The sequence below is a fragment of the Cavia porcellus genome, unplaced genomic scaffold (genome assembly GCF_034190915.1).
Source record: "Cavia porcellus strain 051 isolate PalLab524CR breed Dunkin Hartley unplaced genomic scaffold, mCavPor4.1 scaffold_1, whole genome shotgun sequence".
Taxonomy (NCBI): domain Eukaryota; kingdom Metazoa; phylum Chordata; class Mammalia; order Rodentia; family Caviidae; genus Cavia; species Cavia porcellus.
In genome coordinates, this window is record NW_026947484.1 from 96278617 (window position 1) to 96422795 (window position 144179).

General features: G+C 37.6%; 7 protein-coding genes and 2 pseudogenes across 11 annotated transcripts; 7 read left to right on the forward strand and 2 right to left on the reverse strand.

Annotated features, from left to right (window-relative positions):
* Nucleotides 1-1645: 1645 nt before the first annotated feature.
* Klhl9 (kelch like family member 9) lies at nucleotides 1646-57969 on the reverse strand. Of its 3 annotated transcripts, XM_063251968.1 has the most exons (3): nucleotides 55512-57969; nucleotides 53764-53803; nucleotides 52019-52608 (listed from the first exon to the last, which is right to left on the reverse strand). In XM_063251968.1, exon 1 carries the CDS (start codon nucleotides 57456-57458, stop codon nucleotides 55605-55607), a length of 1854 nt encoding a protein of 617 aa, XP_063108038.1. In that variant the 5' UTR covers nucleotides 57459-57969; the 3' UTR covers nucleotides 52019-52608; nucleotides 53764-53803; nucleotides 55512-55604. The 3 variants fall into 3 exon arrangements, with proteins under 3 accessions (XP_005007812.1, XP_063108038.1, XP_063108045.1); XM_005007755.4 differs by lacking the exons at nucleotides 52019-52608; nucleotides 53764-53803 and adding an exon at nucleotides 1646-5577; XM_063251975.1 differs by lacking the exon at nucleotides 53764-53803.
* On the reverse strand, nucleotides 33694-35864 carry LOC100729502 (interferon alpha-10-like; annotated as a pseudogene).
* On the forward strand, nucleotides 57853-91441 carry LOC106025487 (endogenous retrovirus group K member 6 Gag polyprotein-like). 3 transcript variants are annotated; one of them, XM_063251987.1, is made up of 5 exons: nucleotides 57950-58084; nucleotides 59124-60298; nucleotides 66947-67032; nucleotides 72042-72257; nucleotides 84813-91441. In XM_063251987.1, the coding sequence occupies exon 5, from the start codon at nucleotides 85919-85921 to the stop codon at nucleotides 87086-87088; it is 1170 nt and encodes a 389-aa protein (XP_063108057.1). In that variant the 5' UTR covers nucleotides 57950-58084; nucleotides 59124-60298; nucleotides 66947-67032; nucleotides 72042-72257; nucleotides 84813-85918; the 3' UTR covers nucleotides 87089-91441. The 3 variants fall into 3 exon arrangements, 2 of the variants coding, with proteins under 2 accessions (XP_063108054.1, XP_063108057.1); XM_063251984.1 differs by having other exon boundaries at nucleotides 57853-58023; nucleotides 59124-67032; XR_010048443.1 differs by lacking the exon at nucleotides 84813-91441 and adding an exon at nucleotides 72659-76836 and having other exon boundaries at nucleotides 59124-67032.
* An 11278-nt stretch (nucleotides 91442-102719) lies between these two features.
* LOC100717707 (interferon alpha-2-like) lies at nucleotides 102720-103288 on the forward strand. The gene is given in 1 exon segment (XM_013142777.3): nucleotides 102720-103288. A coding segment is annotated over 1 exon segment (558 nt). The 3' UTR covers nucleotides 103278-103288.
* A 15684-nt stretch (nucleotides 103289-118972) lies between these two features.
* LOC100718821 (interferon alpha-4-like) lies at nucleotides 118973-119542 on the forward strand (annotated as a pseudogene).
* Nucleotides 119543-123362: 3820 nt separating this feature from the next.
* Nucleotides 123363-123932, forward strand: LOC134471683 (interferon alpha-4-like). Its single transcript, XM_063231323.1, has one exon. The coding sequence runs from the start codon at nucleotides 123363-123365 to the stop codon at nucleotides 123930-123932; it is 570 nt and encodes a 189-aa protein (XP_063087393.1).
* A 3326-nt stretch (nucleotides 123933-127258) lies between these two features.
* On the forward strand, nucleotides 127259-127810 carry LOC100720391 (interferon alpha-4-like). The gene has a single exon (XM_003479167.2). The coding sequence runs from the start codon at nucleotides 127259-127261 to the stop codon at nucleotides 127808-127810; it is 552 nt and encodes a 183-aa protein (XP_003479215.2).
* Nucleotides 127811-131155: 3345 nt separating this feature from the next.
* On the forward strand, nucleotides 131156-131701 carry LOC100721849 (interferon alpha-17-like). The gene has a single exon (XM_005007966.2). It carries the CDS (start codon nucleotides 131156-131158, stop codon nucleotides 131699-131701), a length of 546 nt encoding a protein of 181 aa, XP_005008023.2.
* Nucleotides 131702-139208: 7507 nt separating this feature from the next.
* Nucleotides 139209-139784, forward strand: LOC100730587 (interferon omega-1-like). Its single transcript, XM_003478856.1, has one exon. It carries the CDS (start codon nucleotides 139209-139211, stop codon nucleotides 139782-139784), a length of 576 nt encoding a protein of 191 aa, XP_003478904.1.
* The last annotated feature ends 4395 nt before the right edge of the window (nucleotides 139785-144179 follow it).

Here is a 144179-nt window from a genome sequence, read left to right on the forward strand (position 1 = left end):
GAGAAGCCTCAATGAATGGGTCAGACAGTGGAATGAGGGAGTAAGTGGACAAATTATAGGAGTAAAGTGGAGTAGCAGACACGAGAAGCTATAACCTTTAATATAGATAGCCTTGCTACACTAAAATTAAAAAAAAAAAAACAGGCAAAGTAGATTAAGAGGCAGGCTCCATCGAGATGATCTGAATGAGAAATACACTCAACCCACAGGAGGGTTAATAAACTGAAAGTCAAAGATGAGAAAGCAAAGCTATATGTGACAGGAAACCAGAGAGAAATAGGGACAACTCATCCAGCAGCCGCAGATAGATTGGAAATCTATGACACTTTTGGGCAGTATAGAACTACACAACTGGAAGGAAGGAAATCCCTATGACTTTAGTGAGTAAGGGAGTACAGCTCAAGATCAAGCTCAGTGGTAGAAAGGTTCAGCAATACTCAGAGAGACAATGGGCTGTCCCCCTAATCTAAAAACTAAAGGGGCTAGTGAGACCCAAAACATACAAAGCATCCTGAGAAGGGGAAAGGTGAAAAATAGCCTAAAAAAATGAAGGTAGAGGTCATTGTTAATAGTGTATCAGGATTTAAAAGTCACAGTAGTCTTATCGCTCTGTTTAGTTTGAGTTTATTTTGTTCCGGTCTGTAAACCCATATCAGATTTGAGGGCACAGACATCTAACCCCAAAATAGCAGGTTATAGCATGGTAACTATCCTTAATTTCCTATTAACTTAAACTGAAAGCCTGTATTACTTACACTGTCTTACTATGACTGATCTTATTTGAATGTAGTTTGTTAGACCATGTTTTTGCCTTGGCTGATTTTATTCGAATTTGGTATGCTTGATAGTGTTAAGTCTAAAAGTAGAGGCAACTACTCTGAAGATGACAAGATGTAAAAGATATCTGTACCGGTTTTGATTATTAACCGCTCTCAAGTCCTACAATGTTTTCAAAGTTGTGCTTTTATAAAAATAGGTATGTATTACTATGCTTAACTGTATTAAGCCTGATGATGTGGACAGTCTATTAAAAATAACAAGAGAAAGCATAGTAATTATGGTAGATCACCTAATATTGTGGTCCTATGTGTCTTTTTCATTGCATGTTTTTCTAGGAATTTGTTTTGTTGTCTTGTTATGATCTGTTTTTCCCTATACTACGAGAGGTTAGATATACATGTAGAAATTCACACATGGGAAGAATTTTTTCAACTATTTATGAGAACAGATTATATAATGCAAGATGTAATGAACAGATACTCCGAAGAAGAGATACTAAGAAAACCAATGCTAATTCTGTAGCATTATGATATAAAATGTAGCAATACTATTATTCACTGTTCAGAGTGATATTAGTCTCGTCTCTTAAGTTCAATTTCAGCATACGTGAAGATAAGGACAGCTACTATGAAGAGAATGGGAGACACTATGGTGGTCATTATTGTCTTCCCCAATGTCACATCTTGAAGACCTAAAAAGCCTTCATTATCCTGTAATGATTTGATTAGTTCTATAATATGCAGTATGTATTCAATGTGTGTGAAGATGGGGACAACTATGTGGAAGAAACCTAGAGACAATAAGTGACCCGGCCTGCGGGTAAGGAAACAAGAGACACAAAGAGCAGAGACAAGATAAAGAAGTCCAATCAAGTCTCATTTATTCAAAGAATGAGTATCAAATATAGAGGGTATTGGGGAGGAGGGCTTGGGTTCTGAGACATCAGCAGGTAACTTAGCAACAGTGGCAAGAACAATGGTCATAGGTCAATTCAAATTTCCTGCACGCGGGCTCATAAGCATAATCCCTGAATAATGAGCCAGGCTAAACAAGCTGGGCAAGGTGCTGCTTAATTACCAAACTTAACTCCTAGAGGGAATTAAGGTGGTGCAGCCTGTAGATATAAGGTGGCAGCCAATTACAGGGCTTCCCATAGGTCCCCCTTTACTTTAAAATATAAGGGGCATATAAGAGGCTGCATCCTTGAGGAGACTGTGCCTGTCTTGGATCAGGGCACTTCCACAAAGGGCCAACCTAGCCTTACCCGCCATTGGAAGGCAGGGCAGCGAGAGGCCCAGTTCCTGTCTTAAGTGGAGGTTGGCATCCCATGTGAGGCCCAGTTACCCGTCTCTGGCTATCCAGTCTATCGCACCAAGGCAAGAGAAGTGGAGTGGGCAGCATGCTTTCACAAAGCATTATCATAATACAGTTTTGCAGGCTCCACATAATTTTCTCTGTCAGCCATTCTAAGCCTGTGATAATGGACCTGTAGGTTGCATTTTTATGGCATCCACCTGTTGTTTGACAAAAGCCATCAACTTATTTTCATAATCCCAAGAGACAGGATCCAGGCTGTCAGTTCCATCATCTAAAAAACAAAAGCTGCGAAAAAATTCTCTCAGGGGTCATTTTTCGTACCTGGAGTCATCTGTAACATTATCCTCTATTTGTTGTATTTGATCTATTTGTTTAACCAGTCATTCTGGCAGCCATCTCGCAGATTTCATCTCTTTAGAGTAAATGCATACTGATCCTCGTCCCCAGATAAGGACTGGGTCTGGACCATGTCATGAGTTAGTCAGAGGGTCTCTCCATGGTACAGAAGCAAATTGCTTTTGCTTCAGTATGCCAGAGATGAGTGGCTGCTGATTGTCCAGCAGCTTCCAAATTTAAAAAATTCAGGATGAATAAGGCATGAGATAGAATATTTTTAGGTGTTCCCCTTGTGGGGTACCTTTCCCCCTTTTTTATTTATTAACAGTGAGTTTTAGGGAGAGAGATGTGCCTTTCAACTATGCCTTGATCTTGAGGGTTATAAGGTATGCCTTTTATATGATGAACATTAAGATGTTGACAGAAATGGGCGAAGACAGAACTAGCATAGCCTGGACCATTATCAGTCTTTAATTGTTGTGGGCATCACCAAACTGATAAGGTAGTTAACATATGGCTAATAACATGTTTGGTAGCTTCGCCAGTCTGGGGAAAGGCATAGATGAAACCACTAAAGGTATCTATAGTTACATGAACATATTTAAGATTGCCAAACTCAGGAATGTGGGTGACATCCATTTGCCATAATGCATTGGGGACAAGTCCTCTAGGATTAACCCCAAAGTGTGAAACTGGGAGGTGCATGGCACAAGAGGGGCAATGTTTTACTATCGGTCTGGCTGGCTCTCTAGTGATCTTGTGCATAAGACAGAGGGTTTGGGCATTGAGATGGTGTAATTGAGGACTCTTTTGTGCTGAAGTAACATTGTCATCACGATCACTGGAGCTAACATTAGCTAAAGTACAAAGGAGAGCTTGCGGTCAAGTAGCCAGGTCTGCTGTAAGATTACCATTGGCCAGAGGTCCTGGTAACCCAGAGTGAGCACGTATATGTCCAATAAAAAAAGGGCAAGTTCTTTTTATAATAAGCACCTGTATTTGCCTAAACAGTTCTCCAGTGCTGGAGGCAGTTTTGATTTGGCCAGCTGTTTCTAGCCGGGGCACAGAGTGTGCAATATAAGCACTGTCAGTACATAAATTCACGGGCTGATTGGGAAATGCTGAAAGGGCTGCAGCGACAGCATGCAACTCTGTGATCTGGGCTGATGTATTGTTTGTTTGGGAGGATACAGTTTGGTTTTGAAAAACATAGGCTGTTAAAGCAGTTGAGGAGCCATCAGTAAATACCAACAAAGCATTTTTTAATGGTTCGAACTGTGTGATCACAGGGAAGATAAATGAATGCCAACTGGAAAATTCAATAAGTTTGTCTGGGAGATAATGGTTGTCAATAAGCCCTGTGTAGGAGGCAAGGGCAATGGGCCAGAATTCAGTTGTTTACATGAGCCAATCAATCTGTTTTTTGGTATAAGGCAGTACGATAATATCTGATTACTTAGCAAAATAACATTTTCCTTGTTCTCTTCCAAGAGAATGAGGGTAGATACAGCCTGATAATAGGGTTCAATGACCTTTTTAGGTGTTGCTGGCAAATGAATCCACATTAACGGTGCTGTCTGCCAGAAGACAGCAGTTGGAGAAAGAGTGGTCCTGCATATGATAAATTTCAAGGGTTTACCATAATCTATAAAAGTAATGGTCTGGTATTGAATGGCTTGCTCAACAGCATGTATTGCCTGTTTTCCTTCTGGAGAGAGTTTGCAAGGGGATGTAGGGTCAAGATTATCGTGTAAGATATCATAGGAGTTTTAATTCACTCTTACTAATTTTTAAGTAGGGCATGAGCCAGGTAATGTCCCCAAGAAGTTTTTGAAAATCATTTAAGGTCTGAAGTTTATCTAGCCTCAACTGTATATTTTGAGAAGAAATCTGAGGTCCCTTCATTTGAAAACCCAAATATGTATATGGGACAGTGAGTTAAACTTTGTCAGGGGCTATCTCAAGTCCTTTTTATCTTGTAAGGCAGCTTGTAATGCATCATAGCACCTCAAAACTTTTTCCCCATTATTTCCAGCTATCAGGATGTTATCCATATAATGAATGAGATATATTTCTGGCCAGTGGTCTCTTGTAGACTGTATTGCTGAAGCAACAAAAGACTGGCATAGGGCAGCACTGTTTGCCATGCCTTGTGGGAAAACCTGCCATTGGAATCTTTGCATGGGTGCTCTAAAATTAATAACTGGTAAACTAAAAGCAAAATGCCTTTGATCATCTGGATGTAGAGGGATAGTAAAAAAGCAATCCTTGAGATCTATGACAATTTAAAAATAGCCCAAAGGTATAGCAGCAGGTGAAGGGAGGCCTGGCCTCATCTAGCTTTAATATTGGATCAGGCCAGGGGGGTAAATTTAGAAATCATGCCTCTCAGCAGGGGTCACTGAGCAGGAGAAATCCCGGAGGAAACGCTGGGGTTAGTTTCACTTTTCATTTTAAATTTTGCTATTTTTAGCTTTTTTAATCGAGCTATTAAATCCTGATGTTCTTTTTTCAGTTTAATCTGTTGTCTTACAAGTTCAATTTGGTCTCTTAATTCCTTCCTAATATGGAAAGTTAAACATGCTGAAGCTGGCTATATGGCCATTACAGTATGGGGGAGGGGCGTGTGTGACTAAGGCCACACTAAGGGCTTTATCTGCACCAGCCACCTGGTGCGTGGCGAGGCTGCAGTATTAAGCCTGGAAGGGATTGGGTGCTAGCAGTTACTGGGTCGCTTTGCTCCCCGAGTTAAAGTTTATTAAGCCCTAATGGACAATTGCTTAATTTTTTTTCCTTTACCCTTTGCGTCTTTAAAGTCTTTCTTAAGCTTTTAACAAAAATATCATGTTGGCTCATTTCTTGTCCTAGTGGACACAATTGCTAAATTTTTTTTCCTTTACCCTTTGCATCTTTAAAGCTCTTCAAAACTTTCAACAAAAGTCTCATGCTGGCTAATTTCTTGTCCCGTAATCTCTGTTCACTTACCGAGGTTCAGCAGCATGGCAGGCTTCCACATCGGTCCTCTGTTTTCTTTTCCTTTTTCTACTTTGGGCCCACGAGCAGTGTCCCTCACTAAGTCCCCCATTCTCGGGTCCCACGTTGGGGCGCCACTTGACCCGGCCTGTGGGTAAGTCCATGGAGACCCTAGAGGGGGAGTGGGGATGAAAAGGAAACAAGAGACACAAAGAGCAGAGACAAGATGAAGAAGTCCAGTCAAGTCTCATTTATTCAAGGAATGAGTATCAAATATATAGGGTATTGGGGAGGAGGGATTTGGGTTCTGAGACATCAGCAGGTAACTTAGCAACAGTGGCAAGACTGAGGGATATAGGACAATTGAAATTTCCCACGTGTGGGCTCATAAGCATAATTCCTGAATAATGGGCCAGGCTAAACAAGCTGGGCAAAGTGCTGCTTAATTACCAAACTTAACTTCTAGAGGGAATTAAGGTGGTGCAGCCTGCAGATACAAGGTGGCAGCCAATTACAGGGTTTCCCACAAATAAGACAGTGAAGATCTCCAGTGGACTTGCTTTGAAATCTGTATTTCTTCAAATTTTTTCTTTATAAACTGTTTTGTTTTGTTTTGATGTGTTTAATCTTACCTTCTTTAAGATAAAAACAAGTATGTAGGACTGATAACTATATTACTAAGTTTTTGTTGGATCACTGTGCCAAACTATTGGCAATATCACTATTTTAATGTCATTTATATGCTTTAATTTTGTAACCTGAACAACTATTTCTAAGAGAATATGTAACTTATCACCTAGTGATTTTTTATTGTTTATTTTTCTGTAATTCTGTATTATTTCTACCCTTTTTCTCCATTTTTTTGTTTCTTTCTCTTTAAATAAAAAGAATTGTATTTTATATAGTGGAGTACTAGTCAGCCATAAACAATAATAAACTGGACACTTTTATAGGTAATGGATCCACCTTGAAAACATACTTATTAGTGAAATTAATAAGATGCACATGTAAACTTTGTATTGTTTCATTAGTGTGACAAGCTAAAAGAAAAAAATATATGTGTATATGTATATAAAAAGTGAAGGTAGTTATTACTGATTTCTCTGAGTTCACTGAAGGGAAATATTTGTACTGGTATTGTTTGGACAATTGAAGGAAGATATCTTGTGCTCTGCCTGACTGATTCAGGGATGACAATGCACAGTGTATGTACTGCTGTTATCCCCTGAGTGATATACTTTAAAATTTTGTTGTCATTTTTTTCTTTTTATTTATGAATCAAATGAATTTGAAAAAATAATAAAATAATGAGGCCTATAGAATTCAAAATAATCTCTTAGCTGTTCTTGAATCTATGTCAGTTATTGAGTAATTCCTGGCTGCATTTTGAAATGCATCATTGAATTTTTCTGTAATTATCCATGCCTCACAGTGCAAAAACTGATGCAAAGAGTTTCAGAAGTCAATCAAACTAGACATGGTTCATTCTATTCAGAGTAAAGACATTCCAGAGAATCTGGACACTGGGGCCCACCTCTGCAGGTTGGCTTGCAGGGTCAAACAGGCTTAATCACCCCAGGTACAACAATGTCCTCATCACTCTGCCATCTACATTGATCTCTGATCCTCCATGCTGAGAGGGTCCTCCGAGAGTTATACTCTAATAGAATAAAAAAAAAAATATTGGCAGTGGTAGCAGTCATGTCAGAGAATAGCACATTGCAAATGCTAAAAATCATGATATTTTAGCATTTGCAATGTGCTATTCTCTGAATACCTCTCAAAAAGAAGAATAAACTTGAGAGTTTATAGGTAAATGGTTGCAATTTTAGATCATACTCATAAGTGAAATAAATATGACTCATATGTGTAAACATTTTATTTTTTCCCTAGTATGAGAAGCTGACAGAGTAAATAAGACCCAACATGAACAATAGATTGTAAAAAAAAGGGAAAAACTATTCAAAAGGAAAGAGAAACTGGCATGGGGGAAAGAATAAAAGAATGAGAAAAGCTAAATGTATCCATATCTACCTCTATATCTGTATGTGTGTCTAAGAAAGAAAAGGTCTGTGCTAATATGTTTGGACAATTAAATGCCTACATCTTATATTGTGAGACAATAGAATGGAATGTATTAACCGTTGTTACTCTCCTATAACCTAGTTTTGAAATTTGCGTTACTTTTTTTAGTTTAAAATAAAATTTAAAAATTTATGCACTATTTTAGTTTGTCCTCTGTAATTTCATTTGGTTTGCTATTACATTTTCCTTCTCTGTGCTTACATTGTTGATCTGTTTTTGTTCGCTGTTTGCTTTGTCTCTTTATTCCTCTTCCAGTAATTGTAACAGCACTACCATGTCCTTTTCTAACGCTTTCTTTGTGTCTTCTAATTGCATTGCTTTGTCTATTAGTGTGCCTTATTTTCCTGCTGAATTGGGATTTTAAAAATGTGTTGGAGTGGGGTAGAACTGTTTAATAGTCCTATGATTAAGTTCCAGTTTGTTTTGTTTTAACTTTTATTCCCTTGGTATTTTTGGTCTGGTTTTTTACCTTTATTTTATAGGAAAAAAATAAAGCAAAGTTTCATAGCAAGCAGTAGGAAAATAACAATAATTAATATATTGTGTATTGGTATCTTTAGTTAATCAGAGTATCTTTAGTTAATCCGAATATAAGACATGGGCATAAAATATTCTCCAAAGGATATTAACACAAATCTTTCTTTTCAATGGACTAGGAGAAACTATAACTATCTTGAATTTTTGTTTTCTTTTCAATTGCCTCAGGGCTCAAGTTTCTTTGTGAGTCCATGGCACTGGACTCTAAAGTTTATCAGTGTTTGTGGGGACATCTTACCTTTCTCCTTCCCTTACCCCTGGAGATGGGTGTGTCCCTCACCCACATGGAAAACTAGAATGGTCTTTGGTTAGTGTTCCTTTCACTGCAGTCACTTGGTCTCTTGTAATACCTCCAGCAGGTAGGGCTGTGAGTAGCTACTTTCTCCCCAGGGCAGGTCTTGTTAGGAAGAATGGGACACTATACAATGGTCCCCCCCTCCTACTGGAAGCAATGGGAGACTTTACTGTGATGTTTCCTAGAGTTCTTATGCCAACTCTAAAGGCGTAAGAGTCATGCTATAACTGGTTCCTCTGAAGTTTTAAAGTCTTAATTTTAAGACTTCAACAATTTTCAGTTTCTGTTCACATCTCCCTCGCTTCTTAATGGATGTGCAGTTGTTCCTGAATGCAAGGCCCTGCTTCCAGGCAGCTGTGACTCAGGATTCTCACCTATCTATCTCTCAGGTCTTGGCTATTTTTTCAGCATCCCATTATGAAAAATATTTTCATTTGTTAACTATTTGGTAATATATATATTAAACCATCCAAAGTGTTGGATGTTGCCAAGTTTAGGGGAATTTTCTAAAACATAGCTTTAAAAAATGTTTTACTGTTGGCTCAGTAAATCTTGTGCTTTCTTTCTGAGGTTTACTCCAAGGTATTTTATCCCAACATACTTTATACTGTGTTATTGTTGTAATCATGCAAAAACTCAATTTCACAGTGAAAAAAAACGTGGTATTTTTCTGGGTAGAGATACTGTGTGTTAGCTCCTGACTACACTTGTACATTTAACACGTGGTGTAAAATCTTTCCAAAAATAAAACAAAACAAAAAACAATAACCAATGAACCAAACAAATGATCAAAAAATCCAAAACAAGAAGATAATTAGGATGTGAAGTAATTAAGATACAATAGTGTACAAAGAGCGTGGCTGAAAAACAACACCCTCTATACTAATAAAGCAAATCAGAATTTCATCAAAAGTCCTAATCAAAATGGAAAGTTTTACTCAGATGTTGAGAGTTCCTGTCAAACATGGGAACCACAAGCAAAACTTATGTTCTGGTAAAGGAAAGAGCCTGTCTTTCTGTTTCCACCTGCTGACTCACTCACTCTTACTTAGTGCCAAGCTGCTCCTGCATAGACTCTGGTTTCTGCTTAACCACAGAAATGAGCAGATGTTGTAGGAGAGAATCTACCGTCAACTGGGAAGAGGCAAAGCATAAAGCCATGACCTTTGTGCCGTCCTCAGCCTGTCCTCAGCCCTTGCCCACATCCCAGTTGTGTTGACTCAGACTTTCAGTTAGAATAGCTCTGTTCCTGTCTAGCATGGATTCTTGCTTCCGTGCTAATGTAAATTAAAGTGAAACAACAGCATGAACTTACAGGCAATAGATTTAATTGAGAAAAACAAGAAAATGGGAAGAGCTTCAGTTTGAGAGAAGAGGAACAACACAGCTCTGACAAAGATCACACTGCTCATTAATAAAATAATGAGACTAGTTTGTATGAGTTTGCTGAGGTGATCTAGAAGAGGTTGGTCATTTTCTCTGTTCTGGTTTTCAGCTCAAGAAATGTCCAAGGGTATTGGGGGCAATCACCTTCCCATGAGATGATTGTACCTGCTTTGGGATGTCACTCTCATCTCAGCTTTACAGTCTCTGCTGGAATCCAAGGAGAATGCAGATTCACAGCAATGCCTAGAGACTTCTAAGAACTCAATCCAGTGCGAAAAAACATTGAAAGGTGTAGGTTTCTCTGAATCTATTATCATTGTATTCTCAATGTTTAAGCAGAAATAAGAGAAATTGATTAAACTTTGGGTAATAAACCTTCTATTGTTACATTTCAACACACACTTAAGTTATTTGCATGCCCATATTCTTTATGAGGTTTGTGAGTTAAAGGGAGAGCTCTTCCTATATGTTGTCCAATGGTGGTCTGTGATTCTGTTTCAGTTTTCTTCCTGTTATCCACAGGATCCTGCTGCTAATAAATTGGCTTGCCATGGGCTCTACATACAACTCTCCTTGTGAAGGTGAAGGCCTGCTGTCCCCAAAGATGACTTCATGAAAATTATGAAAACCTGAGAAGTCAGAGAGATGCAACAATATACTATATACAAAAAACACATTTAGTTCAAAAAGAAATTCATAGAATGAAAGTTAAAGAATAGAAAACAATACTCCATGCAGCAGGAACCTAGAAAAATGCAGGGTCGCCATTCTGTTTGCAGACAATGTGAACTTCAAACCAAAAATGATGAAAAGAGATAAACAACTGCATACTTTTTTGTGGAAAAGTTCAAGAGAAAAATCTAGCAGTCATAAATATATATGCACCAAATATGGAAGCACCTAACTATATAATACAGATCTTAATGGACATTAAAAATATGCAATAACAGTTGTCACACGAGACCTAGTTAAGCCATGGTCACAAAGAGATAAGCCAACTAGATAAAAAGCAAAGAAATAGCAACTGATTTACAATGTGAACAAATGGACTTAGTAGATGTTTATAGAGTGTTCCACCCAACAGCATTAGAATACAAATTCTGCCCAGCTGCAAATGGCATGTTCTCTAAAATATATGATAGAGTAGCCCATAGAACACTCTTAAGTAAATGCAAAGTAACTGAAGTTATCTCATGCATAATGTCTGACTATAGTTCAATGAGCTTGCAAATTAATTGCAAGAGAAACCACAAAACCTCCATAAACACTTGGGAATTAAACAGCACACTCCTGAACAACCAATGGGTGATATGAAATTAAAAATAACTACAATCAAATGAAAATGGAGATAAAACATACTGGGATGCAGAGAAGTCCTAAGAGAAAAATATATAACACTGAGTTCTCACACTAGGAAAATGAAATGACAGAAATAAACAACCTAATACTGTACTTCAAGCTTTGAGAGAAAGAAAACTCAAGCCCAAAGTTCATAGAAGGGAGGATATTTATAATATCTTATAAGATATTATAATATTATTATATTTATAGGATCTTTATAAGATCTGTGCAGAATTTAGCACAACTGAGACTAAGAAAACAATATAAAGAATTAAAGAATCGAAGACTTGGTTCTTTGAAAGCATACCCAAAATTGATAAGCTTCTAGCCAACCTTATCAAGAAGATATAAAAATTCAAATTTGAACCAGGAGGAATAAAAAGGGTGAACACTAAGATCCTGTGGAAATTTGGAAGGTCATCAATATCTATTTCAAAAATACTCGCAGAAGGGGGAAAACATAGAAAAATGAATAATCAATTTAAATTCATGCCATGAGGAATAAAATGGTAAAATCACTACAGATTCTGTGGAAATTCAGAGGACCATCAATACCTACTCCAAAAAGCTTTACTCTCAGAGGATACAAAACAGAAATTTAAAAAAAGAAATAAAATAATAACTTCCTCGAGATGTATGAATTATCTAAGCTGAATCAAGAAAATGTAAAATTTTGAATAATGCAGTATCAATGAAACTGTAGTATTAATGAAACTGAAACATAATTAAAACTTAACCAACATAGAAATGCCCAAGTTCTAATGAGTTCACAGCTGAAGTCTCCAAGAAATTTAGAGAACATTTAATGGCCATAATCCTCAGACTCTTTAAGAAAATTGAAAGTGAAAGCAGGTCTCCCTTACTCATTCCTGGGGGCAAGTATTACTCTGATATCAAACACAGAGAAAAACACAACCACAAAGCAAACTACAAGCCAATCTCCCTAATGAACATAGGTGTGAAAATCCTCAATAAAATACTAGCAAACAGAATGCAGCAAATCATCAAGAAGAATTTACAGCAAGTGAGATTCACCTCAGGAATGCAGAGGTGGTTCTACATACACACATCAATAAATATACTGCACCATATCAACAGAGACAAACACAAAAACCACAAAATCATTTCAATAGATGCAGAAAAAGCTTTTGATAAAGTCCAACTTATTTACTTATTCTTAGTAAAACTCTAGAGAAACTTGAAATAGATAGTCTCTACTTCAATCAGATAATAGCCATCTATGACAAACCAACTGTCAACATCATACATAAATGGACAAAAGCTGAAAAATTTCACCTTAAAATCAGGAACAATATAAGATATCCACTGTCATTAATCTTATTCAATATGGTTCTGGAAATGTTAGTGAGAGCAATTGGACTAGAGTGAGGAATAGCAGGAATAATAATGGAAGAAGTTAAAATATCATTCTTTGAAGATGACATGATACTGTACATAGAAGTCAACCCAAAACACCACCTAAAGACTACTAGAGTTAATAAACAAATTCAGCAGCATAGCTGAATACAAAATCAACACTCAAAAATCCATATTATTGTTTTACACAAACAACAAACTCACTGAGAGAAATTAGGGAAACAATAATGTTCACAATAGCATCCAAAAAATGAAATACTTAGAAATCAGTCTAACAGAGAATGTGAAAGAATTATGTATTGAAAATTATAATACTCTGAAAAAGGAGCTAGAAGAGGATGTCAGAAAATGGAAAGATATCCCCTGCTTATTGATAGGCAGAACCAACATTGTGAAAATGGCCATACTACCAAACTGTTATACAGATTTAATGCAATCTTGGTCAAAATATCACTAGCATCACAAATCTAGAGAACACATTCATAAAATTCATTTGGCAATAGAAAGGTCTAGAATAGGGCTGGGGATATAGTTCAGTGTCACAGTCCCTGCTTGGTAAACACTAGATTCTGAGTTCAATTCCTGGTACCAAAGAAAGAAAAAAATCCCTGGAATAGCAAAGACAGGCCTGGGCAACTCAGGGGGCATTACACTCCTGACTTAAAATTATACTACAAACTTTCTGTAATAGAATCAGCATGACTCTGTCAAAAGACAAAACAAAATAAAACAGTCCTGAGGATCAGTGGAACAGATTAGAAGATGCAGACAAAACTAAAAAGACATTCAGCCACCCTATCTTTGACAAAAGGGCCAACATGTTCTCTGGAAGAAACAGAGCCACTTTAATAAATGGTGCTGGAAAAGTTGATGTTCTATATGCTGGAGTCTAAACTCATGTCTATCACCATGAACTAAATTAAAGTCAAAATGGATCCAATATCTAATTATTAAAACAGAAACACTAAATTTATTGGATGACAAGTGAAGGTAGAAGACTTATAGGCATAGGTGGAGTTCATGAACAAAACCCAAATGGTATGGAAAGTACTTCAAAGAATCAACAGCTGAGATCTCATCTCATTGAAAACTTTTTCCATATCAAAAGACATCACCAACAGAACCTATAGAGTGGGAAAAAATTTAGCCAACTGTCTGTCAGACAAAAATCTTCTATCTAGAACATATAAAGAATTGAAGAAAATCAGATCCCTAAATTCCAAGACCCAATCCAGAAATCAGCATCTGAGATGAAGATGCATAAAGAAATACTAATGGAAAATTAGTATATGAATAAATGTTCAATATCACTGGTCACAAGAGAAATGCAAATTAGCAGAATGCTGAGCTTCCATCTCACTTCAGAAGGAAAGGCAGTTGTGAAGAAATCAAGAACAAATTCTGGTGGGGTTATGGGGAAAAAAGGAATTCTTGTGAATCTTTGGTAGGAATGTAGACTGGTGCAACCACTGTGGAAATCAGTGTGGAGAGTTGTCAAAAGACTACTATTGGAGGTCTCACTGAATTGTGCCAGTCCCCTTCTGGGTGTTTTCCCTGAAGAACTGTAAACATCATGTCAATGAAATATATGTGCAATCATGTTTACAGCTAAATCTTGGAAACAACCCAAATACCCATTAATCATCATGGAATGGATAAAAAAGATGTGGTATTTTGATACAATGGAGTACTATTCAGCTATAAAGATAAATGTAAGGCTTTTATAGGTAAATGGATACAATTTCAGACCATACTCATAAGTGAAATAAATAAGACTTCTATATGTAAACATTGTATTTTGGATCTTATTAGTCTTTCATATTTTTACACAATCTCCATTGGGCAATAAGTATTGTAAAAGGGGGAGAAACTGCTGAAAAGGAAAGAAAAACTGGGATAGGAAAAAGAGAAAAGAAAGAAGGGAAAGGAATGAATACACACACACACACACACACACATACACACACACCAAGGGTAGATAATTATAGTATTATAAGTAAGTTCACCAAAAGGAATGGTTTGTGTTATCATTGTTTGATCATTTTTTCATGCCTATATCTTGTAATCTGAGCAACTACTTTGAAGATAATTATACACAATTTATTAACTATTGTTAATATCCTATTATTTTGTTTTGAAATTCTGAATCATCACTTTTATTCTTTTTTGTTTTAAAATTAGCAAAACTATATAGTTTTCTCTGGGCCTTTTTAAATTCATTTTTGAAGGATATCACATCATGTAAATTTTTAAAAATCAATTTGTTATGCTTTTCACTTGTTGATCTGTCATTTTTTATAAGAATATTAGACATGAACCTTGTAACTGTGTGAGAAACATACTTTTTCCCCACTTCTCTATATGAAGGCAACCAGGAGTCTTCTCATCTGTAGTCTGTCACATAGCTGGAATGCCCATCCATAAGTTGCTTTGCACACATGTTCCACTGTGTCCCATCATGATCCTGAATGTTAGACCACTGAAGTGACACTCCTGAGTTACTGAGTTAGGATATATTGTTATTTTGCATAGCATGCAGTTCTCTGCCATGTTTGTGTAATGTTCATAATCACTCCTAGGGGTTGAGATGGTAACTGTTTGTTTCAAACTATCTGGATTAAGGAATATCTAGAGAAATAGTGCAAAGATTATTTCTGCATGTCTGTGGCAGTATTTCCAGAGGACACTGACACCTGCCTGAATCAATGCATTGAGGAAGAAGATCAACAATTTCTTTTTTTTTTTAATTTAAAGAAAGACAAAACAAGATAGAAAACAGGCAGAAATAGTACATACTTTCAAAGAAAAGAAATAGTAATAAATCACTAGCTGATGTATACATTTTCCCCCTATAAATAGTTGTTCAGGGTACACAAGTGGAACATATAAATGGTATTTCAACCAGAGAGACTGCAAACAGTTCTGTTCAACTATCCAACAAAAACTAAGTATTATGGCTATCAGTCCTATACACTTAAACATGTACGGGTTTATCCAAAGAAGATCAACATTTTCGAACATATCCACTCATCTGCAGGCACGTATAAAAGAAGAAAGACAAACAAAATGCAATTTTTCCTCCCTCCTGGAACTGGAAAACATGTCTTTATTTATTTGTTTATTTATTTATTTATTATGAGGTTTATTTTTTACCACATTTGCGATTGCGGAAGCACAAGCTCCCTGCACTTTACACTGCAAGACATGTACTACTGGCCTGACTTTTTCTTTGGCTGTAAGGCTTCTAGGGATGGAATGAGCCATCCCTGGCATCCAGAGGCTCTTGCTTATAGATGGGCTCCCATGTCTTGTACAGTTTCTCAGGCAGAATAGTCATGTGAACCAATTTACTTATCAAATCCTTTCATCTATCTCCATGTCCTTTTATCTATGCTTTTATTTAGGTCTCACTGGAGCACTTGGAATACATAGAACTGCATGAGAATCTTTACCACCTCTACTAACACATGTGTATGTCTTATTCATTTTTCTCATGAGCTTCCAGTTTTTGAAGCAGTTTCTAGCTCTTTAAAGTGAAACACACCAAGGTAGTGCTCTCTATATTGTTAAAACTCACAACTAAATTGAGTTTACTTTATCAGGGATTGCATCATGGACTGGATAGTGCAAAAATAGCAATGAGAGTGATGTAACAAATGAAAAGGAAACTAAATGTAAGTTACACTGACTTTGAAGAAGTGGTAAGGATTTCTGTTCTGACCACCTTGCAGAGGAGGGTGCTTAGAGGAGTGTATCTTATCTTCACAGGTCAGAGGATTTTCCTGGTTGTTTGGAAGTTTCTTACTGTTACTCTCTTGAAAACCTTCAGCTCTGCACACAGTAAGAGAAATCTGCGATTGTAAGATAACCTTTGGCATTTAGTTTTACCCAGTAGCAATGGTTGTCTCTAGAGTGTTGGATATTCCCTCCATCCTGCATATTGTAGTAACTCAGTCAGTGCCTATTTCTGCCTCTTCCTTGTGAAGAATCAAGCTGACACTGGAATGTTTCCTGGCCAGTTTTCTTGGAGTGGCCTCAATTTTCCTGCTCACACACCTACACCATTAGAAAATAATCTCGTTAAGAAGCCCTTACCATTTTGAGAACAGTGTATAAATTAAAGCAATTAATCATTGTCATAGCTTGTTATGTAATAGTAGAATCGTTTTAAGTTGTACAGATAGGCACATTGGCCATAGACAGTCTACTTCCCTTTCCTGTGTGAAGATATCAAAAAATAGCATCACAGACCTTGGATTCTAGTAAAAACTTTAAGGCCTAGAGAATTTTTCTGTCATCTTTAACCATTCAAGACAAATTTGATCTTATTCCCAGTGCGATTTTTTTCTTACTGTGTATTTTTGTAAAATGCAAATTATGATAAACCTTTGATTTACTGGTTTCTTCCAATGGCCTGCACACCTCTATTCTCTTCTTTGTCGACTCTGTCAAAGTGTTTTGCATTTTTTGCTGATTTCTGAAGTGCTGGTAATATGCAAATGTCGGATTGTACTTCCTGCTCTGAGTCTATACCTCTGGAAATACAGTGTGTCTATTAGAAAACTTGCCATTGTGGTCTGTAATTGATGTTCTGATTCTTTTCTTATCTCTCCCAGAACTGAAATTTATGTCCTTAGTCATTAAAACAGTAAATCATCAGAAATGTGAGAAACTTCCAATTTCTCCATATTTGCAGTACTTATTATATCCATTTTTTTTACTTCAGATTTTTTTACAAATTTGCATTTCTTTGTTATTTTGATTTACATTTTCCTAGTAGCTAATGGTGTCAGATTTTCAAGTGCTTATTTCCTGTGTCCATTTGTATATCTTCTTTTAAAAAATTCCTTTCTTTTGGTTATTGAGTTTTACTAGTTCTTTAAATGTTTTAGATACTAGACCTTTATGAGATATATATTCTGTGTCTACAGGTTGAGTTTATACTTTCTTGATAGTAACCTTTGAGCCTTAAAATATTTCAATGTGATAAAGTCCAATGTATGCATTTTTATTTTGTTCCTTAGGGTTTTGATGTCTTATGTAAGAATGCAATATGAATCCAAAGTCAAAGCATTGATTTGTAAGTTTTAAGACTTACAGCTTTACCTCTTACATTTGGATATTTGTTTCTTTTGAATCTTTGTTGTGAGATGTGAGCTTTTGGTTGAACTTGATTAATTTGTGTGTGAATATTTAATTATCTCAGCAGTATTTATTGAGAAATTTTCCTTTCCCGTTTAGATTAGATGCTTGTTTGAAATCATATGACCACAGATGGAGGGGCTTATGTGTGGAGTAAGAATTCTATTACATTACTATTTTGTATTTTTGTAGTATGTTTTGAAATTAAGAAGAATAAATTGCCATCTGTTTGTTCTTACTTTTCTAGGTCGTTGCCTATCCAGAGACCCTTTCAATTTTCTTGGAATTGTGGCATGAGCGATATTTGAATTGAGATTGTATATAATACATAGATCATATTGGGAAGTATTAAACAGTGCTAAATTTTCAAATCTAGAGCAGGTCAAAGCAAATTGTCATTCACTCAGTCATTCACATACTATTAAGTAATAGTAGTCCAGCATTGCCAACTGGTAGAATACACATGTTTTATAAATATAGCATTCCAGCACCAGCAATGTGGCAGCACTGGGGAGAGAGAAGTTTCCCCATCAAGAACAACACCTCAAGTCTCCCAGTTCTCCCACATAAAAGTAGAATTCAGTACATGGATTGTTCAAAGCCTTACCTATGGTTGCTGGCAGGCTCACAAGATATGAGAGGGTGGGGCTCACTGTTAAGGGCAAACCTGTCCTTCAAGAAATGCAGAGAGCAGAGTGGGCCCTGGGGTTCTGTGAGAAGAGTCACTGGCACCCAATTCAGAAAGTGACTCAGCATAGCAAGAGCAGGTTGGGCACTCTCATGATGTATCCAAATACTAGGCAGGCCTAAGGTGGTGTGAGGACCCACTCACTGCCCTGCACTGGCAAGGTCAGGCCAGCCCTCAACCTAAGTGGGTGAGTGGCACTGGATTGTATTGAAAGACTGAAACAGACCCTTTGTGGGCAGAGAGATGCTGAGCAGTGTCCTTGTTCGTGACTTTTCAGGTATATATATTTGGAAGGAAAACTCAGAAAAACATAGAGAGATCTGTATAATTTACTGCCTCTACCTCCAGTCAATTAAGGTAATAGGATCCCCAGAGCCTGGCAGAGGAATGACTTGGAGCACACCCTGCAAGTAGGACATATGTTCAAGGGCTCTAGAACCTTCATGACTTTGGCTAGGCAATCATCTGGCCCACAAGGGAAAAGCTCCTGGCTGCTCACAATCAGCTGGAGACATCAGCATATCAGAATCTCTGGATGAATGCTCTAATGTCTCTGTGGAGATTTTCATTTTTATTTCTCTCTCTCTTTTTTTTTTTTTTTTTTTTTTTTGGTTTTTGTAATTATTGCATTCTTGCTTCTTAGCGGGATTTGAGTCATTTTAGTTTTTTCTTTTCCTTGTTCCCTTTTTTTGTATTTTTCTAGTTATTGCTTCTTTATTGGTATTTTTTGGTTGTATACTTCAAGATTTTTCCCTTTGCCCAGCTCCTTGTATGTGTTTATTCTCTCCTATTTTTAATTCTTTTGGCACCTTGTCACCTCTTCTCCTTTCTTCCTCATTATCTCACTTACCTTCCCTTCTAACTTAAGGCGTTGATGTTACTGGGAGTTGCATAACTGCAAAAGAAAATAAGAACTAATGCTAATATAGCTAAAGCAGTACCATTCAAGTGCATGTGAGGATAATCCTGAAGAAAATTAGGCTTAGAGAAAACAAACAATACTGCCTAGAAGTATATGAGCAGGTTCTGCCAATCTGACACCCTCCCTCCATTTCTACACATATTTCTATCCTGAATTCCTCAATCTGCCTACATACTTTGTGAAAGCCCATCAATGCTAGCCCTTTACCAGAGCTATAAAAATAATTTCATCTGATACCGATTAAAAAAAGACCAAAAAGAGTGTTTAAAAATAATTTCAACAAAGCCCAGTTTCCTGTTTGAACCTATTGACATGTCTTAACCCTCTTTCTTCCCAGTAATGTGCTTGTTTTCTTTTTTCCCTTCCTCTGCCCATTCCCCCACCCTCCATATCTCAGATAAGCCATAGACAGCAGTAACATATAATATGTAAGGGATATTAACAAAGGATGTAGTTCTCAAAACAAGTGTTAATATTTATGATTAATCTGTGCTTGAAGCTGTAGATGGTCTTAGAAGCAGTAGAAATTTTCTCCTTAAAGCCCAGATGACACCCAATCTAACCCAATTCAGTTGCATTGTTTGATGGGGTCAACAGCAACACTGAACAAATAAAGCCAAGAACAAATCAATGAAAAACAGACTTTAACCAAAGAGATCCTCTTACCAACTACAAACTCTTCACTCTACCATATGATGTTAAAAAGACAAACATATGACTAGTTAGAGTTAAAAATTAGAAGATAAAATTTTTAAAAATCAGTTTACAGAAAGCATAACAAAAATCTTTCCAAATATGGTTAAAACCTAACATTATAGGTAAATGGGGCTTACTCAATTTCAAATAAATACCATGAAAAAATCAGTTTCTCAGGCTGAATCAATTAATATGCCCTGTGTGCAACAAAAAGACAGACATTACAAGCTATCAGAAAAGGACAATAATAAGTTTTTAAAGTAAAACCATTAGGATAATGGAAGACTTATGAAAACAAACCTTAAATCTCAGGAGCAGGTGTAGTGAAATGCCCCCAGCCCTAAAATAACACATCTTCTGGATCATAGTATTATATCTCGCAAATTTACCTTCTGAAATTCATGGAAACATGAGGACATTCCATGACAGTGAACCCAGTGAGATACATGAACACCAAACCAGCACTCCAAACAGTACTCCAGAATACTCTAGATAGAGATAGTGATGCCAACATAGCCGAAGAGTCAGATGAAATGAATACATCAAACAGACTAAGCAGTTAAACAAAAAGGAAATACAAAGATGTGAACAACGCAGTATGGTATCACTGGAATAACTTGTAGCTTTCAATGATGACTCTTTTTTAAAATTATCTCAGATCTTCAAATGAAAAATGTCAAGGCAATTGTATGTTACATTTATGATACTCATTTAATTAAGAAATAAATTCATAAAATAAAAATCAAAGGCTTGAGAAACAACTTTCCATGCACCCTAACTCCAAAAGCATGTAAGTTTAAAAAATTTATTCTCATACAGTGATATATCAAGCTAAAACAGAACAAAGGGGAAAAGAAAGGCATTGAGTATTGGTTAGCAGGAATATTAAGAAGAAATAACCATGGTACACATATTTGTACCTACCATCATTGTACTGAACTTCAAGAAACAAACACTCCTGATCATAAGAGATCGTATAAACATCAACAATATCATTGTGGGGTTCTTCAATATGTAGTTTTACAGATATACAAATCAACTAGATGATATAAATCACAAAAATTTCAAGGGTGATCCAGAGCTTTGAATGAACCGATTTTAACACTATAGAGTATTCCATGCAACAAGAGTAGAACACACAGTCTTCTCAGGAGGTTAGTGAAACTTTCTTCAAAATAGGCCACATAGTAGGCCATAAAGCTTTATTCAGTACAAAACATTTGAAATCACTCGATGATGCCATCAGATGATAGCTCACTAAAACTAGAAATTAAGGCAAAAGAAGCTCCCATACACCTGTAATTGAAATACACAATCTGGAGAACTCAGTACATCACTGAAGAAATCAAGAAAGTAAATATTACCTGGAATGAAATGATGATGCCTGTGGACTATCAGAACCTATCAAGTAGTCCTAAGAGGAAAATTTAATAATGTAATTGCTCTAATTAAAAACAAATTAATCATACTGAAGCTAATAATGTACCATCACAAACTAGAAGACAGTAGTCCAAACTAAACTAAATACAAGGTGAATAGTCATAAAGGTGGGAGCAGAAATTAACTGAATATAATGCAAAGAATGAAACAAAGAACTAGTTCTTTAAAAGATTGAATTAAATAGATCAAAATTTAGGTAAACTGATCCAAAGAGGAAAATAAAACATCATGTCACCACACTTAGTGGAGGCAGTCAGAGTAATACTAGAGATTAAAAACCCTACCATCTAAAAAGAGCACACTCCTTGACAGATTGACCATTCAATTGTACAAGATGTCTTCAGAGAGGATATTAGCATAAGTAGTGCTCAAAATGACCAATGAAATTGAAAGGAAGGGAATACTCCCAAACTCATTTATGGAAGCTATCATTAACTCTGATGCAAAAACCAGACAAAAACCCAACTTAAGAAGAAGACTACAGGCAGTCTCATTAAGGTACACAGAAAAAAATATTCTGCTACAAGATATTGGCAAATAGAATGCAGCTAATCATCCAAAAGCTTTGATCCCTAAGGGGCAAGGATGACTCTGTATGCAAACCAATACATGAAACTGTGGATATAAACAGAAGCAAGACATCAAATGACATCATCATATCAATCAGTCAGTGTGCAAATACTTTTGAGAAAATTCAGCATTCATTCATAATAAAAAATATCCTGAAGAAAATAGTTACACAATGACTTGACTTGAAGCTGATAAAAGCTATTTATGACTTAACTCCCAGGCAACATCATATTAAAAGGGGAAAGCTAGTTGGTGATTTTTAAAGTCAGAGATAAGACCAGGATATTTACTATCACCCTATTTCTTCAAAACAATACCCAAAACAATGCCCAGGGAATTCGTGAAGGAGAAAGAAATAAAAGCATTATGTACAGGAAAGGAAGAATTCATACTCTCCTTATTTGAGGAAGACATGATTAATTACATAGAAGTCCCCCCCAAAAATTGCACCAAAAGACTCCTAGAATTAATCAAATTCAGCAATGTAACAATGTAAAATCACTGTACAATAATCAATAACATTCCAGTACACCAATCATGAACAAATTGAGAAATAAATTAGGAAAGCAATAACATTCACAATTCATCAAGAAAAATTAAATACTTAAGAATTAAGCTTCTCAAGAGTGAGAAACTTGTACAATAAAAGCTATCTGTTTATGACAAAGGAGGTCTAAGAACATCAGAAAGTTGAAAGACATCCCCTGATCCAGGATAGACAGAACCAACATTGTTGTAATTGCTATACTACTATCACTGAAATATAGATTTAGTGCAGTCCCATCAAAATACCACTAATGGAACTAGAGAAAAAAATGCTAAAATTGATATGGAACTAGAAGAGACTCAGAATGCCACAATCAATTCTGGGCAACAAGCATAACACAGGAAGCATCACAATCCCAGATTTCAAATTTTGCTACAAAGCTACAGTGATTGCATGGAAATGGCATAGCCACAGACATGTGATGTAGTGGAAAAGAATAAAGGATGCAGAAACCACCGCAGATGTATTATGCCATGTGATCTTTGACCAAGAGTCCAAGTACTTATGTTGGAAGAAAGATAGCCTTTCTTTCTGAATGGTGCTGCATATAGAATATTGATGCTGACAACATTTCTCACAATGTGTTACATTAAAATCAAAATTGATCAAAAATCTAAATGTTAAAACAGAAACTTTTACCCTACTGGAAGATAAAATAAGTAAAACTCTTAAAGACATAGATGTGGACAAAGACTTTGTGAACAGAAACGTAATTGCACAAGCAATAGCATCAAAAAAGGAGAAATGTGATTATATCATATTTACTTCTGCCCAGTTAAGGAAATGAGTAACAGAATAAAGCAACATCCTCCACAATAGGAAAAAAAAATGCCAGTTATATGTCAGGCAGAGGATTAATATCAAGAATATAAGAACTCAACAAAGTAAGTTCTGCAACTAGAAGACCTAGTTCCAAAATGGGCAACTGATATGATTGGAGCTCTGTTGAAAGAGGAAGTCCAAATGGCTGATAAATACATCAGGAAGTTCAAGGTCATGGACCATTTACAGAAATGCAAATTAAAACAACACAGGGGTACAGTCTTCAGAAAGAATGATTATGGTTAGAAAATTAAATATTAACAAGTGTTAATGAAGCTGCATAGAAAAAAGAACACTTCTTCACTTTTGATAGCAATGTAAACTAGTATAGGCACTATAAAAGTCCATATGGAGATCACTCAAAACTAGAAATAGAAATCTCATTCAACTCGTCTCTTCTCTTACTACCTAACTTCCAAAAGGAGTTAAAAGATATATCAGTGTAACATGTCTATGTATCTTCCAGGCAGCACAAAATCACAAAGCTACATCTTGGAAATAGCTTATTTTTCCCAAAAAAGATAATGGATAAAGAAAATGCAATATTCATACACAAGAGAGTACACTCTGCTATCAAGAAGGATAAATTTGGCCTGGCTCACTAGAAAGTATGTGCAGCACACCCCAGCCCATGGGAGAAGCTTTGTTGCTTTGATGGGAGCCTGGTAAGACCCTGCCTAGCCTTCCACATCTTTGGAGGATGTACTAGAAAGTCCCTCTGGGCCTATCCGGGCCACCCAGCAATTACCTAGCTGCTGGCATTCCTCCTGGTGTGCAGAAAATGCGCACAGCACTCTTCAACCCACAGAAGCTTTGACGCTTTGCTGGGAGACTGGTAAGATGCTGCCCTGCCTCCCACATCACTGGAGGATGCACTGGGAGGTCCCCCTGGACCTATCTGGGCCCACCCAGTGATTAGCTAGCTGACCACATTCTGCCTGGCATGTCAAAAAGTGCACCCAGCGCTATCCAGCCCATGGGGAAGCTTTGGCGCTTCTCTCATAGACTGGTAAGACCCTGTCCAGCAATTCAAAGTGGCTGAAGCCATCTGGTAAGGTTTGTCTACACTCAACCTACACTCAACCTACACTCAACTGGGGAAATCCCTGCCAGAGGAATAGATATTCTCAACCCAAAAAACAACTAAGACCTTGCATTTGGCGTCCATAAGGGAATATAGGACAATGACAAGTGAAAGAGCAAAATGCAATCTCAAGCCTCCAGCTCATCCTAAGCAAGCCTAGGGGACATGGACATAGAACAAAATGTAGGTCATACACCTGAAACTCCTGAAATGACAGCAACTGAAGTAAAGAAACAACACTGGGGAGCTATAAAAGAACGCAGATCAGAAATAATCTCTCAGGTAAAAGAAGAAATGATGAATGTAGTGAAAGAAATACTGGACATATCTAAAGAAGACACAGTTTAAAAAATTAGAAGAACAATGCAAAAATATGGAAACCTTGAATGAACAATATAACAAATAGAATGCATGAAACAGGTTTAAAGAGATATACAGGATATCAAAAATTCCATTGAAAGTTGGCAGAACCACATCAATGAAAGTAAAGACAGACTTTCAGACCTCAAAGACAAGATTGCAGCTAGTGAAAAGGAAAGGAAAGATCTTTTAAAAATAACAAGGAATCAAGAAATAACAAACACCTGCAAGATAATGCAAAGAAAAACAAGATAAAATTGATAGGTATAAATGAAAGGGGATAACACAAATGATATCAAGAGGCTATTTACAGAGGTAATAGCTCAAAATTTCCCAAACGTGAGAATGGAAACTGAAATACAGATCAGTGAAGCATATAGTGCTCCAAAGAGCCATAACCAAAATAAAACTACACCCAGACATATAATAATCAACATGCCAGATATCCAACATAAGAACAGAATATTAAAAGCTAGAAGCTAAAGTTAGAAGAGGCAGATCACCTATAAAGGAAAACCTATCAGAATCAAAGCAGACTTCAAAACATAAATATTGAAGTCAAGAAGAGCATGGAGTAAAGTATTTCAGATCCTAAAGGAAAATGACTTCCAACCCAGATTGCAAAACTACCCTTCAAAATCGATGGGAAATAAAATACTTCCACGACAATGAACAGCTGAAAAACTTCATGACCCCCAAACCAGCCCTGCAAAGAATACTGAAAGACATTCTAGATAGGCATAGGGAAAAACCACTAAATAAGCCAAACAGTTAAGCACAGTGGAAAGGTTAAGAATCAACAGCAGAAAGATAACATGTCAAAAATAAACCAATATATAACAGTTATAACTATTAATGCAAAGGTCTCAATTCACCAATTGAAAGCAACAGGCTGGTAGAATGGATCAAGAAACAGCATCCAACCATATGCTGTCTACAAGAAACCCATCTAACCCAAAGGCAAACAGACTGAAAATCAAAGGATGGAAAACAGTACTTCAATGTACACAAAACAATGCACCAGGAATCCCTCCAAAAAAAGCAGGAGTAGCTATTCTGTTTGTACACAATGTGAATTTCAAACCAAGAATGATCCAAAGAGATAAAGAAGGTCACTACATACTAGTTAGGGGAAAACTTCAAGGGGAAAAGATAACAATCTTAAACACATATGCACCAAATTTGGGAGCACCCAGTTATACAAAACAAATATTAATAGAAATGAAAAACCAAATAAGCAATAACACAATTATAATGGGAGACATTAATATCCCATTGACAGACAGGTCAGCTAGACAGAAAATCAGCACAGAAATAGCAGAACTGAATCACACCTGTGAACAAATGGTTTCAGTGGATGTATATAGAATTTTCCACCAAACAACATCAGAATATACATTCTTCTCAGCAGCACATGGTACATTCTCTAAAATAGACCATATACTAGCCCACAGAACATGCTTAAGTAAATGCAGAAGAGTAGAAATTGAAAATATAATTAAAACCTTACCAAAAAAGAAATGCCCAGATCCACATGGATTCATTGCCTAATTTTACAAGAAATTCAAAGAGGACTTAATGCTGACACTCCTCAAACTCTTCAAAGAAATTGAAAGGGAAGCAATTCTCTCTAACTCATTCCTGGAAGCAAATATTACTCTAATACCAAAGCCAAAGAAAGATCCAACAAAAAAGAGAACTACAGGCCAATCTCCCTCATGAACATAGATGCAAAAATTTTCAATAAAATATTGGCAAACATAATGCAGCAAATCATCAAGAAGATTATATACTATGATTAAGTGGGATTCATCTCTGGAATGCAGGGATGGTTCAACATACACAAATCAATAAATATAGTCTACCATATCAATATAACCAAAAATAATCACATGATCATTTCTATAGATGCAGAAAAAGCTTTTGATAAAGTCCAACACTCATTCATGATAACAACCTTACAGAAAATCAGAATAAATGGTCTTTACCTCAATACAATAAAAACCATCTCTGACAAACCAACAGCCAGCATCATACTGAATGGCCAAAACTGAAAGCCTTTCCTCTAAAATCAGGAACAAAACAAGGATGTCCATTATCACTACTCCTATTCAATATAGTGCTGGAAATGCTAGCCAGAGCTATCAGACAAGAGAGAGAAATAAAAGGAATAAGGAGTATGGCAATTTTCATAATGTTGGTTCTTCCTAACCAAGATCAAGGATTATCCTTCCATTTTCTAATATCATCTTCAATCTCCTTTTTTAGCATAGCATAATTTTCAGTATATAGGTCTTTTACGCTCTTAGTTAGGTTGATTCCTAAGTATTTTGTTTTTTAAGATGCTATTGTGACAGGCAATATTTCCATAATTTCTCCCTCAGTCAGTTTTTTGTTTGTGTACAGGAATGCTATTGATTTTTGAGCGTTGACTTTGTATCCAGCTACACCGCTGAATTTGTTTATTACTTCTAGTAGTCTTTTAATGGAGTTTTTTGGGTCTTATATTTAAAGTATCATGTCATGTGGAAATAGTGATGATTTAACTTCTTTTCCTATCCAAAATTCTCATACAGATTTAACACAGTCCCAAAAAGTACCATTAACATACCTCACAGATCTAGAGAAAGAACTCCTAAAATTCATTTGGAAGCAGAAGAAATCTAGATTAGCAAAGACAATTCTGGGCAACAAAGGCAAAGCAGGAGGCATCTCAATTCCTAACTTGAAACAATACTACAAAGCCACAGTGATAAAATCAGCATAGACCTGAGGATCAATGAAACAGATTAGAAGATGCAAGCACAACTACAAAGACACGCAGCCACCTGATATTTGACAAAGGGGCTAACCATGTTCACTGGAAGAAGGATAGTCTCTTTAATAAATGGTGTTGGAAAAATTGGCTCTCCCCATGCCTAAGACTGAAACAAGATCCATTCTTATCACCATCCACTAAACTAAAGTCTAAATGGATCAAAGACCTAAATATTAAAACAAACACTAAATCTACTGGAAGACAAGATAGGTAAAAGTCTTGGAGACATAGGGATAGGCAGAGAATTCATGAACAAAATGCAAACCACACAGGAAACAGTTCAAAGAATCAACAACTGGGATCTCATATTATTGAAAAGTTTCTGCACTTCAAAAGAAATCATCAACAGAGTGAAAAGAAAGAATTTTAGCCATTCAATCCTTCAGACAAAGAACTTATATACAGAAATACAAAGATTTGAAAAACATCAAACCCCCAAATTCAAAGACCCTCTCCAAAAATGGGCATTTGAGATGAACACACAGCTCTCAGATGAAGATATACAAATGGCAAATAAATACATGAAGAAATGTTCACCATCATGGGTCATTTGAGAAGTGCAAATTAAAACAGCATTGAGATTTCATCTCACTCTGGAAAGAATAGCTGCCATCAAGAAATCAACTGATAACAAATGTTGGCGAGGCTGCGAGGAAAAAGGAACACTGCTCCACTGTTCATAAGCATGTAAACTGGAGCAACCGCTTTGGAAACCAATATGGAAAATTCTCAGAAGACAAGGATTGGAAGTTCCATTTATCCAGCTATTCCCCGCCTGGGTATTTTCCCAGAAAAACTGAAAAAGTCATATCACAGTGATATATGTGCACCCATGTTCATAGCAGCACAATTTGTAATAGCTAAATCTTGGAAACAACAAAGATGCCCACCAACCTCAGTGTAGATGAAAAGGTGTGGTATTTTAATACAATGAAATCATACTCAGCTATAAAAAGGATAATCTTGAGGCCTTTATAGGCAAATGGAGACAACTTGAGGCTATCCTCATTAGTGAAATAAGAATCATATTTATAAATATCACCTTGTGTCTCTAGTGTAAAAAGTAATAAGAAATGTAGGGGTAATAAAACCCAAAATATGTAATTGCTATTGTAAAAAAGAGAGGAAAAATAGTCCTCTAAAGGATATTACTGCATGTGTGTTTAAGTGTGTACGATTGATAACTGTATTACTAAGTTTTTGTTGGATAGTTAAACAGAACTGTTTTCAGTCTCATTGTTCAAATGTCCACTTGGTATGTTTTACTTTTGTAACTTGAACAACTATTTCTAAGAAGACAATATTTAATTATCAACTAGTGATTTTTTACTGTTTGTTTTTTTTAAATTATGTATCATTTTTACCCCTTTTCTGTTTTTTTTTTCTTTAAATTAAAAAAAAAAACAAAAATGTAGTAAGGATAGAAAAAGAAGAAGTTAAATTAACATTATTTGCAGATAACATGATACTCTACATAGGACACCCCCAAAACTCCATTGAAAGATTCCTAGGTATAATAAATAAGTTCAGTTATGTAGCTGTATTACAAAGTCAGCATTCAAAAATCAATAGTATTCCTATACAATAACAACAGACTCACTGGGCAAGAAATAAGAGAAGCCACAACCTTCACAATAGCATCCAAACAAAATGAAATATTTAGGAATCAATCTAACAAATAAGCAAAGATTTATTCAGGAAAAATTATAATATCCTGAAAATGGAAATTGAAGGGGATCTCAGAAAGTGGAAAGACATTCCCTGTTCATGGTTAGGAAGAACAAATGTTGTGAAGATGGCTTTTCTCCCAAAATTGTTATAGAAATTTAATCCCTATCAAAATACCACTAGTATACCTCACAGACCTAGAGAAATCATTCCTAAAATTCGTCTGGAACCAGAAAAGACCTAGAATACCAAAGGCAGTTCTGAACAGCAAAGGTAAGGCAAGAGGCATCACAATTCCTGACTTGAAGTTATACTACAAAGCTACTATAATAAAATCAGCATGGTACTGGAATAAAGACAGACCTGAAGATCAATGGAATGGATTAAAAGTTATAACTACAACTACAAACACATTGAGCTACCTTATCTTTGACCAAGGGCCCAAACACGTTGACTGGAAGGAAGATACACTCTTTAATAAATGGTGTTGAAAAAACTGGCTCTCCATATGCTGAAAACTAAAACTAAACTCATGCCTATCACCATGTCCTAAGCTAAAGTCAAAATGGATCAAAGATCTAAATATTAAAACATAAACACTAAATCTGTTGGAAGACAAAGTAGGTTAAAATCTAGAAGACATGGGGTAGTAAAGAATTCATGAACAAAAACTAACTGCACGGGAAAGGCTTCCCAGGATCAATAACTGGGATGTAATCTTATTACAAAGTTTGCATATCAAAAGAAACCTCCAACAGAGCAAAAAGAAAGCCCATGGATTTTGAAAAAATCTTAGTCAACTGTCCCTCAGACAAACGATTCTGTCTAGAAAATATAAAGAATTTTAAAAAATCAGACCCACAAAATTCAAAGACCCAATCCAAAAATAGGCATCTGAGATGAATACACAGTTTTCAGATAAAGAAATACAAATGGCAAATAAATACATGAAAAAATGTTCAGCATCATTGGTCATTAGAGAAATGCAAATTAAAACCACACTGAGATTCCATCTTATTCCAGAAAGAATGGCCAGGATCAAGAAAACTACCAACAACAAACGCTGGAGAAGCTGTGGGGAAAAAGGAACTCTTATGCTCTGTTGGTGGGAGTGTAGACTGGTACAACCACTGTGAAAATTGGTCTGGAAGTTCCTCAAAAAGCTAGGATTGGAAGTCCCATTGACCCAGTTATTCCACTTCTGGGCATATTCCCAGAAGAATTGAAAGCATCTTATCACAGTGATATATGTGCACCCATGTTTATAGCAGCACAACTTGTAATAGCCGGATCTTGGAAACAACCTAAAGGCCCATCAACTGAGGAATAAAAAAAATCATGTGGTGCTTTTATAGAATGTAGTACTACTCAACTATAAAGAATGAACACATTGAGATATTTATTAAGTAAACGAATGCAACTTAAGACTATACTCTTAAGTGAAATAAATCAAACTCATGTGTAAATACTGTTTTGCCTCCCCAGTGTAAGAAATGGTAAGAGTACATAAGACATAAAATCCTCAATAAATACAGTGAAAAGGTAAGAATCTTCTCAAAGGGGGAAAAATAATATCGTAGGAAAAAGAAAAAATACCTAAATTTGTATAAACACACTTAGGATAACTAAGATGATTGTGGTACAAATTCTATGAGTTCCTAGAACAAAGCAGTTAGTATTCATAGGATTGGAACAATTTTGCATGTTTGTGTCAGGTGACCTGAGGAACTCTTGAAGATCACTATGTAAAATATATGTAAATGTAAAGTGTAAATTCTCTTCCTACCACTGTGTTTTGAAAGCCTGTATCAAAGAGTTTTGGGCTCTTTGCTATTATTACTTATTTGTCTTTTTTCTTATTTTTGTAGTCATGTTTTGTTTTGGTTTTGTTTTCCACTTTAATGCAGAAGGGATAGATATACAAGTAGAGGCTTATACTTGCCTACAACTTGTCCTAAACAGTTTATGAGAATCAATTATATTATATGTGATGAAATGAACAACTATTTTGAAAAAAAACAAACATTATGGTGTCCATTGCTGATTTCATATCATCATGTTTTGAAATCCAATAATGATTCTATTCTTTGTTCACAGTGGATTTAGTCTGTTTTGTATTGTTTAATTTCAACGTACATAAAGCTGTGGACAGCTATTTTGAAGACAGCAAGAGACATTATGGCAGCCATTTTAAATTTTCATGTTGTCTGGTTTTGAAGGCCCATGATGCCTTCATTACCCTGTTCTTATCAGTTTTAAACTATTTTGTTTTGTATGAACTCAATATGTGTGAAGATGTAGACAACCATTAAGAAGAAAACAGGAGACATTATGGTAACGTATAGATCTGTTGCTGTCTTGTTTTGAAATCTGTATCACTTACTTTGTTTTCTTCTGATCTGCTTTGTTCTGGTTTGTTATGTTAAGTTTTATTTTAAAAATAAAACAAAAGTTTAAAAAAAGAAGGATAAATTTGAGTCATTTTTGGAAAAATGGATGCACCTTGAATCCACAATACTGGATGAGGAAAATCAAAGATACACTGAAATATTGTGTGGTTCTTGCTCCATGAGAAAACCAAAGCACAAGTAAAGTGACAAAAGTTTGATAATAAAAATAGATACAGATTTCATATGGAATCATAGCAAATAGGGTTCACAGTCACCCTTTAGGTAGGCTCTCATTAAGTTTTCTAAGAAAAAAATGAGCTTTTTTGTTTTTTTGTTTTTTTTTACTTTTTGTGACAAGGTGTATGCATAAATTCTAAGCTGGCCTCCTGCCTCAACCTCCCAAGTGCTGAGATTATAGGCATGCATCGGCACACCCAGCATAAGCAATAAGATTTGTTTTACGTCTTTTTGTTTGATTTATTAAAGACTCCATTGTCAATTACCTTATGATGAACTTTGACATGCTCAGATAGAATGGCTCTTTATGCCATTAATGATTAAGAATTATAATAGTTATGCAAGTACATGTATTTTGTTGGCTCTAATTTTTTTCTTTTCTTTTATATTTTGTATTTGGTTTTTGCTTTCTGCAACAGTGTCTCACTATGTAGTTCAGGCTGACCTTGAATTCACTGTTTAGCCCAGGCTGGCTTTGAATCTCACAGCAATCCTGTTTGCCTCAGTCAGGGATTACAGGGGTGCAACACCACCACCACACCCAGATCATTGTGGTCCCTAATCTTTAGGAAGAGGCCCAAGGTATAAATATACCTAAACACTGCAGAATACACAAACTGCAAGGAGAGAGAGAAAAAATTGATCTTTTATATCCCCTATATAGTTAATTAAGGTAAAAAAAATCACATTCTTGTTCCTTTAGAAATTAGACCTTCAAACATGCACATTATTATTTGTGTTTTAGAAAGTCTCTTCCACATAGTCAGACCCTGTTGCTTTTGGGTTGTTTATTTTTAAAACAGCCTACATCTGAGAAGTTAGGATAACTCGGATTACAGTGTCTTCATGAATAGTATCTCCTGTGCTTTGTGTATCATGAGTGTTCAGGGTGAGATGCTATCCATGTCAGCCACATTGGGAGCACTTTTCTTGTCTCTACACCTTTGGGAGATCTCTGCTCTCAGCTTCCACTTTAGTCATTTCATTCTCATGGAGAGAATCCTAAGGATTCAGCATGCAGATTTCAGATCTTGTGATCTGACAGAAAAAGTAGCTCAATTTATATGAATCATTTCCTATGATTCTGGCAGACGATTTAACCATCTCTGTCCTCCTTCATGATCTCCTGTTGACTCCTTCATCTTAATCATGTTCTAGGTCAGCCATGCGAGTATTTTCAGGAGAGGAGAGTGTATGACTGGTGCTGTCTCCTATTAGTACCATCAGGACATAAAAACTTCTAAACAAGGGCTCACAGGAACACGAAGGAGGTCCCTTTGAATGGGATGTTAGGTGGAGGGAGAGATGTAGTGGGTAGTTTCAATTCATGCCTTACCTGACTCAAAATTTCTTCTCTAAGCAGGTTTGCTTCCTTAAATACACTTTTATCATCTGGTTATCTTTCTACTTATAAGACTATTACTCTTGTTTTCTTTGTGCCTCATCTCTTGCTCCCTTTAAAGCTTAATGAACACAGCACACAGTAAACTTGTTCTCCAAACTCTTTCTACTTGAGTAGCTATACTGCTAAGATTTCAATGGCCCCACAAAAATTTCCAGGAGCTTCCTTTTTTGGCACTGCAAAGTCATGCATTCAAGGAACAGTGGACATTTAAGATGTTTACTTGTTTCATTTTTATGTCTTAACATACTTCAACACCAGGATATTCCTGAGAAAGTGTTATTGGATTTCCCTTCATTTCATTGTAACAGTTCAATATAGTTCATATTAGCCACGGTTATTTCTTTGAGATATTTTATTTTTGGGTTTTTTAAAGTGATGTGGATCAAACTCAGAGCCTCTCGAATACTCTATTGGTGCTGTTAAGCTAAACTTCATCCAAGCCTCTAATGTGGGCAGTTATTCATTTTCTGTGTTTGACAGTGATGGGTAATTAGATTCTACCTTCCATATTTCATAAGGATGACATTGAGTTTTGGAGTACCTATTAAAGGCTGAACACCTGTAAGAAGTTTTCATAGGATACAAATTCAGTGCAAAAAGCAAACTCACAATCTGTGTGAATGTAGAGAAGTCATTTTATTAACCACAATGTAGAATTGTCCATATTATATGTGTAATAAACATAAAATTCTTATAGTTAAATAGTTTTAAATAGAAAAATAAATAGATGCTTTTATGTTTGAAAGGTCAGCAAGAAGAAGAACTCCATGGAGAGATTATCACAATGTTGCCTAGTATTCCTGAAAACATGAGACAAACAGAGCATGTTATAAATAGAGACTAAATGACAGTCTTCAAATAGGAGAACTGTGAAAATTTGATACACTTGATGAGAACCATCTCCATGTTAAACCTGGACTCATTTCTTAGTCCTGCATGTTTCTTGCCAGTTTTTCTGATAAAAAGAAGGATCTGACAATTTCTGCTCTGACCACCTCCCAGGTACAAGGGCTGTAGCTCTTCTCCTTCAGGTAAACAGTGATCCTGTGGAAGTATTTCCTCACAGCCTGTCTGGAGTCCTCGTGCATCAGGGCAGGCTCTTCCAACCCTGCCTTTTGGGTGAGACAGGCCTGCAGGTCATTCAGCTGCTGATGGAGTGCAGGTGTCAAAGAGACTCTGGTTCCATGCAGCAGATGAGTCCTCTGATGTGAAGAAGTTGAGGGTCTGCCTGGTCATCTCATGGAGGACAGAGAGGTCCTGAGCCTTCTGGACCTGCTTGCCATCAAAATCCAGCTGGTCCAAGCCAAAGTCCTGTCTGTGCTTCAGGCAGAAGAAAGGAGAGATTTTCCACATGTGTCCCAGGAGAATCAGGGCCCTTGTGTTCCTCTGGCTGTGGATCTGAGGCAGAATGCAGGCCAGAGAGCACGATGCCATGATGCTGAGCATGAGCATGGCCACCAATCCAAACAATGTCCAGGCCATGGGGATCCTGCTGATGCTGCTGGGCTCTCTGAGATGGCTGTGGTGATCCTGAAGCTTTGCCTGTGAGTTCTCTGAAGACTCTGGTGTGTTCAGACGACTTAAATAGGGAACACACCCGCTTCATTTTCTGAATGCCCTTCCTTTATTTTCTACTTCTGTTTTCCTGTTCTTTTTTGCTTTCTCTAGTGGGGTTTGGAATGAAGTTTCCTACCCGCTCATTTTCATCATTGCCTTCACTTTCTATGCCACCCGACCCTCGATAGATCTGTTTTCACAAATGAATTCCTAATGAAAAGTCAATGGCAAAGAGATGATATATGATATATGATTTGTATAATATTTATTTCAATTATGTATTATAATTTCATGTAGTAAATTCATATCTTTGTATTACATATGCAAAAACCATGAAGCTATTTTGGATAAGAACAGTTTTATGCATGATTAAACAGAAGTTTAAGCTGAAAGTTAGATTAAAAATCTATTACAGTAGAATTCAAATACCTAAATCTCATAGTATCTATATGTTCATTGGTCAGGTGAGTAAGCCAGTGTGGTATTCATGTGCACAGAGTACTACTCTGCCATGAAGAAAAATAAGTCTTATTTGTGAGGAAGTGGATGAACTTGAAACCATGATATTAACTGAAATAAATCAGTCTCATAAGCTAAGTCTTGTATTGTTTCCCTTACATGAGAAACTCAAATTATTTATATAATAAGAAAATAGAAGATATATAACAGAATTAGAAAGATAGATCTTTCTCAAAGGTAAGGGGATTAGGAGGTAGAGAAGGGTGAGAAGGGAAAAGGTCTGAAGAAAGAATTTAAGATGTAAGATGTACATGTGTCAACTTTTTCAAGCTTATAAACATTATGTACTGCATACATGCCAATAAAAATGAATAAAAAGTAAAAATAAAAATAGCCAGGTGTAGTGGCACAGGCCTATAATCTCAGCATTTTGGAGGTTGAGACCGGAGGATCATTGTAAGTTTGAGAGCAGCCTGGGCTATAGAGAGAGCTCAAGGCCAACCTGAACTGCAGAGCAAGACCCTCTCTCAAAAAGACAAAAATAATAATAATAATAAGTAAAATGATATGTATGTATTCATAATTAACTTCAAAAATAAGTTACTTTTGTTTGCTATAATTTATATCCTATGATTTTCTATTATAGATAATATATACATATATATATATATATACTTATAATTTAGTGATTCTGGTTCATGTATATATTATATAAATTTGAATGTATCACATTATATTCAAATTTTTTCAGTTTATAAAACTTACTTTAGTATGGCAAAAATTTTAAAATGTCTTTCAAAATCGCTAAAATACTTAAATATAACATTTTAACTTGCACTTAGTACAAAATATTTTCATTTTGTTTAACAGGAAGAAATACTCCTCAGTTAGTGTAGCTACTACACTCTCATTTAGACTTAGTAAAAATTGTTTTTTTCTAAACTGAACATAATTATTCATGTGTTCAACAAGTGTAATAGAAGTAAATATTAAATACAATTCCAGTTTGCTTCCCATAACCTAGAACATATTTAGAATCACTGAAGATCAAATCTAAAGTGCACCGAGGATCAAAAACCATGTAACTAGTGGCTGCCCAATAGTTAAGGAGCACAAATCAGGTATAAAATAGGGAGAAAAAAAATCTTCCAATCACACTCATGATGGTCCACAGGATTGCAACAGGTATCTCTCATGTACTTTGGGCATCTTTCATGAATCGTTGTCTGTATCGTTAATGTTCTATAGAAGGATAGGCAAAACAAGTTCTAAGAAATAATATTAATTTTGAGTTGTATTTGTAAATTTACAGTCCATTGTAATATATCAGATTGCTCAAAATTCCACTAATTAATTTAGACACACACATGAATTATATCAACCAAAGCAAATACATATTTGAAACATGTTTTTCATATTAATTTGAATCAAATTGATCTTTTCAAAACGCATTAAGATTCAAATAATTCAATGATGTACACGTAAAAAAAGTAAATGGGCTGTATGATTATCCAGTGTATAGTGCAATAAAACAGATATCTGCTCACATTTCTTTTTTCATAGAAAGCAAAGGTTGTTTCTTTTTGTACTGCACTGACTGGGGACAAATAGACAACAAAATTCCAATGTGAAAAAAATAATAAAGTATTGAAGAAACATCCTGCTGGAATTAGTGACAAATGTAACATGGTCCCTTGTGCCCAGCAAGATGAAGAACAAGTTCTAGATGAAAGAACAAGATGTTTGAAGCAATGTATATAACGGCATCAAGGATTCTTGGATCATTGATTATTCCCTCTTGTTTATTGTAAGTCAGACACAAATCTTAGCACTTACCCAATTGATTCTCATTTGTTCCTGTGAACAGTAACCTAGGATTTCATACCTAGTGAAACCCTATCCTGGGCCAGGACCATTATGTCAATGGAGACATCAGTGACCACCGCACACATTGAGCAGTTCCTCTCTTATTCCCGTTTACAGCAGGAACTGTGAAAGGACAGGAAGCCCACAAACTGTGGAGTCCTTGTTGACTCCACTGTGAGAGAAAATATCACTCTGAGTCTTCACCTGTCACCTGCTATCTGACCATAAGAACCAGAGCAGCCTCTGGACTGATCTGTATGTTCCAGTAAGACTCCTTCCTGTGAAATGGCAGCTTCTTTTTCTTCAGATCTCCTCACTGTCCTTGACTGAAAAGTCCTATTTGACTAGCCAGACATGGTACTTTGTCAATAACTTTGTACATTTTATAGACATGGGTTATTGTCTAGTTTTAGTCTTCTTCAAAGTATATTTTTATTAACTTGAATATATTTGGTTAACATTTTGTGCACCCTAGCCTATGAGTCTGAGGACATGAACTGAAGTAAAATGAAATAAGGGACCTAAATAAAATGAAGTCAAGGTGCTGTGGCTCAGAGTTCATATCTCAAAAGGCTCTTTGAATGGATTGCTGGTGCAAAAATGGAGGAAGATCTGGAGAACTGAAGAGTCTAGCACATTCCAAGATGACTTAGATGAGAAACACTGTGGTTTCCCACCTAATCAGCTGCTTGGTACCTCTTATTTGAAGGGAAGTAGCCTTGTCTTCTGTTTTAATTCTATGAAGTTTGCTTGAGAATTTGGTCCTAAATCCTGGGCAATGTCATGACTGAGGTGGAGACGAGGAATTGGGTTAAAGAATATTTTTGCAGAGGAAGAAAATAAGTTTGCAAAAAGAGCATACAAACGAAGCTAGTGTGCCTTTGACTTGCTTTTTAAGATGAATCTTCAGCAACATAATTACAGCAGAATTATCTGTTGAAGGTTTTGGAACTCCTCATACACAAGAATGTTGAATAATCATTTGATATTTTGTTGTATTTTAATGCATATGGGCTTATGTGCTTCATTTCTGTTTGATTTCTAAAATTTTGCATTCAAAAGTATAGCCTTACTTCTAGTTGAAATATAAATATATTTTGATCTCTGATTCAATGTTTTTTTGCCATAAAATGTTCCCACTCTTCCTTATTCATTGCTATATTCACTTATCTATCCTTTTCTAACTCAGAGATACATGATTTAATATTTGACTCATTTCTTTTTTTTAGACTTCATATCCAGGAGTTTATGTGATATCTTTAAGCAGAGAAATCATCTTATTAGGTGGATGTACTTTTGTTCAATCTCTGTCATTTCAGGAGCTGTGCTATATTTTTTTTCCTTTTTCTTGGTACTGTGGGTTGAAACTTGGTCCTTTTCATTGAGTATAGTCACAGCCTTTTGTTTACTTTTTTATGTTGGACAGAGCTTCACTAATTATCTAAGGATAATTTGTAGCCAGAATGCATTGAAACTCCCAGAGTGCTAGGATCACACCAGCCAATAATTATTGGATAAAAACTAATTGTTAATTCTAGAGAAATTCTAGAGAATATGATTACACACACAAAAAAACTTGGAGACGAGATGGTGTAAAGATACTTTTTATATTCAACAAAGTTGTTTAAATAACTTTAATGCAAGATTATACTGAATATTTACACAAAAGAGGAAATAGTTTTTTGGGGGAACATTTTCATCAAGTTTCTATTCATATTATTTGGAATATTAGAAAAAATGACCTGAGTTGCAATCAAAGACTCATTCTCTTCTAATGTGAGAGAGATCCTCAACAACCTGTAAGAAGTTGCATGACCGTGTTTTCCTTATTTCCTCAAGTGTTAAGGACACAACTTCAATTTCATAATATGGTCCACGACCTTCTTTCCACACTGGTAAACATTCATGCTGCTGGGAACTGGAAACAATGAAACATGCCTTATATGTAAAATTGCAGATTTAGACTTTGGTAGGAATTATTTTAATGAGTGCTAAATTAAAATCGGTAATTTTTCCTGTTAAAAATAGCATTGTTGTACAATGAAGGATGGTCTTATTAAAAGAACTTGTCATTGCTTCCCACAAGTCACTCAGATACAATTCCTTTCCAATATTGTTTGCACCTAAAAATCATATGAGAATACATCTGGATTGATTAAGTATGGAAGAAAGTAATTTTTTTTTTGTCCAGAGTGTAGGACCATGAATACACACCCTTGTGATTCACTAGAGCAATTTTCTTTGCAAGGGAAGCACCAGAGTCATATTTGCAGTTATATGTGGAAGATGTCAAGGCCAAAATGTAAGCATCACTTAAGTCCTGGAATCACCCCGTGACAATAGGCCAAACAACTACTGGTCTGATCAGGAATTCATGCACTGAGCTCTAATGTAAAAGAAAGATAAATTTGTGCTATCTTCTAATTACTGGTAGTTTTTTAATCTATCAATTTCACTGACAAATGTCTTTTTAAAAAATCATATTGAATAATCTTCGTTACAAAAATATCAGGCTTTAGAAACTGCAGCAGTCCTCAAGAATTTCACCATAGAAAACATCAGAAGTTCTAACATTATTTCTAGAAAACAAAGAATGTTATTTCTACATCAGTTTTTATTTGTACTGAAAAACGCACATTATATGGTACAAACAATGTCATGATTTGATTTCAGATATTTTCAGCTGCAACAAAAACCTGAGTCGAGTTTGCTTTTGGTGCCTTAAACGGATGGCAAGGCTAGAGTCAAGAATAAAGATTGCTTCTCATTTGCTGACTTTTCCCAGGGAACTGCTAAGGAGTGAGAAGCAGTGTTGAATGTCCTCACTGTCAGTGTCCCAAGGACAGGCACTGTATTCCTCTTCAGAGCACTGTATTCCTGTTCAGCGCACAGATGAATTCTTCAGGGCAAATTTTTCAGGACAGCAAATCCCAAGGAGGGAGAAATTGAATTTCTGCCTGTGTCAGATTCAGGTGTACCGCATTTGAGCAACCCTCGCAAGCAGTGGCTCAGGGATCACCTCATCCCCAGCATCAAGCTTGTCCTCTTGGCAGAAGAGATGGGAGATCTGCTGGGGCAGCTGAGGGTGACCCAGCTGGCTGGTGTCTTGTTGAGTGCCAGGAAAGTATTTCCTTTTTTTCCAAGGAAAGTAGAAGCCCGTTGTGCCTGCCCTTTAGGCATTTCTGAGGCGGGATCCCTAGCAGCTCCATAGGAGCAGACTTGCTTCCCTGTCTTGCAGCCCCTCGGGCAGGCTCCAGGCAGGTGAGCAGGCAGGGCTGCTGCAGGGCCTTCCTCCCTGCTGCCCTCAGGAGGCAGCTGTAGGCTACTGTGCGCTCCGCGCTTCAGCGGGTGGCCGCGAGGGGGCGCGCGGGCACCGCCGCAGGAGGCAGCGGCCTGGGTCGGGGAGGGCGGAGCTGTGGGCCCGGAGGGAAGTGGGAAGCTGCGCGGCTGAGCTGCGGTTCCCGCAGGTGCTCGCGTCAGGTTCGGAGCTGAAGCAGTTGAGTCCGAGGGCCCAGGCGCCCGGAGCGGGCCCGGCGGCGGCTCAGCGGCAGCACCGGCTGGGCTGGTCGCGGGCGGCGTCTCCGGACCTCTCTGTGAGGAGGCGCCGTTTCTGGCCTGGAGCGCTTTCCCGGGGGCGCGGGACTCCGGGAGCGCGGGCTGCGGCGTGGAGGGCGCGCGGGGCGCCCGAGGAGCAGCTGGGTCCGGAGAGCTCAGCGCAGCCGCCAGGAGGACCCTGGGCAGCGGGGATGCAGCGCGGAAGCCGGGTCCTGGACCCCAGAACGATCTGCCAGAGGTTTGGGGTTCGCAGCCTTCTTATCTGATCACAAAAAAGTGGATAAGGCGTGATTTCTCAGTTTGAGAAAACAAACTCGATGTTTTCCATCTGTGTTTCAGGTGAAAAGTGGTAGTTTGTTAAAGTCACCCGACCCGTTGACCATGGCACATTTTTGTTGAATATGAGTGCACTGAAACTTCCTTTGGAGGACTTGTCCTTCATTCTTATTGCTAAAGGGAAATTTATGTGCTGTTGTCTGGAAGGCCTTCAGCACATTTGGGAGGTCATTGCTTTTCATTGTCTTCACTGATACTCCCCCAGTAAATTGGAATTTTAATTTTCCTTCCAAGTTAGTAAATGTTCTATTCTGGGTTTCTGGTCTAATTTGAGCTCTTTATTGTCTTTCGTTCGTGTTTGGGTTTAAACAAAATTATTTGTCTTTGTGTTTACATGATGTTACAGTTTTCCTTGAATTTTATCTCATATATATATATATATATATATATAGTGTTAAGTAAGGGAATCTATTCAATTTCCTATATTCTTTTAGAAGGAAAGTGTAACTGTTTTTGTGGCCATGTCAGCTATTTTTTTTTTTTTGATCCATTTGAGATCATAGTATTCATGCCAACAGCACAGTTACAAGGAGTAGGAGAAAACAGTTTTACTGTATCCTGTTGTTACAGAAATAAAATATGTTCTGAGGTTCTGTGGGATACTAGAGAGGCAATGGCATCAGTTAAGTGATTTATTAAGCAAATGATTTCAGGAGTCATCATATCCTCAATAGTAACTAGGTCTGTTCCTCAAATATGTACTTTGTTGTCTATTGCTGCCTAAAACCTCATAGAATTTCGAGCTTACTAGTTTGAAAGTTTGTTATAAGGTATGGTTATAAGTAAATATGTTATATGCAATAAATATCCTAAACAGAATTAACAATTAAATAGTATGTTCATATTTTTCAGTACATCAGTGGCATAAACCTCATGTAGAAATAAATACCTTGATAAAAAGGAAAATAAATATGCATAGAAAAATCAACCCACACACTTTTCCAGATGTCTTCATTTTTGTCGCTTCAAGTCACTAACTTCTCTCAGCTACACATGCACCTCTTTCTATGGCGGCAGCATTTCAATTGAGCTTCTTGGTTCGTATTCTTCAATTCACAGAGATAATGTGGGTCACCATAAAGAAAATTAGCCTGGTTATGTTTTGCAGATTTCAGTCTGTAAGTTTTATACAGTTTTTTATTTGAATATTTTTGTAAGCAAAGAGTTGTCTTGCTGCTTAGGAAGTACTGTACTTTATTTCACCCTGAGGTCTGAACAACAATACCAAAGTAAAAATGAAAACAAAAGGACTCAAACCCAACTTTCAATATTTGACACATATTTTTTTCCGTTTTCATTTAACAGTCCCAGAAAGTTGTCCTTGCATTTGAGTGTAGTGAATGAAAAGGAAAACAAATGGATGTGTGATTTATGATGAATGTGAAAGAGCAAGTGCTTCCCTCTTAAGGGACAGACAGTCTGGTTTCTTCTGTTTTTATTCACCTTCTATCTCCTCCAGTGTGCTTTCTGCTTCTAAAGTCTCTTCATGCAGTGTCAACTAAAGCTCAGTTCCAACTATGTTCCTGTTGCACAGATGGTTTCAATCTAGAGAACATTTTACATATGTTCCAAATAATACTAAGCAAAATAATGGTAAACCAAGCCTGTAACAAATCTGTCATAATCTAAATGCAGGAAATCTTAAGCATAAAAAAATGGTTTGGCAATAAATCTTATCCATACAATCCATCTGGACAGAAATATTTTTCAAAATAGAGAATTCTGTGGAGGGAAAAGATAATCCAAGTTTATTTTTTCCCATCCCAAACTTCCTCTCTGCTCTACTGTAGAAGCCATACCTGTCAGAATTTATATAAATGTGATCACTAACTTGCTTCTCATTCACCCCTGACCTACTCCAGTGTAGATTCAGCTGATTTCTTCTACCAAACTACCTGTCAGTGAGATTGTCATTGCTTTCCACTTCCACAGTGTGGCCCAGTTTCAGTGTACATATTCTATAAACCCAGATTCCCCTTCTAAACAAAACAAATTTTTAAATGTACTTTTATGAGCACTCTGTCTTGCTTTCCTTCTACTATATGGTTCTTTCATGTTTCCCTTAAAACATGAAGGCTGTTCTCTCCCTTTCCTTAAAAGAGAGAAACTCTTTAGGATCTAGTTACTTTTTTTTTTTTCCTTTACACTGTCCTTACATGACTATCTCCATTGCTGAGCTTTCTGTGGCCACCTGTGAACCTCCATCAGTGGCCATCCTCCCACATTGTAAGCTCAGGAGTCCCACTCGCATTGGACATTTACACTTACATAATTATTAAATCGACATTTACAGGGTGCCTCTATCTTCAATTTACAACCTAACAATGTTTCTGTCTAGGGAATTACACTTTTTTTTTCTTTTTTCATTTTCTAACGGTAGCATTTAAGCTAAGGGACATTGATTCATATTATTTTATTTTTATTTTTTGTTGTCTATAAAATCAAAGGACACAAGAAAGCATGAAGTGTTCATATATGGAACTCTAAAACCTGATACAACCCAGCTTAGATTAAGTGGATTTTCCCTTATAACTTCAGTGTGACATTTATGTGTCAATTACTTCTCTTTTTAAAAAAGCTTGCATATTCATGGTTAATCTTTTTTTAAAAAATAAGTGCTTGGGGCTGGAGGTTTAGCTCAGCGGCATATGCGCCTGCCTTGCAAGCAGGCAGTCGTGAGTTCGATCCCCGGTACCGATAAAAAGGAAAAAGACAAAAAAATTAAAAATTTAAAAAAAAAATAAGTGCTTACAAGACATTTTCTGTATTAAATTTTAATGAAGCAAAATAAGAAATTGAGATATGATATCCATTTTGTTTTATGTGCCACAATCTAAAAATACATACCAGATAATTTGAAAAATAATTTAGATCTTCCATGTAGTTTAATACATATTCAAATAAACAAATAAATAGGTATATCAGCATTGTGGAGGACCCCCACATTGCCCTCCCTCAGGCCCAAATGTGATTGTGCTTACTAGCAAGCAGTGTAGGCTGTATAGAGGTGACTTTCCTAAATTGGCTTTCAGTTTAATTAGTCTGGCTGAGGATGTGCATGTGTCTTCTTCAGGCCAGTGTTGCCTGAAAGGCAAGTTGTGAGACTGCTGGGCTAAGATAAGAGATAATGTTTCTGCTGAGCCAGTGTAACTAGAGAAAATTGCTTCCCAGAATTGATTACAAAGCAGGTTACTTGTTAACCACAACCTAAAGCTGGCTGTTCAGTCCCTTTCTGAAGAATGCTTTGTTCACTCTCTCACAAGCCTTGCCTGCCTACTCTCTTGTCTAGCATATCCAGCTACAATTCCCGCATCATTTTTCTCAGTCATATGTGATCATTAGATACCAAGATTCTCACTGGCCCATGGCCTTTTGTTCCCTGTGAACAACTGGTCACCTTAGTTCCATTTCCCTGTCTCTTGCTCTTTCTTTTGCATGAGAACAGAATCCACTGAAAGGGTCTCTGATACAGAATCATCATTTGTAAAGAATATTGTTATGGTTTAAATGTAGAATGTCCCACAGATGAATTTATATGTTCAGAGGAGGAACTTTTGGAAGGTGTTTGATAGTGTCGCTACAGTTGATTTGCTGTTAGGCCAGCAATGTTGAACATTTCTTTGTGCATTTATTAGACATTTATACTTCTGTGAAATGTCTGTTCATTTCACTAGCCCACTTTTTGACTGGTTCTTTTATTTGGGGAGAGGCCAGTTCTTTTAGTTCTACACATATTCTAGACTCCAATTTTGAAGGAAGTTCTCTGTGTAAAATGCCACTGAACAGTATCACCTAGTACAGAGAAATCAGGACTCTGTGAATGTTGAAAACTTCATTATTGTCTTGGTATAAGAAACTGCCAGTCACTGCAATCTTTAGCAATGACTCTGCTTTCAACACTGAGTCAGGATCTTCTCCCATTAAAAGGACTGGATTGCTGAAGGTTCCAATGAAGATTAGCATTTTTAGATAGTTTTTAATTAAGGTATCATTTTTAAAAAATATGCACCTAATAAATATGATATAAATACAACTTTTATATTCACCGAGAAACTAAAAATTGCATGTCATTGTGAAAATTCCTTCATTGTAATCTGGAAGTAAACCTGCAATTTCCTTGTGGCATGCCTTTGTAGACTGAAATATAAGACCCCAAAGTATAAAAACCAAAGAAAGAAACTGAGAGGAAAAATGGTATGACATTAGATCCGACAATGAATTTTTGTATATAACACAACAAAAGTACAGATAACTGAAACAAAAATAGATTATCCCAAATTTTGAAAATTTCATCCAAGAATACAATCAAGAATAAAATGATAATTTTCAGAATGAAAGAAAATATTTGCATGTCATATAACACATTGTGAGGTAAAAGCAATAATATAAAAGGAACTTTTGTAACTTAACAATAAAGAGAATAGAAGTTAATAATAGAAGTTAAAAAGAATAAAACTTAAACAAACATATCTCTAAGTAAAACAAGTGATCATCAAGAATATTACGCAGGTTTAAATGTTATGTACCTCCAAATTGGAGGAAGTAAGGGATTTTCAGAGATAAACATAATCTTTAAGCCCTATTTATACTGTTAGTGGTCAGAAATGGCCTTAGAGAATCCCTTACAGTTCTAACTAGAACAGAATCATCAAAAGTGCTAATCAGTGTGCTTCTCTGGTTTGATTTATGGTATTCTTTCTGAAAGCTTATGCTAGAACTTGTTTCTAAGGAATTCCCAGAACTCAGCAAACACTGTATCTTTTTGTACTTTGGTTTGGTCATCAGTTTTACATTCAACTGTATTCCTTACTAATAGAACCTCAGGAGTATTATCCAAACCTACTGCCTACTGTTTGAGATCTTTAGTATGAACTAGTATTTATTTTGGAAAATAGTGGAGGTGGGGTAGTAATTGGAAGAAAGCACTCAAAGGCATTGTATATTTTTAACAAGCAGTCCTTTTAAAATAACATTTCAGGTCTGTTAAGAATATCACAGTGTGTTCACAAACAGGTATAAACAGGAGAACCCTGGTCATGGAATCTGTTGCTTGAAACACCACCAATGAAGCATTGCATCCTGTTTGGAAAACAGGGTTGCTGCTTTGTTGTTTCAAAATAACATGTAGTTCAGATAGTTCAGGCAAGAAGAGGAAGATCAGGGAAATGGTGTTAATCAAGTTTCTTTCAGGCTATTATTATGGCCTAGTTCTAACCAATGTGCCTCCGTCCTGTTCTGTATGCACCATTTCGATAGGATTAAATTTCCATTTCCAGAAAAGACTTAAGTTTCAGCTTCTTGTGAATTCCTCCAAACCCCCTTCTGTATGTTTCTGCAAGGTGTGCTGTTTCCAGGAAAATATTTAACCACAGAGAGCAATGGAATGTACCAAGAATCCCAGATGTTATGTGAAATAGGTCAACAGCTTTGCAGTTTTTGGCTTTAAAAACCCCACCCTTAATCTGTTAGGCATGCAGTCTTCCATTGGCTACTGGAGGCTGCATTGCCAGGCCTGGGAATAAAGCCTTTGCTCCAAATTTCTTAATTTCTTGCTTCCTAGGATTTTATTCCAGGGTCCGAGCTATCACACTATCAATAAGAGAAAATGCTTAACACTGCTTTTAAGATTAATAAAATCAGTTTTTACAAGTTAAATACTCAGTTTATACAGCAGAGTAGAATTGTTGAGACTATGGTGTAAGTTAAGTCTAAAATGTTAAGTCATTCCTGGGAATAAATGAAGGTTGTTTTAGAGTCCAACTAGAATATTGTTAAAAAAGTTTTTTTCTGTAATCTTGAAAGCCAGTGATAGGAATATAAGACAGTAAAAGATACAGAAAGAAATTTGAGCATTATTTTTCTGCATATTTTTTTCTTGTGTCTGATAGCTCTATGTCCAGTCATCTAAGGGCATCCTTGATGTTTCTAAGATTAAAGATTTTAAAACTGACACTTCTTCATATAGAATGGTCTAGCAATATCATTGAAATAATAACTAACCCAGGGAAAAGAGACTATGAATATTGATTCATAATCAATATTCATGGTCAAATGTTTTTAGTTTTTCAGTAAAACATCCAGCTAGGTCATTTTCAAAGCTATAATCGTGATTGCTCCCTAGACCCTGATAGAATCTTTCTATCCTTTCTGCATAAACACACCTTCACATAGGTAGGTCACCTGGGGGATTTGATCAATGGAAGGTCCCCAACAGGGTATCCAAAACCACCTGTATACATTAAGCCTGAAGGCTAAGTTGAAAGGCATTTTCTCGATACCAACCTGTACATGGAGACATTCTCAAATAATTGTTGCATGTGGCCTAACTAGTTACCAGGTAAGTGGTGAACATGACTAGGAAGTAGACACAGCCTAACTAGGGAACAAATGGATATTATCAATAGAATTCATAACCTACTCCCATTATTGGATAAAGTACGGCAAGTCTAGGATATGGAAAACTAATGAACAGCCAACCTTAATATAGGAAACTCTTTCCCTAATGTTTGAACTGAAGTATATGGTATAGGAAAGGTTTGGTGAAACTGTAATTTCCTTATCTCAAGAAATTAACAAGAAAATGAAGTTAAATACTGTCTAGAATAAACAAATGTTATACTGACTTACATTAGGATTTCATGTTGTGTAAGTTCTGGTTCTGGTCTAAAACATACAAAGAATTTTAAAAAAATCAGACCCCCAAAATTCAAAGACCCCATCCAAAAATGGGCATCGGAGATGAATAAACAATTTTCAGATGAAGAAATACAAACGGCAAATAAATATATGAAAAAATGTTCAGCATCACTAGTCATTAGAGAAATGCAAATTAAAACCACACTGAGATTTCATCTCACTCCTGAAAGAATGGCCAAGATCAAGAAAACCACCAATAACAAATGCTGGAGAGGCTGTGGGGAAAAAGAAACTCTCCTGCACTGTTGGTGGGAGTGTAGACTGGTGCAACCATTGTGGAGGTCAGTCTGGAGATTTCTCAGAAAGCTGGGACTGGAAGCACCATTTGACCCAGCTATTCCACTCCTAGGCATATTCCCAGAACTGAAAGCATCTTACCACAGTGATATATGTGCACCCATGTTTACAGCAGCACAATTTGTAATAGCCAGATCTTGGAAACAACCTAAGTGTCCATCAACTGAGGAATGGATAAAAAAGTTGTGGTATTTTTATACAATGGAGTACTACTCAGCTATAAAGAATGATCACATTGACACATTTATAAATAAATGGATGCAGCTCAAGACCATACTTATAAGTGAAATAAATCAAACTCACCTGTATAAATACCGAATAATTTCCCTAGCGTAAGAAACTATAAGAATACATGAAAGTATGTGGTAATCATGATTCCCAGTCACACTGGTTTGAAGCCATATAATGTTTTCACTCATTTCTTGGAATGGTTTTAATTTGGGTGTTTTTATTTTATTGTCTGTGATACTACAAATGACTATTTTGAAGAGAATAAGAGTGTAATAGCTAGCGCTGAGTTACTATCATCCTGTTTTGAAGCCCCATCAAGTTTTTGTTCATTTGTTTCCATTGGTTCTAGCATGTGGTACTTTATTATATCTTAATGTATTCGATAGTATAAGCAAGTTTTTTATAGACAAAGATAATATAGAAATTGATGTTTGGTTTCTGCTAGCTGGTTCTAAATTTCCTGCAACAATTTCATTCTCTTGAACGGTCTCACACTGTCTTGATAAATTTGATGTTGTAGTATATGAAGTTAGGCTCAAATATTTCAAGGAAAGAGTTACTATGGTAACTACTATTAATGTCAAGTTATCTGGGGGTGAAACACAATGATGGTTAAATTTTTTGATTCTGACCGGTGTTGTTATATTGATACGTTCTTTTTTTTTTTTTATCTCAGTCTCCTCCCCCCTTTTTTCTTGCCTTTTTTAAAAAAAATTTATTTCTTAGTATCTTTTAACTAAGGGAAAATTAAATTAAAAATAGTGCGATTATAGTAATTTTTTTGTTCCCCTAATAACCTGATTTGAACCCCTGTAGTGTTCTCCATATCTTGTTCTGATTGATTTTATTATATTCTGTTTCGCTTAACAGTATCAAGTTTGAGGGTATAGGCAACCATTTGGAAGGCAACCAGATATTCTATGATGCCTGTTATTATTTGACTATTATCTTCTTTGGAATCCTATAAGCTCTCCAATGTGGTTTTATTGGTCTTATGTACAGTTTTGCTCAATTCTTTTATACTAGCTGATATAGGCTACTCTTTTTAGGATAACAAGAGGCATAATGGTAACCACTGTTGATCACCTAGTAATCCCACCCTTTATATTTTTTTTTATTTAAAAAAAATTTTTTTTTCATTTTATGCTATGTCCATCCTCCTGATCTAAATGACTGTTTTGCTTTGTCACATTGGGTTTTTCTTTGGTCCGTCTTGTTTTGTTTTTTGGCCTTTTTTTCAATCTTTTTTCTTTTCCTCTTCAAAGAAAAAGTTAAAAAAAAAAACTGTGGAAGTAATGGAAACTAAAATGCACAATTGTTAGTGTAAAAAAGAGAGGAAGGAAAGTGATCTCAAGGATATAACTGCAAGTTTATTTAAATGTGTAGGAAAGAGAACCATATTGCTGAGTTTTTCTTGGGTCATTGAACAGAACTGACTGCAATCTCACTGTATTAATCTCCACTTTGTATGCTTTAATTTTGTAATCTGGACAGCTGTTTGTAAGTTGACAATGTGTGATACATTAACTGGTGAACTCTTACTGTATGTTTTTTTCTCTTGAAATTCTGTGTTGCTTCTAGCCTTTTACTGTCTTGCTTCGCTTAGTTTTGTTTTTCTCTTTAAATAAATGTAAAAAAAAAGTTCTGATTCACGATTTAACATGAGTAAAGTTAAGTGTTTATGGATCACTAATTCTTGGCTGAATGTTTTGACTTCTAAGTGATAATGTGTATTCTTCAACTAAGATAAAGTTGTTTAAATCAACAGAAATTAAACCTGTCTTCTACTCATATAAACATGTACTCTGCCAACTGGCTCTTGGGTAAAAGGAGGCAAAGAATAACCCTCTTTTACTAGATGGTTTAAGTCTCTGTTATATAACAGGTTTCTAGGCAATAGAAAAGAACCAGGCATACTCTGTGGACTTAGAGAAAGGACTGTACACAGTGAATCATCTGCAGCTTAGGACACATAGCTACTATCATCACCTTTATACTTATCTTGTTCAAAGGCTGCATGAAAACTAACCTTGTTTTTTCAGTCCTAAATAGGAAAAAAAAAAAAAATAGGGGATGGTATGCATTCTTATCATTTTCAGGAGGTATTATTAAGAGATTGCCAGTTTTCAGTATCCTCTATCCTAAGGAAAAGAATATTCAGTGTGTGAAAATATTTTGCTGAGATACTATTTTGAGAAGAAAATGGGCAATAAATGCCACTCTTATCATTCACATATCCAAGAAATACTTTTGAGTTTTTGGATGGTACCAAGAAAACTCAGGATCAGCAGGTCCATATTAGCCATGTGTTCCTTATATACAGTCTCTTTTGGGCTGGGTAAAAGTTACATGGCTACAGTAGGAATGATTTGATACTCATAACCACATGGACAAATCAATATAGAAAGCTTTTAGAATGTTTTGAGGTTCTCCTATTTACTTATATTTGGACATACTGTATATCACATCCATTCCGTGATTGAATAGTTTATAACTATTTTTGTGATAGCATTTTTTGCTAAAAATTAAAAACAATAACAGAATACACACACAAAAGCAGTAGTAGTAGCTCTGAATGCTTGGACTCTGCATGAAATATTGCAGATTTTCTATTCAAGTTATAAGAATTTATCCGTAAGTCAAAGCAATTTACCACCCCCCAGTGTGCATGTGTGGGTGGGGGGAGTAACTGCGGATTAAACCTAGGGCCTTTGCACTTAACTACACCCCAGCTTTTATTTTTATTTTTTAAATTCTGAGGCAGGGTCTCACTAACCTGCCTAGGCTGGCCTCAAACTTGCAATCCTCCCAGAGTGCTGGTATTACAGGAATGCCATTCTGATTATTTGACTTAGTACACATCAAGTCACCATAGATTTTTATAGTCTGCCAAAAAAATGTATACACATTTTAGGGAAAGAAAAATAGTAACACATGGTGTTACATGGTGTTACCTTCATATGGGAGACCCAAGAGGATGTCATGTATCACAGAAAATCTATTGCACTTCTGGCTTTTACAGAAGAAACTGAACATCCATGTGCAGTAATCTCAATAACCACGGTTACCCAAGCAGCGGTTTGCTGTATTAATAAATGTCTAGAACCTAATGGCCACCACTTTGAGAACCTCTTGAAACTGTAGAAGCCAAAGGTAACTTGTATTAATCTCATAAGTGTCTTAATAAATTTAGTGTTAAAATATTTACAAGTTTTTCTTTCCTGGAACTATGTATATATTTTTTGGCAATCTCTATATAATTAATAATGATCAATGAATTAATTACTACATGTCCTACAAAAGTTTTTGATTTTTGTTGTTACTGTTGCTTTGTTTAAATGAGGTAACTTTTTCTGGAATCTAACTGAACAATTTCAACCAGTAGATGGCAGAATAACATTATGCTCTAGAAAGTGGCTAAGAGACAGAGGAACCGTATATTTTAGAGTATTAATATATATGGTTATTGAACCAAATTGTGGCTAATAAACACGACTTCAGCAGTTCTGTAGTCTGTGCAATTATACTTAATATATGTATTTTTATTTTAATCTCCATTCAATCATTTAAATATATACCAAATAATGGGATACTGTAGGGCACACTTAACAAAATAAAAAATGGCAAGTTATCACCAAAATGCCAAAACGTTAAAAAAAAAGATAGACATCTCTGATTATATTAAATTCAATAGCATGACCCAATTAAAATGCCATATATGGAAGTGGAAATTCTTCATAGGGTATAGAATGGTTAAAGCAAGTTAGAAACAAATGATCCACATGCAAGAAATACATATGCTCAATGAAGAAAAAATCGCCAATCATTTTAATATAAAAATAGAACTGCAGATTTCTTTTGAGATAATCACTTCATGAAGTTCTGCTGGGAACACATACTGCACATTCCTAGAAACAGTTTCAAGAACCTAAAAAAGCTTACTCTATTCAGATTTTACTCAGAATGTATCATAGGTGATGCACATGAGCAAAAGCTTTATATACATGTATTAAACCTTGCTTTATAATGGTAAAAATTTGGTGCACTCAAATACAATAAGTGAAACATGGCACATTCATGAAATGAAATTATTGTATTGACATGACACTTCCAAAACATACTGCAGATCAAGATGAAATTAAAGTCAAAATAATTGATAAAAGGATGTTAGCTTTCTTAGTAGCATCTACTAGCTACTGAATGTTTCTCTGTGCAAACTGTTCATAACATCTCCCTACAACCCCAATATATACAATTATAAAAGACCTCAAGAAACCACACAGGCAAATGAAATATCTTCAGCAGTTAACAGTTGGTAGAGCTATTGATGGGACATTTTTATTCTTTATGGTGTTCATGAAGTTTTAAAATGTTCTGATGGAGCACTCTTTGTTTCTATAATGAGAACAAAATTTTAATTACAAAGCAGAAAATATGTACATTATCAAATACCTATGCTTTGCACATAAACTACAAAGTGTCAAAGTGTACTGTTAGCCAGTGTATGTGTGTGTGTGTGTGGGGGGGGTGACATCTGCATTTGCCTATGTAAAAGTAAAATGTTTTCCTTACTGCATATGCACTGGTAATTAGGGAATAGCACACTGTGTATTATTTTGTAATATCTGCAGATTTAAAAATTGAGCAAAATGACAGTAGTCTGTCTCTGAAAGTCGGATTTGTCACATTTTTATTATCTGATTTTCCCTCAGGGATTGGTGTATTTGACAAAGGTGTGTGTGTATATATATGTGTACATGTGGGTGTGTGTGCACTATACACACACACGTACCTATATATATATATATATATATATATATATATACATTACACACTGTTAATAGAAGTTATCTTTGCCATATGGAATCATGTGTGTGTGTGCGTGTGCATACCAGATATATATATATTATATATATATACACACACACACATACATACACACATACACACACATATATATATGTTACATACACTTAACAGAAGTTATCTTTACCATGTGGAATCATGGATAATTTATAATTTTTCAATCTATAATGATATAACTTTTACATCAGAAAAGCTAACAAACATTGCTTTTAAAAACTTATTAGTCAACATGCTTTGTGTTTATATTTAAATATTTTTAGTCTGAATTTTCTTTAAAAAATTAATACGTTACGAAAATAAATCTCCAGACATTTCAAAGCCCCTTAAAATTTCCATCTTTATAAGGACTCCTATGATTAATTAGTAGTATTAGCATAGCAGAGAAGTATCAATTGCAGAAAACTGGGAAGATATGACAGGTGGGGTGTATAAGACTGTAGGCTGATATAGATGAAGCAGTTAGCTTAAGCAACACTTAATGACAAAGCAATAGGGTCAAACGTAATAGAAAGCAAAAACCTTTTTTTCAATGAGAAAAGCTTGTGCTAAACAGAAGACCAACAGTGTAGTATCACCTTGGCATGGCAGAATTAGCAATGAAAAAGTAATGCATCAGTAATACAGCCAAAATAAATCATAGTAAAATTATCCCCAAAACAACAAAATGCAAAAAGATGGACAAACCTGATGTCAAACTTAACTGAATGGTCCTGCATTTATAAAACTGTAATAGATTGAGAAAAAAATCAAAGCAAGCAAATATCAGTTAAATTATATTTATTATATAAACAGGCCCTAAAACTTGATATGAATAACAGTGTAACTCCAGTAGGTATCACAAGGACAAAGGATATGAACAGTTGACCAAGGAGGAAACACAGCTACCCAAAATACACAATGTTCAGTCTCACTAATAATTAAAATGACTGGAATGCCATTTCTTGCTTATTCAGTACACAAAGTTATTAGCAGTTTCTACTTTTTCTATTTTCTAAATGTACTCAAATGTACTATTTTTAGTAATAAAAAAGCTGAATCATTAAAAAAACATAGAAAGTATGAAAATTCCTGCCAATGCAGAAATCATAAAAAGGATTAAAATGAATCAACACTCGTATGGGCAGTAAGGTTCAGATCCCTAGAAGCCAATTCCTTTTGCCTCTCAGTTCCTGAGTTTTATTATGGGATTGTGGATAGTAGGAATTCTTGACTTACACTGTTGACAAGCACCTCTTCAAAACTGGTCATTACAGAAGACTCCTATAATTTCCATTTGCTAGTAAGGTCACTATAAAATTTCCCCCATGTAATTCTCAACTCATAGGTATGCCCTTGGTATTGAAGAAGCTGATGATTTACTTCATAAAGCTTTCTGCAGCTGGCTTCTTAGGGAATCTGAAGTTGGTCCTGTCCTTGAGATGGCTGAAAGAACATTTTTCTGATTTGATACAAAAAGCATGTATCTCCTTCTTGCTCAGATTAAGCCTTGAGGCAGATTACTAAACTCAGCATGTACATGGGCTGGAACAGCACCAGGGCAATCAACCCCAAATACAAAATAATCATGTCAGGATGTTTAAATTCTGAGCTTGAACTTAAAATCCTATAGCTTTGTTCAGAATATTTGTCTTTTTCATATCATAAATGATACTAAACAAAAAGGTCTAAAACAAAATTCACTGAGTATAAACAATTCTCTGAAACTTGAACTTCGCTAAATAATCTGTACACAAACAATACTACAAAAAATGATACTACAAAAAACAATGTACAAGCAGAAAAATGTAATGTTAAACTTCATCAGAAGGAACAATTTAGACAAATGACAAATCTGGTTGTCCACTTATGTACTGTTACCCTTAGCTATCTAAATTCTACATGACTATATAAACATTTATTTTCTGATACTGTATTTCTATTTAAATAGAAACTGCTGTTCTGTGGAAGAAAAATTAAAAATTCTACTACAGTTGGAATGCTAATCAATTTTAAAATGTTACATATATTTATACACAAGTACGTGTGTGTGTGTGCATTTGTACTGTGTGTACATAGTTTTATTTTTTTTTCCTCTAGAGAATCTAAATCCTGACTTGGGTTTATTCTGAGTGCAGCTACACAACCAAAATAGCTGACAGATATGTGAAACACTCCAGGAGGGAGGCAGCTATTAATACTTGACAACTTTTTATTTTTTCAGATTAGAGCAGGGAGCCTCCTTTGTTGCTGTTTAGTCAAATAAAAATTTTCAACTTTGAAATAATAGACATAATTATCCAGTCACCTACAATTTTGCTATGTAACACCACAAAGATATCTAAACATTTTTCTACATAACTTTTTCATTAAAATAGCTGAATACATTTTCAGAATGCACTTGTTAACCATACGATAAACATACTAAGCCCAACAAGACAAATAACATAAGTTACCTTTTTGTGTAATAACTGTATCAATCACAAGATACCACTGAAGGGAAGCATGAATTTATCCATGTCCTGCTGTAAAGATACTATACTTCAGACCTAAGAATGATCTGAAGGTGCTGAAAGAGGTGATTCTCTAGAAGGTGAGCCAGGGTTTTCTTCAGGTGGAAAAACAGTGAGGGTACAAGCTCGAATGCCACCAAGTGACTCTGGAAGATCAAAAACCTTATGCCACTCATCTTTTTCTGGGTCATACTTCTGGACAATTTCTACCATACAACGGTTATTCCACGAATATCCACCAACAACATAGATTTTGTTTTCAAAGACAGCAACTCCAACATCACTTTGACCTCTTAACATAGCAGCAATTGGTGTCCATTGGTCAAGGGTTGGTGAATAGTATTCACAGCTTAGAACATCATCATAATCACTTGTTCCTCTGAAATGGTTGCCACCAATGACATAGAGCTTATCTCCAACTGTACACATGCAATGCAGACCTCTGACTGTAGTCATTGGAGCCTTCTGTGTCCATTTGTCTGTATCTGGATCAAAACACATAAGCTCATTTTGAAAAGTGTCGTGGGTAATTCCTCCAGAAATATACATTAAGCCTCCATACACTGTTCCAGCATGCCCATAGTGGGGTTCACTCATTTTTGCAACATAGCTCCATTCATTCATTCTTGGATTGTAACATTCTACTGTGGCCAGTTCACCAGCTGCACTGCGCCCACCAACTGCATATAAATGTCCTTTGAGGGCACTCAAGTGGAAGAATGTGCGCTTTTCATTTAACGATGCTACCTGCATCCATTTATTATACCGAGGATCAAATCTGAAAACTGTATCAACAGCAGTTTTTCCTTTTGTATCATAATTACTCTGACCACCAACTACATAAAGGAAGTTTCCAATGACAGCAATGCCATGCTGGTAACGAGGAGCATCCATAGGGGCTAAGGCTCTCCACTCTTGAGCTCTTTCATCATACATCCGTAATTCTTTACTAACAACCAGCTGCTGCCTCAAAACTCCTCCTAATGTAACCAAGTGAGTAGAATCAGATCGAATAGCAGTTCTGTCTGACTGCATCACTGGCTGCATATAAGGCATCATTTGGTAATTGCTAGCTTCCAAAAGCAAATTCACACAGGTATTGTCTGTTCTCATGAAATCAACTGTCTGCACATAATTGATGAGGTCTTGTGGTGTCATCAGTGGAAATCGAATATTCTTCATTAATTTTGCTGCATAATCCATCCGAGGGTCTTCCAGTCTCAGCCAACGGCAGGCAGCCTTGAAGAGTTCAAGTTCAGTACAATGCTTAAGACTATTACTGGAAAGCACAAAGGCAAGCCGTTCAAAAGGAAGTTTTAGAAACTCCCCAGTACTCAATAAAGCAGGAAAGTTCTTTAGGATGAAATTATTAACATATTTATCTACTTCTATGAGATTATACGTGTTAGCAATTCGTCCAACCTCAACACAGTTATCCAAAGAGACTCCTGATATAAGAAATACTTTGCAGAAGTCCAAAACAGGCAAAATTTGTAAAAAGCTGGCAGCTTCTAGTGTGTCCTGAAGATTGTCCATATTAAGAGACAGTTTTGCAGTATATATAAAATCAATTATTTTCTTCAGACCAACTTTGTTCACCCCATGAAGCTTAATGCACATTAAATCTTGTTCTTTCATTCCACCTGTGAACATAGCCTTGAAATAATCACTGGCAGACGCCATCATAGCTCGGTGAACAGGGAAGATTTCATCTCCATCACCGGGTACCAGGGTCACATCACAGAGCAATCCTTCTATTCTTAGCTGATCAAAGCCTTGCAATACCACCGAACTATGAGTATTGCTGGTAAAAAATCTTGTAGTTCCTGCCTTACAAGGCTGCAAGTGGGCAGAGACGCCCATATCGCCGTTACCAAGAGACACTTTCATGTGAAAGCTTTCCTTTTGAGTCGTATGCTGGAGAAAGGAGTTCTAACCTGATGGGTTCACAGGAAACGAGGCTGTCCGAAAAGCAAGACAGCTTGCTTTTCTTATCAAGGGCAAGCAGTCGCTGCGGCACCCCTCAAGAAACACCAATCATCCACTTAAAACTGTTCTGTAGCAGGCCACAAAGGGCTGGAGACCTCAAATCAGCTTATTAGGTTGCTGAAGGCAGTTAAGTAACCCGGTTCACCTCGTCGGGCCTGCGCTGCCGCTCCTTCAGCAGTTCCGCTCCGGGCCACGGAGGAGGAGCCGCCACGTCCCCCAGTCCCGCGGCTCGCTCCGCGATGAGTCCCAGCACCTCAACCCGCGCCTACCGCGCCTTCCGCGGTTACCAGAGTGTCGTCGCGGCCTCCAGCCTATCTTCCAGTGAGGTTCTGGAACACCGGCCTGAGCCAGGGCCTGGGCTTGGAACACCAGCCGGGTGCTGACCGCCAAGCCAGTTCTTCCGGAAAAGACTAGTCCCAGGATCCCCCGGGCTAGGAGCGGCTAGGCGACTACTGCGCCTGCGCAGGTGCCTGGCCTTGCTCTCGCGTACTGGGCGGGAGGGCGTTGGGGCGAATGAGTGGCTCCTGGTGGGTACCCACTAGTACTTTCTTCCGCGGTGTGGGCGAGGTTAGGCTGGAGGGAGTGTATGTGTGCTTTATGCTGCACTTTTAGTATAAAGTTTGCACGGTACATGATTTTTCTATAATGTTTCCACTTCCTGGCTACTGCCTTTAAATAACAAGAAAATGCAGTTTTTCTATAAATTTGGTAGAAACCTGACACAGAAGGTCGTAGGAAAATGCTTTTTTTCTAACCGTAAATGACTTTATAGTTTTTATGTCACTCAATTTAATTAGTGGAAGCCTCAATTAAAACTTTGGTTCATAGTTTCAATTTTTAAAAATTATTTTTAAAATGCTATTTGTATCTACTAAGTTATGACCATGGTACAGTATTTAAATTGCACATTCTGAAGTTTTGGCTTGCAGTGCAGTGCAGTGCTGTCATAAATAATTTTTCATGCTTTTATATTCGCTGCTTTTTAAATGGTTACACAAGTTTCTAGTCACTGTACAGTATGTCTGTTATTTCCCCATAGCTATATACCTTCTTGCCCTCTATTGCTTTATAGAATATAAACTTATAGAATCCAGGGCACAAAACTTTTACCTTGCTTTGGGTAGTGTTTGGTAACATATTCAAGCCAGTATGTCTGAAGCATTGCCGTCTATAATGTTTGTGTGTTCCCCTATAGTGGTATTTTTTTCTAAGTGGATATTTTGGTTTGCATCGCTTTAATTACTAGTTCGGTGACACAACTTCATCCAAATTGTCTTAACATGTTTAAGTAGTTATTGTCTTTTAAATCCTTCCAGTTCCTTTATAAATATCCAAGCTAAGGAAAAATTTTTATTTTTAAAATACACTTTATTTTTAACTAAAAGGTACCATACCATACACAGAATTTTCCATCATTCTTTTGTACCTAAAGATCTTCACTATAAGTGTATTATAGATCTTACTTATATTTTTAAAAAATGTTATTGCTCCCTGAACGAATGTGTCATCAGTTGTTATAGTTCTCTAAAGGATGGACATTTAATCTGTTTACAATTGTTGTTTCAGGTGGATGGCAGCAAGGTCCAGAAGGCTTAAACCACCGCTGTCCTCCACAAGATACTCCAGCAGATTCGAAGCCTCCATAAGCACAAGGAGTTAAATGGAATGAGACTGCCCTGGAGAAATTCTCTGGACTGTCAACACTGGGAAGTCCTGAAAATCTGTTTGGCAAAGGAAGTGGGGGTTACAGGATTCAGTTGAGTAGTATCTGCCCCATATTGGGTGTGAAGAGGTACTTTCAAGAAATCAGTCTCTATCTGGAAAAGAAAGAATAGAGCTATCGTATGTGTGAAGTTGTTAGAACAAGAAATCAGGAAATTTTAAAATTTTTTATTACTATATAATTGCAAATACAATCAATAGCGGAGGAACCAGAATTGATTATTAGTGATTATCAGGGACACTTCATACACTCACATTTGGTCATTTCAAAGATTTTTTTTCTGCCTTAATTATGAAATTAATTGAATCAAATTTGTCACAACACTTGGTGGTGGTGTTATGCAACTGTGTTAAAGCAATCATTCAGTTCTTAGTATATCAGTCCATAATAAATAGGATTGTTAATTGCTTATATGCTTAACTTTCTATTCTAATATAGTTATTATTTTAGCACTTTTACATATACAATATCTTGTTTACATTGTGCAATTTCATAGTGTTCACTGTTATATTTTAAAAGTTATTCTTTTTAATGTTTTAATGTTTTTGTACATATTTTTAATAAGGCCATCAAGTGAAGAATGAACATTCAATTTTTCATTGATTTAACTCACATTATACATAACACTTTTCTGTGATGGCTTTCACAGTTTCAGATCTTTTATAAATGTCCTATTGGGGAACTTTTCTCCTTTTGGAAGGAATTATGAAAATATTAATTAAAATAAAATAATTTTACTTATATGCTAACATCATAGGCCTAAAAAAAGTGTTTTCTATCACAGGAAAGGAGAATTTGAAGATTCAGCCTTGACAATCAGTTTTAGAACATAAAGCCTACTATAACTGGAGATATTAGCTGGGAAATCAGCTATATCTGTTTCTGAAGGTTTAGAAATGAATGAAATCTTGTAGAAATCAAGCAGAGGGTGAGAAAAAGGATGAAAACTGAGTCTTGGGGACCTTCACATTGTTAGTAAAGGATAGACAATGAGGAACTTGAAAAGGGTACCAAAATGGTAAGTTGTTGATTCTTTGTACTAATTCTGTTACAGTCTGGATTTTGTTCATGAAGTCTCTGCCTACACCTGTGTCTTTGAGATTTCAACATATATTCTCTTCTAGTAAATTTGATGTCCTGTTTTAATATTTACATCTTTTATACTCTTTGACTTTAGTGCATAGTGATAGACATGGGTCTAGGTTTAGTCCTAGGCATTGGAAAGCCACTTTTTCTAGCACCATTTATTAAACAGGCTATCTTCTAGTGAACATGTTTGGCTCCTTTGCCAAAGATAAGGTGGCTGAGTGTGTTTGGAGTTGTGTCTATATCATCTGTTCTGTTCCACTGATCCTCAGACTTGTGCTTTTTTGCCAATACCATGCTGATTTAATCACAGTAACTTTGTAATATAATTTCAGATCTGGGATTTTGATGCCCCGTGGCTTGCCTTTGTTGGCCAGAGATGCTTTTTTCTATTCTAGGTGTTTTCTGAAATCCAAATGAATTTTAGGAATGTTTTCTCTAGATCTGCAAAGTATGCTAGTGGTATTTTGATTGGGTTTGTATTAAAAATTTATAAAAATTTGTCAGTATGATCATTTTCATTATGTTTGTTTTTCCTATCCATGAACAACAGATATCTCTCCATTTTCTGGTATCTTCTTCAAACTTTTTTTTTAATATATGGTAATTTTCACTGTGGAGATCTTTTACATCCTTCGTTAGATTCATTCTTAAGTGTTTCATTTTTTTTAAATGCTATTGTGAAGGGTGTGTGCTTTCCCTAATCTGTCTCTCTGTGAGGTTCGTTGCTTGTGTCCAGGAATGCTATTGAGCGTCGAATGATGACTTTGTATCCTATTACACTACTGAATTTGGATATTAAATTTACAGGTTTGTCAGTAGTTTTTGGAGTCTTCTATGTAGAGTATCATGTCACCTATAAGTGATATAATTTAACTTCTTCCTTTTCTATCTATTTTTTCTCTTGTCTCATTGTTCTGGCCAATGATTCCAAAACTACATTGAATAGGAGTGGTGGTAATGTTCCTGATTTTAGAGTGAAAGCTTTCAGTTTTTGATCATTTAATATGATGTTAGATGTTGGTTTGTTATACATGGCTTTTATCAGATTAAGATAAAGACCTTTTATTCCAATTTTCTGGAAGGTTTTCTCCAGAAGAGGTTTTTATCATGGACTTTGTCAGGTGCTTTGACTTCATCTATTGAGATGAACGTATGAATTTTGTTTTTGGGTCTGTTAATATGGTGTATTACATTTATTAATTTGCATATGTTGAGCCATCTCTGCATTCCTGGGATTAATCCTTCTTGGTCATAATATATAATCTTCTTATTGATTTGCTGCATTCTCTTTGCCAGTATTTTCTTAAGGATTTCTGCATTAGTGTTCATTAGGGAGACTGGCCTATAGTTTTCTTTCTTGGTTGGGTTCTTCTCTAGTTTTGGAATCAGAGAAATACTTGCTTCTAGGAATCACTTTAGAAGTACCACTTCCCTTTCAGTTTCTTTAAAGAGTTTCAGTATTAGTGGCGTTAGTTCTTCTCTGAGTTTCTTATAGAATTGAGCAGTGAATGCATCAGGACCTGGGCTTTTCTTTGGTGATAAATTTTTAATTACATTTTCAATTTCATTGACTGATATTGGTTTATTTAAAATTTTATATCTTCTTGATTTAGTTTTAGCAATTAAGTTATGTTTAGGAATCTATTTCTTTTGTGTTTTCCATCTTATTAGAATAAAAATTCTCATAGTAAGTATTGATGATCTCCTGAATTTCTGTGAGATTTGTGATTTCTCCCTTTTCATTCTTAATTGCTTGAATTAATGTTTTTTTCCTTTCTCTTTTTGATGACTTTGACTAATGGTTTATTAATTTTGTTTATTCTTTTGAAGAATCAACTTTTAATTTATTGATTATTTGTATTATGTCCTTTCTGCTCTTTGTAAAGTCTTTCTTCCTACGAGCTTTGGGTTTGATTTTTCTTAATTTTCTAGAAGTTTGAGGTTCAACATTATGTTGTTTATTTGTGCTCATGCTGTTTTCCTGATGTGTGAATTTATCACTATAAATTTCCCTCATAGGACTGCTTTCATTGCTGCCCATAAAATTTGGTATGTTATATGGGCATTATTGTTTAATTGTATATACAGTTTAATTTCATCTTTAATTTCTGACCCATTGGTTGTTTAGAAGGGTGTTGTTTAATTTACTTATGCTAAAGTAGTTTTTGTGATTTCCTTTGTTATTGTTTTCCACTTTCATGTGCTATGGTCAGATGTTATGCATGGGATGATTTCCTCTACATTTATTTAAACTTGTTTTATCATATATGGTCCGTTTTTGAGAAGGTCCCATGTGCAGCTGAAAAGAATGTGTATTCTGATGTTTTGGGGTGGAACACTTTGTAGACATCTACCAAGTCCATTTGTTCACAGCTTTGGTTTAATTCTAATATTTCTTTGTTGACATTTTGTGTAGTTGATCTATCCATTTATGAGAACAGGGTACTGAGGTTCTCCACTACCATTGTGTTATTGCTTATTTGGGTTTTCATATCAGTTAATACTTGTTTTATGTAGTTGGGTTAACCTGTATTTGGTGCATAAATACTTAGGATTGTTATTTCTTCTTCCTCGAGTTTTCTCTTAACAAATATGTGGTGACCTTCTTTCACATTGTCTGCAAATAGTGTCATAATCTTCACTTTTTTCTGGGTTCCCATGGCAAGAATTATTTTCCATCCTTTGACTTTTAGGCTCTGAATTTCTTTTTGGGGTGAAATATGTTTCTTGAATGCAGAATATTGTTGGATCTTACTTCTTGATCTATTGTGCCAGTCTGTTTCTTTTGATTGGTGAGTCGAGACCATTTACATTGATAGGTATAACTGATATGTTTTGGCTTTTCTTGTTCGTGTTGTTCTCTTGTTGTTTGTTCCTTGTCTTTCTGCTCTGTTTACTTCCTTGTCTTGCTTCATGGCTTCTTTCTATTGATGTTCCTGTGTTTATGGTCTTTATTGTCTTTTTCTAATATGTCTTTCAGAGCATTCTGTAGAGCTGGTTTGGTGGTCATAAATTTTGTATGTTGTTCTTTGTCATGGAAGTATCTTATTTCTTCAACAATTTAGAAAGTTAGTTTTGAGGGGGTACATCAATCTGGATTGTAGATTATTTTCCTTAGGGGCTTAAAATACTTCACTCAAAGCTTTTCTTGATTTGAGGGTTTGTGTTGAGGCATCGCTGTGATTCTGATGGGTTTTCCCATCAGAATATAGGTGATATATTTCTTTTGTCTAGTTGCTTTTAATATTTTGTTGTAGTGCTGAATTTCTGGAATCTTGATTATTATATGTCTTGGTATAGATTTATTTTGGTAATGGCTTTATTTGAAGTTCTGTATGCTTCATTTTTTATGTTAAATTCTTTATCCATGTTTGAAAAGTTTTCTGCCATTATTTCTGTGAAGAAGTTTTTAATAGTTTTTGGGCTATCTCCAACTTCTCACTGATTCCAATCAAACTTATGCTGTTCTTGTTTGCGTCGTCCTGTAGCTGTTGGTTGATTTTTTTGTGGTCTCTTGCAATTTTTAAGATATCTTTCTTTTCCTTGTCGCTATTCTAGTCACATTCCTATCTTTTAGATGTGATATTCTGTACTTTCCTCTTGCCTTCATTCAGTGGAGTTTCTAATCTCTTGCATTTCTGTTTAGATCTGTTTCACTGATTCCATTTCTTATCTATGTTTGGCATTCATGTTTTCCATTGTTTTCCTGAGTTCCTCTATTTGTTTATCTGTGTCTTCTGTCAGTGTCTTTTATGTTAATTGTCATTTCTTTTTGCACCTTGGAAATTATTTTTTCTGTGGCCTCTTCCATTTGTTTTTCCACTTCTGCTGCTATGATTTCAGCTGTTTGTTGGCTTCATCTTTCCTCTGTCTCTTTGTGTTCTGGACTTCCCCTGGGTGCGTGGGCATTTGGGACCATATTTTCCTTCTTTGTCTTGTGATTTTTGTTTTCTGTTTTGTTTTCTTTATTGATACTTTTAGTCTCTAATGCTAAGTAGCCTTATCACTGATGTTGAGGCTTTCTAGGAGGTGTGTGTTTCGCTAGATGTCTCCTCTTTACTGGCACTGCAGTACAGGGGCAGCACAGGAAGGAAGGGGCATGAACTTACATTCCTCTGTGGTTCTGATGCAGTGGAAGAAGGAAGAAGGGGAACTTACAGTCCTCTCGTTTACACCACAGTCCTGGGGCAATTGAGGAAGGGCAAAGCATGAATTTAAACTTCTCTCTCTGGCACAACCATCCCAGGGCCAATACTGTCTTTAATCTTCTGGTACTTTAATTTTTCTTACTGTCGTTGGTTTTCTGCTGTTGCTACCTTATACACAGTTTCTTTTCTGGCAGTGCTAGATATTATAAGACTTTTTCTTGTTGTAGTCTTTTAATATTTTTACCTGATTAATTCTGGAATTGTGCTGTGATAGTAAACATTGATTTTCTAAAATTTTATTTTAAAGATAACAAAAGCCAACAAAACAAAACAATAAATCAAGTCAAAACAAAGCAGTGAAATTGATACAGAACTTCAAAGCAGGATAAAAGGAAAGCAACAATGACTACCATAGAATATCATTATCTTCCCAGTAGTTGTCCATTCCATCAAATATAACAAAATCAAACCAAAACAAAACAGAATAAAAACAATCCAAACAGAATAGCAAATAAAGCAAAACAATAAGAACAAAACAAAGCAGAATGATACTGGACTTCAAAAACATAGAAGGAAACCCCTCATATTTGCTATACTGCATACTGTCATCCTTTCAATAGGTGCTCAGACCACTGGCCCCAGCCTGCAAAGTCAACTTAACAATACAAACATTCAGTTGCTTTTCATACCTCAGTTGCTATCAACTTAGCCTGTTGTCCAAACCAGCTGTTTGCTGGAGGTGGGGAGGCAGTAGTTGATGATTCTCAGCCCCTGTGCTGGTAAGCTTGTGGGAGGTGCTATCTGATTTTTCTCTTCCTGGGCCCGGCATAGCCTGTGCAGCTTACCAGAAGGGCTGCTTAGTTGGCTTCTTTTTTTTTTTTTTGTCTTTTTCATTTTTATCGGTACCAGGGATCTGGCTCCTCCCAGTCCCAGCATGGCAGATTCTCAGGATGTGCTATCTGATTTTTCCTGGGCTCTGCATGGCTTGCCTCAACATTGATTTATAGAACTCATGAAATTTCATGGATTCAAAAAGAACCATACTGTAATAAATACAAATACTTCGGGAATTTTTTTCATCTGATAAAAAGTGGAACTGGATCAAAGAATTTCTTTTCACTCTGGGAAGCTAAAACAGAAAGACCCAGGTTGGACAACTTAACGACTTAGTAAGGCCCTGTCTCAAAATTTTAAAAAAGAGAGAAAAATACTATGTATGTAGTTTAGTGCTAAGGCCATGGGTTCAAGTCCCAGTACTTCCTTCCCCCAACCCCTATCCAAAATCAATACGGATGTATCCATGAAAATGACAAGGCCAAAGAGAAAAAGGAAGTAAATTCTGCAAAGCAATAACAGCAATCTGTTATATTAAAAAAAAACCTACAATATACTATGTGGGATCCTTGCAGGGAACACCTGTTCTCCCAGGCAACACAACTGAACCTTAGTTTTCTAAAATGGAAGATGAGGTTAGAATATTTACGCTGTAGAGCTGGTAAAGGATCTTGTAAAACATATAGTTTAGTTCCTTCAGCAAAATTAATAAGAGGAAGATACTTCATTTTCCAAATGTAGATCTATGTAAGACTTAAATTTTTTTCTATACAATAGTTTGAAACTGTACCAATTTCCTTTATAGCTGAATGACTCACAAGAATTAGCTGAGTTCTGGCAAGAAACTTAAAGACTAAAAATAAGTATGCATCATACTAAGGTATATTTGACTTATATTTAGTGAGCACAGTGGCTTAAATTAGTATCTGAAGTTTTAAGGAATCTTTTAGGCTGGCATAGGAGAGACATACTGTATTCTGCTTTTCTGGACCCTGGCACACTTCTGGCATCTTTGCCTGCTTTGCTGGATCTGTTCCCTTCTACACTGTAGTAGTTTCTTCTCCAGTGTAGTAATTCCTAGGGCAGCCTCTGCATTCAATCTCCTTACTTGTGTGGTTCTGTTACCACACCTGCAGCTTATTTTCTGGCTTAAAGGTTTCCCAGATAGATGCAGATAGAAAATAGAGAGTGAGTGATACTTTAATGTTTTGCTAAAACTTGCAACAAGAAAACTCCCTTGTTATGTTGAATATTTTTGGAACATAAGGCAGCTCATGTGGCTTAAAAGAAACAGCTGGACCAGCAGCTGTGTGAGCTATTAAGGCCCTCACAGGAAAAGGGCTCCTGGTGCCAAGTGTTTGCAGGAACAAGTGTATGGCAACAGGCTTTTGACCTTTGCACGAGGGGAGATGTGTTGCTTGGAACTTTCCTCTAGAACTAAAAAGAGACTCTTCCCTGTCAAAATTTAACCCCAACAGTGTGACTCATGTCTTTGGTGCAAAGAGAATGAGTCTTCAACTTTACACAGGGTGTGGCACCTTTGGGGCATGAGTAGCTATGAAAAGAGAAGGAACCAATGTGTTTTCTTTTTCCAGCCTTCTGTTCTGAAGCGAGACTGCTGATGAATGGCCCCTCCACCTGCTGTGACACTAGAAAGTAGATAGGGCCTGACAACCTGAAGGTAAAAATGCCAAGAAATTTTGTGCATAATCTTACATTTTTGTTTTGTTTTGATATTAGGGGTTGAATTCACGACCTTGTTCTTGCCAGGCAAGCATTTATGCTACTGAGCTAAACTAGTTACCTTTAAGAGGGCACTTAAGAGGGCCACAATTTGGCGCAGCAGCAGAAGCACCAGCCTAGCAAGTGTGAGGTGGTGAATTCGGTCCCCAGTACAAAAAAAAAAAAAAAAAAAAAAAAAAAAAGGAAATATATTCAGTGTAGCAACATCCCTTTCCATCTGACTCAGTATTAAAAGAGCAATCTTACTCCATATCTGCTAGGACATTTCTCAATCACCCCCTGTGAAAAACGCAGCTAATTGTTACATCTTTCCTGAACTCTAATTCCTTGGTACAGTTCTTAATTCACAATGCTGAGTGCTGAGAGCCTCTTTAACAGCTGTTTTAGAGAATTAATCATCCTGTATCAGAATTAGCGACATGTTCCTGTTCTATTTTGTCCCTGCAAGGTGAAAATACCTTGAAAGAGAGACTTCTGATTCACCTCAGAACAGACATCAGTGAATAATTTAATGGGTATTGTCTCATTAAAGCACATCAGAGACTCTTGGATATTCTTTCAAAAAGCCAGTTTATTGGCAGAGTGGGCGCCATTTTAAAGAAAAGTTAGTGTGGACAAGTAAAATCCATTTTTGTGGGTAAATCCATTGTTCTGGGTTCCAGAACTTCCATGATTGAGAACTACAGCACATTTCATGAACAGGTAGAGCATTATTTGACCATGTTTTATGATGGATTATAGTTATACTGGCCCCCAAGACTCTTCATTTACCAAGAATTTATCCTTCTCAAAGGGATGTTACTGGATGATTTTATCATCACTGAATCCAATGTCCTGTCCTTCAGTGCCTTAATATTTTGTTATTCACAGCATTCTTTTCTGCCATCAGTTGGTATGATAACAGTCTTGATTTCCTTCATCCACATGACAAGAGCACCAGAGTCATGTATAGGATGAAATTGGCTTGGGTCTTTTTCAAGCAGGTATTGTCTTGTGGTACAAGGCACTTGGAGTTGTAAAAATCTCTGCATAGTGTCTATTCATAACCTCTTTAATAATACAAATGACCTTTTGAACTGTGCTAATATGAAAAAGCAGAGATAGAAAAAAATTACCATCTAGTTCCCATCGAGAATACTTTCTTCTTCCAAAAATCATAGGGTCTTATGTGATTTGGGACCTGAATGAGACTAGGCCTTCAGTGCATTTCACCAAGCAGATAACAGAGCATCACTGAGGCACTTAAGCAAGGCCAGTTTTCAGACTCCCCTTCAGACTTCTCGATGAAAAAATTGGTTGGTGAGCTATACAGTCTATTTTTTTTTTTACTTACTTAGTTATGTGGTACTGGTGATCAAATTCAGAGGGGTTCTACCACTGAGCTACATCCTCAGCTGTTCTATTTTATTTCTTCCTTTGAGGCAAGTTCTTGCCAAGTTGCTCAGGTGAGACTCAAACTGAGTACATTCCGTACTCAGCCTCCCTAATGCTGGGATTACAGGCATGCAAGATCATCCCAGATCCTCACAGGTTCCTAAGCAGTAAGCAAGTGGATAATTTAAAGACTACATATGACTAACCTACAGAGAGCGGTGTGGAAGTGAGTCACTGTGCTCCAGCCCCTTGATTCCATTGAATTGCATCTTAATGCTCCCCAAGGAGTCTGCGTCCCTTCATAGGCTCATCAGTTTGTTCTTAACTCTGCTCTAGGTTTTGTCTAGTGGAGTGGCCTTACCAATGAACTAGAAGATCCTCTTTACTCTCCTGAAAGGAAAATTTCCCTCATAAATATGTTTTATTGCATTTTCAGAACATCAGTTGTTCTAATAAGGCCCTGTCCTTTGGAAAGGATGATCGCTGCTTCTCATACAAAATGATTGTGTATAATTTGTTTTTCTAAATGAGAATGGTGCTCTTGTGTTCAGAGGGAGATGTGTCTTGGTCATTTTCTTGTTGCTGAGACACAATACTCACTCAAACTTACAATCTAAAGGTGAGATTCAGCTCACAATTTGTAGAGATTTCAGTCCATAGTCTGCTGGTTGCCAGATAGGACATCCTAGCAGGGGCACACAGTAGAAGAAAGCTGCTTGTCTTGTGACAGTTGAGCAGGAGAGGATCCTGGGAGGGAAATGTACTCTTCCAGGCCCTGCCTCCAGTGGCCCATCTCCTGACAGTGTGGTTAGCTACTTACTAATTAGGGTAGTGTCCCTGTGATCCAGTCACCTCCCCCAGGTCCCTTTGTGCTCATATGAGGTTTTATGGGCACATTTAGATATAAACCATAGCAATCAGGTATCCTATGAGCTTGGATTTGGGCAATTTAAAGGGGTGATTAGCTCTTTTCGAGAACTGGCAATGGCTTATAGAATAAAATGAGAATTAGAGAATGTGACAGTGGTTGCCACACCACTATCCTAGTTAACTTCACTTTAAAATGCATTACTTTGTCATTGCCAGTGGAAATAGAAGTAAATATCTAGGCAAACACTTCATTCCTATGAAAGTAGAAATTCTAGCAAAGACCCCAGCCTGTATTCTGGATCATTCAGTCCACCACTCTGCTGCCTTATTACCTTGGACATTATGTGGTCTGAGCATGGATTTCGTCAGTTAGGACTCACAGAGTTAAAAATTCCTCATTGAGCACCTAGAAATAGTAAAATGAAAGAAACTATACACATCCCAGAAGTAGAACGATTTTAGGGTAGTGAGGCCCTGAGTTCAGAAGGGTTGATTTTAAGTCTGGAGGCACAACTTTCTCCTGAACCCAGGACTCCATTCACTTCCTAATGAAACTGGGAAGTGGACACCGCTACCCATTTCTCAGCCTTGGTGAACATTGTTTCAGTTCACCATCATGGCACAACACAAAGAATGAAAGGTTACTCAGAGTCAATATCCAGTTTGAACTACAGGGAGGTCTAGAGGGACTGCCTTTAACTGATACCCCTCAGCATGAGAGAGTCTATGGCTTTTTATTGATAGAACTTGGAAGGAAGAATAAAGAACAATGGAAGGATATTGTTGCAGGAGTTCTTATAGGAGTAAGGGGAAAGAGAGGAAGGTCACGTTGGTCCGTTACATGACATTAGGGCCAATCGAAATAATAAATAGGAGCATGGGGAGGATGAAGGCCAGCACTTCATTCCTTGAGGCAGTATATTTTGATCATGCTTGGACTTGTGGCCCTGTAGACTGTCTTTTTAATCTCTAAGCATATATTCAAGAAATTTTGGGCATGTGGCTCCAAAAGTTCCTTACCTTTGCATGTCCATAATATACCTACCCCTGGTCAGTGCCCCCACAGCAAATAGGTAGGTGATCCCCACATCTTGCCCCTTGCCATTTGACACGGTCTAGATCAGTGATCACAACCTTTTAGAGACCAAGAACCCAAACTGCAGTTAATCCTGGATGCTAGCTCCTGAGGCGATTCTGGGGCAACTTGGCTCGCATTGGCAAAGAGGACTCTGCTGTGGCGTGCATGTCATAGATTCATCATCTCTGGTCTAGGGGGCACAGAACTCTTAGCTCAGTGCTTTTGCAGGTGATTAAGGAGCTCAGCAAGTACAGAGTGGGTATTTTTACCTCCCTATTTCATGTGAAAATGTTAGGCTGTCTATCTACTTTTCTTTCATGTCTGTACCCAATGTAAGGGGTAGAAAGCTCCAAGTGGCACAAGGCATGAATGTGTGTAAGCCCCTTAGTCCTTTGTTGAAAACTGTGGACATGAGATATAGTGGGTTGGTAAAGCAGAGCAAGTTCTCATGTCTTTCCTCCCAACAGAAGTGGCCAAAGAGAAGATGAAGCAATGCAAGAAATTAGCAAAACTGAAAGCTAGAGGAAAGTATATTGTTTACAAGTTTAGGGAAGAAATCTCCTCTATTGTCAAGTAACACTCAGGTCATTCTCTCACCATAAGAAGGGACCTGGTTCAATGCTAGTAATGTAAAAATTGCATAAACCTAGATCTAAAGAGGTTCAGAGACAGGATTTTTTAAAATTTGAAACTGATTTTTTACATGTTATAAAAGTGTTATTGTACCATGGTCATGGAACTGGGTGAGTTTTGATGGAAGGCAGTGAATATTGATGAGATTGGTAATGTCAGAGTCTAAGACTGTGGTAGGTAATACTTGAAGATCTGCTACATTCATTTTGAAACACACTAAAAAATGATTTTCCTCTGCTGGTGATCACCTTTGGAAAATGAAGCACCTAACTGAGGATCTACATAGGGCTGCGCTCAGTGACATCACTGCAGAACATATGGGTCCCACGGTCCTCGATGTGGGGACAGTTCAGAGTGCACTATTCTTAGGCCATACAGTGACTGCAGAAAAATGAAGCAGAGAGTATTGAAATTTGAGTGAGTAGGAAAGGACTGGGAAAGATGAAAGAAGAGAATGACCTCATGGATGGGAAAGGATGAGGGTGTCTCTATTGTCACATCTTGGTACTCCAACACCTGCTTCTCTCCCAAGCTGCATGCCTTAAGTTTCCCCTCCTGGTGACTGAGTAAGAGCACTGTTGAGGTGAGATGGACTTCCATCCTGGTAAGAGAGTATGTGTACATGCGCCTTGGGAGGCTCCATGGTGAACATGTCTCTGGGCATGAAGACAGTGCCTTCAGAGAGGGTCTCAGACCCACTAAACCCATTTTAGGGACTTCTTGCAGCTAGTCCTCATGATAAGCAGGATTTGGTACTTAATACAGACCATTGGCCTATCAGGATTGAGAGTCCCTCTGTGACCATAGCATGCTGCGTAGGAGCATGGAACATCTTCAGGACCCACAGCTAGCTCGTAGATCACTGACAGGTTCTGAAATTTATCAAGAGGGTCCAGTTTTTCTGGGGTTACCTTGAGCCACTTCTCAGACCACTGGAAGCAACATGGTCACTTGTTCTAAATGATTCTTTGTATTCCACTCTATCCATGCAGTTTCATTAGTGCCATCGAAGGGTCAAGAGGAATGACTACTGAAAAAATGAGAGCCAAAAAAGTGAAGTCATAAACAAGAAGTGTCCATGAAATAGAGAAAAGTGCCTCAGCAGTCACCTGTGTACTGGAGAAGACACTAAGAGAAAACACAAATTTAAGTTTGATGGGTGAATTCTAACTACTTCAGTCTTTTTACCGCCTCTACTCCCATTCCAGGTAGAAAATCAACCTTTATCCTATGGAGAGGTTTGTGCTTACCTATCACACAGCATGGAGAAGCTAGTATCTGCTCTTTATTACGTGATTATAAATAATTATACAAAAACATTTAAAATATAACTGTTATTGAATAATAAAGCATAATATTTTATATATGGTATATTACATTCATCATTTTATTTGATTTTCCCAACTTGAAGTTCAGGGAGCATGAGTAATCAACTGGGTAACAAATAACAGATGTGCGTTACTCAGATGATGACTCTGTAAGGACAATGGACTTTCTCATGCTCACATGGTCAAAAACTACTCATCCAAACAGAGGTAAAGGATTAGAGGTGCTGAGCGACTTTTTGTGGGACATAGAAGATGACTCACAGATCTTTGTTTCTTCCTAGGAACTGCTCTACCTTCTGAAACAATACAATAATGCACTCAAGCATTCCATTCTCTGGCCTCTATCTTCATTTTTGTTTCCTAGACTTCCCTCCAGAAACCATAAGATCTGCTCCTTAAAGTTTCTCCTCATGCAACTTTTGTTCTTCCTCTTTCTACAGTAATGCTATGGGCTGAATTATGTCTTCCCCAAAGTCATACGTTAAAGTTCCAAGCCCAGGACTTCAGAAGGGAACAGTAATTAGAGATTAGACATTTAGGGAGGCAAGTTAAAATAAGCACCCAGGGTGAGGACTAAATTCAACAGTGGTGTCCTTATGGAAAGAGGAAGAGAATATAGCACGGAGAAAAGGCTGTGTGAGGACAGAGACCAGGCCCATGTGCAAGCCAAGGAGAAGCCTCAAGAGTGATCACCATCTGCTGACACATTGATCTTGGGACAGTTAGTCTCCATATCTAAGAAAATAGATTTCTATTGGTTAAGCCCCCAGTATGTGTTGTTTTGTTATGTTAATGTCTTTTTCACTGACTTGAAGAAATTCACTATCCATTTTTTTTATTTTATAGAAAAAATTTAAAACAAAGTATCGTAACAAAATAACAGGTGAATATCAATAGTTAATATACGATATGTTGTTATCTTTAAAGTAGTTGCTCAGGGTACAAGACATAGGCACAAAAATTTTTCCAATTGATATTAGCACAAACTTTCATTTTTAATAATCTGTGAGACACTAATAATATAACTTTCATTTTTCCCTTTTCCCTACTGTCCTTTCCCCTTTCACCCACTGTAGTTCCTTTTTCCTTTTAAATAATTTCGCTCCACTTCATAACATCTATTGTGTTAGACCTTATTTACTCTTTCAGTTTCTCTACAAACAAGACAATATGATGTTTACTCATGGAGTCTTATTTCACTTATGAATATCATCTAAAGTTGTATCCATTTACCTGTAAAAGTTTCCAGTCTGTCCTTCTTTTTGGCTGAATAGTGCTCCATTATATAAAAATACCACATCCTTTTAATCCAGTCTTCAGTTGGGTATTAGGATTGTTTCCAAAATCTAACTATTACAAATATTGTTGCTATAAACTACAGTACCAAAGCAGACAAATGCAGAGTTTTCACAGCATATAAGCTTAGATCCACATGGTTTTCCACCCATTGATCCTGATATTTATGGACCTTGGAGGAGGAAGTTCTTAGAGCTGGCCTCAAGTCTCAGAGAAGACGGCTCTGTGCAGATGTTTTGGTATCTGAATTGCTAAGCCATAAGGGAAGTCAGCCAGGAGGTCCACTGAGAAACATGCTGGAAGCAAAACACAACTGCCAGTGACAGCAGTGCAGCTGACAGTAACACAAATTTAAAACAAAGCTGTTTCCTTCCTTTTCCTCCCCCAAAACCTTACAGTCATTCTTTGTATATTGCATCATAATGGAATAGGACCAGTCTATTGAGGAGAATCTGACTTATGGAATCAGAACACAGCACATAGAGCAGAGTAGAAATGAGTAGGTTTGGAATTACAAGGAAGAAACAAGCCACAGACTGTTTGCAAAACATATCTAGAAGGATGAGTATCTCAAGTATATAAAGAATGCATAATACTGCAAGAAGATAAACACCTCAATTAATGGGAAAAGAACTGAACAGACAACTAATCAAAGAGGATATACAAATAGCAAATAAGCATTCTAAAAGATTAATCACTTGAAATTAGGGAAACACAATGTTAAACAACAGTGGAATGCAACTCCCCACCTTAGAATGGCTCAAATACCACCACCCCAAAAGTCTGAAAACAACAAATGGTGGTTGTCATGCTTGACATAGGATGTTAGAAGCAGAGTCATGGGTGCAGAAAGAATTTGCCAGCTGTCTTTTACTTTTTTCATTCATTGTTGAGACAAAATACTTAACACCCAAAATGAAGGAAGGCAAGGTTTATTTGTTAGAGTTTTTGGAGGTTTCAGTCCATACTCAGCTGACTGTAAGGCAGGGTGGCATGGCTGTGGGACAGCCGTTCATGGTGGCAGCAGCAAAGTAAACAGGGCAAACCAGGCAAAACCATGCCTCCTTTCTACCCTTACACCGTATGTCAGTTCTGCCCCTGATCGGCTGCACCATTCACATTGCCAGTTCCAGTGCAAGACAACAACAAACAGTGGCAAATGCTAGACTTAGCCACCTCCATGATTAAATTAGGCTTGGAGGGGCTATCTAGACATAAACCATAATAACATCAATAGTCAAGAAATATAGAAAAGTTGAAAGTTTATTGTTGCACTGCAGAAAAACACTGGGCAAGTTCAAGAGAGGACTGCTGATTCAGAATGGAAGATAGATTTTTATATTTGATTTTAATATAAGGAGGTGTCTATAAACATCATTCAGAAACACTTTCACCAGGTCATGATGGTTCTATTGTCCATCTATCTCAAGTATTGTTTGAGGGCTGAATAATGTTTTATTTGGCAGAGTCTAGTGCCTCTGGCTTTGCTAGAAACAGTCGTACCAGGTAAAATTAATTAACAAATATGTAAAGCTTGACCAATATTAGTGGTGAAGGGGATCAGAATAAAATATGTATGTTTGTGTAGTACTTTTAAGGGACTTTTGATGTGTTTGGATAGGGGAAGATATGACATTCTGTAAGGCATAATAGTTATATATCATCTAGTGACATATGTATAATTCTATACATATCTTACAAGGTAGAAAATTAAGAGTCATTGATCAACTGCAATGCAGCCAAAAACAATGATAAAATAGCCATGATTCTTCACAGTCATGAAAATTCAGAAAAACAGAAACTCACAGACTGTGGAGTGAAAATGTTATAGCCATACTGTAAGACACTTTTGGAGCTTTTATATAGCTAAATACAGTCTTACTGTATTATTGAACATTTACATCCTTAGCCATTTACTCCACTGGTTTGAATAAGTATGTCCACAGAAAAACTAGAGTGCTCCAAGCCTTCCCTGCCAGTTGGTGCCATGCATGGGCCGCGGTGGGGAGAACCAGACGAGCCTTTTCCCATGAGTCAGTGTCATTTGTAGACTGTGAGAGAGGAGAACAAGAAGCCAAGCCTTCCCTGTGAGTTTGTGCCATGTGTGGGCTGCTAGGGGAGAACCAGACACTAGCCTATTCCAGTGTGTGGGCTGGGAAAGAAGAGCCAATGTGTGTGTCCCCAAACCCCCTGTAAACATCCAGCTGATCTGGAGAAACAAGCTGGGATGATAGCTACTGAGGTAAAATACAACTTAATGGTTTTGGTGTTTAGTGTTGCACTAACTTTGCAGGTCTAAAACCAGTAGTCTGACCATCTATTCAGAGGACAGCAATATGCAGTGTAGCATCTATGGGGGAAAATTCCTTCTGACGATGGTAGCCATTGTTAATTCTCTATTGTTTTGAAGTTCTGTGTCATTTTCATTGTTTTGTTTGGTTGGGTTTTATTCCGCTTTGTGTTGGTTGATTTTATCATGGGCAGCTATTTCAAAGATAACAAGATATTTTATGGTAGCCATTTTGAATTGACTCCTGTCTTGTTTTGAAGTCCTTTATTGTGTTCATTGTTTTGTTTTTATTAGTTCTATTATGTTCTGTTTGATCATTAATATATCTAAAGATAAACTTTTCTGAAAACAAACAAGAGGCACTATGGTAACCATTTTTGATTTCCTATTATCTTGTTTTAAAATCCTGTATCACTTATGCTGTTTTGTTCTGATTGGTTTTATTCTGTTTTATTTTGCTTAGTTTTATTCTCTTTAAAATAAAAGTTAAAGAAAAAATGCTATGGCTGCACGATGCATAGCCATTAAATACTTGAATGCAACAAAATGACTTTTATACATGAAAGCATATTTCTAGAATGGGTACTATTCAGGAATTAAAAAGGAATGAGCTATAAAGCTATACCTATAGGCAGTGAAATGGAGACATCTTAAATGCATATTGCTGAATTAGAGAAGTCCATGGAAGCATAATGGCACACAACTATCACCAAAGATTGTGAGAAACCAAGGTAGGTTTCATAAATTCAAGCCCATCCTGAGCAATTTAGTGACTTAGCAATGCCCTGTTTCAAAATAAAAAGGGTTGGTAATGTAACTTACTGTGAAGGCCTTGGGTTCAATCATCATTACTTACAAAAAGTCCATGCAAAATGTTCACGTACTGTATGATCCCACTTATATGTCATATAACTCCAAAATGAGAGAAGTTTGCAAGAATAAGGGCAAAAACTGTACAAAATACTGGACTATAGTTGATAATGTGTTTTATTTCCTCATAATGGTACTGATTTACAATTCCAAAACGACTATAAAAGTATACTGACATTAAACAAGCATTTAAACTGATGGCAGATAGTGGGACCCAGAGTTTTTCTCATTAAAGCAGAAGGATACAGCTAAGCAATGGGAAAGAGTATAATGATTCATTTATTCAAAACTTCATTTTACTATCTTAGTATTATATACATGCTGTATCCTATATCTAAATACTAAATATAAATAAATTTTAGCTATTATGTACATTAATAATGTGGTTGACTAATTTTTTATTATTATAAACATTTCATAACATTGGTACATATGCAAAAAAATTCTTTGATTCCTTGGATTTTTCACAATTAAATCTATACCTCATCACCACTGTTGAGCATCAATTTCATGAAAATCAAATTCTTGGAGATTAATACACTGTATAAGCACATTGAAAGTAATATAGTCTTAGACAATTCCTATGATATAGGGAATTTGTTTTCCCCAATATCTAAAGCAAGTAATAAAGTGAGATGAAGAAACATGTAATAGCATGTAATAGCACCCAACAATCAAAGGCAAAGAAGTAAGAGAATTTGTGTAATTTAGATTCAAAGTATATTTTGAAACTTAACAGAATTCCCAAACTTGAAACTTAATCACCTACCTATACCGTGAATACAGAATTGTGGACTGAGTAGAAATTCAGCCAAGACTATGTGTGATCTTCAGTAATTCACTGAATCTCTGAGCTACCCTTGTTCTCAAGTATAATATGAGGCAGAAATACTTCCAGAATTGTTGTATTAAACAATTTAAGCATTTTAAGTCATTTGAAACATAACTTTTATAGTTTTTAACAAGAGATGGAATAGATCACATAGTACAATATGTATGAAAGAGAATATAAATATGTGGAAACTGTCCTATTTTTTCATATTTATATCATAACAGTGAACTGACCCCTCAGTGACTATAAAATGTGGCAGTCTATGATTCTACTCTATTCTGTTTTGTTTGATAGTATCAAGTTTGAGGGTATAGGCAAATTACTTTGAAGGCAATAAGATTCACTATGATGCCCATTCTGGTTTGACTATTATTTTCTTTTGAAGTCCTGTAATGTCTCCAATGTTTAGGTTTTATTGGTTTTGTTCTGTACTGTTTTGTTCATTTTTATTATACCTGATGATATAGGCAATTCTTTTTACGGTAGCAAGAGGCATTACGGTAACCATCCTTGATTACCCTGTATTCTATTTTTACATCATGTACTATGTCCATCCTTTGTTTTGACTGACTCTGCTTTGTTTTGTCACAGTTGGTTTTATTCTCTTCCCCCCCAAAAAGTAATAAGAACTGTGGGTGTAATAAAACCCCAAATGTGTAATTGTTGTTGTAAAAAAGAGGAAAAGAAAGTTTTGCAGTCTCACTGTTTGAATGTCACTTTGTATGCTTTAATTTTGTAACTTGAACAACTATTTCTAAGATGACAATATGTAATCTATTAAGTAATGATTTCTTACTGTTTATTTTTTTAAAATTTTGTATTACTTGTACCCTTTTACTGTTTTGTTTTTTTTTCTTTAAATAAAAATTTTTTTTAAATGTGGCAGTCCTAAACACATAGAATTCATAAAGATGTCCTGAAGAATAATACCCTTCACATTGGAAACACTTGATTTTTATATTCACTTACAAAATGCTGGTTTGCTTAAATATCTGGAAGATAACTGCGTTAGCTTTTTATCTATAATGAAATAACTATATGAGGTAAAAATAGGTTTGGTTGGTTCATAATTCTGAAGATTCAAGACCAAAATTGGGCAGTCCCATTGGCTTGTATCTCTGGTGAGGACAGTGTGTGAGGGCGGGAGTGCCTGTGGGACAAATGCCCCCATCTCACACAGCTGCTCACACAGGGACAGTGGACCCAGGTCCCACTATCCCGTTTGAAGCTATGCCCCCAGTGATCTAATATCGGGTTCTCTCCTAGATCCCCAATCTCCCAAACCAGTGTCCGGCGGAGGTTAAATAAAAAGAGACAAACTATGATTTTTAGGGCTCCAGGAGGGTCAAAACACTTTAATTAAGCTTGAGGCTTCAAGAGTAAACACAAAGGATTCTCTGGGTCAGTCCACTTATATTAGGACCAAGGACCAAGGGCAGAGAAACTGAGGAAAGTGCAGGCAATGAGCAGGACCTTGGGAGTCACTTCAAGGAGGTCTCCAAGTGATGAATCAAATCAATTCAGTAGTACAGTCTTATCATTAAGACATGGTAGAAGTGAGACTGTAGGAGTAATCTTTGCAGCTGCAGTCTCTACCTTGTTAATTGGGGTTGGAGCCAGAGTGTCCGCAGCTGTGACCTTGTCTTGCCCTTTGAGGTATCTCTGGCCTCACAGGCCACTACAGGCCTCAGCCAGGACCAGTGATTCATAGAGGTTACTATGAATGAGCTCCCGTCGCCAGGCAAGGAGCCTAGGCCTAGGACAGACTCACAGATAAATACAGAAAGCCAATTAGTAAACTTTAAATCCTGCTCAGAGCCGCTTCATAGTGGTCTCCAACAATCTAAGTGACTCTTACCAAGGTAGCTCTACTTTATAAAGGTCCACGGCACATCCCAGTACCACCACCATTCTAAGGACCAAGTCTTTCCATATGGACCTTTGAAATTCATTTAATATTCAGATGAAAGCTTCTACTAAAGCAGGGCTGAATGATATAAAATTCGTTATGAATTCTGATGCCTCACACATTTCCTGTTTTTCTTTGCTTTCTTGAATCCCTTTCCTCTGCTCCTAATAGTCTCCTCTTTCCTCATTGGAGATCTCTTAATTCCCTTTTCATTAACCTGCCCTGATTATTCATAAAGATGCTTCCCTGTTCCCTTTTGGTTTCTGGTCTCAGTTGTCAATCACAAATTGAAAACAAAAGCTGAAAGTTCTAGGGTTTTCAGAACCTAGTGTACGACAGATTTAAAAAGTGTTGTGAAAGTTTTTAGAAACGGAGCGATTTCCTTGTTGTAATGACGTAACAGTAGAAGAAACAAAAAAAGGAACAGAAAGCAAAATTCATTTTACCCTGGGCGTTACTGAAATATTTAGAGGCACAGCGCCGCCTACTGGAAAATATGAACAAAGACAGAGGAGTACGAGTCTGAAGAATTGATTTTTTTTTCTGTTTTTTCTTTTCTTTTTTTTAGTACTAACCGTAAGAATTGATAAAGTAGCTTTGTATTTAAGAGTGGGAAAATTCATCTCGGGATGACCTCTGTCGGCAACAGGCAGCTATGTGAAAAGAGAGAGGATCAAAATGTGTTTCATAACTTCTCCCAGCTCATTCAGCTTGCTTGGATAATCACTTGTTTACTTTGGTGTGCTGACAGGAGTGGATGGGAGGGCCTGACCATCTGGTTGCAGAACTGCAGGGGCAGTCAAAAATGTGTTGGTTGGTCTATTCACTATTTAGAGGAATTTACCAAACTACTGGTGCTTGATTACTAGAATTGCATCACATTGTTTGACTTTGTGTTCAGGAGAGAATTCTCTACTCATTCACACTGAATCATGACTTTGCATCCCTTCCTCTCTGAGCCACAGAAAGAGAACACAGATAGACATAACTAAAGGAATTTCAGTGAAAATAATCATTACCTAAAAACATCTGTGAGCCATCTACTGGAACAAACAATCAAAACATTGTGATTGAGGAACTTAATTAAACAGTGAGCATGAAGTCAGGTAAAAAGACTGGCCTCAGTTCCCACGGGATCTCTTAGAACTTTGCCTTAGGTTAAAGATCCAAAGTTCAGACCAATGCCCTCCAAACTGCAGAGGGAGGTGGTGTTTAGGAGACTGACATTTATGTTAAATGATTTTTGTCTTTTTTTCCCTTCTGCTCTATCAAGAGGGGACGAGTTTTAGGAACAAGGAATACACATTTTTGGACTTACCTTGCTCTCTTATTGTAACTGCCTAACACTTCATTCATTGGTTGCTGTTTCCTTTTAATGTAACTCTTAGTTTTTTATATTACCATGTTGGGCTATAAGAGCTGTGTGATTTAGCTAAGTATTGTCATTTTCCTCTGAAAATCTCTATGGCCACATTTTGTTCTGCATCTCAGAATAATGAACTTCTTTAAAAGGCAGAAATGTTGCAAAATCAAGCATGGGGTCCTAGGTTCCGGGATGCCAGTGGGGCAAATGAGCCCGTGTTGCAGCAAAGCCAGACACTGTCCCCCAGAGGCTCCGGTGGAACACTAAGGAGAGGATTTTAGGAAGGTGGTTTGCTTATGGGTAAGCTGCATGAGCTGGCTCAGGCCCCAGCTGTGCAGCTGAGTTTTACCAGGGTTTTACTAGGGTCAATAGTGAAATTGTAAAGGAGGCCACACCTTGCCTCTTACTGTCTGCCAAGCTGTACTTGCCATACCATAGGAGCCAGAGATGTCCCACTGGATGTCTTGCTCACACAAATACACCGGGAATTAAATTGTTAACCGAGCATATACTAATATAAGATAAAAGATAGATAAATCTTGGGTTACTTTAGTTGCTTGTACCTGTGTCTGAGTGAACAAAGACAGGATGAGCTGGATGCTGGGGGCTCTCTACAGACTAAAAGCCAGAGCCTGCAGGCTACCTGCCTGTTAAACCAACTCTGTGTCGGTTTCTTTCTCATGCTCTTTCACCCCTGGGTCAGGGTGAAAAACTAACAAGATTAGTTCCCTACAAGTGGCACTTAGTGAGAAAAGACAGATTAGGCTTGTCCTCCACAACTTGCACCTGGAGACAGGAACCTGACACCAGCAGAGCATAGGCTGGTTCACTACAAGTGGCTTCAAACAGGGACACTGGGGGCTAAGGGAAGAACGTGGGACTTGGGAGAATCCAAACAGGGAACTGAAAAAGCCTGGACCCAAGGAAAAAATGGCTGACTGTAGGAAATTCCCTCCGGCAGAAAGCTCCGCAGAAAAGAAAAGAAAAAATGTGAGCACATAGAGAGAACTTCCAAAAAAAAAAGGAAGTGAGAAAAAAAAGCAGCCTGAATAAAAAAGGTCAAAAGGGGAGGGGGGGGGTGAGTGCAAAAAACTTTCTCAAACAAAAGGGAGAAGGGAAAAAAATGAGGTCACGTACAAAACAAAACAAAATTTTCTCAGCCAAAGTAATAGAACAAAGTTAAAAACTAAAGCAAAAGTAAGTTCTTCAAAGTTAAAAAGAAAGTGAATGTGTCAAGGGCTAGAGAAATGGGGCAGAATTTGTCAAATAATGGCTTAGATTTTTAAAAAGTAAAAAAAATAAGATAGCAAGAGAAAGAGAGAGAGAGAGAGAGAGAGAGAGAGAGAGAGAGAGAGAACGAATCACTGCTAGTTCAGAAAAGATCCTGGCGAGTAAGAGATCTGACAGTACCTCCCATAAAGAGGTGGTTTTTCCTTCTGATGTGTATGAGCCAGCAGTGTATAAATATTGCTATATTGTGCCAATTAAGAAACACTGCCTCAATGTTTTTAAAATTTGGGTCAATGGGCCAATAGCAAGATATTGTTAAAATTTTACCTTACTGAGTAAACAGCCCCTGGCCAGTAGCCCGTCTATATTGTGTTAATATTTTGTCAACTGAAGCAACAAGAGTGTGATAGTAGATTTAAGACTGCATATTAGCAGGCAAACAGTCCAGTATTGTTGACATTCTGTGTCTTGGATCAACTGCCTAATATTATTACAATGTGCATCAATGGCAAACAGCTGAATATTGTTAAAATTATGTGTCCATGGGACAAAGACTCCTATGTATGGACCAGCAGTCCACATACATTATGTGAATATTGAGTCAAATATTGCTGGCCAGTATCCTACGTTTATGAGGCTAATATTGTGTCAATTAAATTGGATGAGTTAGTATTTTTAAAATTATGAATCAGTAGGCCAACAACCTGTTATGGTTTGTGTCTGGATGTCCCCCAAAAGCCTCATGCAATCATGGGGCTTTTGAAGGTGGGGGTATGGGTCTTTTGAAGGTGGCTGAATCTGGTGTTTGTGATTGGTTCACTGTCTAGTGCTGGGATTGGCCATGTGAGTGCTGCACCCACTGTGGAGCAGATACAATATACAATATTTGCCTTTCATGCTCTTGTCTTCTGCCCCCATGAAGTATTGCCCCTGTGCCATATCCCTCTGCTGAGTATGGACTGCTGAGTATGGACTCTGCTGAGTAAGCAAAAACCATAAGCTAAATAAATCTTTCCTTTCTTCATTTTGGGCATCCAGTATTTTGTCTCAGCAATGAGAGAAAAGTAACCAAGATGTAACCCAACATTTTTAAAGTTATGTCTAAACAGACCAACAAGCCCAATGCTGGCAAAAATGACAAAAGCCAATGTATATAAGCCAGTAGTCATGATAAATATTGTATCAATATTGTGTAAAGTGTCCAGGCTAGCAACCCATATGTCATAGATTAATATTGTCCCAAAAGTGGGAAAATCAATGAGGCAGCATTTTTTAATTCTTTTTTTTAATCGGTACCTGGGCTCAAACTCATGACCACATGCTTGCAAGGCAGGTGTTTATGCTGCTGAGCTAAATCCCCAGCCCCTAGGCAGCATTTTTAAAGTTGTGTGTAAGAGGTCCAAGATTACAATACTGTCAAAATTATGAGTCAGAGAGTGAACATACCAATACTTTAAAAAAGTGGCCAACAGCCCAATATTTTTGAAATACTGTGTCAGTGGGCCAAGAGCTACTGTTTATGTACCAGCAGCCATGAGGCATAGTGGGTCAATGTTATCTAAGGGGTCAAAGCCACAAGTTCATGTATATTGGGATAATATTGTGTCAAGTAAAGAATAGTGAGTGTGAAAGTATTTTTAAATTTGTCAGAGGACTGACATTGCATGAATGGGGATCTTGTGTGTCAGTGGGTAAACATACCAATATGTTCAGAAATACTGTCAGCAGGTGTACAGCTATTGATAAATATCGTGTGTCACTAGTACAACAGCCACTGCATGAGTCAGCAGCCCTGACAGATATTGTTAATACTGTGTAAGATGTCAAGGCCAGCAACTCACACACATTGAGGTAATAGCATGTCAAGTAAAGGAAGTGAATGTGGCAGTGTTTTAAAAAGGTGTGTCAGAGGCCCAACATTTCACCTATGTTACAATTCTGTGTTAGTGGTTGAATATTCTAATGTTTTTAAAAAAATTCGTGTCATAGGACAACAGGGCAATAGTGTTAAGATCCTATGTCAGTGACCCAACAGCCACTATATATGGGCCAGCATCCATGTTATATATTGTGTGAATATTGTATCAGGTGTCAAGGACAGCAACTCGTATCTATTGGGGTAATAGTGTGTCAGTCAAGTACAATGAGTCTAGCAGTATTTTTAAAATTGTATCAGAGTCCCAAAATGCTAAAAATGTTGAAAATGTGTGTCAGTTGGTCAGCATATCGATAGATTTTAAAATATATGTCAGCATTCCCAGAACCCAGTAGTGTTAAAATTGTGTGTTAGAGGGCCAAGAGTCACTTTATGTAGGCCAGCAACCCTGATACTTAGTGTTAGTATTGTGCCAGATTGTAGGGAGCCGAGTGACAGGCATTGCTGCTTCCATGCCTCTTTCTCCTATGGGCACTGCGTCTGCCTACATTAACCATAATCCTCTCCTGCTTACGTCACATATCTGGATGTGACGGTGACCCTGTTGTATTCATCTGTTTAACCTCTTCCTGTCCCAGCTCCCACCCTTAGCCTATAAAAGGTGTGATCATTTTCTAATAAACTGGAGGCTTGATTGGATTATCTCGACTTGCCTTCATCTCTTTTTGTCTCCCTTATGTCTTTTATTTAATCCCCGTTCCCCCTCCAGGAGTTTTGGATAGGTTGATCTGCAGGCCAGATCAAGTGGTGCCCAACATGGGGCCTCCTGGCATGGAGGAGTTAACGAAGGAGCCGTTCGAGAGACAACCGGCTTAAACTGAAAGTGAATGCAAATTGAACCAGAGACCTCGGCCGAGGAGTGAGCAAACTGAATCAAGGATTAAAGCTTAAAGCAACAGGACATTAAATTAAGTACCGAGACCTGTGCAGACGACTACCCAATGTCCTGCCCTAGTCACGGTGAGTGAACGGCAATCCCATTTCCCTTCCTGGACATGGGTCAAGTATTGAGCAAACACAAATTGTTCGTGGGAGGTCTTATAAAGGCATTAAAGACAAGAGGGATAAGGGTTGGAACAAAAGAATTATTGTAGTATTTTCCATTTATCCATAAGGTTTGCCTTAGAGGGTTCTATAGATACCAAGAGGTGGAATAGAGTAAGACATGCTTTAAAAGATCATTATAGAGTTTTTGGTCCAGAAAAGGTTCCTGTGACAACCTTTACATATTGGAATTTAATCTCTGAGCTGCTTGCCCAGAGGCATGCAGACCCTCAGGTTGAGGAGACAGTTGCACTAGGTGAGGCTGCCCTGCGCGACTCCGTTAAATCTACCTCAAAACCATCCTCAGAAAAATCTGAAGCCTCTGATTTCTCAGATGCAGAGGATGATGGCCTGTTAGAGGTCCTCGTACATGGTGATCTGCCACCACTTCCACCTGTTGACATGATCAGCAGGTCCCAGGATGGCAGCCCACCACTTCCTGTGCCTCCATGGCCAATTGGGGATTCATATAAGCCTTTAGACCCCGGCCTTTCTCAGGAGGTCTCTGATTCTCAGGAGGTCAACTGGGAACAACCAACACAACAAGCCTCTACATATTACCCTAACCCTGTTGCAGCACCAGCCGCTATTAGGCCATCCCCTGACTATGATGATGCACTCAGCATCTGCTCTCAACCTTCTAGCACATTAGTGGAATTAGAGCAAAGAAAAATGGATCTTTTAAAACAGATACAGCTAGAAAAAGAATGCCAAAATCTTTCAATTCAATTGCAGGCCCTCTGAGCTACACAGTTTTATAGTGTCCCTGAGATGGAGCCTGCCTCCAGCACGCCTTGTAGTGTGCTTAAAATGGTGCCTGCCTCTGGCAGCCAGCCTAAAATGGCTTTCCCAGTCACAGAGGCCTTTACTCCCCCACGGGATGTTGAAGAGGGCACTGAACCACAAGCTGTTAGGATGTACACACCTCTCACCATGGCAGCCTTAAAAGAGTTAAAGGTTGCAGTCTCTCAATATGGCCCGACTGCCGCCTACACCATTGCGGTTCTAGATTCTTTGACTCAGGGTTGGATTATTCCTAATGAGTGGAAAGACTTAGCAAAAGCCACCCTCTCTGGAGGCAATTATCTATTATGGAGATCTGAATTTTTTTATCAATGCGAGGACATAGCCAGAGATAACGCCGCACTGCCAAACCCCTGGACCCTTGCTATGCTTACAGGAACAGGAGATTTTGCCACAAAAGAAACCCAAATACAGTTTGATTCGGGCCTCTTTGCCCAGATTAATATGGCAGCCATTAGAGTGCGGAAATGGCTCCCCTCAGGAGGCGAGCCTACCTTATCTCTCACCCAAATAAAACAAAAGCCTGAGGAGCCCTTTTCGGACTTTGTCGATTGCCTCTTAGAGATGGCAGAACGTCTTTTCGGCTCCACAGAAACAAACTCTGCCCTGGTTAAACAATTGGCTTATGAAAATGCAACCTCAGATTGTCAGGCTGCAATTCGACCACATCACAAAAAAGAGGACCTATCGGGTTATATCCGCTTATGTACAGATATTGGGCCAGTTTATCAAGACCTAGCCATGGCTGCAACACAACAAGGTTGCATAGTTACACAACCCCTTTCTTGTTCTAAAAAAGATGCCGTTTGTTTCAAATGTGGCCAAAGTGGCCACACGGCTCGTGAGTGCAAAAGAAAAAATCAAAATCAGTCCTCTACAAAAAAAACCAGGCTATGTCCTAGATGTAAGCGAGGAGACCACTGGGCTAATGAGTGCAAATCCAAAAGAGATGTTCACAGTAACCCTCTTCCCCTGCAGAGAAACGGGTTACGAGGCTGGCCCCAGGTCCCCAATTCCGGACAAACCCGTGGGGCTCCAAGGTTTGTCCCAGCAAAAAATCATCCATTTCAGACCTCTTCAGGGCAACCCCAGGGAGTGCGGGGTTGGACCTCTGTTCCACCTCCAACACAGTATTAACCCCTGACATGGGTGTTCAGATCATGCCCTCAGGAATCTATGGGCCCCCTTCCCCCAGGACTTTTGGACTTATTATTGGACTTAGTAGCACTACACTTAAAGGATTACAAGTTCTGCCTGGGATAGTAGATAGTGATTACACAGGAGAAATAAAACTCATGGTTTCTCCCCTTGTCGGTGTCATACCAGTTAGGACAGGGCAACACCTTGCTCAATTGCTGCTATTGCCGTTGGCTCAAACATCTAACAAATCTGTAACTCCCTATAGGGGGAACTCCTTTCCTGGAGCTTTGGATGTATATTGGACCCAACGTATCTCCAAACAAAAGCCCCTCATGACTCTATCTTTAGATGGAAAAAGTTTCTCAGGCCTCATTGATGCAGGCACAGATGTTTCCATTATCAAAAAGGAGGAGTGGCCTACTGCCTGGCCTTTAGAAACAACCTTAACACACCTCCAAGGGATTGGACACTCAAAAAATCCACAACGCAGTTCCAAACAACTGGTTTGGAAAGATCAAGAAGGTAACCTTATGCCATAGAGAGTCTGCCTCTTAATTTATGGGGTAGGGACTAACTCTCCCAAATGGGATTAATTATGGGAAGCCCTAATAATGTTGTCACATTGCAAATGCTTAATAAGGGCTACCTGCCAAAACAGGGCTTAGGAAAAAATAACATGGGCATTACTGATCCCATCATTCCCATCCCTAACAATGCTAAAGTTGGGTTAGGCCATTTTTCTTAGGGGCCATTGACACCCCTGCTATCCATGCTAAACAAATTACATGGCTATCAGAAGAGCCAGTATGGGTTGATCAGTGGCCTTACCTCTGAAAAGCTTGCAGCCACACAGCAGCTGGTGTAGGACCAGTTAGATGCAGGCCACATTGTCCCTAGTAATTCCCCTTGGAACACACCTATCTTTGTTATCCGGAAAAGGTCAGGGAAATGGAGGCTGCTACAAGACCTTACAGCGATAAATAAGACAATGGTCTTAATGGGGCCCCTACAGCCAGGCCTCCCCTCATCCAGTGCCATTCCCCTGGGATTTTTTTAAATTGTCATAGATCTTAAAGATTGCTTTTTCTCTATTCCTTTACATCCAAAGGACCAAAAGCGTTTTGCCTTCAGTCTTCCATCAATTAATTTCAAAGCCCCTATGCAGAGATTTCAATGGCGAGTTTTGCCGCAAGGTATGGCTAATTCCCCCACACTATGCCAGTCTTTTGTAGCCACTGCAATACAGCCAGTCAGAGATGATTGGCCACATATCTATATTATTCATTACATGGACGATATCCTCTTGGCAGGAGATGATCAAAACCAAACCCTAAGGTGCTACCAGGACTTACAGGTTGCCTTACAAGAGGCTGGACTTCAAATAGCCCCTGATAAAGTACAGCTTACTGATCCATATACATACTTGGGCTTTCAATTACGTGGCACTCAAATACTCTCTTCAAGGCCCCAACTGAGGCTTGATGGCCTCAGAACACTTCATGACTTCCAAAAACTATTGGGAGACATTAATTGGCTCATACCATTTTTAAAACTAACTAAACATGATTTACAGCCCCTTTATGCACTGCTTTGGGGAGACATAGATCCAACTTCCCCCCGAGAGCTTACACCTGATGCCAGGAGAGCGCTCAGTAAAGTAGAAGAGGCTATTGCTCAACAAACTGTTTCCTTTATGGACTACAATGAGCCTTTACAGTTTCTCATTTTTAATACAAAGCTTTGCCCCACAGCAGTGTTCTGGCAACAAGCTCCCCTCATGTGGGTACATTTATCAGTCTCCCCAAAAAGAACACTTTTGCCTTATTTCCAAGCTGTCTCAGACCTAATAATTCAGGGTAGAAAGCAAGGAAAATGTTACTTTGGCAAAGAACCAGACATTATCATTCAACCTGTTACAAAAGACCAAATAGATTGGCTACTTCAGAGTACGGAAGTGTGGCCTATTGCCTTAGCTTCCTTTTCAGGGACTATTGACAATCATTACCCTCCAAATAAGCTAGTTGACTTTGCTAATCGTCACCCATTTATATTCCCTAAGGTCACAGCTTCGCAACCCCTTCCAGGTGAATAACACTGATGGCTCATCCTCCGGAAGGGCTGCTTATGTATCTCAAGACAATGTTTCTATCCTCCAGGCAGACACTTCCTCTGCACAATTAGCAGAGTTAGAAGCTATTCTTCCAGCCTTTGCTGCTTACTCTGACCAACCATTTAATTTATATACTGACAGTGCTTACCTTGCTCAGTCTGTTCCATTATTAGAGACTGTTGCTACCATATGTCATGCTTCCCAGCTGCAAATCTGTTCAAACAATTACAATGCTTCATACAGCTTCGCCGTCGTAAGTTCTTTATCGGTCATCTGCGAGCTCATTCCAACCTCTCTGGGCCTCTTGCCCAAGGAAATCATTTGGCTGATGTTGCTGTACAAGCACAGGTTTTTATGGCTCAGGACTCCAAGGTGTCTAAGGCCCAACAAGCCCATCAGCTACACCACCTCAATGCTCACACCCTCTGCCTCCTCTACAAAATTACCTGTGAGCAAGCCAAATTGTAAAAAATTGCCCATCTTGTGCTATCCATTTACCTGTTCAACACCTAGGAGTCAACCCTAGAGGTTTAATTCCTAACGCCTTATGGCAAATGGATGTTACCCATTTCAATGAGTTCGGCAATCTAAAATATGTACATGTCATTATTGACACATATAGTGGCTTCATTTTTGCCACCCTCCAGACTGGAGAAGCTGCTAAACACATTATAGCCCATATGCTGTCAGCCTTCTCAGTTCTGGGATGTCCTCAACAGCTTAAGACCGATAATGGCCCTGGCTATACCAGTACCTCCTTTGCTCAGTATTGTAAGAGCCTTAATATCCTCCACACCACAGGTATACCTTATAATCCTCAGGGACAAGGCATTGTTGAACGTGCGCATCGTTCCTTAAATTCACCATAGATAAAATAAAAAGGGAGACATGGTACCCCACCCGGGGGTCCCCTAGAAATGTCCTTTCACATGCTCTTTTTATTTTAAATTTTCTGACCCTGGATGCTTCAGGCTGCTCCGGTTTGGCATACTCAGACTCAAACACGGTTTGCATCTGTTTTATGGAGAGACCCACTAACCAATGTGTGGAATGGCCCTGACCCAGTCCTCATCTGGGGACGAGGTTCAGTGTGTGTTTACTCTCAACAAGATAGAGAAGCTAGATGGCTATTTGAATGCCTCGTAAAACAAGTAGACAGTTCTTTAAAGACCCCATGTAATGCCCAGGAATAATGTTATTTCCTGAGGCACAATCCCCTGTGCTCTCTTACAGGTAACACATCTCCCTGGAGCCTTATGCTGCCTAGTCAGCCTTCTCCTTGAGCCACACCACACCCATGGTGGATTTCAACCCCTGCCAAACAGACTACAACTGCTGACAGCCATGCACAGAACCCCATGACTGCGGAAGAGGCTCTTCTTGGTCTGGAGGAACATACACCAGCCAAATAGACTGCATCCAGCGTTATGCGAGGCATGCTCCAAGACATAGGAGAATGACTTCATACAGAGACACCAACAAATGGCTGTCAACCCCTTCTCCTCGATTTGGGGGGGGGGAGCTTTTCCCTTACCTAGTGCCCCTTTTGGGTCCCCTAACTGCCCTATTGCTTCTCATTTCTGTGAGTCCTTGTATTTTTCAGAGGATTATGATGTTCATTAATAACCAGATAGACTCATTTATGGCAAGCCCATTCAGGTACACTATCATCAGCTAGAGATGGCAGATCAACAAACCTACCGGGAAGGAATTCCCACGAGTGGCCCATATAATGATGCGGCCTAACTGCCCTGGGGCAATGGACAGGCAGTCAGAGACGGGCAACTAGGACATGCATGTTAATTCCAACGGCCACCTAAGACAGGCACAGGACCAACTGCTGTTCTGCAAGCCCATGACGGGTAAGGCCTGGTTGGGTTCATGCAATGAGGTCCTTGACCTAAGACAGACGCTATCCTCACAGGGCCTGCCATACTCTTAATTAAATAATATAAAAAGGGAGGAGATGTAGGGAGCCGAGTGACAGGCATTGCTGCTTTCATGCCTCTCTCTCCTATGGGCACTGCGTCTCCCTATATTAACCATAATCCTCTCCTGCTTACTTCACGTATCCAGATGTGACGGTGACCCTGTTGTATTCATCTGTTTAACCTCTTCCTGTCCCAGCTCCCGCCCTTAGCCTATAAAACGTGCGATCATTTTCTGAATAAACTGGAGGCTTTATTGGATTATCTCGACTTGCCTTCATCTCTTTTTGTCTCCCCCATGTCTTTTATTTAATCCCCGTTCCCCCTCCAGGAGTTTTGGATAGGTTGATCTGCAGGCCGGATCACCAGATGTCATGCCTGGTAACTCATGCATCTTGTGGTGATGTGATGTCAAGCAAATTAAGGTGTGTGCAGCAGCAGTTTTAGACTTGTGTGTCACAGACACGGCATTTCACTAAAGTTAAAATTATGAGTGAAAGGGTGAACATACCAATATTTTACAAAATATATATCAACAGGGAAACAGTCCAATATCATTGAAATCATATGTCAGTGGTAGAATAGTCACTTTCCATGGACCAGCAGCCCTGATGGATACTGTGTCACTGTTGTATAAGGTTTCAAAGGCAGCAACCCATATATATTGGCATAATATTGTGTCGAGTGAGAGTGGCAGTATTTTTAAAATAGTAAACTAGAGATCTAGCATTCCACTGATGTCAAGACTGTGCATCACCGAACATACCAATATTCTGAAAAATGTGTCAGCTAGCCAAAAGTCCCATATTGTGAAAATCATGTGTCAGTGGCACAGCAATCACTGAATATAAGTCAGCAGCCCTGATATATACTGAATACTGTGTAAGGTGTCAAGCCCAGTAACTCATGTACATTGGTGTAGTAGTTTATCAAGTAAAAGAAAATGAATGTGGCAGTGTTTTTAAAATTGTGTGCCAGAGGCACAGCCTTTCACTGATGTTAAAATTGTGTGTCAGTGCATGAACATACCAATATTCTAAAAAATATATGTCAAGGGACCAACAGCCTGGTGTTGTTGAAATCGTGTATCCATGTACCTGTCAATAGCCATGCTATATGGGCCAGCGCCCCGATGTGTATTTTGTCAATATTGTATAAGTGTCAAGGAAAGCATCCCATAATTATTGGACTAATTTTTTGTCAAGTAAAGAGAAAATGAGTCTGGCGGTACTTTTTAAATTGTGTCAGAGGCCAACAGTCCAATAATGTTAAAATTTTATGTCAGTTGGCCAACTACCAATAGTTTTAAAAATGTGTACCAACACTAGAACAGCCACCTCTTGTTAAAGTGTGTCTCACTGGACCAACATCCCTTTTATATGGGCCAGCAGACCACATACATTGTGTCAGTATTTTGTCAACTACTGTAGACTTGCAGACTCTGCATATTGTGTTATTACTGTGCCAAGTAACAAAAGTGAATGTTTGGAATACTGTACATCAGTTGGCCAACACCCCAATATTGCTTAATTTGTGTCAGTGGGCTCACAACCCCTATATATGGGGCTATATATGCCAGAAGCACATATTTTATGACAATACTGTTTCAAAGGATGGCTGCCAGCAGCCCATATTTGTTGTGGTATTATTAAAGGAAAGTGTGTTAATTAAAGGAAAGGGAGTGTGGCAGTATTTAAAAAGTTGTGTCAGTAGGCAACATCCTAATATGTTTAGTATTATGTGTATTGGGTCAACAGCCCAAAATTTGTCAGTTGGCCAACTACCAATAGTTTTAAAAATGTGTACCAACACTGGATCAAAATCATGTGTCGGTGGGTCAACAGAAGAAGACTATGAAAACTGTGTGTCTGTAGATCAATGGCCCCTGGCCAGCAGCCCATGTTTGCTATGTCAGTATTTTGTCAAAAGTCATGGGCCAGCAGCCAAAGAATACTGTGCTAATATTTTCTCAAATAAAGGATAGTGAGTGTGTTGGTATTTTTAAAAAAGTGCACCAGTGGGCCACTAGCCAAATATTTTTAAAATTTTAGGTCAATGGGCCTAAAGCCGAACATTGAAATAAGTGTGTGTCAGTGGCCCAACCACCAATATTTTTAAATTATGTGTCAAATGACCAATGTTCAAAAAATGTTAAAATTGTATGCCACTGGGGCAACAGTCCAATATGTTAAAAATTATATCTCAATGGGCAAATTGCTGAATACTCTTAAATTGTGTGTCAGTGGGCCAGGTATATGGGCAGCAGCCCAAATCTATTACATCAAAAATTGCAGGCAGGTATCCGTGTATGCTGTGTTAATTGTATCAATTGTAGGAAAGTGAGTGTGGCAGTAATTTTACAATTGTGTGCCAGAGGGCCAACACCCCAAATATGTGAAAATTGTGTCAGTGAGCCAACAGACCAGTATTTTAAACATTGTATGTCAACAGGGAAAAAGCTCAATATTGTCAAAAGTGTGTGTTAATGGGCAAGAGCCCCAGTATATGGCACAGCACAGCCCATATATATTTTGTTAATATTAGGTCAAATGTCTGGGACTGGCTACCAAGATATATTGTGTTAAAATTGTGTTAATTAAAGTATGGCATTACTTTTAAAATTGTTTTTATAGATTCAGCAGAGAACTAGCTGTGTGCTCTCCCCAGATCCCAAGAAATCCCTATATTAATATCCTGACTGTGTGCGTAAGTCCCCTTGTTATGTATACATTGCAAAGTACTGCACTGAAACACCCAGTAGAGCAAGGAACAGGATAACCACCCCCTGATCCTTCCAAGATGCAGTTCAGAGTTCTGCTTCTACCCTAATCTCCCCACTCGTCCACTCCCACTCCCCTCCCAGAGCCGGGGACCCTGCTTAGGTGCCTGCCCTGCTTCCTTTGGAGATGCAACAGGAGATCATAGTGCAGTGACAGCTGGAGAAAGCTGGGATTCAGGAGCCTAGGGAGGTGTGCACAGGGCCACACTTCGACCCCCTGACCTGCCAAGCCTTGCACCAGAGAGGTACTCTCGGGTACTAAAATACAGCCTGTGTGTGGAGCTTGCAATAAATAAAATCCTAACCAAACAAATATGCAAATGGGAAATAAGTATATGAAAATACACAATGATCATATGTTATTAGGGAGTTAGAATAATAAGATGCCAATATACAAGAATATATCAGAATGGCTGAAACCTGATACACTGATAATATCAAATGCTGATGAGGGTACCGAACAACAAGTATTGTCATTCATTGGTGTGAATATAAATATGGGGAATTAGAAGTGTTTCAGGCTGGATATCCTTCCTAAGAGGTTCCTCTCTGAGGTTCTTACTGATGAGAACTATTTCTAGGAGTCCTAGGAACTGAACTCTTATTATTGTAGACAGTGTCTCATGGAAAAGAAGTAAGTTTAATGTCAGATAGTATCCGACAGCATAACACTGCTTTTTATAGTTCGGTTTTTTTCTCCTGGTCTGTGTTGAAGTTGAAAACTAGAAAAAAATGTTATGGTAAGACAATTCAATTTCCTCCCTCCTAAAAATCTGTGTAATTTTTGGCATTAGATTTGAGGTCAATAGCCTTTCTATGATATTCTTTTTTGAGGTAGATAACAATATTTTCTAGGAACACTTTTGTGAAACAAAAGAGTGGAATTTTGTCACTGGTCTTATTTTAAAACTTCATACATCACACAACCAAAGGCAAATGGACCTTTAGAATCATGTATGCTCCTTGGGCTAGAACTCCATTCACTGTGGACATGCTCAGTGGTATCTGATTGGAGATTTTCAGAAACTTAGCATAGCTGCCTGTGTCAGCCTGACACAACACAGAGACTTGATCCAGAGATATCTAAGATAAGACAGTGACTGATAGATTAAAAAAATGACAACATGATCTACTTGAATGACCTACTCAGTGAATCAATGGACCCTATTCAGCAGCCTGAAACTTTATTCTGGATCCAATAATCACAATGGAATAGGTAATCTGTGAGCACTAGATCAACATCCACTTGGCACCTACTTTCCTGACCTATCCATTTTCTTTTCTTTTTTCTTTCTTTCTTTCTTTTTTTTTTGAGACAGGGTCTCTCTATGCAGTTCAGGCTGGCTTTGAGCTCACTTTGTAGCCCAGGCTGGTCTCGAACTCACAACAATCCTCCCACCTCAGCCTCCTGAGTGCTGGGATTACAGGCGTGAGCCACCGTGCCTGGCAACCTACCCATTTTATTACAGAGATGATATTCTAATCCCTCCTGAGGCTCCTATTTTAATGTCTTTTTGTTTCAATAATTTTCAAAAGAAGGGTTGAATAGAATAAAGTCAGTTTCTTTCATGGTTAAACTTACGTTTCCTTTACCAGATTACTGTCTGATTTCTTTCAAGTATTTGTAAACATGGATACCACTGAGTACATTTACACAAGAGTGGGAAAATTTCAATTTCTGTCAAAAATGAAAGAAGAAACCAATCCTTTAAGTCCTAACAAAAAGTAGAAGGACCTATTTACTCAAAGTTTGGTGCAAGCCTTTCTTGCAGCTCTAGCACAGCTGTGCTCCATAAGGCCAGTGAGCAAAAGATTTGTTAATGACATGGTGCTCAGAGCTTAAACTGAGCACAATTTATCACCTTACCCTGGAAGCCACAAGCCTTCAATAGACTCCAGAGCTCCAAAAACCATTAGAGCAGATAGAATGTAACATGCAATTGCTATGTAAGAAATGAAAGAGATTCTTTTTGCTTCCTATTTTTTCCTGTTTCCAGAATCCTCTACAAAGTTCTCCAGAACAGTCCATCATCTGAGAGAACAACAACTACTGAGAACAGCTATTCTGAGAATATGTGACATTCTGATCTATCTTTGTTGAAATTAAAATGGTAGACTATTCCTAAGGAGATCACTAGAGCAACCAACGATCATCCCAAGTGGAAGAGGGAAATCCTGTGTGACTGGTCATCAGCCAAGATATAAGTCAATACAAGCTTTTTGTATAATTTTATACTGATAAGAAGAATTGAGGTAAAAATAAACAAATTGTAGCCCATTGATTTGTTAAAATCTGTGTTTTCATTCATCAAAAAAGTGGGATTTATTATTTCTATAAAATATTTAAAAATCAACCATATTTACAACAGATACCAAGGTGGAATGTAAACTATGATTAATGAACATAACAGGAGTATGGCATAACCACTATGAAAGCAGATATTACTCAGTCCAGCTATCATCCACACATGAAGATGGATGCCTGTAATCCCAGCGCTTGAAATTCTGAGGCAGGAGTGCCAAAAGTTCCAGACCAGTCTGGTCTATGTAGCATCACCCAGTAACCAACCAGCAAAAAAACCAACCAACCAAGCTTATCCCAACCCAACTCAACCCAGCTCAGCTATGTTCCATCAAACAGACACTGTAAAATTAAGTCCAAAGAATTGTAGGTAAGCCTTTTGCTATAACTGGTAGATATGCTGCTTTTCATAGATATTCTGTTTAGTAGTCCTGCCACTACTTTACAGGTATTACTATGACTCAGTAGATAAGTAATAAAATTATTGATAATGAAAGCCAAGTATTTGAGAATTGGAGAAAGAAATTTCAAATAAGCAAAATGGGAATTTATTGTACTGCATTAGAGACAGAAATTTCTGTGTATTATCATGTATAATATTTCAGTATATATTTAGATATAGGTGTATTTGAAATAAATGCATAAATGTGAGTACATAGATTAGTATATATACATAAGTTTGTTATGTTTGTTACTGACAGGACATAAAAGAGTAATATTCAAATAGAGAAAGGAACATACAGACTTCAGAACTTGGTTTCTAAATACTAATATTAAATAAAAGGAATTTGGATTGTTTTGAAATGACTAATTCTAGGTTATGTTACGGAACTACACAAATAGCTTAGAATATCTTATGGTACCAGAAGGGAGGGAAGTGCCCAAACAAAAAGTATAATCACAGATTAAAAGGACACAGGGAACTACCTAAAAGATCTTCCAATAGTCAAAGATGAACTCGGTAGAACAATAAAAATGGTAATATTTGCTTATAACTCAAAAAAGGGAAAAATACCCACCAGTTCTTATTGATATTAGTAAATGAATGGGCACATAAATAAATTGGAAAATTTATTTCAGAAGAATTCTAAGCAATAAATACAGAAGAAATGAAGAACATTGTTGGAGATAGTTGTATAAGAGTTAAGTTGCTAAACACAGGGACCTCTGGTCCTGCTGGAAAAGCTTGTATTCATAACCTCAAAGACAAGATAACTCTGCAGCTGCAGGGCGGAGGCTCTCTATTCAGAGCAATAAGACTACCAACCTTAGAGATCAAACAGTTCTCTTAACTAGCAAGATTTACTGCCTTTGTTCTAGTTTCTTTCGAGGACATTCCTACCAGCCACTTCCTGCACCTCTCCAAACTGTGGAAACTCAATAAATATAGGTGCTCCAGAGAAGTTGCTGTCTTAGCTCCTGAGAGAGTTCTGACCTTCCTGGACCCTACAAACCATGATTGCCTTTGTTTTTATTTAAGCCTTTTCTGTATGCTTACCCAGTAGGTTGACAGCCTGATCAGCTCTGATAGAATGTAGAATATTCATCACTAGAAGGGAATAAAGATAATGACAACAAGCAAGATCTGCTGGTGAATGCTAAAATTAATACAGATGTACAGTGACAAAGTACATTGAGTCTGTTAGTTACTGTGATACTTTAATCAATGTCAGTGGGAAGATCATCCTAATTTTAAACAGTAATGAGATATACTGAAACAAAGTATCCTTTATATCATGTGATTTATTAGCCTATCAGTGCTATTATGTTATTTCCCAAAATGTATAGCTTAAGGCCCACCATAAGAAAACATGAAAATTAAAATGATGGAATTTTAATAATGAAATATCTGGCAAATACATACTAAAAGTCAGGAAAGATATGTTATACACTGGAGGCGAGTACAGAGATATGACAACAGCATGTAATATGGGATCCTAGATTCTCATATAGATAGGACATCAGTGAAAAACTTGAGGGAATCTGAAGAAGTGAAAAGTTTAGTCAATAGACTGCACCAATGTCAGTTTGTTAGTGAGGCTAGATTTTCACCATTAGCTTCCATAATTAAGTAGGGTTAAAGGACCAGAGAGGGAGAGCCCATAATGGCCTTCTATGTGCTGGAGAGCCAGACAATCTATAGCTTCTCAGTCTAAGAAGTTGAAAGCTGCAAACAACAGGATTCAAGATGCAATACAACTCTGGAACTGAAGGCCTGGAAGCTCCCTGGAGAGTTACTGATGTGAGTCTGTGTTAGTTACTTTTCTTTCATCAGTGATAAAAAATACCTGATGTCCAAACTGAAGGAAAGAGTTTATTTAGCTCATAGTTTGTGGAGGTTTTAGTTTGTAATCAACTGGTTTCAAGGCAGAGTAGCATGCAGCAGAGGGCAATATGTTCACAGTGGCAGAAGGCAGCAAAAGCAGCAAGAGCAAAAGGGGAGGATGGCAGAGAGAAGATTCTTCCTATTCCTTCTATTGCATGTAGGCTACCTACCCTAGGACGGGTATAGCACTCACAGCCATAATCCCAGCATTAGACCATGAATCAATCACAAATTCCAGAAGCCTGTGCCCATGACTGTCTGAGGCTTTGAGGGAACATCTAGACACAAACCATAAAGAGGGTCCATGTTGAAAGGCTGAAGGAAAATAGAGTCTGATATCCACAGCCAATGGCAGTAGCAAAAGAGGCACCTGGCACGAGGTGAAGGGGGCTTTCAAATGTGGGCCAACTTCCTTCTTCTTTCCCTTTAATTTCAACCAAGCTACAAGTTTACTGGATGGCACCACCCATAAGCAGGATGAGCCTTCTTCAATTTGCTGGCCAAAATGCCAGTTATCTTTGGAAATACCCTCCATACACAGGAGATTGCTTTACTAATTGGTTAATTTGGTATTTCTTAATGCAGTCAAACTGACTTAAATGATTAACAGTCACATCTTCAAACAAAACAACTAATCAGTAAAGATGCAGCACAGAAACAGATAGGAGAACTCAGTAATCTATTAAGTCAGGCATCAAAGAAACATAAATAAAATGCCTATCTTCTCATAAAACATGTTTTGGAAAATAGTGAAAAAATAGTTTAGGAAATTTGAGTGAAATTTGAAGTTAGTTAATATTTGTAGTAATACTAATTTCTTACTGTCGGTAGTTGTATCACAGTTTTGTAAGTTGGTAATATTAGAAGCTTGGAATAGGGGAAGAGAGGAAACTTGTGAGTTGGTAATATTAGAAGCTTGGAACAGGAGAATAGAAGAAACTTGTGAGTGTTTAAGTCTAAAATTGTTTCAAAATAAATTTAAAAATGAACAGGCTTCTAGGGTTCCTAAAATGACTTACTGAAAATATTAAATCTATTTTATTTGATTAAATCATTTGTGAAATTATTTTTTTCCAAAAGGAAGTAAAATTCTATCTTCCTTGTAACAATATCTAAGTTAGTCATATCTCTTTCTCTATAGTCCTTAAGATTCTGACAAAGATTCTCTTTGACCAAACTTTAGTCAGGCATCCTAGAGTCCTATTAGGCCATAGGCCTTGTTTCAGACCCAACCTTTGATCTGCTGCCGAGTTGTATTTTTAGTAGGTGTCCAGAAAGTTGGTTTTATGAGCATCTACTCTCCACAGATACTCATTTACCCTGGCGAGCTCATCAAATTTCTTATCTCCACACTTTGTGTCTAATAATTCTGGCCTAGCTTTATAAGAATTCTGATAATTTTGCTTGATAATGATCCCCTCAAGTCTTCTTAGTGGTTTTCCAGCCACTGAGCCTTTCACTATGCTTATTGACCAAAAACCTCAGATTGTCTTCACTGTATTTGGAGCTGAGGCCTTAATATCCCCTATATTGTGAGAGTTCTGACACCTATCTTATCCTAAATGAGGTCTTTCTTTCTTACTGTTTTAACGAGTGTCACCATAATTTTTTTGTTACCGGTTTTTCAATGTAAGTCTTTACAGTTAATCCAGTTTTTCATTGTAAATCAATATAGTTAATACAGCCCTACAAAATAAAGGGTATGGGGCTGGGGATTTAGCTCAGTGGCGTAAGCACCTGCTTGGCAAGCATATGGTCGTGAGTTCAATCCCCGGTAACAAAAAAAAAAAAAAAAAAAAAAGGGCACAAACTGACAGTCCACATTACTAAGACCAAGTCACCTCAGGACATACCTTTACCCCTAGTAAGCTCTTTCCAATGTGAGCACCTTGACCTCTGAGATTTACTTCCTGACCACAACTGAGCCCGAGGCTTTGCTGAGTAGGTAAAGCCTGAAGGATATTTGCATAAATTAATAGGAGCATGTAGGATTGCAAAAAAGTTTTGTATGAATATAAAACAGGGGTCCAAAATGTGTTCTAAAAAACATTCAAGACTGTGATAGTATATTCTCAAGAGGACAATTTGGATGTAACAGGTATACTGAAAATAAAATAAATCATAATATAACGTGTTAGCATGAATAAATGAGACTTTTCAGTGACGGAATGGAATACAAGTTAAACAGAAAGACTACCCTTCCATTGGAAGGATTGTGTTGAAAAACATCGATTCCTTTAGAAGTCAGTTCTGGTTCTTATGGCCTGAAATATTCACTATGAAGCGTACACACAGCAAAGCTGAAAACACCCCCTTAAGCAGGCCCATTAGTTTGAGTAACTCTATCCCTCCAGCATTCCTGGCTTTCCTGTGCCCCATCCCTCAGTCTCCACCTTGGCTTAACTGAATGTAGCAGAGTTACAGTTTGCTCGCATTTTTTTCTCACAGTGAGTATTTTCTCACAGTGAGAATGTTTTTTAGAACACATTTTGGACCCCTGTTTTATATTCATACAAAAGAGTATTTTTACTCTTTATTACATTTAGACAAGCATTTGTTTTCTTTTTGTCTCTACTCACTGATAGGTAAAAAGGTGATACTTTTGCTATCATTGAAAATGGAAATGAAAAAGAAAAACTTCTAGCATCTTTCATACCATACAGAACAAGTAAGTAATCCTTTACTTTATTACAATTACATCCCACTTTTGACATTTAAAGAAAAGATCACTGCTTTTTATTTGTTAACAAGCAGTTAAATTAGGAACTTTTGAATTTTCTTAAAGAAGTTTGAACTTAATAAAAAATGTAAAATATAATCAATGATATTTTGTCATTAATGTTTTCTCTTTGTGTATGGTATTGGTCTCAGGATTGTGAAAATTCATTCTTGGAAGTATGACTAACACCTAGGTAATTATAAAGATTGTGGCCCAAAGCAAACTTTATCTGATAAACCCTTCTTCCCTACTATGCATTCTTTCACTGGGGTTTCCACTCAGTGTAAGGAAGCCCTGACACTTACTAGGGATAGAGGTATGTCCTGAGGTGACTTGGTCTTCTTAGTCATGTGAACTGTCAGTTTGTGCCCTTTATTTTTTAAGCCTGAATTAACTGTATTGACTTACAATGAAAAACTGGATTTACTGTGCAGACTTAACATTGAAAAACTGGTAACAAAAAAAAATTACTCATGCAGCCAGGTCCAGTGAATGCAGGATCAGTACTACAGACCTATGGCGAAGAGATGGCTGTGACTGGAGGATTTTTGAAGTTTTGCCAGATCCCAAAGTAAAGTTATATAAACTGGCCTCTATGTGTACATGAGCTAACACTTTCTTCCCTGTAGATGTTGTTTATGTTTGATCCTCAGTGATTCTTAATGGACAATATTGTAAGTTTTGAGAATTAGACAGAAAAATTCACATTTTACTATTTAATTCTATTAAACTTGTTCAACATATCAATAATAGTGTTGTGTTGAAGAGAAGAAAACTTATACTTTCTGGGTCTACCAGCTAGTGAAGTTAAAAGATTTTCTCATATGAAGCAAAATTAATAATAAAATACACTAAAATATATGTTATAAGAATAATTTAAATTTTCCATACTTTTTTGGAGCAGAAAAAATTTAAGTTTTTTTTATTGCACTTCCATAATTACATATTTTAACTTGCATATTACAGATTTTTAACTTGCATATTAATTGGATACAGCATTTATTAGTAAACTAATAATATCAAAGTCACTCAGTAAATTTACTTATGAAATTCAGTTAAATATCATTAGCTTTTATGTTTAACTTTTAATAAATATTTTTAATTGGTCAGTTTGAGTTCAATAAAAATTAACACCTCTGCTGTATAGAGATATACATAAGATGCATAATGAGATATACAGTATTTCTGCAGTATTAAAATTTAACGTGACTTTCAATTAGGAAAAAAATATATGAAAATGTGCCACATTCATGAAAGGGAGAAACAATGAAAAACTGATTGAGCAACATAGGTCTAAATACACAAAAAAATGCATTTTAGAAAGGAAAAACAGAACTGGAAAGTAATAGTAGTTACATTCAGAAAATAGAAAGTGCTATGGTTCCTACTTAAGACCTATGAAAACATCAAAGTCTTCAAAGAACATCAGTCTCAAACAGGTCAGCAGCATCTACAAGGCGCCCAATGGCCTTGCCCTTTCTTTTCCTGGTGGCCCTGGTGCTGCTTAGCTGTAGGTCAGCCTGCTCTCTGAGCTGCGACCTGTCTCAGACCCACAGCCAGGGGAACACGAGGGCCCTGATTCTCCTGGGACAAATGAGGAGAATCTCTACTTTCTCCTGCCTGAAGGACAGACAGGGCTTTGACTTGGCCTAGCTGGAGTTCGATGGCAAGCAGGTCCAGAAGGCTCAGGCCCTCTCTGTCCTCCATGAGATGACCAGGCAGACCTTCAACCTCTTCACATCAGAGGACTCATCTGCTGCCTGGGACAAGAGCCTGTTGAGCTACTTCTGCACTGGCCTCCATCAGCACCTGAAGCACTTGCACGCCTGCCTGACCCAGGAGGTGGGGCTGCAAGAGCCTCCCCTGATGCATGAGGACTCCAGACAGGCTGTGAGGAAATACTTCCACAGGATCGCTGTCTACCTGAAGGAGAAGAGCTACAGCCCTTGTGCCTGGGAGGTTGTCAGAGCAGAAATTGTCAGATGCTTCTCTTCATCAGAAACTATGCAAAAAAATATTTAAGGAGTAAGGAATGAGACATGGTCCGACATAGAAGTGGTTCTCATAGACTAATTCACTGCATCAAATTTCCAGAACTTCTGCCATTTCAAAGTCTCTCATTTCTGATATAATCATGGCATGAATTCAATTTGTGAGATGTTTTCTGAAGTACCAGGCAACACTGTGCTTGACTCTGTGAAGAATATTCCCTTACAAGCTCAGTATCAAATGTATCTACTTATTTATCTTTTAAAATATTTACTAATTTATTGGATTATAGTATTTAAATTATTCTTGTACACATGTCATATAGACTTTACATTTTGTTTCAGATCAAATCTGTTCTGTACACTTCATCAGTTTCTCATTTTGCTTTTTTCACTAAATTTTTACTTTTTGTGTTTGTCCTTCAAAAAAATTCTCCAAGCCTTATTGTACAACCTTATAAGAGAGTGGAAGATGAAAATCACTTACCCATCACTGTCATACTGAAATTATAAGTAAATACTGACTGTTGCACTCTTCATTCTAAAACTATGTGCTATTTATATTTGATCAGCAAATAATGGCTTATTTAATGTCTGAAGATGTGAATAAACATCGACAGCAATGTGTAGGAAACAAGTGGTGTTTACTGACAGATTCCCTTCTCTCGGCTCTCCTGGACACAGCGCCTCACACTTTCCTTTCTCTCTAACAGGGAAGTTTTGGAACACTTGTCAGTCTCTCTGCACTTACAGACCATTCACACCCAGCTGCTCTCTGGTCCCTCATGTTTTCTGCTCTGTGGTTTCCCTAAAAAGCAGCACACCATAAACAAAGAAGCTGAATAAAAATGTGTAGATTTTGCAGAAACATCTGCAAGAGAAATTATTGCTACTTTCCACTGTATGTGATGTAATGGTACCTTTAGCTAAAAGCAAACAGAAAGCTGTATCCAATGTGTACAGGGTGAGGAAAACTCTCTCAAGGACAAGGAAGATAAGTCTCTGATGGCCAAGTGTGACAGGAGCAGGAACCAAGACCAGAGGCAGATTTCTGATTTATGCAGAAATCCTACCACTGCCTGAAGGTTTCCTTGATACTTCAAAGAGGCTGCTGTTTCACAACCATAATGCTTACCATAAAGTGTGGCAGCTATTTTCTCATATTTTCCCAAAAATCTAGCTATATATTTCTTTCTGTGGTTTCCTGAAAAAAAAAATATGCAAATTAAAACAAATAAAAAGGAATTCTGGAGGAGATTGAATAGCCACCCTTTACATGGAAGATAAATTGGATTTGGTTATTCAGTCAGGAAATGTCAGCATCTGAAGTTATATGTACCAGGTACATTGTGTCTATTTTATAAAAAATAAAACAAAATTTTGTAACCAAATAATAAAAGAATAACAATAATTAATACACTGTGTATTATTATCTTCAAAGTAATTAACTCAGAGTATAAGACATAAACCATTCCTCCTTACTTTTTCGGGTCACAAGTGTTTTTAGTACAACATCACAGTAATTCACCTTCTGCATCTAGAAACCTCCCCAGTACTCGCCTCATTAATCTGCCTATTCATGGGGTGTTGTCCCTTGTGGTTTCTGCCCATTCATTTTCTAACAAAAGCACAAAGGCACCAATTAAAAGCAAAAATTGGGCGAAATTTCTGTCAGAAACTCAAATATAAGGGATATTTTTCTTTTGATAAATATTTTTGTAAATGAGGGAATTTCTCTGCTACAGTAATGAACGTAACACATTAGCTGTAGCTAAAAAGAAACAGCAGAATAGTTTATCCCTGAGCACTAAGATTTATAAAAACCCAGCACTGCCTGCTGGCCAATGCACTTAAAAAAGTGCCCTGCTATGGACAGCTGTTTCCTTTTTAACATTGTTGAGACTCTTTCCTGCATGCTTTATTTTTGTTAGTTTTACTCCTCTCCTTCCTTCCCCTCTCCTAGTTTCCTTCCCTTCTTTTTCTGTTTCTTCCTGCTGCTCTCCCTGGACCTTCTTTCTTCTGTCAAAGTTATCAAAGTCTCTTTCCCAGAAAGGGCTAGAACAAACATTTTAAAAAGTCTTTTGCATCTTAGGGCTGCAAAACCCTCCCAACTTCAGACAGGTCCTGTTCTCTTTGGGCAGTGGATAGTTGTGAGGGGAGAGAAAAGTCTGCTTGTGATCCTTGTTACTAAACTGCTCTGCCTGCCACTGAGTTCTGTAGGCTCTGGGAAGAGATCAGAGAGCCTGCCCTGAGGAGTGCGGAGCTGAAACCAGGAAACGTGGCTAGCTAGCGTAGTGGTGCATTCATTCTTTAGAAAGAGCGTTCCTTCTTGCAACTATATCCAGTTCCTTAACTATCATGAGTGAGGGATGTGGCACTTGTGTCTGTGCTACTTTGACCCCTGTCCTTAGAAAGAGCACAGAAGTAAATAAAGGAATTTCAGGAAGTGCAAGGATTTTCAGTTGATACTTTTGGACTGTCCTTTGGTAGAGTTGAAAGGTGCTAATGGGACTGCACAGAAGTATAATTACAGAAGTGAAGGACTCGGGCAGGAGGAAAAAGCTGTAATACTTCAGCTGGGGTCTGTCAGCCTCTGCCTGAAGTTGGAGAACCAGTATGTAGGCTCCTTCCCTCCTGTTAGGGGTCACCGGGCTCTAATTTACCTGTGAAATAAATTCTCTCCCTTGTCTTTCTCTGCCTGTCTTCTACTGTGGTATAACTAATGTAGGAACAGGGCCACCCAGTTTTTGATAAATACCACTGTCTTTGTGATTACTCAGCACCTTACAGATATGACTTTTTTCAGCCTTTCTTGCCATTTCCATTTTAATGTGATTTTTCATGGTAATTAAATTATATTTTACATATACGTGATATGTAGAATTTCTATGAGTTCGTTTCATTCTGTCACCTCCCCCTTAAAACCTCTACAGCCATATCTTGTTTCATATCCTTGATTTAGTAATCTTCTATGTATTCAACAGAATTGGGGGACCAAGAGACTGGGCTGCAGCGTCCAGGACTGAGGGTGGAGCAGGAGGAGCGAGCATTCATCTCTCTGCCTGCCCCCTGCTCCCCACAAAAGTCAGACCTCATTCTTCTTAGGCCAAGTTCACCCACAGGCATGTAGTCCACTTAAAATGGGGCCACCAGAGACAGGAGCAGTGCCTGAGTGGGAATGCAGCACAAGCTGTAGACAGCCAAACCTTTTGAGCTTTGGGACCAAAAATGTGAACAGGAACCTTTCCTGTCTGCTAATTCCTGAGTTGCAGTGCTCAAGAGCCACTGATGTTCAGCTGGGCACAGAAACCCAGTCAGCAGAGGGGTCCTGGGCTCATGTCTACACCCACTGAACTACTAAAGAATCTGGAAGTTCATGTGTTCCTTTATTTAGAGATGTTTTCATATTCTGACTCCACTTGGACAAAAGACTGGTCCAGGTACATGACACTCCTTTGTTCAGAGAATCAAAGTACACATAAAACAACAGGAAGAAGTTGAAGGTGCCAGATGGATCCACGGGAACAAGAACCGGTGTTTTGGAACAATATCAGTGAGTCAATTGTTCTGATAGATTATGTGAAATGAATTCTAAACCAGGCATTTTTACACATGTGTGTGTTCCCAGAACTCTGGGAGCCTGGCGCAGGAGAATCACAATTTCAAGCCGTATTTGGGCAACTTTATTATTTCATGACATCCTGTAATAAATTAAAATAAAATTACAATTAAAAGGCTGGGAAGAAGTTTAGTCTAAAGATTTTGGGTTCATTTTTTGTTACTGAGAAAACAAAAACAAACAAAACAAAACAAATCCCAACCAAATTCTAGCATCTGAAAAGTTGGGTTTGTCTCCCATGACAATGCTGAAGAGGCTATACTGAGACCTCTGACAGAGACAAGGCCAACATCAGTAACCCCTGCGTAATGACGGAGACACCATAGCAGCCTGCAGAGTGCTGGAAGCACCCATGGCATCCATGGTTACTCCACAGCTTAAGGGCAAAAGCTGTCATGATACAGGGAAAATTATTCGTGAGGGCACTGCACCCTACCCCAAAATATCTCAACTTCCTGTCGCTATGTAGCTTCCTTTAAAAACAAATCCTATGGAAACAATACTCAAACAGCAAAGTAACAAGCAAAGAAATGAGTTCGTTTAGCAATAACTGGTCTGAGATTTTCTTGGACACAACTATTAGTAATACGATGTGAGAAACTGAGACAATGACATTAGCCCCACTAAAGGAAGTGAAGAATAGAAATAGTTGTGGACTTTCTTCACCAAGAAGCCATGGCGTAAAGTTTGAGGTGACAAAGAACCTGAGTTCCTAAGTCACTGTCTCAGGTTCCCCTAAGGCTTTGACCTTGAATGTTTGGTCTCTCCTTCCATCTTTATTTCTCTCCAAGGGATTGTGTAGATGAGTGTCATACAAATAGTGCTGAGGGGACTGAGCTAACTTTCTTTCTTTCTTTTCTTTTTTTCTTTTTTGTACTTGGGAAGCACTCAAAGCCTTCACAGAGAGCTATAGCCTCACCTCTTTTTAAAGTTTTTCTTTTAAAACAGGACCTCACAAAGCCATCATGTTGCCCAGGCTGGGCTTGAACTTGCAATCTTTCTAACATAGCCTCCCAGAATGCTGGGTTTACAGGTGTTGCCCCCCTGACCAACTTACCTTCCAATGTTTGGATCAGTGGATGACCCATATTTATGATACAATAAGTTTCTCTGTTATCATTTTCCAAAATATAATTATTATTATTTTCAAGATTGAGATAGAATCTTTCAGGATCACCTACCACACTTCCTTTGCATCCTAGGATCGTCAGGGCAATCCCAGTGAATTATTGGCTAGGTGGAGAGCGCAGGGAGGGCTAACGTCCACTATCTGCTCCTTGACTGCAGTCTGACTGCCCTTGTGGGGAGGTATACGGGTGAACTCACCCTCCTTTCTCTCTCAAAGCTCATCATACCTGAATATGATAGAATAGCTGTGTGTATAGGGCGCTGTTCTTGCAAATAAGAGGACAGGTCCCTGACAGGAGCTTGCTTTTCCTCAGATCCCTGGCAGGAGCTACACTCTTCCCACGTCTGTCCACTTCAGCATTGGCCCTCTCTTTTTTTTTTTTTTTTTTTTTCTGTGCTATAGCTCATAGTCTTTGGCTTTGGTTATGACCAAAACAGGAAGTTACTCAGCTTTGTTCATTTTAAAGACTTTCTACACCATGAGTGGTGAATCCCTGGACAAATATAGGAACCCACAGAGCTAAGAGAGCCTGATTTCCTGTGTAAAGTAAGTAGGGAAAAAAAAATACTTGGTCGTTGTGAGACTAAAAAAGGACCAATATTTGTACATAAAAAACAAGTGTGTATCTGTGGGTGAGTGTTCATATACATACACATAGATGAGGAGGATCTCTACTTCCTTGTCTGAAGGACAGAAGAGACTTCCAAATTCCCGAGTAGATGATGAACAGCAACCAGGTCCAGGAGGCCCAGGCCACATGGGCCCTCCATGGGATGCTGCAGCAGATCCTCACCCTCTTCTCTACAGAGCACACCTCCACTGCGTGCAACGGGGCCCTCCTGGACCAGCTGCCATTCTTTGCTCCATCAGCAAAATAGCAGCTGGAAGCCATGAAGGTCTGAATGGTACAGGAGGCTGGAGGGGAAGAATCTGTCCTGGCAACTGAGGACCCAACCCTGAAGTACTCCTGGAGGACCTTGCTGAAGTACATCCAGGGTACCTGGGTCTAGCTGGAGGAGAAGTACAGTGACTGTGCCTGGGAAGTTGTCAGGGTGGAAATCAGGAGAGCTGTTTCTTTCTCAGCAAAGTTGCAAGTTAGATTAAGAAGCAAGGGTGGAGACCAGTCACCCTGAAATGATTCCTTTCAATAATGGGACATCTTACATTTCACATGCATATTTATATATTCAAAAATACTTTTATTACCATTAGCCACAGGTTTTAAATTAATTCAACTAATACTTGAACAGTAAACTTAAGATTGTGTATTTCTAAAGTATTTCAGTCTTGAAGCATCAGTTCTTAAGAGATGAAAATCTCCATGTTCCTTGCATTTATTTATTTGTGCATTTTGTCATATTTGCAGTGTTATAGAGAAAGAAACATAAAAGCATAATATTTATGTTTTGTATAAGGGACTCAGTTTTTTGTTTCATTAAATTATATTTTTATTTAATTAATTCTTTTTTTTTTTGCTACCAGGTATTGAACTCATGACCTCATGCTTGCCAGGCAGGCACTTGTGCCACTGAACTAAATCCTTGGCCCTATTTAATTAATTCTTATCAAAGAACGCGTCTCAAGTTTCTTTTCTAAAACCAACTCTTACCTGGTTTTCTAAAGCAAACTGAAGAATTGATGGTAATATTTATTTATTCATTCATCCTTTCTTTTCAAATTGTATGAATAAAGTGGTGTCACAGTAATAGATTATAGAATTTCTGTCAAGAATACAAGTAAATAAAAATTTGCACAATACCCACTCTGTTGAAATGCAGTATTACAGAAAAAGAAACATAAAAACTGTGTGTGCAACCTCACTTGTATGAAATGCTGCAAAAACAATAAAAGTAAACAATGTTTGTCCACCCCAAATTTTATCCATAAAGATGCTGAGATGGAAAAGAAAATACTAAATGTCTTTCCTAAGGCGCCTGAGAGACATGAATATGCAGACGTCTTGTTTTCAGTTAAGTGTGAGGGTCTGGAATCAGCAACAGACACCACAGGTAGGGGTGGAAACTGGGACTCTGTGATATTATCTGGTAATGCAGGCAGAGAAACGGAGTTGTTCGTTGGCTGTTGCCATCCGCAGGCTACCAAACTATGTGGCACCTGGGTTAAGAGGAGAGAAGGTTACTTCTTACTACTTTACCTGTTGCATTCACAATTGGCAAATTTGGGTAATGCTTAGGTAATGGAAAACAAGCTAGATGAACATTCTGGGGAAACTTGTGGCCACTGAATAATGGCTTATTCTGTTTATAGAAAGAACCCTTGCTTTAACCAAGGGGAAAGTGGCAGGGAGGTAAGATCTTAGGAGATTCGACTATGCATATTGACCATGCTGAGCTCTGTCACCTTAGAATAAAAAGTGTCTCTAGATGTGACAATTACATATGCATGAGGTAAGTGGTACAGTAAACAGGCTGGACTGGTGTTGGTTTTAGATTTGGAATTCCCATGTACATTTCACCTGAAGTAACTTGTATTTACATTAGACTTACTGACAAGTAGAAGGGTTTTGTCAACCTTCATTAGGAAAGCAGTGCAAAGAGAAAGTCTGTTGTGTTTTAATGGAGAATATTTGTTCTAGATGAAGATGGTTCAATAAAATATTTTAAATCAAACAATGTGCTTTTGATTTAAAATAGTATCTACTAGAAATATTCAGAGATTCAGAGGTGATAGTATTTGTCCTCATGTGCTGTGCTTCTGCTGTGGACTGGAGCATATACGTGCACTTCTCTATTTCTATGTCAGTGGCTGCAGTGATGTTCTTCAGCCTTGCGTCAGCTTTTAGAGCTGGGAATGGCTCCAAATCCACAGTTACATCAGGAGGGCATCTTCTTATTGACAGACAGTGAAGAAATTGCCTTTTTGTCTGGTGAATCCAAACAATTCTGGCCTCTCCTTACAGGGCTAAAAGCCAATTCCAGAAGAGCTGAGGTCATGCGGTTCTCCTGGAGTTGCTATAGTGAATCACCTACCTCTTGAGCACAAGTGTTTCTACTGATGCTTTGAATCAGTAGAAATTCTGCACTGAACTTGATCTGCAGCTGGAAAGAGTAAAAGAAATACCCAAAGTAAATAAATGTTTTCTGCTGACTGCAAAGCTCTAGTTCTTTCTAGCATAAGCAAGTGGAGGGCAAGGTCATTTAGAGGATATCAAATTAGTAGATACCTGGCCATCTGAAAGAGGATAAAGGCAGATGGCCAAGAACAATTTAATTAATAGGAACAGGGAGATCAATCTTTTGCAAAACGGAAGGGGACCAAGAGATGGAGGGAGTCCAAAGCAATAGAAGACGGCCAAAAAGAATGAAGATGTGTTATGCACATGTACCAACTCCCTGTGATAAATGTAATCACTATGCACTGCAAACACACCCTGATAAAATAATTGGAAAAATTAATGAGTATGACATGGTTAAATGAGGGGAAAGAGACTGTAGGATGATTTGGGGATAGAAGTCACTCTCTCCCCACTGCAGTTCGCTTTACACTGGTCCGTATACCAGCCCCTTATGCTTTATCCCTTTTTCTTTCATTTTTTTTTCTTTGAGCACTCCATGACCCTATTTTTAAGCTAACTGGTTCTTTTTTATGTCTACTCAAATATGCCTTCAAACCTACTATTAATTTTTCATTCCAAAAAAAGTTGCTTTTAAATTCCACAATTATTTTGATTTCTTGTTTAGATTTTCTATTCCCTTTTGATAGTTAAGTTCTACTTCCTTAATGATTTGTCCATATTAATTTATCTTGAATTTCTTCACATCTTTCTTTAGTTTTTGAGATAATTTAAAAATGTTAAAAAATTGTTTTGAAGTCTTTGTTTAGTGCATATATTAGTATGGTTTTTTCAGGGAATTTCTAATGACTTTTTATTTATTTTGAACCAAACTTTCTGGTTTTGTTTGCCATGTGATTTTTTGTGTAAACTTTACATTTGAATCTAATAATTTCATAACCCTGAAAATCAGCTTCTCTCCTGATCAGCAATATTTTGTGTTTTACGTTGTGTTGTACTCTAAGAAAATAGCTTCGTTATATGTGTATTATAACAAACCTGTAAAGTGGCTTACTAAATGTGTTTGTTTTATCCTTTTTCCCTAACTGATATGTTAAGTGACCTAATTGATATGTTGAACAACACTCTCCTCTGTAAAGAATTACAAGAATCTCACCCAATTGATATGTTAACCATTGTTGCCCTCTACAAACTACAGAAGCTATGCTAAAACAAGCTAACAAGGGTTGTTAATCACTGCTAGGTGCCTCTATTCTCCGCTAAAGAGCTAAAGAAAACTAGAATGACAATTAATTTACATTTGTTTAAAGTAACCTGCTTGTGTGCAGAGAGATTTGCTTATGAGTTTAACCCTTTACCCTGACCTTGACACATAACCGCCATTTTCTGTTCTGTATGGCGCCTTATTGCCTCCCTCTCCCCTCACCTATCTATCTAGGCCATAAAGAATTTGGGTTTCTGGTGACCTCCTCCCGACCCGGTGATGATCTGTCATAAAATGAGCCTGCCCCAAAGTTTAAGAACTGTTTAGCTTAAAAAAAATTACCGGGTAATACTATGGCCCAAACCCCAGTTGGTGCTTTCCTTTTGTTCTGTATGTATCAAATGAGTTAGATATCAGATCTTTGTAAAACTTAAGTTCCAGCGTCTCATAACTCGTGACCCCTTCGCACTCACTAATGAAAACGAGCTGTCCTGGGATAATTAACTTCCCCACTTTCTTCTCCAAATATTGCTGCAGACGTGCCACTCTGAGATAATGTCAGTCTGCAAGATGGGAGTAATTTGAAAAACACCAGGAACTCCCGAGATTGTCAAAGCTAAGCGGACAGCAATACAGTTTCCAGACTCGGGTCAACAAGTTTGATGGCTCTGCAGGTTTCTTTGTTTCTCCCCTCCCCACTTTTCCTCCAGCCTCTTTTTAAAGTCCTCCCTTCAGTCTCGGGGACACAGTCTCCAAATTGGCTCCCGGAGACTAGTCGCCAGGCCTGGAAATAAAGCCTTTGCCACCTAAATTTTTGGCCTCTTGCCTCCTTGGATTTTATACCGGGGCCCAAGTTATAACAGTTGCTATTTTTGTTTTCTAATTGTTGCAGTCTGTCTTGAGACCCAGAATCAACCTGATCTATGAACTGAAGTTCTTCTTAGATTATTTCTGGAACTACATCTTTCTCTGGCATGTACAATTTCTTTTTATTTTTGTTTCTGTGTTTGTTGACTTTGAATATTCTAGTACATAATGTCTAATTTTTGAAGTGGGAAAAAGAGACAAATAAAAGAGGAAGAGGAAGCTGGCCTGCCAGTGTCCCGGGGTTCACTCCGTATACAGGAGGAAGACTTAGAATCAAATCTGGCAATTGGAGATCTGAGAAGAGACCTTGAAAAGTGAAGGAAAGGGTGAGGAAGTACGGGATATCTGCTGCTACTGTGGGAAATGTTTAAGCAGACTCAGAAAAGCCATCATTTATCATCTAAGACTTACTCTGAAAATTGCAAGCCTTCAGTATCTCTCAGAGTCCAAAATAGTTCTGTCAGATTCTAGCACTTGCAGTTCTTAGGAACTGAGACAGGTTCCTCTTTCTTTCGGTTTCGAATTCTTCCCAGAATCCCCTACAAAGTTCTTCAGAAAGTGCAGCATCTGTGAAAAAAACAAGAATTCCTTTTTGCAGAGTATGCTATAAATTAAAATAGATTTCTTTCAAAAGGGTCAACAATGCAACCAGTGAGCCCCCAAGGAAAGGTAGACGCTGTATCTGTACCAAATGTCATGGTACAAATTGTTAGAAAGTTTTCTCAATTTAAGCGCATAATAAACTTGCAGTAAAAAGAAATAAGCAGTGATTCTCTTCACTTGTTTAAATCTGTGGGACTATTAACTAAAAAACTGAAATTTATTGTACAAAAATATTTTTGAAAAACCAACCTCTTGGGAATAGAAATTCAGATGGAATGTAGACTATAACAGATAAGGTGAAACACATGGCATAATCCCTCTAAAAATGAAAATTACTCTGTCCAACCACATTAAACAAGTTAAGCACCTTAAGACCAAAGACTAAATAACTGTACACAAATAATGTACTCGAGTAGATATATTTGCTTATCTCAAAGATTTTAGTTAGTTGTTTTGCAACTACTTTACATGTATTACTAGGGTTGAGCAACTAAATAATAATATTACAGATAATAAAAAGCAGAACCTTGAAGTAGGGGAAAAAAGCTTCAAATAAAGTGGAAAAGCTAGAGTGAAACATATTATGATGAATTAAAATCAAAGATGTTCTTATATTCTCATGTCTATTTTAGTATATTTTGATATGATCTTTTTTGAAACACAAAAAGATGTGTACATACATTAACATATATATGCTAACCTACATCTCTATCTATCTAGTCTTGTCTCTAATAATAAAAGACCTAAAGGCAGTAACATTCCAATAGTGACAGCCACATCTAAATCTCAGAACTTAGTTTTTAATACACATTCCAAATAAAAGGTATTGAGTCTTTTTGGAGAAAGAATGGAATTCATGATGGGGAATGGAACTACAAGAAGAGCCTGGAGTAGTTTGTGGTATCAGAAGATAGAAAAGTACTCAACAGAAAAAGTGTAGGTGTAGAGAAAAAAGAACATGGGCCAATCTGAAAGATCACCCACCAGCCAAAGTTCAGACAACTAGAACCACAAAATAAATAATGGTAGTGTGTTATCATAACCAAGAAAATAGAATGGATGTGTACATTATTACTGATATTAGTAAAATTAGTTGATACATAAATTTGGGGCAAATTTTTATTCAAAAGAATTCCAAATTTAAAAATATAGAAGTGATGTGAATATCACATTTAGAACACCATAAAAATAATTTCAGTGGGTTAGAGGGAAAACCTTTTAAAAGTAGCAAGGATCACTATAGATCCTCCAAGTAGTTCACTCCTAAGTATTTGTTAATTATTGTGATGCTATTTAACAGGTCAACAAAGTATTTGACCATTCTCTTTCCAAAGGATGGAATTTAATTTCTCTCCATTTGATTGTGGGAAGGGAAAACAGTAATTTTATCCTGGTAAAAGCTAGAAGACACCAACTTATCCCAAGGACTAAACCCAAAATCAATAGTAAATGATATTTTATATTCCCTGTATCATGTGATGTAAATACATCAACTGTAGTGTGTTCTTTCCTTAAATTTATAACTTCAGTTTAATCATGAGTGAATACCACCCAAATCCAAATTGATGAAATTCTGCATAATAATTCACAATATTCTTCAGAAGTCTCTAGGCTACAGGAACAGAGACTGAGCATGCGTTAGAGATTGAGAGAATCTCCAGAGACACGATAACAAAATTTAACGTGGAATTCATTGATTCTTGGAACAGAAAAAGGCATCAGTGAATAGACTGAGGTAATCTGAGTAAACTCTTACATCTAAATAATATATAGCAGCAATGCTAGTTTCTTAGTGTTGGTAGTTGTATGTTGGTTATGCAAGTAATTGATATAAGGAGAAACTGTGAAAGGGAATAGAGCAAGTATCCAACTGTAAGTACTCTTGTTTCAAAACGCAAGTTAAAGTGAATAGGCTTCCAAGATTCTTAACATTCTTAAAAAGTATTTTTAAAATACACTTTACTGATTAAAGTAATCCACTAAATTCTCTTGTTAAAGAATTGTAATTCTATCTCCCATGTGACAATTTAGAGGATAGTTCTCTATCTCTTTCTCTAGAGTTCTTAAGGTTTTGACAAAGACTCACGTAGTTCAAACTTTGTAAATATTCCTGGAATCCTTTTTGACGATTCATCTTCTTTGGGCCCAGACTGCCTAGTCCCATGGACATAAGATTCACGGTAAATAAGTTTCCTTACAATGCCCTTCCCTGGATATTTCATTGTCCACACTATCTTATCCAGTTTCTTATCTCCACAATGCACATCTGACAGCTTTGGCCTGTGCTCATAAGTACCTTTGTTAAGTTGGTTTAGCAAGGACTCTCCAGTTTAGCTATCTGCTCAGTGATTTTCTGTCTCCTGACTCCATTATTCTTGTAGGCTGTCTTTGCTGTACTCACAGTTGAGGCCCTCTGTCTTCCTAGTTGTGATGGTCCTGACACCTGTCCCAGCAGTTTAGAATGAATTCTTCCTTTCTTCTTGCTTTATCAAGTGTCATCATATTTTATTTCTGTTCTTCAATGTAAGTCAGTGCAATTAATCCAGAAACAACCTCTGCAGGAAATTCAAGTGACTGAGAGTCTTCAGCCATCTCTGGCCATATTTTTAGTGTCTCAATGAGCTTTTTAAATGGGAGCTCCTTCATCTCTCAGACTGGATTGATTTTCTCCTTTCACCTAAGCACAACTCAAGTATGTGTTCTCCCCAGACAGGTGGAAATTAGAGCCTGATGGATTTGAACAAATGCATAGAAGTGTGCAGAATGTCATTTATGTGTGCAAAATGTTATTTATTAATATATATCTGAGCACTAACAGTGTTTTACACAAAGTTTCAAGCTTGTAAAATTATAGTTTGAAGTAGACAAGAATAGGATCTAACATTTAAAAATATAATGGGATCCAAATTAATCATTAAATAATTCATGCAACATGCTGGGATCAGCATATAGGGCTTTTCAGTGGTAGAGTCAAATAGAAGTAGGAAAGACAGAGAACACCCAGGACTGAAAACAATGAATGGTGTAGAAATCATCCCCGGTTCTTGTACCCAGATAACATGTGAATGCAAAGACTGCGAGAGGGGTTTTCTGTGTCCCAACATGGTCTCTACAGTCACAAGCTTGCCGTGCTTTCATCTTATCTTTTGAGAATAAGGACAAGAATAGAACCTGGCACTACCTGTTTTACTCACTATGAATCCGTGGGCTGAGGACTTCCTACTTGTGTATGTTCAAAGAATATGAAAAATGCTAGTGCTATTTGTTGTTAAAGTGAAGACGAATTTTGCAAATCCTACCAACAGAGACTAACAATAAACACTATGTGATCTGGATATATTGTTGCTTTTACTAACACTATCTTTATTACTTAACTCTATTAAGTTAGTGGAATTGCCCATTGAAAGTGTCAGTTCTTTTGTTTTTATCAGAGACCTGCTATGATCATTAACAGGCTGAGTTTATTCACTCACTAGGGAAAAACCCGATGCAATTAACACTTGTCCACTATTCAGATTTGCACTCTCACAAATTTGCTTTCCTTCAGTATTTTCTTGTAAGCTGGTTGGTGCCTCTTCTTTGATCTCTTGTGAAGGTTGGGGGTGAGAAAGTTGAAATCATCCCCTGCACAAGGGAATCATTACTTTTTAAAGCCCAGGCCCAGTAGACCACACCCTTACCCATCTTGTCTCTGCTTTTCCACACTGCTCAGTTTCCGCTCTGTTGGGATGAATGTAGCTAAGACATATTTTGTACTTTCCTTTTTGTAATAAATTGCTTTCTTGACATTTTTAAAAATCACATTTAGATGTGCATTTTCTTTTGTTTGTCCCAAATCATTGTGCAAAAAAATGACGACTCTTTCTTGTAAAGAAAAAATAAATGAGAAAAAAATTTCTATCGAGTTTCTTGCATGTTAAATGAATAATTGTAGAACCACTTACTGTGTGACATTTTAATCTCAATGTTGACATTTAGGAAAAACACTGTTGCCTTTTGTTTGATAAGAATCAATTAGAATTTGAACTTCCCAAGGTACCCTAGAAATTTTGGACTATAAAACAAATGAAATATTTTAAAATAAAATTGATATCTGTCAATCATGTTTTCTCACTGGATAAGATGTTGATTTGAAAAGTCTGAAAATTAATTCTTGGAGGTGTGAATGAATCTTAGATATTCTACAGGTTTGTAGCACTTCAAAGCTCAATGGTACCTGACATAATCCTATTCCTTAGATTTTTTTATTTTAATTGTTTCATTTTGTGTATCACATAATAAAGTATTAACATTGTGATGATGGAGATAGGCAAAAGTGCTCTAGATCAGACTTACAAACTTTTGGCAAATATATGGCTATCACTGAAGAACTTTCTAAGGTTTATTGGATGTGCCAGTCATATCATGAGAGGAGGCTCTCAAGCAAGGGAGCTGTCATGATCTGCATGGTAAATGTGACTCACAATTGCTAGTCAGAGCTTCTCAGTGTGCTGTGGCCACTCAAAAGTAAATATACAAATTTCAAATTTTGTTTTACAGTTTTACTAAAGTTATTGAAAATATCAATTATATGACAAGTAAAAAGAGAAAATACTGAGTATTTGAATATCTAGTTGCAAATGAAATTAAACATTTTTCATAAGCGAATTAAGTACATTAATATAAATGTTACCATAATAATTATTTTCAATACAGCTTAACAATGATTGTAGTCATTTTATTACATTGCTCCCAAATATTACAGATTGATAAACTATACATGACTTTGATAATTTGGCATTTAATCAAATTAATCACATAAATAAATTATATTAGCCACTAAGAAAATTTAGTTATGAAGATAAAAGTTAGCATGTTTTAAATATAACACAGAGATTAAAATTTTTATTCAGTTATTTTTAGTCCTGGAATGAGTACAAAGATAAATTTAACAGCTTTATGTCTAAAGTATACACACACGGGGCAAATGAGTAAATATAGAGCATATTTATGCTATTAAAATTTAATAGGTTTTGAATTAAATAAAATATCTAAAAGGCCTTGGAATAAGGAAGTGAGAAACAATAATCCCCAAATGGTCGAGAAACACTGCTCTAAAGTCATAGAAAATGCATAAGGAAACTAAAAATAGAAGTTGAAAGTAAGTAATAGAGATTACATTCAGAAACTGAAAAGTACCACCTGTGCTACAAAAGATCTATAGACAAATCAAGGTCTTCAGAGAATCTAGAAGGGAAGATTCTACCAGGGCAAAAACACCAACAAGACTAACAATGGCACCTTCAATTATTTTCTGGGTAGCTCTGGTGCTGCTCAGCTGCAAGTCAATCTACTCTTAGGACTGTGATCTGTCACAAACAAACAATTCAAGGACAAAGAGTGACTTGATACTCCTAGGACAAATGAGGAGAATCGCCACTTTCTCCTCCCTGAAGCATAGGCAGGACTTTGGGTTGGCCAGGCTGGACTTTGATGGCAAGGAGGTCCAGAAGGCTCAGGCCCTATCTGTCCTACATGAGATGAGCACGCAGACCCTCAACCTCTTCACATCACAGTACTCACGTGCTGCTTGGAACCAAACTCTCCTTGAGAGCTTCTGTGCTGGCCTCTATGAGCAGCTGAATGAACTGGAGGCCTGCCTGACTCAGGAGACAGGGCTGGAAGAGCCTCTCCTGATACATGAGGACTCTAGACTGGCTGTGAGGAAATACTTCAACAGGATCACTGTCTACCTGAAGGAGAAGAGCTACAGCCCTTGTGCCTGGGAGGTGGTCAGAGCAGAAATCAGGAGATCGTTCTCCTTTTCAGCAACTTTGCAAGGCAGAGTCCAGAGGAAGCAATGAGACCAACTGGAACATGAGATGATTGTCATCCATTTAAATACACTGCACTGCACTTGTGCAAGTTCTGCCATTGCAAAGACTCTCACTTCTGCTGTGATCATACAAAATTCCAATTGTTCTGTGTCTTCATGAATACTTTTTGTGTCTTTCTCTAGAGGCAATTTTTCTTTTGAGATGACATTTCAAGTATAAGTGTTCCTCTATTTAAGTCTTAACATACATATTTAACTATGAAAAATATTTAAAGTTTGTTGATATGCATACTATTATGAAAAACATTACATTGCTGTTAATATGAAAGAATGTTCTTCAGAGTTGTCATTGTCCTTTTTCATTAAATTTTTATCGTATAACATTTGTTCTATTAACTTATTCTTGAATCCACCACACATTACTGTGCGAAATTATGAACCAGTGGAAGTTAGACTCTATTTCCTCATTACTGTGATACTTGCAGTAGAAGAAGGAGCTGACTACCTTATGGGCAGTGAAAGTGAGCTCAATACAATGGTGCTCATGTGGCGTTTGAGAGGTCCTTCAACTGATCCTTAGCACTGCCCCAAAATAACAGTAAAGAAAAGAACATTCCCTTCCTGTCCACCAGTGTATACATTTCCTTCATTTATGATGTTGAACATCTGACGGAGTTCCTGCTTGTGTATCTTTTATTTTTGTGGGTTAAAAATGTAAATTTGTAGAAATACATACTTAACATTAGTTATGTAATTTATAAGAAGGAAAACTCCAAAGATTCTCTGAGAAAAATGTGGATCGAGGCACGATACAACAAGAAAATTAAAGTTTTAAACTGACTAGAAGATTTTAAGTAAATGTGCACTGCTATTTGGATATCAACCTTTGCAAAGTCCAAAGAAAGGAAGTTGTTGGAAGTTGATTTTTGGCCCTACATATCTCATTGGAGAATGTGGTCGCACAGGGAGAGATGAGAGGCACAAGAAGACTTAAGGGTGATTGTGGGGAACATCAACTTTTAACGGGAGAAGAGAGAAGGCTAAAAAGAAACAGTAGTGAGGTATGTTGGAAGTTAGGGCACCAAGCAAGAAGGCAGCATGCCTGGCTTCCTGGCAGGTGGTGTGGCGTGAGCCAGTGGCAGGTGAGCCAGGAAGAGAATCGATCAGTCAGCCTCTCCCTTGAGCCTGTCAGGAAACCAGCTGAGAATCAAAGAAACAATCCCGGCCCTGAGTGTTAGCCAATGAGGACCAGAGCTCTGAATATCTCTAGGGAGGATGACCCTATGCAGTAGAGCCAATATAGGGCGTTTCCATCTGTCTTAGCTTTTAGGGCCACCATGGTTGTCACTGTTTGGCTCTATTCAATATTCTATTTGGATAGGTTGTATAAGGTAGTGTTTTTTGTTTGAGTTGGCTCTACCTGATTGAATGGACCACTACCTTGAAGGTAACTGTGCATACCATGCTGCCTATTAGTGTTATGACAATATCCAGCCCTGGAGTTCTGAACTAAGTTCACTGCATTGTCTCTTCCATTGGGTTTTGTTATGTGGCGTTCTATAATATTTAATACTTTCAAAATTTAAAAAAAAAACCCAACAGTAGTGAAGAAGTCTCAGATGAGAAAAATAACACTTGAAAATGTTGAAACTGTACTTAAGAAAATCAGCCTGCTTAAAGGAGGAATTAGTGGTTAGGAGGCTCTGGAATGCAGCTATCTGCTACACCAGGAAAACTGATAGCAGTTGCCTCATTTGTGAGAGCGGACTTGTGACAACTAATTATCAGAAATTACATAGGAAGCGGTGAGAGAGAGAACTTAGTGGTTCTCTGGTCGGGAAGGAACTAGGAAAATAATTTTGGTATTATCTGCTGTGAATGGTTGTTCCAGTTTGGCGATACCGAATTTTTTTCTGGATAGGACAAGTAAGTGATTTATTGTCAAATACTATTAATACCTTCTACATGTTTATTTTAAATTGTGACATTATTATGCTGGTAAATTTTTATTGTCATAAGATTATATTGAAAATAAATAATACATATTGAATATAATAAGACATTTAGTTTTTGATAACTTGTTAGGCAGAAAGTAGAAGAATGACTCCACCCTTCATGCAAATAGCTCATTACTACTGCTAGTATAATGATGCATAAAATTATCTGCTTTGTTCCTAACATATATCATATGACATTGGTTTCTTCTAGTAGATTCATCAAACATTTCACTTGCTGTTAACGTGGGATGTGATAAGCACCAAAGAATAAATTTTAGGAACAATGGAGGTTAAGAGCAGAATATCTTTACTGAGAGAAAGCAAGCTTCTGTTTGAGAGAGCAACAGAAGGCATCCTGAGTGGGTTCCTGTGGACCCTTTCTCTTTAGGTATTTTTATAGAGCACAATCCCAAGGTTCTTTTAAATTTCTACTAGTGCATAGAAAAAAGAAAATGAGAAATGATATCTAAATATATAGTTTATAACTAAAAACCACTATTTATATTGAAATGAATTCTACTAAAAGTCAAGTAATTATATGAAAGAGTGAACTGTCAAAGCTTTTATCCTTAACTTTGTCAGAAATTTTTGTTTACTTTAAATTGTAGATTTAATATGACTTTCACTGATTTTTATGAGTAAAGCAAAGATACAGAAACACACATAAATTCATTGTCATATATCTCTGTTGTGGAATTTCGATCAGGGATTCAATTAGAAAAGGAACTGCCTAGAAAAGTCCTAGTGGCATGGATGTGTGGGAAGTAATGACTACAAAGTGCCTTAGTCTTGGCATTGTCTAACATACCAACAGAAACACAGGAGGACAATGCCAAAAAAGGAAACTGAAAGCGGAAGTAGAAGACAACCAATGGTATTTGCAATAGCCTAACTAAACCAGCAAAAAAGGTGGTTGGGCAATACCAAACAGGACAATCGAAGCAGAAGTAGAAGGAAACAAACTTTTATTGGCTTGCAAACCCCCTATTAACTGTTAGGGGATTCCCAAAAGGGAGATATAAGCAGAACTACAAGATAAACAATGGTATCCGCAATAGTCTAACTAAACCAGCAAAAAAAAGTGGTTGGGCAATACCAAACAGAACAATCGAAGCAGAAGTAAAAGGAAACAAACTTTCATTGGCTTGCAAACCCACTATTAACTGTTAGGGGATGCCCAAAAGGACGATATAAGCAGAAGTAGGAGACAACCAATGGTATTTGCAATAGTCTAACTAAACCAGCAAAAAAAGTGGTTGGGCAATACCAAACAGGACAATCGAAGAAGAAGTTGAAGGAAACAACCTTACATTGGCTTGCAAACCCACTATTAAATGTTAGGGGATGCCCAAAAGGAGGATATAAGCAGAAGTAGAAGACAAACAATGGTATTTGCAATAGTCTAACTAAACCAGCAAAAAATTGGTTGACAATGCCAAAAAGGAAAATAGAAGCAGAAGTAGAAGCCAAAAACCTTACATTGTCTTGGAAACACACTATTAGCTGTTAGACAATGCCCAAAAGGAAGATATAAGCAGAAGTAGAAGGCAACCAATGGTATTTGCAATGGTCTAAATCAACCAGGAAAAAACTTGGTTGGGCAAAGCCAAACAGGGCAATACAAGAAGTAGGAGGCAACAACCTTACATTGTCTTGGAAACACACTATTAAGTGTTAGACCATACCCAAAAGGAAGATATAAGCAGAAGACAAGGCGAGGGTATTCAGCAAATGGACATCTGATGTTCACTATTTAAGTCAAAGCACTAAATTGAGACCTTCAGAGAACCCAGAGTTGGAGGTTCAGGATCATCCATCTCAGGCAGAGCCGAAGCAGCCAAAAGCTTTACAATGGCCTTGCCCTTTGCTTTTCTGGTGAATTTGGTGATGCTTCTCTGCAGTTCAACCTTCTCTCTGGCCTGCACCCTGCCTCAGACTCACAGCCAGGGCAACATGAGGGCCTTGATTCTCCTGGGACAAAGGAGGAGAATCACTGCCTTGTCCTGCCTGAAGCACAGACAGGACTTTGGCTTGGCCGGGCTGGAGTTTGAAGGCAAGCAGGTCCAGAAGGCTCAGGCCCTCTCTGTCCTACATGAGATGATCACGCAGACACTCAACCTCTTCACATCACAGTACTCAGGTGCTGCGTGGAACCAGAGTCTCCTTGACAGCTTCTGTGCTGGCCTCTATGAGCAGCTGAATGACCTGGAGGCCTGCCTGACTCAGGAGACAGGGCTGGAAGAGCCTCTCCTGATACATGAGGACTCCAGACTGGCTGTGAGGAAATACTTCAACAGGATCACTGTCTACCTGAAAGAGAAGAGCTACAGTCCTTGTGCCTGGGAGGTAGTCAGAGCAGAAATCTGGAGATCATTCTCATTTTCAGCAACTTTGCAAGGCAGAGTCCAGAGGAAGCAATGAGACCAACTGGAACATGAGATGATTGTCATCCATTTAATTACACTGCACTGCACTTGTGCAAGTTCTGCCGTTGCAAAGACTCTCACTTCTGCTGTGATCATACAAAATTCCAATTGTTCAGCGTCTTCATGAATACTCTTTGTGTCTTTCTCTAGAGGCAATTTTTCTTTTCAGATGACATTTCAAGTATAAGTGTTCCTCTATTTAAGTCTTAACATACATATTTAACTATGAAAAATATTTAAAGTTTGTTGATATACATACTATTATGAAAAACATTACATTGCTGTTAATATGAAAGAATGTTCTTCAGAGTTAATTGTCATTTTCCTTTTTCATTAAATTTTTATCGTATAACATTTGTTCTATTAACTTATTCTTGAATCCACCACACATTACTGTGCGAAATTATGAACCAGTGGAAGTTAGACTCTATTTCCTCATTACTGTGATACTTGCAGTAGAAGAAGGAGCTGACTACCTTATGGGCAGTGAAAGTGAGCTCAATACAATGGTGCTCATGTGGCGTTTGAGAGGTCCTTCAACTGATCCTTAGCACTGCCCCAAAATAACAGTAAAGAAAAGAACATTCCCTTCCTGTCCACCAGTGTATACATTTCCTTCATTTATGATGTTGAACATCTGACGGAGTTCCTGCTTGTGTATCTTTTATTTTTGTGGGTTAAAAATGTAAATTTGTAGAAATACATACTTAACATTAGTTATGTAATTTATAAGAAGGAAAACTCCAAAGTTTCTCTGAGAAAAATGTGGATCGAGGCAGGATACAACACGAAAATTAAAGTTTTAAATTGACTAGAAGACTTTTAAGTAAACGTGCACTGCTATTTGGATATCAACCTTTGCAAAGTCCAAAGAAAGGAAGTTGTTGGAAGTTGATTTTTGGCCCTACATATCTCATTGGAGAATGTGGTCGCACAGGGAGAGATGAGAGGCACAAGAAGACTTAAGGGTGATTGTGGGGAACATCAACTTTTAACGGGAGAAGAGAGAAGGCTAAAAAGAAACAGTAGTGAGCTATGATGGAAGTTAGGGCACCAAGCAAGAAGGCAGCATGCCTGGCTTCCTGGCAGGTGGTGTGGCGTGCGCCAGTGGCAGGTGAGTCAGGAAGAGAAGCAATCAGTCAGCCTCTCCCTTGAGCCTGTCAGGGCACCAGCTGAGAATCAAAAATACAATCCCGGCCCTGAGTGTTAGCCCATGAGGAACAGAGGTCTCAATATCTCTAGGGAGGATGACCCTATGCAGTAGAGCCAATATAGGGCGTTTCCATCTGTCTTAGCTTTTAGGGCCACCATGGTTGTCACTGTTTGGCTCTATTCAATATTGTATTTGGATAGGTTGTATCAGGTAGTGTTTTTTTGTTTGAGTTGGCTCTACCTGATTGAATGGACCACTACCTTGAAGGTAACTGTGCATACCGTGCTGCCTATTAGTGTTATGACAATATCCAGCCCTGGAGTTCTGAACTAAGTTCACTGCATTGTCTCTTCCATTGGGTTTTGTTATGTGGTGTTCTATAATATTTAATACTTTCAAAATTAAAAAAAAACCCAACAGTAGTGAAGAAGTCTCAGATGAGAAAAATAACACTTGAAAATGTTGATAAGACTGTACTTAAGAAAATCAGCCTACTTAAAGGAGGAATTAGTGGTTAGGAGGCTCTGGAATGCGGCTATCCGCTACACCAGGAAAACTGATAGCTGTTGCCTCATTTGTGAGAGTGGACTTGTGACAACGAATTATCAGAAATTACATAGGAAGCGGTGAGAGAGAGAACTTAGTGGTTCTCTGGTCGGGAAGGAACTAGGAAAATAATTTTGGTCCTATCTGCTGTGAATGGTTGTTCCAGTTTGGCGATATCGAATTTTTTTCTGGATAGGACAAGTAAGTGATTTATTGTCAAATACTATTAATACCTTCTACACATTCACTTTAAATTTTGACGTTATTATGCTGGTTAATTTTTATTATCATAAGATTATATTGAGTATAAATAATACATATTGAATATAATAACACATTCAGTTTTTGATAACTTGTTAGGCAGAAAGTAGAAAACTGACTCCACCCTTCATGCAAATAGCTCATTACTACTGCTAATACAATGAGGCATAGAATTATTTGGTTTGTTCCTAACATATATCGTATGACTTTGGTTTCCTCTAGTAGATTAGTCAAACATTTCACTTTCTGTTAATGTAAGATGTGATAAGATCCAAAGAACAAATTTTAGGAACAATGGAGGTTAAGAGCAGAATATCTTTACTGGGAGAAAGCAAGCTTCTGTTTGAGAGAACAACAGAAGGCATCCTGAGTAGGTTGATGTGGACCCTTTCTCTTTAGGTATTTTTGTAGAGCAAAATCCCAAGGTTCTTTTAAATTTCTGCTAGTGCATAGAAAAAAGAAAATGAGAAATGATATCTAAACATATAGTTTGTAAATAAAAACCACTATTTATATAGAAATGAATTCTACAAAATCAAGTAATTATATGAAATAGTTAATTGTCAAAACTCTTATACTTAAATTTCTGTCAGAAATTTTTGTTTACTTTTAATTGTAGATTTAATATGACTTTCACATATTTTTAGGAGTAAAGCAAAGATACAGAATCACATATAAATACATTGTCAAATATCTCTGTTGTGGTCTTTCGATCAGGGATTCAAGTAGAAAAGGAACTCCCTAGCAAAGTCCTAGTGGCATGAGAAGTGTAGGAAGCAATGACACAAAGTAACATAGTCACTTTGGCATTGTCTAACATACACACAGAAACCCAGGAGGACAATGCCAAAAAGGAAGTTGAAAGCTGAAGTAGAAGACAACCAATGGTATTTGCAATTGTCTAACTAAACCAGGAAAAAACTTGTTTGGGCAATGCCAAACAGGACAATAGAAGCAGAAGTAGAAGGCAACAACCTTACATTGTCTTGGAAACACACTATTAATTGTTAGACGATGCCCAAAAGGCAGATATAAGGGGAAGTAGAAGACAAACAATGGTATTTGCAATTGTCTAACTAAACCAGGAAAAAACTTGTTTGGGCAATGCCAAACAGGACAATAGAAGGAGAATTATGAGGCAACAACCTTACATTGTCTTGGAAACACACTATTAACTGTTAGATGATGCCCAAAAGGAAGATATAAGCAGAAGTAGAAGACAAGGCGAGGGTATTCAGCAAATGGACATCTGATGTTCACTATTTAAGTCAAAACACTAAATTCAGAGCTTCAGAGAACCTAGAGTTGGAGGTTCAGGATCATCCATCTCAGGCAGAGCAGAAGCAGCCAAAAGCTTCACAATGGCCTTGCCCTTTGCTTTCCTGGTGAACTTGGTGATGCTTCTCTGCAGTTCAACCTTCTCTCTGGCTTGCACCCTGCCTCAGACTCACAGCCAGGGCAATATGAGGGCCTTGATTCTCCTGGGACAAAGGAGAATCTCTGCCTTCTCCTGCCTGAACCACAGACAGGACTTTGGCTTGGCTGGGCTGGAGTTTGAAGGCAAGCAGGTCCAGAAGGCTCAGGCCCTCTCTGTCCTACATGAGATGAGCACGCAGACCCTCAACCTCTTCACATCACAGTACTCATGTGCTGCCTGGAACCAGAGTCTCCTTGACAGCTTCTGCGCTGGCTTCTATGAGCTGCTGAATGACCTGGAGGCCTGCCTGACCCAAGAGGCAGGGCTGCAAGAGCCTCTCCTGATGCATGAGGACTCCAGACTGGCTGTGAGGAAACACTTCCACAGGATCACTGTCTACCTGAAGGAGAAGAGCTACAGCCCTTGTGCCTGGGAGGTGGTCAGAGCAGAAATCAGGAGATCGTTCTCCTTTTCAGCAACTTTGCAAGGCAGATGAAGCAATGAGACCCACTGGAACATGAGAGATTGTCATCCACTTAAATACACTGCACTGCACTTGTTCAAGTTCTGTCATTGCAAAGACTCTCAGTTCTGCTGTGATCATACAAAATTCCTATTGTTCCATGTCTTCATGAATACTCGACAACTTTGTGGCTTTCTGTAGAGGCAATATTCCTTTTCAGATGACATTTCAAATATATGTGTTCCTCTAATTAAGTCTCACCATACTTTTTTTAACGATGTAAAGTATTTAAATTTTCTGGAAATACATATTATTATGGAAAACCTTATGTCGTTGTTAATATGAAACAATGTTCTTCAGAATTAATTTGTCATTTCTTTTTTCATTAAATTTTTGTCATATAACATTTGTTGTATATATTCATTCTTGGATACATAAACATTACTGTGCGACCTTATGAAACAGTGGAATTTAGACTCTGTTTCCTCATTACTGTGAAACTTACAATAGAAGGAGGACCTGACTATCTTATGGGCAGTGAATATAAGCTCAAGAGAAGTATTCTCATGGAGCTTTTGTGAGGTTCTGGAACTGATCCTCAGCACTTCCCAAAAATGAAAGTAAAGAAAAAAGCATTTCCTTCCTATCAACCAGTGTATACATTTCCTTCAGTTATGATGTTGAACATGTGATGGAGTTCCTGCTTGTGTATCTTTTATTTTTGTGTGATAAAAATGTAAATTTATAGAAATACATAGTTAATATTAGTTTTGTAATTTATAAGAAGAAAAATTCCACACATTCTCTTAGAAAAATGTAGATTGAGGCATGATAGAGCATCAAAATTAAAGTTTTAAACTGACTAGTAGACTTCCAAGTAAATGTCCACTGCTATTTAGATATAAACCTTTGTAGCGTCTAAAGACTGGAAGTAGTTGGAGGTTGATTTTGGGCCCTCCAAATTTCAGTGGAGAATGTGGTCGCACAGGGAGAGATGAGAGGCACAAGAAGACTTAAGCGTGATTCTGAGGAACATCAACTTTTAAAGGGGGAGAGAGAAGGCAAAAAAAAAAAAACAGTAGTGAGTCTTTTTGGAAGTTAGGTCACCAAGCAAGAAGGCAGTATGCCTGGCTTCCTGGCAGGTGGTGTGGCATGAGCCAGTGGCCAATGATCCAAGAAGAGAATCAATCAGTCACCTTCTCCCTTGAGCATACCAAGGAGCCAGCTGAGAATGAAAGATACAATGTCCACCCTGAGTGTTAACCAATGCGGACCAGAGGTCTAAGTATCTCTAGGGAATACGACCCTAGAAATTAGAGCAAATATGGGGGTTTTGCATCTGTCTTCTCTTTGAAGGCCACCATGGTTATCACTGTTTTGCGTTACTCTGATTAACTGTTTTGCACTATTCAGTATCCTGTTTGGATAGGTTGTATAAGGTTCTGTTTTTGTTTGTGTTGGCTCTACCTGAATGAATGGACTACTACCATGAAGGTAACTGAACCTACTGTGGTACCTATTAGTGTTAAGCCAACATCCAGCCCTGGAGTTCTGAACCTGCATTGTCTCTTCCATTGTGTTTTTGTTCTGTTGCATTCAGTAGTTTTCTACTACCTTCAGAATACAAAAAAAAGAAACAGTAGTGCGGAAGTCCCACATAAGAAAAATAACACTTGAAAATGTTGATAAAACTGTACTTAAGAAAATCAGCCTACTTAGACGAGGAATTAGTGGTTAGGAGGCTCTGGAATGCAGCTATCCGCTACACCAGGAAAATTGACGGCAGTTGCCTCATTTGTGAGAGTGGACTTGTGACAACTAATTATCAGAAATTACATAGGAAGGGGTGAGAGAGAAAAGTTAGTGGTTCTCTGGTCGGGAAGGAACTAGGAAAATAATTTTGGTCATATCTTCTGTAAATGGTTGTTCCAGTTTTGCAATATCAAATTTTTTTCTGGGTAGGACAAGTAAGTGATTTATTGTCAAATACTATTAATACTTTCTACAAATTTACTTTAAATTGTGATGTAATTATGATGGTTAATTTTGATTGTTGTCATAAGATTATATTGAATATAAATAATACATATTGAATATAATAACACATTTAGTTTTTAATAAATTGTTAGGCACAAAGCCGAAAACTGAATCCACCCTTCATGCAAATAGCTCATTACTTCTGCTAATATAATGAGGCATAGAATTATTTGCTTTGTTACTAAGATATATAATATGACACTGGTTTCTCAAGTAGATTCTTTATACATTTCAGGTGCTGTTAACACGGGATCTGATAAGAACCAAAGAATGAATTTTAGGAACAATGAAGGTTTAGAGCAAAGTATCTTTACTGAGAGAAAGCAAGCTTCTGCTTCAGAGAGAGAAGGCATCCTGAGTGGGTTGCGGAGGACCCTTTCTTTTCTAGGTATTTTTGTAGAGCAAAACCCTAAGATCCTTTTAAAAGTCTGATAGTGTATAGACTAAAGAGAATGAGATATGATATTTAGATATAGAGTTTTAAATAGAAACCACAATTTATATTGAACTGAATTGTACTAAAAGTCAAGAAATTATATGACATTGTTAATTTTCAAAGCTTTTATAGTTAACATTCTGTTGGAAATTTTTGTTTAATCTTTAACTGCAGATTTAATATAACTTTCACTTATTTTTTATGAGTAAAGCAAAGATAGAGAAACACACATGAATACATTGTCAAATATCTGTGTTGTGAAATTTCAATCAGGGATTCAGTTAGAAAAGGAACTGCCTAGCAAAGTCCTAGTGGCATGGAAGTGTAGGAAGTAATGACTACAAAGTGCCTTAGTCACTTTGGCACTGTCTAACATACCCAAAAACCCAGGAAGACAATGCCAAAAAAGGAAACTTAAAGCAGAAGTAGAAGACAACTAATGGTGTTTGCAATGGTCTAACTAAACCAGGAAAAAACTTGTTTGGGAATGCCAAACAGGACAATAGAAGCAGAAGTAGAAGTAAACCACCTTGAAACACACTATTAATTGTTAGACAATGTCCAAAAGGAAGATATAGGCAGAAGCAGAAGACAAACAATGGTATTTGCAATGGTCTAACTAAACCAGCAAAAAAAATTGGTTGGGCAATGCCAAAAAGGAAAATAGAAGCAACAGTATGAGGCAACAGCCTTACATTGTCTTGGAAACACACTATTAACTGTTAGACGATGCCCAAAAGAAAGATACAAGCAGAAGTAGAAGACAAGGCGAGGGTATTCAGCAAATTGACAGCTGATGTTCACTATTTAAGTCAAAATACTAAATTGAGTCCTTCAGAGAACCTAGAGTTGGAGGTTCAGGATCATCCATCTCAGGCAGAGCCGAAGCAGCCAAAAGCTTCACAATGGCCTTGCCCATTGCTTTTCTGGTGAACTTGGTGATGCTTCTCTGCAGTTCAACCTTCTCTCTGGCTTGCACCCTGCCTCAGACTCACAGCCAGGGCAACATGAGGGCCTTGATTTTCCTGGGACAAAGGAGGAGAATCTCTGCCTTCTCCTGCCTGAAGCACAGACAGGACTTTGGCTTGGCCGGGCTGGAGTTTGAAGGCAAGCAGGTCCAGAAGGCTCAGGCCCTCTCTGTCCTCCACGAGATGACCAGGCAGACCTTCATCCTCTTCACATCACAGTACTCATGTCCTGCCTGGAACCAGAGTCTCCTTGACAGCTTCTGCACTGGCCTCTATGAGCTGCTGAAGGCCCTGCAGGCCTGCCTGACCCAAGAGGCAGGGCTGCAAGAGCCTCTCCTGATGCATGAGGACTCCAGACTGGCTGTGAGGAAATACTTCCACAGGATCACTGTCTACCTGAAGGAGAAGAGCTACAGCCCTTGTGCCTGGGAGGTGGTCAGAGCAGAAATCAGGAGATCGTTCTCCTTTTCAGCAACTTTGTAAGCCAGAGTCCAGTCAAAGCAATGAGACTAACTGGAACATGAGATGATTGTTATCCACTTACAGTATACTGCACTGCACTTATTCAATTTCTGCCATTGCAAAACCTCTCAGTTCTGCCGTGATCATACAAAATTCCAATTGTTCCGTGTCTTCATGAATACTCAACAACATTGTGTTTTTCTCTGGAAGCAATATTCCTTTTCAGATGAAGTTTCAAATATATATATTTCTTTCTTTAAGTCTTAACATACATATTTAACTACGAGAAATATTTAAATTTTCTTGGTATACATACTATTATGGAAACTTTATGTTGCTGTTAATATGAAAGAATGTTCTTCAGAGTTAATTTGTCATTTCCTTTTTCATTAAATTTTTGTCCCATAACATTTGTTGCATATACTTATTCTTGAATATGCCACACATTACTGTGCGACCTTGTGAAACAGTGGAAGTTATACTCTATTTGCTTATTACTGTGATACTTGCAGTAGAAGGAGAAGCTGCCTATCTTATGGAGAGTGAATGTGAGCTCAATAGAAGTGTGCCCATGTAGCATTTGTGAGCTTCTGGAAGTGATCTTCATCGCTGCCCAAAAAGAAAAGTAAAGATAAAAGCATTCCTTTCATGTCAAACAGTGTATACATTTTCTTCAATTATGATGTTGAACTTCTGATTGAGTTCCTGCTTGTGTTTCTTTTATTTTTGTGGGTTAAAAATGTTAATTTACAGAAATACATAGTTAACATTAATTATATAATTTTTAAGAAGGAAAACTCCAAAGATTCTCTCAGAAAAATGTAGATTGAGGCATGACAGAGCATCAAAATTAAAGTTTTAAACTGACTAGTAAACCTCCTCGTAAATGTCCACTGCTATTTGGATCTAAACCTTTGAAGTGTCCAAAGAAAGGAAGCGATTCAGGAAGAGAATCAATCTGTCAGCCTCCCCCTTGAGCCTGTGAGGGCATGGGCTGAGAATTAAAGATCCAATCTCTGTCCCCTGGTTTAGCAACTGAGGACAACAGGTCCCTGTCTCTTGGGAGGATGACCCTATGCAGTAGAGTAACTATGGGGCATTTCCATCTGTTTTCTCTTTGAAGGCCACCTCATTTGTCACTGTTTTGCTTTACTCTGATTAATTGTTTTGCTCTATTTAATATTGTTTGGATAGTTTTTATACTGTTCTGTTTTTTGTTTGAGTTGGCTCTACCTGACTGAATGGGCAACTACCGTGAAGGTAACTGGACATACTGTGGTACCAATTAGTGTTTTCTGCCTATCCTGCCCTGGAGTTCTGAATCAATTTCACTGCATTGTCTCTTCCATTGGCTTTTTGTTCTTTTATGTTCTGTAGTATTTTAATACCCTCAAAATAGAAAAAAAGAAACAGTAATGAAGGAGTATTTATGAGAAAATTAACAGATGAAAATGTTGATATAAATGTACTTCAGAAAATCAGCCTACTTAGAGGAGGAATTCGTGGTTAGGAGGCTCTGGAAGGCAACTATCCTCTACACCAGGCAAACTGATGGCAGTTGCCTCATTTGTGAGAGTGGACTTGTGACAACTAATTATCAGAAATTACATAGGACGGGGTGGAGACACAAGTTAGTGGTTCTCAGTTCGGGAAGGAGCTAGGAATCTCATTTGGGTCATGTTTTCTGTGAGTAGTTGTTCCAGTTTTTCAATATAGAATTTTTTTCTAGATGGACGAGTAAATGATTTATTGTCAAATACTATTTATACCTTCTACAGATTTATTTTAAATTGTGACATAAATATGATGGTTAATTTTCATTGTTGTAATAAGATTATATTGAATATAAATAATATATATTGAATATAAATAATACATTTTGTTCTTGTTTAATTATAGGCTGAAAGCAGAAATCTGTGCTCTTCATGAAGATAGCTCACTACTACTGCTAATACAATGATGTATAGAATTATTTATTTGCTTTATTAATAAAATATATCATATGACATTGATTACTCCAGTAGTCTTATCATATGTTTCATTTGCTGGTAAAGCTGGTTAGGGTATGATTCTACTATAGTTCATTTATTTTTCCTAATCTTAGTGATGTAGAGGAAAGAAATTCAACATTTTATATGCCCAATATGAGTTTATGTTCTCTAAAATTAAAGAATCAATGTTAGGAACAATGGAGTTTAAGTGTAGATAAGTGTAATATATTTACTGAGAGAAAGCAAATTTCTGTTTGAAAGAGAGACAGAAGGTGTCTTAAGTGGGTTGCCAAGGACTCTTTCTTTTCTAAGTATTTTTGTACAGTAAAACCCGGAGCCAAGGAGAATCCAAAATTGGGGAAAACATCAGGATTGGTTAAGTGGCGTTTGAGGTAGGACACAACAGTGTTCAACCAATATGATTATGTGTATAATTGCTCAGGTAAAATTAATTCAGTGGAGGACAAATGGGGAGGCAAATTGTGTAGTCAGGGGCCTTGAATACAGCAAGGGGATTTTCCTATGGTGGGTAAGATTAATGGCTCTTTCTGGCCTCTTCAGGGTGATAGAGTCCTATTTGTTTTGAGGTCTGGCCCACTGGGGAGGTATTTGTCTTCTAAAAATTTGCAAAGTATCTGGCCTTCTGCACAGGATCTTTGAGGGTCTAGCCCTATCTGACTGCCTATGATATTTCTGTCTAACTCAGTTGCCTGACATCTAACATTATGACTAATATATCTAACATTATGACACTTAACAGTCAGAGGTGAATCTAATAATAATTGAATTACAATGGGCAGGGGCCAGGGATACAGCTCAATGACATAAGTACCTGCCAGGCAAGTATTTGGTCATGAGTTTGAATTCCAGTACCAAAAAAAAAAAAAAAAAAAAAAAAATTACTATAGGCATAGAGATTGACATGCCTCCTTTCTAAAATAAAAGTGAGAAATTTAATCTGAAAATCTCTTCTTAACTACTGGATGTTAACATAAAAGTCAAGACCAGCTGAAAATAAAACATGAAACATAGACATTTATAAGCAGGAGAAAATTTTATATAACTATTAAGTAATAAGAGATTCAACAATTATAGAAGAAATTCAGAGTATGAAATTTTTTAAAAAAGCATTCATAAATCAGAATAAAATATTTTACTCAGAAATTCCATTTGCTTGAATATGTGTGTGATATTGAGCCATTCTCTAAATTTCCAAGCTTTGTTTTTTCGTTAACCACACAGATCCAAAATGTTTATAGAATTTGGGCTAGTAAATGAACTCACACATGCCCATACACATGCTTTAAAGCACTTAGCATACTCTTCCATAGAGTAATGTTTAAAATATGGTAGGCATTTTCCCATCTTTCTTCACTGAACATGATAATATTATTTATCTTTTCAAAATTCTTAGGATCTGTGCCTTACTTCAGATCTTACTGAAGTAACTGCTCTCCAAAAGCTACCTAAAAAGACCAAATTCTGTCATGAGCTGTGGAGAAGTATCCTATTCATATTCAATCGGGAAATAATTACTTGCATAAATATCTGAATGGGGAGGGAGATAAATCTAGACTGAAATGCAGAAGACAGGTTAAGTTTACTCAGTGATTCCCTTGCTCCCAGCATTCCTGCAGGCTAAGTTTACTGGCCATTCCCTTGCCCCAGCATTGCTGCATAAGTACCCATAACAGCACACTGCCCTTCCTCTCTCAGGTAGAACCCCATGGCACGCTGCTCCTTCTCTGTACACCTTCCTGCACAATCACAGAGCTGCTTTCTCTTTTCTTGTGGTTTCTGCTGAATGGCTTCCCTAAAGACCAGAATACCACAAGAGACAGAAGTTAATGTGCCTAGGTTTTACAGAAACAGCTGTAAGAGAAACGATCATTAATTTGCTTTGCGTGATATGTAATAGTAGCTATAACTGAAAGCAAACAGAAAATAGGGTCCAGTGTATCCAGCTATGAAAACTCTCAGGGAGGACAGTTGCCTGGCTGGTAAAGTATGAGAGGTGCAGGGACCAAGAAGAGGGGGCAGTTTTCTAATTTAGGTAGAAATCCTATCACTACTTGGAGATTTCTCTTCAAGTTTCAACAAGGCTTCTTTTTCGACATTTTTGTGCATATTTTGTAAAGCTATGTATCAGAGTTACGTACTGTCTTATGTTTCTTTATTTAGTAGCTTAAAAAAAAGGAATTCTGGGAAGGGTTCTGGAGAAGACTTGAAGTATAGTCACCTTTCATAAGGAAGATAAATCTGACTTGCTTAATCAGTCAGGACATGGCTGCATTAAACATCACTGGGAGAAAAGTTAGTCTTCTAGTCTGAAGTGAAATGTATGTAATACTCCCCTGTGGGTACTAATGCCTGGCATATTTCCCCTTTGCTCTCTATTGTGGATTGCATTCTTTCTTTACAAGATCACAGTAGTTGTTTTCTCTTTCCTCTAGAAATTCCCGGTGTCCTTCTCATTCATCCCCCATGGAATGCACCTTTGAAGAGGCACATACCTGGTTTGTCTTCCCTTGTGATTTCTGGCCATGTATTTCCCCTTGAGAGTACAAAGCCACTGATTAAAAGCTCTGGATATTCCAGCAATGCTTACATAAAAGAATTCTTTTTCCTTCTGATGAACATGTTTGGAATTGCTGGAATGTTGCTACAATGATTTAACACTGTGCTGTGGCTGAAAGACAATAGAAGGCCAGATCCACTTTACTCCTTGTGCAAAGATTTACAGAGGATAATCACTACCTGCTGGCCTGACACCATGGAAGAAATCGCCCTGTGTGGACATCTTGTTTTTCTTTCTGTTTATGCAGATGTCTATTTCTTTCCACTGACATTTTTTTTGTTGCTTGTTTATTTGATTGATTGTATTGTCATGGCTAAAAAAGCTATTTTCCTGGAAAGATTTGGCCTACTACTGAAACAAAACTGTTTCCTTGGCTTGTTCATTTTAGGAAAAGGAAATCCCTCCAACTTTAGGCAGGTCCTGTACTCGCTGGGCAGTGGACAGCTCTGTAAGGAGGGGAGGGTCTGAATCTGTCTCTTGTGTCCAGTCTGCACAGAGGTCAGAGCTCCTGAACCAGCCCTGCCTCTGAGTTCCGCAGGACACCTGAGGAGCCTGTCTACCTGGGATGGACCTTGAGGGAATTCAGGAGAATCTCCAGCGTGGTGGTGGATTAACTCTTTTCTAAGAGTGAGTGGTCCATGTTATAAATTCCTTCCTGTTACCAGATCATGATTCTTGACTTTATGATCAGAAGTGCATACTACTGCCCAGAGCTTGTCCTTACAGAGAGTACAGACACAGTAGAAGAACTGCATGGAATACAAGGATTGCCACCTGACACCTATTGGTTGTCCTTTGGACAGGTGAAGAGTGCTAAGGTGATCCACACACAGTTGCACTTGAAAAAGTGAAGTAAGAAATAAGTGTGAATTGCTCAGGCAGGAGGAAGGGGCTACACTTCAGCTGGAATCTCTTAAACTCTGCCTGAGGTTAGAGATCCAGCCTTTAGGCTATTTCTAACCTGTAGGTGTATCAGTGGGTTCTGATTTACATGTGAAATGATTTTTGTGTCTTGTTTTTTTTTTGTTGTTGTTGTTCTTCCTCCACTTGTGATGGAATTAGTTTAGGAGCAGGGTAACCTGGACTTTTTCTTATGTATGTCTATAAATCTAGCTGGTTTTTTTATTACTTAGTACTTTGCATACACTATGACCTGTTTCCTTTTACAAAGGAATTTTCTTTAAACGGTATTTTATATTATATGCAGAAACTATGAATTGGCTCCATACTCTTGCCTTGACCTGAAATGAACATATTTTGTTTTATATCTTCAACTTTGTTACATGTTCAGCAGAATGGGAAAACTGAAAAGCAAGGCTGGAGGAACCCAGACTGGGGATAGAATGTTTGAATTGAGCTCACATTGCCCTCCTGGAACCAGACCTTACCCTCCAGCCCTCCACACATGAGCCCCCTAAGATGAGGATCAGTGCTCCTGAAGAGAGCCATATTGGTACCACTTCCTGGCTTTTACTACATCTATGCTGAGTTGCAGTCCCGTGTTTGTGCACATAAGCAAGGAAGTCAACATTAGCACAGTGACAGTTGATTTTTATTTCAGAATTGAAAAATGTTTGCAAAATTAATATAATGTCTATTAATTTTTTTAAAAAATCCACAAGTTGTGGGGGAGAAATCATGTATTCTGTTAACACTGGCCACCATGGACAATCAAGACAACCATGCCAACGTGATAACTTTCACAGTGAATATTAGGCTGAATGAGAGACAACTCTAAATCATCTCTAAAATCTCCTGTACTCACCTCAGGAACTTCAAGGACAACATGTGTTCAATAGCTTACCTTTAAAAGTTGAACAGTCATAGTTTAACTTGGCAAAATAAACCTATGTGACTATTGAAAACATAATAATTGTAATTAAATAACTCCTCTACCTACTTAGAAAAGATATATTTTGACAGTCGGCATCTGTGGGCTGGGGCCAGTGGATCAAGTAAGGACAACACAGAGAGCACAAAGTCCTTCACTTAAGTGTTCTGTGGGTAGGGATAGGTTCTTATCAAGTTTGTTTAGTTTTTCAACGAAGAATCAACACCTTCCTCAATAGGGGAATTCTAAAGTGATCAGGATGCAGGGAATCCACTGTTGGGGAGTCAGTCATTAGTGTAACTATGTGTGATAACCATCTTTGTGTGGGGTAGTTTCAGAGTGATAACATCAGCTTATACTTAGAATATACACAAACATGTACAACTGGAAAGAACCAGGATTCAAGTAAGTGGTAGTTAATATAGCTAGAAGACCACTGAAGCCCTTAGTGGGAATATGGGTCACAGAAAGGGTAATGTCTACCTTAATCCTGACTTTATGTCTCCCATGAAGCATGACCATATGGCCCTGTGTGGACGTGCTTTTGAAGGAGTAATCATCAGTTTCTTTTGTGACAGACACAGAGAAATATGCTGCCTTCTTCATTCTAAAGATTTTATCTGCCTTGAATGGCCTAGTAAATACTTAAACAAATACAGAAACCCACAGAGCTAAGGGAGACTGATTTTTTTTCTATCTAAAGTAACCCAGGAAAAATGCAGGCTAAGATAAGGGCAACATTTATGTTCCTTTAACAAAAAAAGAACAGCATTTATTCATGAGAAGACATTGTATATGTGTGGATCAGTATTTACATGCATATATAAACTTCCGTCTTCAGGCTACAAATATTTTCTGTTGGACTGGTAAATTTATCAAGCTATTTGGACTGACAGAAATGAAATTTACTGGGAAAAGTCTTCTTTTATTGCAAAACTACTAACTTAGTCTCTGAAGAAAAAAAGAAATGAAAATTAAAAATAGAAGTAAAGTTGTAAAAGATTTCAGAAAATGAAGATTGTAGTCCCTATTTAAAAGGCACACGTATTAACGGTATCTTCAGAGATCTAAAGGTCCAAAGTTCACCCACACTCAGCTCAGCCAGGCTAGCAGCAGCTGCTCTGCCCCATGGCCCTCCTGCCTTTTTTGCTGACTGCCCTGGTGCTGTGCTGTTATGGGCTTGCTGGCTCTCTGGGCTGTGACCTGCCTCAGAACTCTGTTTTGCTTTGCAAGAAGACATTTGTGCTCCTGGGCCAGATAAGAAAAATGCCCCGATCTTTGTGCCTGAAGGACAGAAGCAACTTTCTACTCCCCCAGAAGATGATGACTAGCAGCAAGTTACAGAAGGCCCAGATGGTGTCTGTTCTGCAAGGGACATTACAGCAGATTCTTACTCTCTTCAACACACAGCTCTCCTCTGCTGCCTGGAATGCAACCATCCTGCACAAGCTTCACACTGTGCTCCATCAGCAGCTGGAAGTCATGAAGACCTGCTTGGTGCAAGTACTGAGAGAGGAAGGATGTGTCTTGGCAATTCAGAATCCAATCCTGGCCTTGCGGAGGTACTTCCTGGGCATTCGCCTCTACTTGGAAGACAAGAAATACAGTGACTGTGCCTGGGAAATTGTCAGGGTGGAAATCATGAGAGCTTTCTCTTTGTCAGCAAAGTTGCAAGAGAAGATAAGAAGGATACAGAATTGCTGAGATAATTTTTTTTTTACTAATATGACATATCACATTTGTTCCCATGTTTTAGATATGGCCAAAGGTTTTAATTACTGTCAGTCTCAGAAATGACTTCAAGGAACACCTTACCAGTAATGTTAGGCAAGTACATTTTAAAGATATTTTGGTCTAGGAGTACCATTATTGAAAAGATGACAACCTTATTGTTGCTTGTATATTTATTTATATTTATGTATTAATGCATTTTGTCATATTTATGTTTATATAAATCATGTAAGACATCCACTTTTGTGCTGTAATACAATTCATAAAATGTGCTTTTTAATTTATATTTTTAGTTAGAAATTATCCATGAGAAAACTTCTTTACTAATACTAAAATTTCTTTACTAACACTAAGTCCATACACTTTTTTCAAACCAAATTGGTTGTAATATCTGTTTAGTTATACATTCATGCAATTCACATTATATATATGGAGTATCAAGATAGTAGATTATAAAATTTCTGTCAAGAAATATAGGTGAAAAAGACTAATGTAATTTGTGCTCTATTTAAACTTTCATTCTTCAAGGGAAGAGATAAAACTCAACTATGCAATGTAACTTATATGAAATACTACAAAAAGAAGAGAAGGAAAATGATATTCCTCCACCAAAATGTTACCTACAAAGATGCTGGAATGGAAAAGGAAATACTAAATGTTCTTTCTAAGGTATCTGAGAGATAAGAGCATGCAGAGGACTTGTTGGCAGTTTGGTGTACAGGTCTAGAAACTACATAATAAATATTAATTGTGCAAGAGGATTTATTAGGGCAGGCTCATAGGATCAGAAGCTGGAGAGACCAAAATGGCCATTTGAGGAATCAGAGATAAAAGAATCCAGCATCCTGAAGAGCTGGAGAACACAATAGCTGCTTGGGCCAAGGTAATGGAAACTGTAGAATAAATGAAATCAAGGATAGAGCACTACGTCAAGTTTGATGGCCTGAAAGCTCACTGCAGCATTGCAGGGGTGAGTGTGGGTCAGAAGGCTGAAGAAAATGGAGACCAGTGTTCAAAGGTAAAGGTAAACACTGGACCTCTTCAGAATGAGCACATTTCTTCCTCTTTTCCTTTTTATTCCATCCAGCCTATTGTCACCCTTGTCTAGGTATGTTTTCTCCTCACTCTTGGTTTGCTGAGCTGTATGTCAGTCATCCACAGAGGCATGTAGAACTGTGCTTTATAATCAGCTAGGTGTTTCTCAATCCACTCAAGTTGACATGATATGATCAGTGCTCACTCCTTCTCTAGGCTGACGAGCCTACTGATGTTCTTCTGCACTGCCACCCGTTTTTGTGGGTGAAAATGGCCTCAGAGCCAAGATCTGATCTTTGTATTACACAGATAGTGAAGAAATGTTTTCTCTTGTCTGACGAACAGAAATTACTTTGAGAAAATTCCAGAAGAACTGAAGAGCAAGCTTCCTCAAGATGCTATAGCAAATTACCAGTTCTTTAGCACAAATGGTTCCACAAATGCTAGGAGTGAGACCCAAGACGCAAATTCCTCAAGAACTTGGTCCACAATTGGAACACCTGAAGACCTTCTCAGCTCAGTTTAAAAAAAATAGAAGAACTACCCTAGGGAAATGAATGTTTTCTACTGAGTGTAAAAAGCTACTTATGTTTGGCATATGCAAATGAATGCCAATGTCATTGTGAAGATACCAAACTACTTGATGCCTGGCAATCTGAAAGAAGATAAAGGCAGATGACCAACAACAAGTTAATTAATTAGCATGGCATGCCTAAACATGCATAAAATTATTTGGGGGTGCAAATCATTGTTTTCCCGTTATTTGGTGGTATTCCATAGTTCCTTTAACACTTCATTCCTTTAATGTTTTTCTACATTTACAACCATTCCATTGTCCCATTTTCAACCTTACTGATTCTTTCTTCAGTCTACTCAAATATTCCTTTGATTCCTTTTGTGAATTTTCCATTTCAGTTTTTTTACTTTTCAGCTTCATAATTTCTTTTTGATTTCTTATCTAGGTTCTAAATCTCCTTATTGGTGAGACTATTTTTTAATATCAACTTTTCTTCAATTTATTCCCATTTTAATTGATTTTTGAGCATATTTAAGACTGTTTTCTGTATTCATTTAGCAGTTCTGCTATTGGGTGTTTTTCAGGGACAGAATCTAATGATTAATTGATTTTCTTTAGAATTAACAATAATTTTATTATGTGCCTTGTGGTTTTTCCATTTTTGTTGACAGTTGAGTCCAATGGCATCATAATTCTGAAAACTAGCTCCTCCCTATTACCTGGGATATGCAGAATCTGGATTCCTCTTTGGCACATGCCTTGTTTTTGGTCTCTCTAGTCATATTACTGTTGGAATCTTGGTAAGTTGACTTTATTACAATGCTTTTTCCCTTCATGTTTAATCACCCTGGATGTCTTGACTAATTTATTTCCTCTCTTCATATCTGCTGACATTTGTCTGTCTTTAGCAAAAATTTTGTTAAACAGGTTTAGAAAGGATTCCCCTCTCTTGATTTCTCTTCTTAATAATTTTGCATCAACCCCATCATTCTGTTTGTTGGTCATCTTGGGTGCATTTGTATGTTTTCCATTGTGATAGTCTCAATACCTGTCCCAATGCTCCTGAATGAAAACTTTTTCCATATTGTTTTACTAAGTCTCACTATAACTTTGTCAAGACCAGTGCTTAAAAACTGATGGTCAACTTAACATCAGCTGAATTAAATCAGCATGATGCTAAGCATAGATGTTCCATCTAAGGAAAGTTGCCAGCATAAACAGAGATGTGGAGAAGATGAGGGAGGCATGGTGGGTTTCTCTAAGTGTTGCTGTTTGAGCCATTGGTTCCCTTGGAGGAGCTCTTCATGACTAGCTTCCCAGTGTGAGTTTGACCATTGTCATCAGAGGAGCTCCAGACCTTGTTGGTGAGACTGGCTGTGGTTCACTTTGGGGGAGCTCTGGTACTTACATCAAGCATTGCTTCCTGGTTCCAGAGGGGAAGGTTTGTGCTGCTTAAATCCAGGAGGAACTCGTCATGCTGACTTTCTGGCATATATTTGGCTGTTCTTATCATTGGAGGAGCTCTGGACCTCCGTGTCACTGAGGATGGCTGTGGTGCTTTTCACGACAGCCCTGGTCTTCATTATAAGTGTGACTTCTCAGCTCCCATGTAGAACTCTCAATCTACCAGCACAGCTCCTTCACCCCACTGGCATAGACTGTCTAGCTTCCACCACTGACCTTTGGGCTTTCCCAGTGCAAATCCATAAAACAGACTGGAGTGAGTTTTTCTCGTGGGCTCTAGACCTCCAGTTGGACTTTGGGAGACATTGTCATGGGCTCTAGGTCTTCATCTGGACTCATGCAGAGCATTGCTGTGGGATTCAGGCCCTTGGCTGAATATTCTGGGTCTTTAGTGTTGTGGATTTCCTGTACTTTCTTGTGTTAACTCTGCGTGACCATCATAAAATAATATTATAAATTCTGTGTCCTGATAACAGTTGTTCTCCTCATAACCCCTGACTGCAACAACCAGTTTTGCAATTTAAGTCAGTACAGATAACACAGAACCAAATTCTGCAGGCCTAAAAGATGAAAGGCATAAACCAATTGGTAATCAGGTGACTCAGAGACTTTAGTCACCTTAGGCCCATCTTTAGTCCCCTCAATGAGCCCTGAGATTTCACTTACTGGTTTAGTTCTGATTAGGTCATTCCTTCTTACAACTGATCACAACTGAGGATAGGCTGGCATCAAATAGGTGGAAATTAAAGCCTGATGTGTATTTGAATAAGTGAATATAAGTATGTAGGATTTCTCTAGATAATGGACAAGTATTAATTATTAATATCAAGTCTTCCACTAATGGGCAAATAACCTCAGAAGGCAAGCATACTTCCTGTCATGTTTCTGAGAAATAAACAAAAGAGTTTATACTTTCAAAGAACACTTCTATTAACAGAGTACATAATCATTAAAACAATGTTAGTTATAATAAAATATTTAAATTGTGCATTTATTGTTAATCAAACACTTTTTGGTAGAATTCATAAAACTGATCCTCACTTTACCAATAAAGAACACTATCATGTTTTACATTCATTGAACATGTACAAGTGTTAGGTGCTCAGCCAACCCACTGAATCATTGAAACCATCAGTAGATGAAGCAGAGAGTAAGAAGTTCTACTATTACTCTTATTCACAAAAGGCAACATTAAAGCACAGGAAGCTCATGATCTCAGAGCCAGTGCTGGGTCACCGAAAATCTCTCAGTCTTTGCTATCACATGCTGTCTAGGGACATTTTGGTCATATAAGGCAGAGCTGATTTCTACACTGATCAATATTTTCCAATAGAATCCTGGCTCTTTTCTTT

Excerpts from the sequence above, each read along its gene's own strand:
- Klhl9 (XM_005007755.4), bottom strand. The coding sequence starts at position 57,458 with ATGAAAGTGTCTCTTGGTAACGGCGATATGGGCGTCTCTGCCCACTTG.
- LOC106025487 (XM_063251984.1), top strand. The coding sequence starts at position 85,919 with ATGGAGCCTGCCTCCAGCACGCCTTGTAGTGTGCTTAAAATGGTGCCT.
- LOC134471683 (XM_063231323.1), top strand. The coding sequence starts at position 123,363 with ATGGCCTTGCCCTTTGCTTTTCTGGTGAATTTGGTGATGCTTCTCTGC.
- LOC100720391 (XM_003479167.2), top strand. The coding sequence starts at position 127,259 with ATGGCCTTGCCCTTTGCTTTCCTGGTGAACTTGGTGATGCTTCTCTGC.
- LOC100721849 (XM_005007966.2), top strand. The coding sequence starts at position 131,156 with ATGGCCTTGCCCATTGCTTTTCTGGTGAACTTGGTGATGCTTCTCTGC.
- LOC100730587 (XM_003478856.1), top strand. The coding sequence starts at position 139,209 with ATGGCCCTCCTGCCTTTTTTGCTGACTGCCCTGGTGCTGTGCTGTTAT.